General features: G+C 44.6%; 3 protein-coding genes across 7 annotated transcripts; 2 read left to right on the forward strand and 1 right to left on the reverse strand.

Moving 5' to 3' along the window:
* Positions 1-20,602: 20,602 nt before the first annotated feature.
* On the reverse strand, positions 20,603-104,532 carry PTDSS1 (phosphatidylserine synthase 1). 3 transcript variants are annotated; one of them, XM_056522433.1, is made up of 15 exons: positions 104,398-104,532; positions 98,400-98,487; positions 68,750-68,863; positions 60,662-60,753; positions 56,842-56,886; positions 53,623-53,747; positions 51,697-51,855; positions 49,278-49,429; positions 47,295-47,436; positions 42,832-42,944; positions 38,188-38,253; positions 37,678-37,777; positions 32,059-32,127; positions 28,569-28,635; positions 20,603-22,256 (listed from the first exon to the last, which is right to left on the reverse strand). In XM_056522433.1, exons 2-15 carry the CDS (start codon positions 98,414-98,416, stop codon positions 22,168-22,170), a joined length of 1,350 nt encoding a protein of 449 aa, XP_056378408.1. In that variant the 5' UTR covers positions 98,417-98,487; positions 104,398-104,532; the 3' UTR covers positions 20,603-22,167. The 3 variants fall into 3 exon arrangements, with proteins under 3 accessions (XP_056378408.1, XP_056378409.1, XP_056378407.1); XM_056522434.1 differs by lacking the exons at positions 98,400-98,487; positions 104,398-104,532 and adding an exon at positions 86,418-86,436; XM_056522432.1 differs by lacking the exons at positions 98,400-98,487; positions 104,398-104,532 and having other exon boundaries at positions 68,750-68,969.
* Positions 62,400-113,937, forward strand: MTERF3 (mitochondrial transcription termination factor 3). 2 transcript variants are annotated; one of them, XM_056522436.1, is made up of 8 exons: positions 62,400-62,504; positions 72,622-72,929; positions 77,311-77,463; positions 85,629-85,818; positions 104,388-104,535; positions 109,205-109,276; positions 109,848-110,009; positions 113,635-113,937. In XM_056522436.1, exons 2-8 carry the CDS (start codon positions 72,623-72,625, stop codon positions 113,827-113,829), a joined length of 1,227 nt encoding a protein of 408 aa, XP_056378411.1. In that variant the 5' UTR covers positions 62,400-62,504; position 72,622; the 3' UTR covers positions 113,830-113,937. The 2 variants fall into 2 exon arrangements, with proteins under 2 accessions (XP_056378411.1, XP_056378410.1); XM_056522435.1 differs by lacking the exon at positions 62,400-62,504 and adding an exon at positions 69,123-69,262.
* Positions 113,938-120,677: 6,740 nt separating this feature from the next.
* On the forward strand, positions 120,678-124,787 carry LOC130274297 (cytochrome b-c1 complex subunit 7). 2 transcript variants are annotated; one of them, XM_056522438.1, is made up of 4 exons: positions 120,678-120,766; positions 122,933-123,004; positions 123,592-123,758; positions 124,586-124,787. In XM_056522438.1, the coding sequence occupies exons 1-4, from the start codon at positions 120,748-120,750 to the stop codon at positions 124,661-124,663; spliced, it is 336 nt and encodes a 111-aa protein (XP_056378413.1). In that variant the 5' UTR covers positions 120,678-120,747; the 3' UTR covers positions 124,664-124,787. The 2 variants fall into 2 exon arrangements, with proteins under 2 accessions (XP_056378413.1, XP_056378414.1); XM_056522439.1 differs by lacking the exon at positions 120,678-120,766 and adding an exon at positions 120,828-120,922.
* Positions 124,788-144,179: the final 19,392 nt, after the last annotated feature.

Consider the following 144,179-nt stretch of genomic DNA (forward strand, 5'->3'; position numbering starts at 1 on the left):
CGTCCCGCTGTGCGAATCGCATCCCCAACGGCCAAGACAGTGCAGCGCTCCCGGTCAGCGGGACTGACCGGGGCGCTGCAGGGAGAAAGACGCCGTGAGCGCTCCGGGGAGGAGCGGGGACCCGGAGCGCTAGGCGTAACAGTACCCCCCCCTTAGGTCTCCCCTTCTCTTTGTCCGGTAACTGCCTCCCCTGGGATGAGGACACCGGGAAAGAATGGAGGGTTTCCTCAACGGCAGGCAGTACAGCAGGAGTGGGAATGGGGAGGGAGGGCAGAGGGCGAGGCCTGGCACGGGGCAGTGTGACACCAGGACGGGGGCCATGGGGAGGCACAGAGGCTTGCCTGACGGGACTGGGAGGGGGGGAGAGGCACTTCCCGTGGCAGGCAGAGTCCCAGTTCCTGATCTCCCCGGTGGTCCAATCAATGGTGGGGGAATGAAGCCGGAGCCAAGGCAGACCGAGGAGGACCTCAGAGGTACAGTTGGGGAGAACGAAGAACTCAATCCTCTCAAGGTGGGGTCCAATAGACATGAGGAGGGGCTCTGTGCGGTAACGCACGGTGCAGTCCAATCTGGCTCCGTTGACCGCAGAAATGTAGAGCGGCTTGACGAGACGGGTCACCGGGATGCTGAATTTATTAACAAACGACTCCAAAATAAAATTTCCAGAGGCACCGGAGTCCAAGCAGGCCACGGCTGAGAGGGAGGAGTTGGCTGAAGAAGAAATCCGCACGGGTACCGTGAGACGTGGAGGAGCAGACTTGGAACCAAGAGACGCCACACCCACGTGAGCTGGGTGCGTGCGTGCGTTTCCCAGGCGTGGAGGACGGATAGGGCAATCCACCAAGAAATGCTTGGTACTGGCACAGTAAAGACAGAGATTTTCTTCCCTACGGCGATTCCTCTCTTCCTGGGTCAGGCGAGACTTATCCACTTGCATGGCCTCCTCGGCGGGAGGCCCAGGCGTAGATTGCAACGGATACTGTGGGAGAGGTGCCCAGAGATCTAAGTCTTTTTCCAGGCGGAGCTCTTGGTGTCGCTCAGAAAAACGCATGTCAATGCGGGTAGCTAGATGGATGAGTTCTTGCAGATTGGCAGGAATCTCTCGTGCGGCCAGCACATCCTTGATGCGACTGGATAGGCCTTTTTTAAAGGTCGCGCAGAGAGCCTCGTTATTCCATGATAACTCGGAAGCAAGAGTACGAAATTGGATGGCGTACTCGCCCACTGAAGAATTACCCTGGACCAGGTTCAACAGGGCAGTCTCGGCAGAAGAAGCTCGGGCTGGCTCCTCGAAGACACTCCGGAGTTCAGTGAAGAAGGCCTGGACTGTGGCTGTGGCAGGATCATTGCGGTCCCAGAGCGGTGTGGCCCAAGACAAGGCCTTTCCTGAAAGAAGGCTTACTACGAACGCCACCTTAGACCGTTCTGAAGGAAACAAGTCCGACAACATCTCCATATGCAGGGAACACTGAGACAAAAATCCACGGCAGAGTTTAGAGTCCCCATCAAATTTGTCCGGCAGGGACAAGCGGAGGTTAGGAGCGGCCACTCGCTGCGGAGGAGGTGCAGGAGCTGGCGGAGGAGATGGTTGCTGCTGTAGCAGAGGCAGAAGTTGCTGTAACATGGCGGTCAACTGCGACAGCTGCTGTCCTTGTTGGGCAATCTGCTGCGATTGCTGAGCGACCACCGTGGGAAGATCAGCGAGACTTGGCAGCGGCACCTCAGCGGGATCCATGGCCGGATCTACTGTCACGATTCGGCTTCCAGGTAGTGGATCCTCTGTGTCAGCGAGGGATTGGCGTGGACCGTGCTAGTGGACCGGTTCTAAGAGGCTACTGGTATTCACCAGAGCCCGCCGCAAAGCGGGATGGTCTTGCTGCGGCAGTAGCAACCAGGTCGTATCCACTAGCAACGGCTCTACCTCGCTGACTGCTGAGAAGGCGTGGGACAGAAGGACTAGGCAGAGGCAAGGTCAGACGTAGCAGAAGGTCGGGGGCAGGCGGCAAGGTTCGTAGTCAGGATGGGTAGCAGAAGTTCAGGTACACAGGCTTTGGACACACTAAACGCTTTCACTGGCACAAGGCAACAAGATCCGGCAAGGGAGTGCATGGGAGGAGATCAGATATAGCCAGGGAGCAGGTGGAAGCCAATTAAGCTAATTGGGCCAGGCACCAATCATTGGTGCACTGGCCCTTTAAGTCTCAGAGAGCTGGCGCGCGCGCGCCCTAGAGAGCGGAGCCGCGCGCGCCAGCACATGACAGCAGGGGACCGGGACGGGTAAGTGACCTGGGATGCGACTCGCGAGCGGGCGCGTCCCGCTGTGCGAATCGCATCCCCAACGGCCAAGACAGTGCAGCGCTCCCGGTCAGCGGGACTGACCGGGGCGCTGCAGGGAGAAAGACGCCGTGAGCGCTCCGGGGAGGAGCGGGGACCCGGAGCGCTAGGCGTAACAAGAGTTCAGAGATCAAAGGCAGGGGATAGCGGTTTTTGATGGGGATTTTATTTAAACCGCGGTAGTCAATGCATGGCCGTAAAGAACCGTCTTTTTTAGAAACAAAGAAGAACCCCGCTCCAGCCTCAGACTTTTGAATGAATCCCCTCTTTAGATTCTCCTGGATATAGTCGGACATGGCTTGAGTCTCTGGGGCGGACAGAGGGTAGATCCTGCCCCGGGGTGGAGTAGTACCAGGAAGGAGGTCAATAGGGCAGTCATAAGGCCTATGAGGTGGTAAAATTTCTGCTTGTTTTTTACAGAAAACATCGGCAAAGTCCTGGTAGGCCTTGGGAAGAACTGGTATAGGTGGAGCCACAGGGGTTTAACAAATGGGAGCAGACGTGAGGCAATGTTTGAGACAAGATGAACCCCAACTCTTGATCCCCCCGGTGGTCCAGTCAAGGGTAGGAGAATGACATTGGAGCCATAGCAGACCGAGGAGGATTTCAGAGGTGCAGTTGGGTAGGACAAGAAATTCTATTTTTTCGTGATGCAGTCCAATGCACATAATCAGGGGTTCTGTGCGGTAACGCACAGTGCAGTCCAATTTTTCTCCGTTGACTGAAGAAATGTAGAGCGGTCTGACGAGACTGGTCACTGGGATGTTGAAGCTATTAACCCCTTAAGGACGCAGGACGTAAATGTACGTCCTGGTGAGGTGGTACTTAACGCACCAGGACGTACATTTACGTCCTAAGCATAACCGCGGGCATCGGAGCGATGCCCGTGTCATGCGCGGCTGATCCCGGCTGCTGATCGCAGCCAGGGACCCGCCGGCAATGGCCGACGCCCGCGATCAATACAGATCCCGGCATCTGCGGCAGTTCGCGATTTAAATGAACGATCGGATCGCCCGCAGCGCTGCTGCGGGGATCCGATCATTCATAACGCCGCACGGAGGTCCCCTCACCTTCCTCCGTGCGGCTCCCGGCGTCTCCTGCTCTGGTCTGTGATCGAGCAGACCAGAGCAGGAGATGACCGATAACACTGATCTGTTCTATGTCCTATACATAGAACAGATCAGTATTAGCAATCATGGTATTGCTATGAATAGTCCCCTATGGGGACTATTCAAGTGTAAAAAAAAATGTAAAAAAATTTAAAAGTAAAAGTAAAAAAAAAGTGAAAAATCCCCTCCCCCAATAAAAAAGTAAAACATCCGTTTTTTCCTATTTTACCCCCAAAAAGCGTAAAAAACATTTTTTATAGACATATTTGGTATCTCCGCGTGCGTAAATGTCCGAACTATTAAAATAAAATGTTAATGATCCCGTACGGTGAACGGCGTGAACGAAAAAAAATAAAAAAAGTCCAAAATTCCTACTTTTTTAATACATTTTATTTAAAAAAAAATTATAAAAAATGTATTAAAAGTTTTTTATATGCAAATGTGGTATAAAAAAAAAGTACAGATCATGGCGCAAAAAATTAGCCCCCATACCGCCACTTATACGGAAAAATAAAAAAGTTAGAGGTCATCAAAATAAAGGGATTATAAACGTACTAATTTGGTTAAAAAGTTTGTGATTTTTTTTAAGCGCAACAATAATATAAAAGTATATAATAATTGGTATCATTTTAATCGTATTGACCCTCAGAATAAAGAACACATGTCATTTTTACCATAAATTGTACGGCGTGAAAACAAAACCTTCCAAAATTAGCAAAATTGCGTTTTTCGTTTTAATTTCCCCACAAAAATAGTGTTTTTTGGTTGCGCCATACATTTTATGATATAATGAGTGATGTCATTACAAAGGACAACTGGTCGTGCAAAAAACAAGCCCTCATACTAGTCTGTGGATGAAAATATAAAAGAGTTATGATTTTTAGAAGGCGAGGAGGAAAAAATGAAAACGTAAAAATTAAATTGTCTGAGTCCTTAAGGCCAAAATGGGCTGAGTCCTTAAGGGGTTAACAAAAGAGGCCAAAATAACATTTCCTGCAGAACCGGAGTCCAAGAAGGCCGCAGCTGAGAAGGAGGAGTTAGCAGAAGGAGAAATCCGCACAGGCACAGTGAGACGTGGAGAAGCAGAATTCACACCTAGAGCTGTCTCACCTTTGTGAGGTAACGGAGTGCATCTCTCCTGATGCGGAGGGCGGATAGGACAGTCTTTTAGGAAGGGTTCGGTACTAGCACAGTACAGGCATAGATTCTCGTTACGGCGGCGAGTCCTCTCTTGTAGGGTCAGGCGGGATCGATCCACTTGCATAGCCTACTCGGCAGAAGGCACAGGAACAGATCGCAGTGGACTTGAGAAGAGAGGAGCCGGGGAGAGAAATCGCCTGGTGCGAACAAGATCCTTTTCCTGTCGGAGCTCCTGGCTTCTTTCAGAGAAACGCATGTCAATGTGGGTGGCCAAATGGATAAGTTCAGACAGGTTAGCAGGAATCTCTCGTGCGGCCAGTAGATCCTTGATGTTGCTGGATAAGCCTTTCTTGAAGGTCGCGCAGAGGGCCTCATTGTTCCAGGATAATTCTGAGGCGAGGGTACGAAACTGGATGGCGTATTCGCCTACGGAAGAACTTCCTTGGACTAGGTTCAGCAAAGCAGTCTCAGCAGAGGAGGCCCGGGCTGGCTCCTCGAAGACACTGCAAACTTCAGCGAAGAAGAACTGTACAGTGGCAGTGACAGGATCATTGTGGTCCCAGAGCGGTGTGGCCCATAACAAGGCCTTTCCAGACAGGAGACTAACCACGAAAGCCACCTTAGACCGTTCTGTGGGGAATTGGTCCACATCATCTCCAAGTGTAGGGAACATTGAGACAGGAAACCTCGGCACAGTTTAGAGTCCCCATCAAATTTGTCCGGCAGGGACAGGCGGAGGCTAGGAGTGGCCACTCGCTGCGGAGGAGGTGCAGGAGCTGGCGGAGGAGATGGTTGCTGAAGCTTTGGCAGAAGTTGTTGCAACATGACGGTCAGTTGGGTCAGCTGCTGTCCTTGTTGCGCTATCTGTTGAGATTGCTGGGCGACCACCGTGGTAAGGTCAGTGACAACTGGCAGCGGGACCTCAGCGGGATCCATTGCCGGATCTACTGTCAGGATCCGGATGGGTATGCAGTGAGGATACTGGTGGTGGATCCTCTGTGTCAGTGGGGTGATGATGTGGGCCGTACCAGGGGAACGGAGTCTAAGGGGTTACTGGTTTTCACCAGAGCCCGCCGCAAAGCGGTATGGACTTGCAGCGGCAGGTAACCCCCAGGTCGTTCCACCCGATAGCGACTCAACCCCAGCTGACGGCTGAGACAGGCGCGGTACAAGGGATAAGGCAAGAGCAAGGTCGGACGTAGCAGAAGGTCAGAGCAGGCAGCAAGGATCGTAGTCAGGGGCAACAGCAGAGGGTCTGGAACACTGGCTTGGAACATACACAAGAATGCTTTCACTGGCACTGAGGCAACAAGATCCGGCGATACCAGGAAGGGGAAGTGGGTTTTTATAATGAGGACACAGGTGAATGTACTGATTGGGCCAGGCGCCAATCAATGGCGCACTGGCCCTTTAAATCTCAGAGAGACGGCACGCGCACGCCCTAGGGAGTGGGGCCGCGCGCACCGGAACTGAGCTGACGGAGGACGGGGCAGGGGAGGGGATTGGGATGCGAGCCGCGGGTCGCATCCCCGCCTGTGAAACTAATGCAGCGCTCCCAGTCAGCGGGTCTGACCGGGGCACTGCATGGAGGTGAATGCCGCGAGCGCTCAGGGGAGGAGCAGGGACCCGGAGCGCTCGGCGTAACAAATGTATACATGATCCTCTAAAGCTCTGTTAGGTTGGATGGGACCGTCATTGGAAGCCATGTTCAAGTCAGGGCTCTGGCTGGACAACTCAAGGATAGTGACAGAGTTGACCCTAAGCTACTTCTGTGTTGTTTTGTCTGTGCTTAGAGTCATGGGGGAGATTTATCAAAGGATTAAGACTGTTTTTCCTGTCTAAATTTGTCACACAGAAAGTCGCAGTCTAAATATATGACTTTTTTGTGACTTTTGCTTTAGAGGATTTTTAGAACATGATGCATTCTAGTCTATTTTAGACGGAAAAATGCATTGGTGCTGAATATATCAATAGCAACTTTTCGGCGAAAAGTCACATTGGCTGAAAATATGCTGAAATGTCAGAACCTGCTGGAGCAGGTTTAAATACAATCTAAATCATAGATCCCGAAGTCCGTGCACAGAATTTATCAAGAGCCTTGCGACTTTTGATAAATTAGGCGCACAATAGACCGGCCTAACCTTCTGTAGTTTGGTATATTGATGCGGCAAATAGACAACTTTGATAAATCTCCCCCATTGTCTTGTTGGAAGGTGAATCTTCAGCACAGTCTGAGGCCCATAGCACATTGGATAAAATTTTCATTAATGATATTTAGGTACTTTTCTCCATTCAGCTTTCCCTCAACCCTGACCAGTCTTCCCTGTTCCACCCGCTAGAAAAACACCACACACAGCATGATGCTGCCACCACCATGCTTCACTGTAGGGATGGTAATGGGCAAGTGAGGAGCAGTGCCTGGTTTTTCTCCTGACATGCCACTTAGAATTGAAGCCAACAAATTAAAGGGGTACTCCGGTGCTCCAGCATTCTGAACATTTTGTTTAGAATGCTAGGAGCCGAAGGGAGTGTGGTATGACGTCATGAGGGGGCGTGGCCGTGATGTCACAATCACTGCCACAGGAATCCAGTGTTTGTTTAGAACCCTGGGTGCTGTGGGAGATCACGGGGGGCCCAAGCAGCGGGAACCCCCCATCAGACATCTTATCCCCTACTCTTTGGATATAGGATAAGAAGTATAGCAGCGGAGTACCCCTTTAAATCTTGGTTCCATCGGACCAGAGAACCTTGTTTCTCACAGTCAGAGTGTTTTTGATGCTTTTTTGTAAACTCCAGACAGCGTTTATGTGTTATTACTGAGGAGAGACTTCTTTCTGGTCACTCTGCCATAAAGCCCAGATTAGTGAAGGCTGCAGTGATTGTTAACCTTCTGGAAGTTTCTCCCATCTGCACACAGGGGAAAAGGATTATCAAAACTCATGCAGAGAAAAAGTTGACCAGTTGCCCATGGCAATTGTTCTTTAAAAAGACCTCTGAAAAAAGAAGAAACAAATCTGATTGCTTGCTTGGACAATGGCACTATTTTGAGAGCTACTTTAGAGCTCAGCAAGAGTGACCATAAGGTTCTTGGTCCCCTGTCTTACCGAGGCCCCTCTCCCTCAATTACTTAGTGCTGTGGAGCTGCCAACTTCAGGAAAAGTCCTGGTTGTTCCAAACCCTTCTCCAAATTCGTGTCTCCACACAATCCTTATGTGAGCGCTACAGGGAATTGTTTCTCCTCTAAGCTGTGAGATCTTATATAGACAGGGCTGTGTCTTTTCCAATCAACTAAATTTACCACAGGTGACTCCTACAAGGTGTAGAAACATCTACAAGAGGGACCCCAGAGCTAAATTGGTGCTATAGTGCTGTGGTGTCTCGGTACTGGGCTTGGTCCTGTCCCTTTGTCTGGAGTCCCGTCAGCCAGAGTCCCTCCATGCTAATGGGCTATCCTGAAGGGCTAACCCCTAGTCGCCTCTTAATATTGTAATATTTAATGTATATATTTATATATTTAATTAATCTAGAATACCTCTGTATAGGACCTTAGAGGTCACGTGCCTTTAATTTATGTTATGCTATGGTTTAAGGACCTCTGGGTCATATGATATACCCAGAGTTCCATGGGTCAGGACTGATAGGTTTGGCTATCCAATGAGCTTTGTCCCTCCCCCTTAATATATAAGGGGCTGCTGCCACTAAATTCTCCCTCTTAGTTCCGGACTATCAAGCAGCACTAATCTCAGCACAAATCATCAATTCAAGCTTGGCCTGAAGCCTTATCTTCCGCAGCCACTAAACCGTGAGTTATCCAGCTCAAAACTACTTAAATCCTGTGTGACTACTGCAACTCAATTATCATAAATTCAGTAGCACAGTGGCTAGCAAATCAAAGCTCATTGCACTCAGAAGTCCCAGCAAACCTGTGAGGAACCTGAACTACGGTCCTCTATACAAAGACTGTTTTGCTACCTGCAGTTGCATAAAATATGCAGTAAAGTTTATTCCGGTTTTCATCAACATCTGCTGTGAACATTCCTTTATTTTCCCTACCGTTTATGGCACGGTTGGCGGTAGGACCATTACCCTAAGGAAACCGCACCCTGGTGTCACGACAACAAAGGGTTAATACCAATACCCTACACTGCCACTCCGCAACATCCCATTGCATCCTTCCACCCCGGCACCACAGTGCTATAGCAAGGGGGTCTGAATACTGATGTATATTCCTTTTGTAATAATAATAATAATGATAATAATAAAAATAGTAATAATATAATAATAATGTTTGTTTATAAAGTGCAAAAAATGTTGGCAGCACTTTACCTTTCTGAGGGTTCAAATAAAGACAAGTATCAGACATTACAATATTCCACACTAAATATCCAAAAAGGAGTTGTGAGGGCCCTGCTCGCCAGAGTTACAGACTATGAGGGATGGGGCTAAGACAAAAGGTACAATGGTCCAGCCATGTTTAATAAATAGGGTAGATCACACATAAAGGGCGAGCCAGTCACCAGTCTCTGAATGTCTAAGCACATAGGGAAAGATTTATCAAAACCTGTCCAGTGGAAAAGTTGCTGAGTTGCCCAAAGCAACCAATCAGATCGCTTCTTTCATTTTTCACAGGCCTTTTCAAAAATGAAAGAAGCGATCTGATTGGTTGCTATGAGCAACTCAGAAACTTTTCCTCTGGACAGGTTTTGATAAATCTCCCTCATAGATCTTTAGATCTTAGGGGGACACAGGCTTTTTAATAAAGTAGCAAATATTCAAAATTCGGTTTTTTACATTCTTATTATAGGTTATTGAGAGAAAACTTGCCTTTAAGTTGATTTTTTTTAACAACAGTCCTCAGTATGTGAAAAAAGCAAAAAGGGTCTGAATACTTTCTGAATGCATTAAATAATAAATTTTCCCACCAATTTTTCCCTCTATCAATTCAATCTCTAATTTTCAGTTTTCCCTCAGCTAGAGAGTATGATGCCTACCATATACTGCACAGACATTGAAGAGGAGATCCAGTTCCCCCTATATCTCTATGGCATACCATCAAAAGCAGCAGTGGCATGGAGGGCATTATAGAACAGTACAGAGCTGTTTTATGGGCAGCACTGTTGCCTTGCAGTGCTGGAGTCTTGGGTTCTCCCCATGTTTGTATGGGTTTCCTCCAGGCTTCCGCCTTGCTGTAATCACGTAGCGCCCCGCTGCGAGAAGGCAGTGAGAAAGCAGCGTCGCGTGACGTGTCCGCTTACTAGTTGTCAATAAAGAAAAAAAAAAAGTGGATATTATGTTTAAGTTATGTACATTATGTATTCGGTACATTGTTGGTGTGTGCATATATAAATATGTAAAAAAAAATACACACACACACATATATATATATTTATATATACAGTCATGGCCGTAAATGTTGTCACCCCTGAAATTTGAAGAAAATGAAGTATTTCTCACAGAAAAGGATTGCAGTAACACATGTTTTCCTATACACGTTTATTCCCTTTGTGTGTATTGGAACTAAACCAAAAAAGGAAGGAAAAAAAGCAAATTGGACATAATGTCACCAAACTCCCAAAATGGGCTGGACAAAATTATTGGCACCCTTAACTTAATATTTGTTTGCACATGCTTTGGAAAAAATAACTGAAATCAGTCGCTTCCTATAACCATCAATAAGCTTCTTACACCTCACAGACGGAATGTTGGACCACTCTTCCTTTGCAAACTGCTCCAGGTCTCTCTTATTGGAAGGCGCCTTTTCCCAACAGCAATTTTAAGATCTCTCCACAGGTGTTCAATGGGATTTAGATCTGGACTCATTGCTGGCCACTTCAGAACTCTCCAGTGCTTTGTTGCCATCCATTTCTGGGTGCTTTTTGACGTATGTTTGGGGTCATTGTTCTGCTGGAAGACCCAAGATCTCGGACAACCCCAAAACCTCATTGATCCTCCACCATATTTCACTGTAGGTACTGTGTTCTTTTTTTGTAGGCCTCATTCCATTTTTTGTAAACAGTAAAATGATGTGCTTTACCAAAAAGCTTGTTCTCATCTGTCCACAAGACGTTTTCCCAGAAGGATTTTGGCTTACTCAAGTTCATTTTGGCAAAATGTAGTCTTGCTTTTTTATGTCTCTGGGTCCCCTGCCATAGCATTTCATTTCATTTAAATGTTGAAGGATAATTTGTGCTGACACTGATGCTCCCTGAGCCTGCAGAACAGCTTGAATATCTTTGGAACTTGTTTGGGGCTGCTCATCCACCATCCAGACTATCCTGCATTGACACCTTTCATCCATTTTTCTCTTTCTTCCATGCCTGGTTCTAGTTTGCTGTTATCCTGACATGTTTTCAGGGGTGACCTTTGCCTGCGGCTGTTACTGACACATCTTCAGAGCAGCCGTTCTCTTCATGTCTTTCACACGGTCAAGTCATATTACATTGGTCACGTTCCCATTCAACCTGACTCATTTTCTGGTTACCATGGCATGTTATTTCGGCTAGCACGTCTTCCGTCATCGTTGTTCTTGTCTAAATCTCGGGGCTTATTGGGCTGCTTAAGTTTGCGATCACAGCCACAATCAGTGGGCTATTTATTAACTGTAGATAGCATGAATGGGTCTTGTCACGGGAAAATTACATGCACTTCATCGTTACCCACCGCATCTTTCTTCCTAGTTTGGTGTTTTGGTCAAGGTTTGGTTGGTTCTTAGCTTGTTATTTATTGTGGATTTTCTTTAGTTTTTAGGCAGCTCTGGCAGTTCCGTTATTATCAGTTAGGTTGTCATCAGGTTAGTAGTATGGTCCTGGGTAGGTTCTAACTGAGACAGTTTCTAATGATTTGTTAATTTTTCCCCAGCACCTTACTCTGGACCGGACAGGTTGGATCTTTCCCAAGATGTCTCACGGCTCGGACATTGAAGATTCACTGTTGGTTCCGGAAACTCTGGCCAGGAGTTCCAAGCGGGGGGCCTCGTCTTCAGCATACAGCATGTGGACCATTCCAAAATTAATGGAAGAGTTGCTTAGGGGGGGGATCCCCTTTCCAGCTTCAACCCATAAGGCTGAATTGTTCAAGCTGTTGATGTCAGAGCCTCCAGCTGGGGGTAGTCAGGAGCGTCGGGTCAAGTCTCTATCACGCAACTCCATTCCATGATGACCGCCATGATGGCCTCATTGTCTGGTGTCCAGACTAGATTGGAGGCTCTTGAGAGGAGAGTGGTTCAGAACACTTTGGCTCCAGTTGCTCTGGTATTGCCGTATTCCTCTGAAGCTAGTATTTCAGGTAGGCCCATGATTCCGCCAAAGATCTCTCCCATCCATTTTATCCTGACACCATTGCGTAAGGACATACTGGACGGCAAGGACATTAATCTAGTGTCTTTGTTCATCTCCTCACAGGACATTGCTGATACTAAAACGGTAGCATGCGGGGAACTGTCGATGGTCCTTAAGAGCAAGGATGCTAGGCACAACCGCAAGCTGAATATACACATGTTTGTGATAGCATTTAGAAAATTCAGAGAGGTAATTTGCTCGGTTAAATCCAAACACAGAGAGGAATTGGATATGTATCTGATGCAAATCCCGGAGTTTTCTTACAAGTACCCATTTTTTTAAGTCCTTTTCCGCTAAATCGTAAGCAGCGTTTAGCCAGTATGCCAATGTGACTGACTGGAGTATGGAGGACACTGAATTTTTCTGTACCACTTTGCGGGTTTAAAGTCTCCCGCTTGCTCCATGTGCCAGTCAATCTCACACACGGCAGCTTGGTGTTCAGGGGTTAATCAGCAGGTAGAACCCAGTACCAGTAAGAGCTTCATCCCGATACCTGCCCCTGCTCAGAAATCTGCTCCTTCAAATAAAGTCAAGTCAAATTTGTAATAACTACAATGTCTTCTTGTAATTACAGTAACTGCAAGCTCCTCCATGTTTGTTTTCTGTGCTACAGGGCGCACCCAAGCACCAAGCACGGTATGTTCCCAGAAGGGGCAGGCATGACTAGGCGGGGTACAGGTCTCGGCACTAGCCAGAGTTCTTTCAGGGCACCCTGATCCAGGTTGGGTTCAGTGGCTAATCAATGGTTTTGTAAATAGATTCCATACAGGCCTGATTGCACTGCCGCAGTGCACTTACAAGTGCAGGAATCTGTTGTCTGCGGTCAATGACCCTAAAGTGGTATCTGAATTACTACAGAATGAGTTGGATAAGGGGTACATGATTTCCTCCATTCAACACGTGGAGGGTCAGCCTCATGGGGGTAGTATGTGGCAAGTTTAATAATAAAAAGAGGATGATTTACGACTTGTCGGCACCGTTCTCGTCTGTAATACCTAGTATTGATTCACTTATCCATTCAGGGGGAATTCACAATGTACTATGCCTCTATTGACGAAGCCATACAAATTATTATCCAGTTAGGTTCCGGTACATGGTTGGCAAAAGCTGACATGACGGACACTTTCAAACTGTTACACATGCGTCAGGATTTTTGGAGATGGTATGGCGTTAAGTGTAATGGTTTATATTACTTTGCAACTAAGTTAACGCTTGTTTCCAAGAGCAGCCCATGGCTTTTTGACCAGCTGGCCCAGGCTCTGCATTGGGCACTTGTTAATGTCATCAGTTGCACTCATGTCATACATTACTTGGTCTGGTCTTGGAGCTGCCCGATGCAGAGCCTGTTAAAATGATAGAATTGTTAAAATTATTTTCAGAGGTTGGGATGCCAGTGTACCCCAAGAAAACTGAAGGTCCCGCCACGCAGATGACCTTTTTGGGTGTCATCTTGTACACGGCTAGCTTGCAGGCCAGTTTACCTTTGGAGAAACTAACCAGAATCAAAGATATAATACGCAGGTTCCGGATCAGGCAGGTCACTACAAAGGTTGAGTTACAGAGCCTGCTTGGCATGCTAGTATTCGCGATGCGCATAAACCACCAGGGCAGGTAATTTGTGTTGCGATTGTTAGTATTACTACATTCTGTTCCTCACAAAGACAGTTGTATTTCTCTGGATGCAGATGCTATGGATGACCTTGTCATGTAGGACAAGTATATTGCCAACTGGAACGGTATATCCACTGATCAATCACCTACTATTTTTACAGATGCCTCCTCCTTGGTAGGTTTTGGTGCTGTGTTTGGTTCACACTTGTTAGCAGGGCGCTGGTCACCTGAGGTACAGAGGTTGGCAGGCTTTGATAGCACCTCAGCATTTTTTGAAGTTTACCCAATCATAGCTGCCGCATGTGTCTGGGGGCATAGTTGGTCTAAGCAAACGGTTCTGTTCAATTGTGATAATGAAGCTACAGAGGGGATTGTCAACAAAGGTAGATCCATGAATGCTCGGGTTATGAGTTTTATAAGGAAATTGGTGTTCTTGTCACTACAGCATAATTTCATTTTTGTCTTCCGGCATACACCCGGGGTTTTGAATGTAGTAGCAGATGCAATATCTAGGGCTAACTTTCACCTTTTCTCACAGGTCATGCCCCATGCAGATCCTGTCGGCACTCCGGTCCCACCACTTCATAAACTAATGATGAATTGAACTATTATGTGTAAATGGCCAACTACCTCATCAGGGATTCCCTAGCACTAAGCAAGCCTATGACACAGCATTTAACTCTTACACAGCTTACCTTCGTCACCTCAATATTCCATTTTCCTTTGACATCACTATTATGCTATCGTTCATTGGGTTTTGCCACTCAGCACTACATCAGTCACACAACACAATCAGAACATACTGGTCTACAACATTTCATTTCACTATCTTTTCGGGATAGCCCGTATTTCCAAGACTTACTCCTGGCAACCTATATCAGGGGATATGTTTAGATCCATGTCAGATGTATTGGACACACACCCATTCGGTTATGTTCCTAGTTTAATCAGCAAACTCGCCATACATCTAACTTTTTTTGGCTTCCTCAGGCCGGCAGAATTTGAATCAGCTCCAAGTCCAGGCCTTTGGTCAAATCCCAGTTGAGGTGGCGGGATAGTTTCTTCCAGCTCAGTGTTCAAGTCCCGAAGCAGCAGTAACCACATCACAATTTGTATCCCACATACGCACTTTGATTACCATAGCAATCTGGGGGGGCAATCCTCGTAAATTTTCAGGACATTTGTTTTGTACTGGGGCGGCTTCTGCCTCCCGGCATTAGGTTCCTCCGCATATCATCCAGAAGTTAGGCAGGTGGAAGTCAGGCTGTTACTCTACCTATATAGCTAATCCATGCAATGAAATGGCCGATGTGTTAAGATACTTGGTTCTGTGATTTCAATAAATATCTATATTTACTTGCACGGTTTTGTTTTTTGCCCTCTAAAGGTGTACCCGCCACCGCAGTTTTTGGGCACAGTTCAACCTCTATTGTTTATTACTATAGTGTTATGTACATTTGTTAATAATTTCCTTGCAGGGCAACTCCTGAAGATGATTGGTCAACTGTAGTCAGGTAAGTCTTCACGGTCACGTGTTAACCACAATTCATACAATGCATTATTTGGGACAGTAGAAGCTCAGCGTGGTGCCGCCACCTCCTATAAAGGATACAACTAGGTTCAGCTGCCGTCTCCCGACGAATAATACAGATTAGCGGAACCTTCCTCTCATTTACTTTTATTGCTTTGTTCTCTATGCGTATCAGATCATCTCGTCACAGAACATCTTATCGAGAATAGAAAGGACCTCCAACTTCCTCCCAGTCATTGACTACGGCAGAATCAGCATTAAAGGACCTTGTGGATCACTGCAAAGGCCTTAAGTCATCAGCTGAAGTCTCATGACTGCACCCGGTACATGCGGGTGAAATCTTAGTGTCTGATCTTATCTCTCTACATACAGTATATTAATATACTGTTCACTCATCATTTGAAGTGCTGTGTCCGCTCTTCAGGTGGAAAACTGACTTCTATACGGGTGGAAAGTCCTGATTGTGTGAGCAATGCCAGTATTTTATACTATGCTGGTGTAATGTTTATATTAAATAGATCATTCACTCTTAGCAATCAGATCAGTGATGCTATACTAAGGGTGGCCAGACACATTTAACCCTTTCACTGTATGTAAGATGTTAGGAGCTTAAAGGGGTACTCCACCCCTAGATATCTTATCCCCCTAGCCAAAAGGTTCCCCAGCAGCGGGACCCCCCCCCCCGTGATCTCGGCAGCAGCACCCCAGACATATGTTGCACGGAGCGATCTTCGCTCCATGTTGGAAGACTGGTGATGCGGGGCGGAGTCCCCCTCAATGCAAGTCTATGGGAGGGGGCGTGACGGTAGTGACTGACATCATGAGCCGCTGGCTCTAAACGAACACTGGGTGCAGCAGGGACCCCCCCCCCCCCCGCTAGTTCCACGGCAGCCCAGAGGTCAGAGACCAATGGCGGTGGAACCAGTGTAGACACCAGTCTGACTGAACAAGATCCCCCCCAGGCATCTGACAAAAAGGGAACAAATCAGAAAGGCAATAACTGTGCCCCTTAGTCATAGGTGGGAAGGCGGCGAGACAAAGAAACCCCGCCCTTTGGAAAATATAGGGAGGCAGAGGAGAGGAGCCTTGGAATGCATCCCTGACAACCTGCATAATGTCTCTGGGACACGCAGGGTCAGTTATACATATACCGTGCACAGAAAAGGAGAACTGGAACTCCAGTCGCAAAAACATCGTTCATGCGCCGTGTGACAGACGACAGAAGAAAAAATGCAGACAACTGTTTGGCTTGCTAGTAGACAGCGAGTCATTCCGCAGACACCTCGCACAGCGGAGTGGTATCTGGACACCAGTCGCAGATACAACGGCCGTGAGATGTGTGACAGGCAGTGTAATAAACTAAGCAGACCGCTGTCTGGCTTACTAGTATGGAACCATAGAGAACAGCGAGTCATTCAGTCTGATGGCTCACAGTAGTGAGTTATCGGAAGGCTAGACACCGATACACCTGCCAAGTGATGTGTAACAGATGGTGTCTGAAACCATGCAGACCACTGTCTGGATTAGTGGAATGGGTCCATAGAAGGCAACGAGTAACTTCATCGGCACCACGTACAGCAGAGGGGCAGCGGAATCCAGTTGCAGATACATCAGCCATATGCTGTATGACAGGCGGTTTAGGAAACCATGCAGACCACTGTCTGGCTTACTGGTATGGGTCCACTAATGGGAAACTCCAACTGAAGCCTCACAAGCAGCGAGGTACCGAAACGTCAGCTGCAGATGCACCAGCAGTTTGACATATGACAAGCGGAATAGGCAACCATGCAGACCACTGTCTGGCTTACTGGTATGGGTCCATAGTAGACAACGATTCATCCCATCGGCACCTCGCCGAGTGGTGAGGCAGCGGATCTCCAGCCGCAGATACATCAGTCATTTAATGTATGGCAGGTAGTGTAAGCTACCATGCAGACCACTGTCTTGCTTACTGGTATGGGTCCATAGTTGATAATGGGACGCTCCATCTGACACCTCCAACAGTAGTGACGTACCGGGACTGCAGCCGCAGATACAGCAGCCGATGATGTATGACAGGTGGTGTATCGGGCCCTCGCATCTGCAGTGGGGTACCGAGAGTGAGCCGCGGACGCGGCAGCCATGAAATGAGGAGTAGGTGCGACTACTGTTAGGCATGGTGATATCAGGACCAATGCATGCCACGCAGGAATATTCCCCTGAGGACCGTGTGCCGGATGCAAAGAGATGGACTAGGTATGGCACTTGGTGTAGCAACCACAGCAGTTTTCACGTGTTCCATGAAGTGAGCAACAATAGAAATCACACTGTCATACGAGTGTTGGCCATCAGAGGGAGACAAATACCAAATGTTCTAAATGACCATTTAAATTTTTTTTTATTTATGCTTTAAAATAAAAAATTTATGTCTGCTATTATAACATTAAAATATGGAATTCCAGCCTTCCACAATAACTTGGAAGGGGATAAAGGGCGCAAGGCACCCTGCAAGATGCTGCCCATATGTGGCAGACAGTAAGCCCCTGGAGGAGCGACGGCTTATAGCAGTGCTAAAAGTGCCTGCCAAGCCGCCGCTCCGGAGCAATAGCGGGCTGGACCGCGAGCTCCTGCCGGGCTGCTGCAGCGGGAGCGAAGCACCGCTGCCCTCGCCAACCCCGGAAAGGGGAAGGAGGGCGGGACAATAACCTCCAGCAGCGCGCGAGTCTCTGATCTCCCAGTGTGAGGCGAGATTATGCGCGTGCACTGAGACAGGGAGAAAGAAGGGCGGAACCATCCGCCGTAGCGCCGGGACAGAGAAAACAGAGAGGCGGTCATGCGCCGCCAGGGAACTGGCCTCCCTGCGGCAGAAATTCTACAGCTCCCGCTGTATACCGCTGTCGGGCAGCGCACAGTGCCGACCGCACCTGTGCTCGCACAGTGCAGTCGGCACCTGTACAGAGAAATAGCTGGCGAGAAGGAACAACCAGGCTGTTCTGAAGTGAGCCGGCACAAACTCCTATGGAGGGAGCTGCTGCAAAATGCCGGCGACTGTCCTCCACAGGACCCTATATGCATAAAACAAAGCTCCCCCCAGGGGCCCTGAGGGAACCCCCCAATATGAACCCCCCCCCCCCCAATAAAGGACAGAGTCCCTAAGAACCCCCAATACAGGACCCACAGGTAGAGAAAGGGAGGCAGGAAAAGGGGAGGGGGAATATATACTCACCTGTCTTCTTATACTCACCTAAGATGTCTTCAGCCAGTCTTATAGGGAGCAGGGAATATAGAGGGACCCGGACCCAAGGTGCGACCCCAAAGTGCTAGCCGTTGGCGGGAAGGGGTTAACAGTGCATTTGTATGTATATGTCCCGTGCCCCTTAGCCATGTGTTGGCGAGATGGGGTTAACGGTGCTTTTGTATTTTATGTCCCGTGCCCCCTTAGCCGCATATGGAGGAACAGGTAGCACCATGCTCCTGAACTCCCACCTGAAAAAGGAAACAAAAAAGGGAAGAATCTTACTAAACAACCCTAACTAGAAAAAAAAAAAAAAACACAAGGTCTGGAGAGCTCCAGACCTGTGTCTGACCTCCTAGATGACACTAGTTAAAACTGATTACCTCACTGCAGGTGGGCGGGTATATCCTGCCAGGGAGGAGCAGACTTTTTTTTCCTAGTGTCAGCGCCTTCTAGTGGCAAGAGGATATACCCATCAGTTAGGTGTCCACCAATGAAGAGCGACTGTGAAATTTTTTTTTCCACCGGAGTACCCCTTTAAGAGCAGAGCCTGGAAGTTTTGATGTTGTAGAGTCATATGCTAGGGCAGATACAGAAATACAGGACAGCCATTTTTTTTTTTCAACAAGAGTTTATTCTGTACCTGGATGATATTTAGTATCTTGTGGATGTTATACAAAACAATAGCTGGTACAAACTCCATCTCTCCCCCATTATCCAAACAGCAAATAGCAATCCCCTCAAGTTTATGGCAGACATATGAAGTGAGATTGTAGGCCTGCGTAGCATCGTAGTCGTCTTTTCTTATACCTGTCTGTTCTCTGGAGATGGAGAAAATGCTATTGAGTGAGTAAACAGAAACATTAATATAGGCTGTAAAAAGCTAAAAGGATTGTAAATAGAAATGTGTAATACTATGGGGAGAGGTTTGGCCTTCTCGGTTCAAGATCACTTTTACATACCAAGTACACTTTAATGATTGGCTTGCGGATTTTATAGAAAAACTTACAGTAAAATTTCCACCTTGAATATTGTTTTATTATTTTTAACCCAAGCAGGTTAAAGAAATATCTATGCTGATCAATTTCTTTATATATTTTTATAGGAGGTCAGAGCTCTATTTTTCTGATCCATAGCTCCAAATTGTAAAGATACCTGCAGCCGCCATTGGAGGCAGCTTATTGCATTAAGCATATAACAGAATGCACTAACAGTATGTGAAGAAGCTTCCCCTAGTGGTCACTGCAGGTACTCCCCATGTTATCTTTTAAAAGGGGTACTCCACTGGTCAGCATTTGGAACATTTAGTTCAGAACGCCGTGCACTGCGTGGGTCGACCACGCCCCCTCGTGACGTCATGCCACGCCCCCTCAATGCAAGTCTATGGGAAGGGGCGTGACGGCCGTCACGCCCCCTCCCATAGACTTGCATTGAGGGGGGCATGGCACAGCGTTCGGAACTAAATGAATGCTGGCCAGTGGAGCACCCCTTTAAATCTCTGGGATTTTAAGTTCTGTGCAGAGCTGTGGAGTCGGACAAAATTTTGGGTACCTGGAGTCGGAGTCGGCAAACAATTCACCGACTCAGAGTAGTAGTAGTAGAAGCAGTAGTAGTAGCAGTAGTAGTTTAGATTGGAATAAAAAAAAGCAAGTTTAAATGTCCCAATTCACAAAAAGTTATAATTAATTACTTCTCTACTGTAAGAATAAAGACCAATGCATGCAGTGCCTCACGTAACCGCAAAACAAACACGTTAAGTGACCGAGAAGAAGCATGCTTTTCACGTGCTTCACTATATGGCACACAACGTACAATTAGGAGCGGCAATACTAATACTTTCCATAGTGTTGTGTTCTGCTGTTACAGGGAACCCATGGGTAACCTAGTCTCTAACTGATAAGGGATTAAGTAAATATGTTTTTTGCAGGACTAGAGACACTTGTATAAGTGAAGGGAATGGAGGGTCAATAGTTCAAGACTGAAGCTGTAAACTAGAGATGAGCAAACTTAAATTTGATTCGTCACGAACTTCTCGGCGCGGCAGTTGATGACATTTCCTGCATAAATTAGTTCAGCTTTCAGGTGCTCCGGTGGGCTGGAAAAGGTGGATACAGTCCAAGGAGACTCTTTCCTAGGACTGTATCCACCTTTTCCAGACCACTGGAGCACCTGAAAGCTGAACTAATTTATGCAGGATAAGTCATCAACTGCCGAGCCGAGAAGTTCGTGATGAACCGAATTTACTGTAAGTTTGCTCATCTCTACTGTAAACCATTGGAAAAACTGCTGTCATTCAGCTAAGGCTATAAAAACTTGTAAACTCAGATTGTTAGCTTAAACTTTAATACATTCGCATATTAATACAGAGGAGTCGGAAGTACAAAAAAAAATTGCGGAGTCTGAACATTTATCTACAGACTCCACAGCCCTGGTTTTGTGTGAAAAATGGAGCTATGATGCCTATGAAAGTACAATTATAGGGATCATAGGTTATCATCAGATCGGTGTGGTGTTGACACCCAACACTTCAGCTGATCAGCTGTTTGCAAGAGCCATAGCACTGGTGTACCCAGAGAACCAAGTCGCGAGTAGAAAGCATGGTGGCATTGCTGAGTTAGTGCAGCTCAGTAAAGTGAATGGAAGCTGATTTGCAGTAACCAATTGTAGCCACTACACAGCGTACAATAACAAAGGAAAATAGAAAAAAACAAGGAAAATAGAAAATAGAATTCTATTTTCCTTTGTTATTCTACTTTCATATGGACCCCATTATATGGATCCGGAGTACCAGGCACTCTCCTCCATTTTGGATATATGAGAAGTACCCAGATTATTGACAATTGTTCCACACGTGTATTTGGCTCTCAGGTGTTTTGTGGGGACCAACCTCATCTGGTTTGAGTCCACCACATACACCGGGTGAGTGGATCTGAGTGCTATCTGAATTTTGTCTGATACATATATTTTTACTACACAGTGTACGGCGCTGTCTGCTTTCAGCTCTGTTTTCTGTATATGGAGGCGCCAAGACTCTAGCGAACAGCAAAACAATAGTGTCACCCCACAGATCTGATAATTGATTACCTATCCCAAACATAAATCATATATAAAATTAAGAAAACCTCTAAGTATTTAGCAGCATTGGATTTTGGACATGCAAATTATACACTATAAGGCGGAAATTTATTTTATGGAAAGTGGCGTTTCGTCTCTTTTGTGCGTATTTTTTTTCTATGCCATATTAAAAGCAAAAAGTAAGCAGGTCAGGAGTGAGTCACGTAGATGGTCCCTGCCTTGAGTGCAAAACAAAGGAGAGAAAAAAAGCCTAAATTCACATAGATTAAAAGCAGGGACATAACACTGGCCTTATCCCAGAGCCTGCATGGGAAATCTACAAGTAAAGCACCCAAAAAAAAAAAAAAAAAAAAAATTAACATATAGAAAAACAAAAACACATTCGTAAGATTACACTATATATGGTAAAAGAAAGGCCATCGGGGAGTGGAGCATCAGCATTGACCGATGGCGGAGAGAAGAATCGTCAATAAGCAGCACATCACAAAAAAAAATAAAAAAAATAAAAAAGAAATGGTTTGCAGGTCGGAGACCTTACAGGATCCTCCCAGCCGTGCAGCATGGTGGCCGCTATTGTGTGGACCGGAATCCTATTGTCAGCAGTTAAACATTTACAGTAGGATCCAGGGTCAAAAATGGCAGGAAAGGTGAATGGTTTGGAAATTCCCGCTTGCAGGAGTCGCAATCATCTTGCTGATAACCTCTGTCCTTCTGCCTTCTCCAGGCTCTGTGAATCCATGAACCATAGTACATATAGATTAGCAGCACCAGGTTCAGCCCCCAGACCTCTATTAAGGCTTGCATTTAATCGCTCAGCTATTTCTTTCCAACGCCATTGGTGACTTTTCCTCTGCGATTCTTTCTCCGGGATGTTGTGGTACCTTCACTGTGTTTTGCTGGAACCTCTGTAATAATAATAAAAAAAAAAAAAAATTATAATAATTAAATAAAGTAATAAATAAATAAAATAAAAAATTCAGTTACATTGCGGATATTAAGAATAAAGCCTTCAGGTTGAAGGTAACAATCTAAAACACATCTTAAAATAGTCATTTGCTCCACAAAAATTAAATAGTAAAACAAAGTTTGTAACAAATGTCTTACAGTAATACAGTACTAAAGCACTACCTGCTGGCGAGCATAGAAACAATACTTGGCAATGAAAGCTGTATGCCAGATAGGGGGAATTAAAATGTTAGGATTAAGAAAGCTGCTGTTAAAAGTTGAAAAATCTTTCACGTGTACCTGTCATTTAAAGGAGTACTCCGCTGCTCAGTGTTTGGAACAAGATGTTCCAAACGCTGGAGCCGGCAGCTAGTGACGTCATAGCCCCACCCCTCAATGCAAGTCTATGGGAGGGGGCGTGATGACTGTCATGCCTCCTCCCATAGACTTGCGTTGAGGGGCGGGGCCATGACATCACGAGCTCCCGGCGCCGGCTCCAGCGTTCGGAACAGTTTGTTCCAAACGCTGAGCAGCAGGGTACCCCTTTAAAGGGAGGCATGTCAAAAGTTTTGATTGGTTCTCCAGCGCAGTAGGGGGTCTCAGCACTGAGAACCAATCAAAACTTTTTACATGCCTCCCTTAAAGGGGTACTCTGCTGCTCAGCGTTTGGAACAAACTGTTCCGAACACTGGAGCCGGCGCCGAGAGATTGTGATGTCATAGTCCCGCCTTCTCATGCCGTCAAGGCCCTCCGCCTCAATGCAAATCTATGGGAGGGGGCGCAACAGTCGTCAAGCCCCCTCCCATAGACTTGCATTGAGGGGACAAGGCTATGATGTCATGAGCTCCCGGCGCCGGCTCCAGCGTTCTGAACAGTTTGTTCCAAACGCTGAGCAGCAGAGTACCCTTTTAAGGGAGATATGTAAAAAGCCGGGGTTGGCTAAAACTACAAAGGGGAGAAAATTCCTAAATTTATTGCAGGATAATTTTATGGGCCAGTTTGTGGAGGACCCAACAAGAAGTGATGCCTTGTTGGATCTGATCATTTCCAACAACGCAGAGCTGGTTGGTAATGTAACTGTGCGGGAAAACCTTGGTAATAGTGACCACTACAGGACATAGACTGGGGGGAGGTGTTCTCAAATACTGATGCAGAAGGTAAATGGGACATCTTTAAATCAACTCTAAATAACTATACAGCTAAATATATACCAAAGGGGAACAAATATAAACGATTAAAACTAAATCCTACATGGCTGACAAATGAGGTTAAAAGAGCAATAAACAACAAAAAAATTGCCTTCAAAAAAATTCAAATCTGATGGGTCAGCTATAACATTTAAACAGTACAAGGAGCTTAATAAAATCTGTAAAAATGTAATAAAAACAGCAAAAATTCAAAATAAGAGACAGGTGGTCAAAGAAAGCAAAACTAATCCTAAATATTTTTTTAGATATATAAATACAAAAAAAACAAGGACAGAGCATGTAGGACCCCTTAATAATGATAATGGGGAGGTTGTCATGGGCGATCAAGAGAAGGCGGAGCTACTGAATGGGTTCTTTAGTTCTGTATATACTATGGAAGAAGGAGCTGACATTGGCCAGGTCAGTGCTGGTAACACATCATACAATGTATTGAACTGGCTTAATGTAGAGATGGTACAAGGTAAGTTAAGTAAAGTAAATGTAAGCAAATCTCCAGGGCCGGATGGACTACACCCAAGAGTTCTTAGAGAGGTAAGTTCAGTAATATCTGTACCCTTGTTCATGATATTTAGAGATTCTCTGGTGTCTTGTATTGTGCCAAGGGACTGGCGCAAGGCGAATGTGGTACCAATCTTCAAGAAGGGCTCTAGGTCTTCGCCAGGCAATTATAGACCGGTAAGTCTAACGTGCATTGTGGGTAAATTGTTTGAAGGACTTATAAGGGATTACATACAGGAATACATAGGGGATAATAGTATTATAAGTGATAGCCAGCAGGGGTTTACTAAGGATAGAAGTTGTCAAACCAATCTAATTTGCTTTTATGAAGATGTGAGTAGAAGCCTTGACAGAGGAATGGCTGTGGATATAGTGTTTCTGGATTTTGCCAAAGCGTTTGATATTGTCCCTCATAGACGTCTGACAGGTAAGTTAAGGTCTTTGGGTTTGGAAACTTTAGTTTGTAACTGGAATGAACACTGGCTCATGGATTGTACCCAGAGAGTGGTGGTCAATGATTCATACTCTGATTGGTCCCCGGTTATTAGTGGTGTACCCCAAGGTTCAGTACTGGGCCCGCTGTTGTTTAATTTATTTATCAATGATATAGAGGATGGTATTAACAGCTCTGTTTCTATCTTTGCAGATGACACCAAGCTTTGTAGCACGGTACAGTCTATAGAGGATGTGTATAGGTTACAAGATGACTTGGATAGACTAAGTGTCTGGGCATCCACTTGGCAAATGAGGTTCAATGTGGATAAATGTAAAGTTATGCATCTGGGTACTAATAACCTGCATGCATCGTATGTCTTAGGGGGGATTAAACTGGCAGAGTCACTGGTAGAGAAGGATCTGGGTGTACTTGTAGATCACAGACTACAGAATAGCATGCAATGTCAGGCTGCTGCTTCCAAAGCCGGCAGGATATAGTCATGTATAAAAAGAGGCATGGACTCAAGGGGCAGGGACATAATACTCCCCCTTTATAAAGCATTGGTACGGCCTCACCTGGAATATGCTGTTCAGTTTTGGTCGCCTGTTCATAAAAGGGACACTGTGGAGCTGGAAAGGGTGCAGAGACTCGCGACTAAACTAATATGGGGCATGGAACATCTTAGCTATGAGGAGCGATTAAAGGAGTTGCAATTGTTTAGTCTTGAGAAGAGACGTTTAAGGGGGATATGATAAACGTATATAAGTATATTAATGGCCCATACAAAAAATATGGAGAAAAACTGTTCCAGGTTAAACCCCCCCCAAAGGACGAGGGGGCACTCCCTCCGTCTGGAGAAGAAAAAGTTTAGTCTAAAGGGGGGATACACCTTCTTTACCATGAGAACTGTGAACTTATGGAACGGTCTACCTCAGGAACTGGTCACAGCAGGAACAATTAACAGCTTTAAAACAGGGTTAGATACATTCCTGGAACAAAATAACATTAAATCTTATGCAGAATTATAAAACTAAATCCCTTTCCTTTATCCCCTTACACCCTTCCCTTCAATTCCCTGGTTGGACTTTATGGACGTATGTCTTTTTTCAACCATACTAACTATGTAACTATGTTGGGTTGTCAGTGCTGAGACCCCCCCCCATTCTGCGCGGGAGAACCAATGGGGAAAAGCGTGCTTTACTTATGACACCAGATACAAACACATTAGAAAGGAACACACTATTTGTATAAGGAACTGGCTCCTTTGTAACTTTTTTCATCAAAAAGATTGGAATAGATACTAATTAAGAAAATGATGGGTCTCAAGCTGACGTGGGGTTTCTTCTAGGTCGGGAAGTGATCCCTGGGAGAAAGGTAAGTAAAGTAGTTCTTCACCAGAAGGAAGAAAACTGGCTCTCTGGTGCCACCTATGGGAAATAGCCAACCATTAGGTCAATGTTTCCCATCTAGGGGGCCTCCAGCTAGAGGCACCCTGGTTGTGAAACACTGCTTTATAGGGCAGTTGTCACCAAATGCATGCTGGGAATTGCAGTTTTGCAATATCTTGGTAGCCACAGCTTAAAGGGGTACTCCGATGGAAAAACTTTATTTTTTATTTTTTAATGAACTGGTGCCAGAAAGTTAAACAGATTTGTTAATTACTTCTATTAAAAAAACTTTCATCCTTTCAGTACTTTTTAGCAGCTGTATGCTACAGAGGAAATTCTTTTTTGTGTTGTCCACAGTGCTCTCTGCTGACACCTCTGTCCGTGTCAGGAACTGTCCAGAGTAGCATAGGTTTGCTAAGGGGATTTAGTTCCTGATACAGGCATCAGGTGTCAGCAGAGAGCACTGTGGACAACACAAAAAAGAAAAAAAGAAATTTAAAAAAAATTAAGATTTTCCCAAAGATTTTCAGCAAACAGCTGCTAAAAAGTACTGAAAGGATTAAGATTTTTTTAATAGAAGTAATTTACAAACCTGCTACTAAGTATGAAACACAAGTGTCGCCTCTCTGTGGTACCCCCCTCGTACCATCCGTCGTCTCCCCGAAAAATGTACTACGGCTGTGAGAAATGTGCAATAAAATCTGCTGAATTGGAAATCCGGTGTGTGCCGACTTTTCTTTGTTTTCTCATGCACTGATGTTATATTCTACGTGAGTCTGAGCACCACCGTATCCCCACTCCGCTACAGCGACTTAGTGTCCACCCGCCTTCAGGTACAGAAGCCAGCAGTGCCGAACTACTCATCTATAATTTACAAATCTCTAACTTTCAGGCACCAGTTTATTTAAAAAAAATAAAATAAAATAAAAGTAGTTTTCCGCCAGAGTACCCCTTTAAAGACCATTGCTATAGGTCAGTGGTCTCCAATCAACGGACCTCCAGATGTTGCAAAACTATAACTCCCAGCATGCCCGGACAGTCGTTAGCTGTCCGGGCATGCTGGGATTTGTAGTTTTGCTACATCTGGAGGTCCGCAGGTTGAAGACCACTGCTATGGGTCAATGTCTGACCCCCCAAAAATAAATAAATAAATAAAAAGCCTGTAGGTGCATGAAGACCAATTGGAAAGGTGTTCCTTCTCTTCAATAAGGGATATTTCATGTTATTGTCCCTAAAGGTCATGCACAATATTGTAATACAGCTCCATAAGTTATATAAAACTACAATGACACAACCATAGACATATATGGGGTCCTACTGTCCGGAAGGCAGATTTCATCCAGCCATCTCTTCTCTCGGATTCTTTTATCATGCTCCATTGGATGCCGTATTACCGAGAGATTCTTCCCTGGACACATTGGATTCTAGGGAAGGATACCATAGGCATTCTGTGTGGCATCATCGTGCTGTGCCCCCCTCTATGGGCTTCCTACCACTGCTCTCTGTACATATACCACCACTAACATACACCACTGTATATATACTGTATATGCTGCTGTTTAGGTCATTACTAGAGATAAGCGAACTTACAGTAAATTCGATTCGTCACGAACTTCTCGGCTCGGCAGTTGATGACTTATCCTGTATCAAATTAGTTCAGCTTTCAGGTGCTCCGGTGGGCTGGAAAAGGTGGATACAGTCCTGGGAAAGAGTCTCCTAGGACTGTATCCACCTTTTCCAGCCCACCGGAGCACCGGAAAGCTGAACTAATTTATGCAGGAAAAGTCCTCAACTGCCGAGCCGAGAAGTTCGTGACAAATCGAATTTACTGTAAGTTCGCTCATCTCTAGTCATTACTAAGAGGGATTTGGATGATACAGCAGGAAAGTTGAATGCAAATGTGATTCCTAGGGGTTTTCCTAAGCAAAGGCAGTGTTACTACTACAGCTGTGTTTTCCAAACAGTGTGCCTCCAGCTGTTGCAAAACTATAACTCCCAGGATGCCCAGACAGCCTTCGGCTGTCTGGGCATCCTGAGAGTTATAGTTTTGCAACAGCTGGAGACACACTGTTTGGAAAACACAGGACTACAGAATATGTTCCTGTACAGTAAACATACCCCTTAAATGGGCACTCTCATTAAAACTAATTTTTTGCTGTTGCACTCCTTATGGTAAATAAAAAAAAATCTTCCTAATGTACTTTGTTTGAAGAAAATGAAGTTTTCTATGTTTTGTGTTTAAAAAAAAAAAAAAAAAAAGCTGCCACTAGGTGTCTCCCCTACTTGTCCACAGCCCCCCCCCCCCCATCTCTTGGACTCCTGCTGGCCTGGCAGAAGTTTAAAATCAGGAAATGCAGTCTGGAGTGCTGAGGAATGTGCGCGCAGCCTTAGCCAATGATAGCTCATTTACACACTGAACTGCTCTGGTGGGCTGTGTGTAACAGAGTGAGGGAGGAAGTTCTCCCCTGTATGGCTTCAGATGATGTCACAGCCTGCTGGGGAACGCCCCTTCCCAGTCTGTGAATCTGACTGAGACTGAGCAGAAAATACAGAGCAATATCAAGGTAGAAAACTAAAAAATAATAAAAATAAAGGCAGGGGGTGGTTTATCAGGATGGGGCAGTGAACTGGGAGGATTATAAAATTTAACATGATCATGAGCGGGACTCTGTAAATATCAATATCTGTCAATGACTGTTGCAAAATATTCATAGTGGTATTAAAAAATAGGTAAAAACTCACCTGTCTTCTCTATATGCTGCCAGGGAACATCAGTGTTATATGTACTGTCCTCACACTCAGAAAAGCTCTGTAAAGAATCACACAGTCACATATTACACCGTGTCGGTGAACATCAAACACACCATTTGGGGCGCATTCACACGAGCCGGATCCACAATTGTAAAATAGGTCGTTTTTACACTAACTGACCTCTGTCAATCTCATGCAGCCTTTTATCACAGCAACAGATGTTCACTGACCTTTACTTTCTGGTGCTGGGATCAGCGTGACACATTGCCACTCAGCCATTCTCTGGTCACAGCAGTGTCCTGTCTCAGTCAGTGATTGGCTGATCGGCAACGTGACACGATGACCACATGACAAGGAAGTAAAGTTCAGGGGAGACTTGGCGCGGTGATATCAGAGACTGTAAGGGGAGAGAAAGATAAGTATAGGATTTTTTTGCTTAAAGGGAACCCATCACATTAAGAATCCAGCGCTTGGTGTAACTTATCAGTAGCTTAACTATACTTTAACAATGACTGTATCTATAATGTTCTATGTTGTCCTACCATGAGTTAATTTCATCCAAAAATAGCACCACATCTGTCCTCAGGTTGTATGTGGTATTACAACTTGGCTCCATTCATTTTAATGGAATTGAGCAGCAATACCACACACAACCTGAGGAGAGGTGAGGCGCTGTTTTTGTAGGAAAATTTTTGTTTTTTCCTCCTTCCCTTCTAAAAATCATAACGCTTTCAATCTTGCACCTACAGACTAGGGCTGGGCAGTATGACCAAATGTGTGCATCACGGTATTTTTGTAACTTATGACGGTTCCACGGTATATAAAGGTATTTCTCCCCCCCCCCCCTCCAAAAATGTATTATCCGCCCAGCGCTGCGCTGTCCCCATTGGGGTAAATACTCATATCACCCGCAAGTGCTGCCCTCCTTGTCCTCCTGTTTGTTGTGGCCGCCGGCGCTGACACTCTATACTGTACGCTGTGTATCCCTATGCCCGGGCTGCAAAAGGTAAACAAAATAAACTTTAAAAGCACGTTCCTACATCGGCCTTACGCTCTTCCTGGGGACGGGAACATCGGAGAGCCGTCAGCTGGCTTCTTACATGACAGTGCGCTCAACCTATCACCGGTCGAAGCGGAACATCGCTGCGGCCGGTGATAGGCTGACGGCTGTCCGACGTTCCCGTCCCCAGGAAGCTGGTCCGGACCGACGGGGAAGGTGAGATAAAGTTTATTTTGTTTACCTTTTGCAGCCCGGGCATAGGGATACAGTGTACAGTATAGATTTCCAGCGGGCCCCAACAAACAGGAGGACGAGGAGGGCAGCGCTTGCGGGCGATATGTGAGTATTTACCCCGATGGGGACAGCGCAGCGCTGGGCTGATAATTCATTCCCAAGGGGGAGGGGCCAAGCCGGTAGTGCGGTATGGGGAAAAATAAATATTGTGCAGGACAAAAATTTGGGTATTCGGTATGAACCGGTATACCGCTCAGCCCCACTACAGACCCATATAAGGTCTTTTTGAGTCACCAATTGTACTTTGTAATGACATCACTTATTTTATAATATAATCTGCGGTGAAAAAAAATAAAATACAAACTAACACAAAAATGTAATTTTGTACATTTTTAGGGCTTATGTTTCTACGCAGTGCACTTTTCGGTAAAAATTACACATTATCTTTATTCTGTAGATCTATACGGTTACAAGAATACCCAATTTATATGGGTTTTATTTGAATAAAAAATTATATACTACATGCCCCAAAATTAGTATGTTTAAAACTGGCATCTCCTGACCCCTATAACTTTTTTATTTTTCCATATATGGGGCTACATGAGGGCTTTTTTTTGTGCTGTCATCTCTAGTTTTTATCATTACCATTTTTGTTTGGGACTTTTTATTAATATTTTTATGGTATATGAAGTGACCAAAAATGCACAATTTTGGACTTTGGTATTTTATTTTTACATGTACGCTATCAATCGTGCGGTTTAGCGAACCTTATATTTTAAAAGTTTGGACATTTACGCATGCGGCGATAGCACATATGATTATTTTTATTCTTTATTACATTATTTTATTTAAAATATGGCAATGGGGGGGGGGCCAATTCAAACTTTTAATAGGGAAGGGGTTAATATACATTTTTTATTTTATTCACTTTAAAAAAACATAATTTTAGTCCCCATATACTGATCATCGCTATGCCATAGCATTGAACAGTAGAGCAGTCATTGAGCAGTAGGTCGCCGATCGGATCAGAGGCATGTGAGGACCCTCTTGTCGTCCAGTAAGCCGATTGGGACATCGCGATTCTGTTGCGATAGTCCCAATCAGCTCCGCTGAGCTGCTGGGGCAGTTTTAGTTTTGTTTTAGACAGCGCAATCAACCTTGATCGCGGCGTCTAAGAGGTTAATATCTGGCATCGGCCCAAACGGCGGTGCCCGGCATTCGCCGTGGGTCCTGGATGCTGTAGCTGGTGAGAACGGTTTAAACCCCATTAACAGGATCAGGGCGTACAGGTACGCCCTGCGTCCTTAACGACTCGGGATTCAGAGCATACCTGCACGTCCTGCATCCTTAACAAGTTAAAGTTCTATTAATTTTGGGTTTAGGAGTTCAGTGGGTGGTTGTATTTAGAACCCACTTCTACAAAAATGCTGTCAGTCACTGGTTAGGACCACCCACTGGACTCCTAAGCCGAGAATTAATCTAGGTTTAACTCCTTGGGGACTTTATAGTTCGAACATTTACGCACGTGGCAATACCACATATGTTTATATTTATTTACATTTTTTTTTTATTTTATTTTTTTTAATGGGAAAAGGGGGGGCGATTCAAACTTTTATTAGGGAAGGGGTTAAATCACATTTCTTAACAATTTTCACGCTTTTTTTTTTTGCAATGTTATAGCCCCCATAGGGGACTATAGCAAGCAGTACATTGATTGCCAGCATTGATCAATGCTATACCATAGCATTGATCAGTGTTATTGGCGGTTTATTGCTCAAGCCTGGATCTCAGGCTTGGATCAATCGCCAATCGGATGAGCCAGAGGCAGCTAAGGGACCCCCTGCTTGCGTTCTAGCTGATCCGGATACCGCGGTGGTCCCTATCAGCCCGACTGAGCTGGCGGGAATGCTTTTATTTTTTATTATTACATTTTTACATTTACATTTTTTTTTTTTTTTTTTTTTACATTTTAGACTAAAGGGTTAAACTTTGATTGTCGTGTCTAAAGGGTTAAAAGTGTGAGTCACCGTGATCAGTGACGTGCGCTATTAGCCCCGGGTCCTGGCTACCGTTAACCGCCGGGACCGACTAGATATGACTTCTGCTGAATCTTTTTCTACCAAAATATATATCAATCTGCTCATCTTCTCCCTTTCTATAACAGGGAACCTATGGACTGGACTGTACTTTCATGGTGACAGGTTCCCTTTAAACCAGTCCTAAGAGAATACAAATAGTGGTCTCTACCTTTTGTCGTTGTCCACAGTGATCGGCATACCACACCATTCCATAGAGGCAAAGGAAAGTTGTTATCGCCTACAGGGATATGAAAAATCCTATATTTAATATTATATATATATATATATATATATATATATATATATATATATATATATATATATATATATATATATATATATATATATATATATATATAATTATATTTACATAACAATAGCCATCTCAAAGCGCCGAGAGCAAATATAAAAAATATCTAATATCATACATGCAAATCAGAAAAGAGCTAAAAAGGCAAAAGATGTGTAAAATAAAATAAAAGGGGATTTACAAAAGTTAACAGGCAGGAGGAGAATTGGCAAGTGAAGTAATAAATATAGCTTAAGAGTAAATATTAAAATCTGCACCCTAGCCTAGGGATTTGGAGTACCTGAATCTATGGAAATTCAATTTAGGAGGATTCGCTGTCAATGGAATAGCATAAAGGTCTGTGTTATTCCATTCAACAAACCTCAAAGCATTAATTCTGAACAGAAGCTAAAATGACAAACTTTTGGCCTCTCTTGGGAAAATGAAAGGGGGTGTCTATGTACCAGTGTAACATGCACCGCGACCTATCCTGGCCCAATGCAAACAGCGTCGATGTACATTCTGAGTATTTTGTGAATACTCTTAGCGCTGGTGCGGCGCATTTGACAGACCCCATTGTAGAAAGTGTGAGTATCCACAAAATACAGTGTATATGCCTATCTGCTCAGAATGTATAGGAGTCCCTGGCTCTTGTACTGAATTATCTGGGGGAGACTTATCAAAACATGTGCAGAGGAAGAGTGGTGTAGTTGCCCACAGCAACCAATCAGATTGCTTCTATCATTTTGCCGAGGCCTTGTTAAAAATTAAAGCGATCTGATTGGTTGCTATGGGCAACTGAGCAACTTTTCTTTTGCACAGGTTTTGATAAATCTCCTCCACTGTGTTCGAAATCCCCATAGAGAATGAAAGGATTGCTGAACGTGCATGCATGCTGCAGCTTCAGTCATTTAGGGGAAGTTTGATCTCCATTCTCAGGATGGGTGGGGGTAATGGCAGCTACACCACCAACTATCAAGCTGGAGTGGATAAAGGGGTTATCCCAACATCAAAAGTAAAAATCTGTTATTAGGAGCCAGGCCCCTCATGTATAAGCCAGAGCGGCTATAAAGAGCACCTCTCGGTAATGAGCGCACCTGACCAGTCTGTAACTCTTACCCAACCAGGGAGCAAAATACACAGTCTGACCAATCAGCAGCTAGGAGGGGTTATTTCAGGCCTTCTGAGCCTTATAGTAGTGATGCTGCTTTTACTTGACTTTGACCTTTCCCTAACACTCGTCTGTGCACACATGTACTTTGTATAGCCATTGCTTATTAGTTAGATCCTGTTTAGTTAGGCAAAATAAGCTCAAGTAGCGTAATCCGGAAGATCGGAATGCCCTCCGCCTCAGGAGTACATGGACCCCAAAGGAGGAAACAGAAGGAATAAAGGCCAAAAATACCCTGAAAAAGGGGCATTCCAGAACACTGGAGCAACCAACATAGGAACTGGAGGTTCCCGGGTTACCTGGAAGATTTACACGTAATAATAAACGTCCAAAAGGAGCATCCCGGAACACCAGAGTGGCCGACATGGGAATTGGAGGTTCCCGAGTCACCTGGAAGACGTACACCTGTAGAGTAAGTCAACCCAACATCCACGAAACGCGACTGGTGACAAACTTCTACGTCGAGACCAGAAGAAGTGCGGTACAGAAAGAGCGCACCACAAATGGGATTGCAGAGAAGTCTGGGCAGGAGAGCCAACCTGCCCGAGTCCACAACCATCACTAAGGCCCAAAGGGCCGACCTAGAAAAGAAAGCACGCCACAGCATACTAGGATAGTGTCCAAGACAAGGAGACTAATCAGACATAGACCCCAGCGGTCTGAGCGGACCAAAGTAACATCCTGTCAGTATGGGAACGGAAAGGGAAACAAAAGGGAAGGTTACTCTAGAAGACCGTAGTGTCAGTGTAACGCAACTGACACAGGGAAGGAAGAACAAACCCCTCCAGGGAGATTGCACCGAGGGAGGAGGAGCGCAATGGCAGAACCCAAACAAAAGACGGCGCTAGACCAGCTGTCGCCAAGCCGCATAAACTCCTCCAACAGAGGAGAGAGCCAAGTTTGCATGAGCAGCAGTAGATAACCAAGAAACAGGACGAGAGCCTGACTGAAAAAGTGAGTAGCTCTGCTGAATGATCTCAGCAAAAAAACAAAGGGCGCAGCCAGGTACCCCACCTATATAGAGGAGGGGAAAACAAGGGGTGGTCGCGATGAAACTCAGGCACAGAACATACCGAGCTCCCTGATCTCCGTACCCCCTGTGGAAGGGGGGTGGACAAAGTGCACCAGGCACTATAGGCGCAGGGAAATGCCGCCCGAATACAAAAGGGCAAGTACCGGGTTGACGTAGCCCCCAACATATCGAGGAATGGAGGAGCCAATTTGTGTCCCCAGAAAGATCGGAAATCTGAACACTGGTGCTGGGCATAGGATACGAAGACGTGACTAGGAATGGAAGTAAGAAGCCATACACACGGCAACCAAAGTGTTGAGAGGAACACCCCAACGTGGCGAAATCCTAGACCAGAAGGGCGTCAACGGAGCCATCCTGGTAGTTTCCCAAGGCAACAGAGCCGGAGCCTGAACCACCCTGCACAGGAACCTAGGACAGACAGACACAAAAGAAACCGCAGACATCCAAAAGTTTGGCAGCATGGAAGACAGGCTCAGCACCCGATGGTGTGTCACAACCATGCCCCTTTAGAAAGAGGAACAGAGAATGCTGCTGTATCTGTGAAAGTCCACGGAACTTGCAGGAAACGCTCACACCCCAGTGCCACACACCAGGACTGCTGTTGCAGAAGCAAGAGATGAAGGGTGTATGTGGGGCACGAAACATGCAAACAGTCTGACAGGCAGGTAGAAAAGATCCAATGAAAGCACAGAGACACTCTTTGGAACTTCACCTGAAAAATGAGTAGCCGTAGTAGACCATGCAGACAACCGTATGGCTGAATGGTATAGGATTCCTGAATGCTCAGTGTCACTCCATCGAACCCCACCTCCACATAAAGCAGGGTATTGGAGTGCAACCGAAGTAACGGGCGACCTGGCGGTGTAAGAGACCCAGCAGACGAAAGTCTGGCTGACTGGCATCAGTCCCGAGTACCTGTAGGGAATCTCATTCATAGTCCTTACACCAGCAGTGAGGTATGGGAAGCATGACCATGCCCACGGCAGCCCTTATATGGGAGACCGACAGCGATGGAGACTGTGCAGACAACAGTCTGGCTGAACAAGTACACTTGCAGGCGCTGGCTAAAAGTGGACAGCCAGATGGACGATCACTGTGCCCCACTGTCGCATGTGGGAGTGAGGGGAGGCCTAAGAGCAATGGATAGTATCCCTGCCACCTTGGGAGATCGGGGAGGCTGAGGAGCCGTGGAAGGTATCTCAGTTACCCTGTCTTCGTACACCTCGCACAGCAGTGGGGTACTGGAACTCCAGCCTCAGATACATCAGCTGAGTGATGAGTGAAAGGTGGCAGAGGAGACCACGCAGACCACTACCTGGCTTACTGGTATGGGTCCATAGACAACAGGTGACTCCGTCGGACACCTGCACTAGCATTGGGGTACCGGAGTACCAGCAACGGATGCGGCAGTTGAGAGATGAGTGACAGGTGAGACTACTGTCCGACACATTGACATCAGGACCAATTCATACCCACGCAGGGACATTTCCACTGAGACCTCACACTAGACGTGAGGATCCAGAGCACTAGCCGTGGATGCAGCAGCGGAATTATATTGTATGACATGGCAGAACACCCCCTTGATGGGTGACAGGCGGACCTGACAGAGCGTTCTTAGCATCCACCTGGAATGCAAAAAAACTCTTGCAAGGGCACCCAAGCAGTGTCTTGCCTCAGTAAGGAGGGACTGGAATTTGGCCGTGGGCGTGACGGGCATGGTATGGTACTCAGTGGTAGGGGAGAACAATCACTGAATATATCCCCGACAGTTTCCAAGAGATTGAGAAATCCTTGGCAATATGCGCACCGACTTGGCGGGTTAAGTTCCCTGACAGAGTGAGAACCCTGCAGAAAAGAGGTTCGCCAGAGGCATACCGCAACTGACAATGTAATTAGTCTATAGCAGGCCACCAAACAGAGTGACCCAATGAAAAAAAGCGACCGATACTGTCCCAAGAAAAGGGACCCTGCAGATATTAAACTGATAAAAACAGATGTGACAGACCTGTAATAGCGATTGGTTGCCACAAGGGGGAACTCACCAGAAGCAACAAAAAAAATCAAGGGCGCGCAATACAAGTTATGGCCACAAGAGGGTGTCAAACACCAAATGGTCTGAGTGACTAGCAGTGATTTTATTTTTAAATTTTAACAGGTAGCGCAGACTGCAGAGAAGGGAGGGGGCGGGGGTGGCACCAGGGAACTTGTAGCAAGATGTGGCTGCCCCCTCAGTCATCCGGCCATATTATCGGGGTGCCAGCCGCACAATACAGGGACAGAGCTGGGGAACTGGCTGAATGACACGGACAGTTCTTTCCCCATCGGGGAAGCGCACGGCTGTGCCTACACTGTGGAGCGGTCAGCCACATGGGACCTGAGAGCCGCTGCCTGCAACTGTAGGTCTCCCATCAGCCTATAAAGAACGCGGCCAGGACACTGCGCCTAGCCACATAATAAAATTATTAAGCGGGCTGGTTATGCCCCCACTGGGGAAGCGGATGGCCTCGTGAGGAAAACATGGCCAGGGCAGTGTGCCTGGCCGCAATACATGTGGGACCCGAAGAGAGGGGGGTGGGGGGGGGGAGGGGTTTGCTGGGCAGGTCCACCTGACTGGCCCCCAAAGGATGGCGCCGGAGGCCATGAGGGGTCTGGCCCAGCACAGCCATGTGTAATGGTGGCTGAGGAGCTGGGCACTACAGAGAAAGGGGAAGCCGGATGAGCAAGAGGGAGGGAGAGGGGGAAGGGGGTTGTAGTACATGCTCAGTCTTCTCATACTCACCCTGAAGTCTTCAGCCAACTAAAGGCCGCGCTGCATCACGACAAGCTGCCATAGTGAGGTGGGCAGGGCAAGTGGGGAACCCGGAACCAGAGTACTACCGCCAGGCCCTGGCCCTTGGCGATAAGGGGTTGACGGCCCATACACTTCTGTTCCGTGCCGCTTTGTCGCATATGGGAAATCAGTGTCACCCAACCTAGCAAAATAACAAAGGAAAAAGAACCTAACTAGAAAATAATAGACCAGGTCTGGGGAGCTCCCAAACATGTGTCTTGCCTCCTGCTGACACTAGCTAAAACTGATTACCTCACTTCCAGTGGGCGGGTATATCCTGCCAGGGAGGAGCAGAATTTTTTCCTAGTATCAGCGCCTCCTAGTGGCAAGAGCATATACCCATCAATATAGGTGTCCCCCAATGAAGAGCGACAGAAATTATTTCTGATCTCGTGAAGGCGATTTGCTCATGAACAAGTGAAACAAGTCTGGGCAGCAAATCAGTAAAGAACATCATGTACTCACCACACACAGGAGCCACAGCACCACATACAGCAAATGAGTCTTGGAGAACAGATCCTGCCCGAACTTAATACACACTAATGCTTCAAGGAAGGCGATCGCTCTGTAAAAGAACACAAACATGTCAGAGGCTTCTGCAATAGAGATGGAATTTTAGGGGGGGGGGGGGGGGGGGGGGGGAGGGGGAAGTGCTATAATATAGGTTTATCCAGGAAAAACTTGCCATTCAATTCATACATAAGTGAATATTACAGAAAAACATCATGACATTTCTGTTCCATGCGACCTTAATTAGATTATCAGGATTGTGCAGGGGTCTGTGTAATAGATGCAAGATCATCTACACAAAATATTTAATTAAAAAAAAAAAAAAAAAACAATGGTGGAAAAATAAAAAAATTATAATAAAACTCTGCTGTTCTGTTCTGGCAGCCAAACTAGGCAGAGTAATGTAGGGGTTAAACAGAGTGGAGGTAAAAGAGAGTTATCAATGTATATGACTGTAATACTCACCCAAATACCCAGCATTGCGTACCGACTCTTTTGCACTGTGTATCTGTTAGATATGCGTAGTACTGCCTGTAAAAAACAAGAAGATGGCGGCATGTAAAGTGCGGCTGTATTCATAGGCCAAGTTCACACGTAGACCTGCGGGCAGGAAATCCACAGAGGAATAGAGTGAGGGTCTATTCACACAGCTGAATCTCCGCACATCTGCACCAATCCTACCTCCGCATTCATTTACGTGCTTTCTGGCTTGTGCGGATTTTGTGCGAAATTGGTGCGGAATCGGCATAAGGAAATTCAGAAGTGTGAATGGGAGTGTGGAATCCCATAGAAGTCTATTGGACCTTAAAGGGGTACTCCGGTGGAAAATTTTGTTTTTTATTATTATTTTTTTTAAATCAACTGGTGCCCGAAAGTTATAACAGATTTGTAAATTACTTCTATTAAAAAAACTTAATCCTTCCAGTACTTATTAGATGCTAAATACTACAGAGGAAATTCTTTTCTTTTCGAAACACAGAGCTCTCTGCTGACATCACGAGCACAGTGCTCTCTGCTGACATCTCTGTCCATTTTAAGAATCCTCCAGAGTAGAAGGAAATCCCCATAGCAAACATATGCTGCTCTGGACAGTTCCTAAAATGGACAGAGATGTCAACAGAGAGCACTGTGGTCATGATGTCAGCAGAGAGCTCCGAGTTCCAAAAAGAAAAGAATTTCCTCTGTAGTATTCAGCAGCTAATAAGTACTGGAAGGATTAAGATTTTTTTAATAGAAGTAATTTACTAATCTGTTTATCTTTCCGGCACCAGTTGATTAAAAAAAAAAAAAAAAAAGTTTTCCACCGGAGTACTCCTTTAAGGTCCAATAGGCTTCCGGTTTTCAGCCGGAGTACCCCTTTAATTTGAGGCGGAATCCGAATGCGGAAAATCTGCTCTGTTCACATGGCGGAAAATTTGCGGAATGTCATTTCCGGAAAACATTGGCGGACGCTGGAACATGCGAGCACTTTGACAGCTCTGAAATGCGCTGTCTTCATAGATGGCAATGCATTTCAAAGCGGATTCCGTCGAAAGAATGAACAGGATCACTTTTTTCGGCGGAAAGTGAAATAGGAATTTCCGCACCGAAAAAAAAAAAATCTACAGTTGAAATTCCACTGTGTGCACGGTGCGGCAGAATCCTATCGAAAGCAATGGGACTTTGCTGCAACGGAAATTCCAAGCACTTGCACAAAGTAGTAAGAACAAGTGAACGCAGCCGTAGAGGTGTAAGCAGCATCTGTGGTCGGATGAATTTCGCGTCCTGTCCGTCTAGGTCTCCTCTATGTAAGTATCATCTCATTCTGAGCAGATGGTTTCTTCCAGATTTCACTGTACCGCATTTAGATGCTGAAGGAGGAAATAGGCACAGTTGTTGGCTCACAGAGCACCCACCAATAACACATCTTGGTGCTACATAAGACAAGATGTAAAAAGGTGCACATAGAACAGTGTTTGCCAACCAGGGTGCCTCCAGCTGTTGCAAAACTACAACTCCAAGCATGCCCGAACAGCCTTCGGCTGTCCGGGCATGCTGGGAGTTGTAGTTTTGCAACAGCTGGAGGCACCCTGGTTGAAAAACGCTGACATAGACTATAAACCTAACCCAACTCACCACCTTGAAAGACAAGTAACGTAAAATTCCTGTAATCCAGCATCAGCCACACATAAGAGTCCCCCAATATGAAAGCTCAAAGCCATACCTGGTGGCAGAATAGAAAAACATGGCAGTGCCACACCTGTCTATATGCTGTGTGTGGTATTGCAGCTTCGTTCAACTCAATTCCATTGAATTAAAGGAATTTTTGTTAAGTCAGAAAAAAAAAAAAATAAAAAGAAAGAAAAATAAAAAGAATCCCACAAGACTTTAAAGGGGTTATTTTTAAGAAAGTTAAACAGATTTGTAAATTACTTCAATTAAAAAATCTTAATCCTTTCAGAACTTATGAGCTTCTGAAGTTGAGTTGTTCTTTTCCATCTAAGTGCTCTCTGATGACACGTGTCTCGGGAACCGCCCAGTTTAGAAGCAAATCCCCATAGCAAAACTCTTCTAAACTGGGTGGTTCCCAAGACACGTGTCATCAGAGAGCACTTAGACAGAAAAGAAAAACCTTAACAACTTCAGAAGCTCATAAGTACTGAAAGGATTAAGATTTTTTAATAGAAGTAATTTACAAATCTATTTAACTTTCTGGAGCCAGTTGATATATATAAAAAAAAAAAAGTATTTTCCTGGAATACCCCTTTAATACATTATTGACTCCATGTTGATCCAGAGATGGGCAAAGATTAAAAACCATGTAACATAGGTTCCAATGTGTCCTCACATGGCCAAGAAGGAATTTTATCTCTTGCATGAGAAAAACACCCCTGGATCAATCAATCAATAGGGATATCACCGTATACCCCCGGAAGGCACCAAGACCCCCTTTATATTAATATAACATTTTATCCATCACCACATCCCCCAGTAGAAGATGCCATAGTCTTACATTAGGAAACCACTTCCTATGCAGATGGTAGAATTAGACGTTCTCAAGCCTGGGTATAAAAAGTTTAGGATTAGGCAAATATCTCTGTGTTGACCTAGCATTTTATTTACCAATCTACAGCCATTCTGGTTTCTTCTTAGAGGGTCGGGTCCTGGGAGGATGATTTTATAACAAATCCCAAAAAACTTGTACAGGTATTAAAGGAGTACTGCAGCCTTATACAACTTATCCTCAATCCACAGGATAGGGGATAAGTGATTGCGGTGGGTCCGAACGTTGGGACCCCCTGCCATCTCCTGTATGGGGCCCCCTGACTCTGCCGCAGCAAGAAGCCACGGCCGACGCGCCCCCTCCATGTATCTCTATGGGAGTTAGAGGGCGTTTCTGACGATCTCCTAGGGGATACGTTTTCTATAGCTGCAGTACTCCTTTAATTTTCCTAGGTACGCCATGAAAGCCTCTGCCCACCAGAGCAGTCTGTAAGAAGGCCGCACTCTAGGCTAACTTTGGGGGTTCGCTCCTCTAATACCGTTTGCACTTGATATCTAAAACTTAGCAATACTAAGCAGTGTTAAATTTATCTCTGTAAGGATATTATTCACGATGTAGCAAAAGTATAATATATATCTATATCTAATCTCTCTCTCTATATACAGTGGTCCCTCAAGTTACAATATTAATTGGTTCCAGGATGACCATTGTATGTTGAATCCATTGTATGTTGAGACCACAACTCTATGGAAACCTGGTAATTGGTTCTGAAGCCCCAAAATGTCATCCAAAAATAGGAAAAAGTGAAGATTAAAGAAAAATAAGTTGATACCAAGGATAAAGCAAGTCCTTTCATATAAAAGTAAGAAAGATCTGCTGGGAGCTGTAAATCACTGTGTATGTAGAGGACAGGAGCTTCTTCAGGGTCCTGTACAGTACACGCAATGTCCTAAAAAAGTAAAATGGAGCCGCCCTCACCTGGTGTCCAAAGGAGCAGCTAACCCTGGTACAGGTAGATAGTACAGCACATGTAATACCTCCCTGTACTGTAGGGGGCGCTACCAGAAAAAAAAAAAAAAATCTCCAAATCTTCTCTGTGTCCCAGGAGCTCAGGTGCTCCTCCTTATTGTCAGACTGCTTTCACACTATACATTCCTTTGTTTTTAAAGATCTGTTATATGTTCCATTATGAAAACCCTGAAAATCGGCCATTACAAAATCCCATTATAGCCTATGGGATTTTTACATTATCCGTTTTTTTAACCCGTCATAGCCCGTTATTAATAACGGACGTTATTTTGTGACGGGAGAAAGTAACGGGAGAAATAGTGCATGCACTATTTCTTCCATTATTTCTTCAGTCACAAAATAACATTGGTTATTAATAATGGGCTAGGACGGGTTAAAAAAAACGGATAATGTAAAAATCCCATAGACTATAATGGGATTTTGTAACGGCAGATTTTAAGGGGTTTTATAACAGAACATTAAACGGATGACTTTTATAGTGTGAAAGGAGCATTAGAGAATTGGCTGCAGCAGGAGCCTCCCCCCTCTGCCCTGTTGCAGAACAAAAACAAGAGGCTAGATACACCCACTGGCTAAGCCCCACCCCCTTGGCCATTCCCTGGCTGAAAATGTAAAAGATCAGGAGGAGATTAACCCCTGGTGTTGGCCGCTTTGGGAACATGCAGAAAACCCTGCAGAGTGACAAACATCAGGAGTAAGTTATCTTCTTATTTACATTTATTATCCTGTTCTAGTTTATTGTTCTTGTAACAATATTTTGAATATAAGTAGCAAAGAAACAAAAGAAAGTTCAATTTAGACACATACTGTAGACCAATCTATACACCTTTTCTCTATTTTTGTGATTACAAAGTAGAGTATTCAAAATGAATGTCACAAAGTAAAAAATACCTGACCGAGTTCATAAGTCAGATTCTTCAATTTCCTATGGGAATTATCTTTAGAAATTCAATTTCTTTCATCTCCATAAATATATATATTAGATGAAAAAGAAATGGTCTCGTAATTTTAAGACCTGAACGTGCTGGCAGGGAAGGTAAAGTCTTTGTTACAGAGATTCAGTGGCATCTCATTTACAATAAGGCCGAATACATTACCTGACTGTCGGAGCTGTAATGGTACCAATAAAGAGGATCCGGCACCAGCTCAGCGCGTGACTGGCTTGGAATATAAAGATATGTTTCAAGAAGAAGGTATTGAGCTCCGTCAGCTGTGGGAAAGAAGAGACAAGGAAACTTAAATCTACCAATAACAGCAGGATCTTATAATCCATTGATGCAGAACACCATAGCAAAATTACAACTCCCAGCATGCCCGGACAGCCGTTGGCTGACCGGGCATGCTGGGAGTTGTAGTTTTGTAACTTCAGGAGTCAGTTCCCCATAAACACAACTAGTGGTCACCATAGATTCCTCTATTATGAATAAAGAAAATTCTAACAGGGATCATATTGTGGAGCAGTCGGGTGTGTTACATAAAATGGAGCTCAATACAGATACGCCTGTCTCCTAAAACATATCTGTCCCCAGAAAGATCCCATAAAAGGTATGTTCACTAATAAATATTTTAGAGATGAGCGAACTTACAAGTGATTCGATTCGTCACGAACTTTTCGGCTCGGCAGTTGATGACTTTTCCTGCATAAATTAGTTCAGCTTTCAGGTGCTCCCGTGGGCTGGGAAAGGTGGATACGGTCCTAGAAGACTCTCTCCTAGGACTGTATCCATCTTTTCCAGCCCACCGGAGCACCTGAAAGCTGAACTAATTTACGCAGGATAAGTCATCAACTGCCGAGCCGAGAAGTTTGTGACAAATAGAATCACTGTAACTTCGCTCATCTCTAGTGGCAACTGTCAGTATATCACAGGTCCACATTGCCAGTCACTGAGTACCCACCCCATACATTGCAGCTGCACCTTTCAGCATTTTAAAGGGGTACTCTAGTTGTAAAAAAATAATATATATTTTTTTTAATAATAATAATAATAATAATAATAATAATAATAATAAATATTATATATATTATATATGGTCCTATAATAGGACAGAAACGTTGCTGCTATTCATGTGAGCAATAAATCAAAATTTTCTCACTTATTTGAGGAGTGCTGCGCTTTTCTATATTATATTCTGAAAAAAAGGGTACTCCAGCAAAAAAGGTATTTTTTTATTATAATAAAAAAATTGTAATATGCACACACACACATATATATATGTATATATAATATTCTGAAAAAGGGGTACTCTAGCAAAAAAGGTGTGTGTGAGTATGTGTGTGTATGTATAATATAATATAATATTATATATATATATACACACACACACACATATACATACATACACACATATACACCTTTTTTTGCTAGAGTACCCCTTTTTTCAGAATATATATAATTTATATGTATGTAGGTCTAGGCCATACTTCTATACTAGGACATCTCCCTGTGTAGTTTCCCATAGTGTCAATGTCACAGTGCCATTCACGCTAAGGCCAGTGATTGGCTGAGTGGCAATGTGACGTATTGACCCCCTAGAAGTGGAGACTGGGTGCAACAATATCAGAGGCTACAGAAGACAAGGAGTACTCTGGCAAAAACCTTTATTTTGTTTAAATAAAATATGCCCAGGCTGCCTTCTTTTAAAAGGAAATCTGTCATCAATATCCCCCGGTATAGGCTTGTAGTGCGGGCGACAGTGATGTCAACGATACTTACCAATCCCAGCCTCTGTTCCAGCACTATTCTTTTTTCTTGCTTGGAGCACGGGGGTGTTGCCAATACCCCTGCGCACAGTGTTGTCTGTTTTAATGGTCATAGGAAGCGCTTCCTCCTCGTGCTGAGGCTCCTAAGCTGTAGAATGGAGATCCACTCTGCAGCATGACGCCTCTCCTCTGCTGTGAACTCTCTCCCGCACATACGGAGGAGAGGGGTGCAGCTCCATCCTCCAGCATAGAAGGATTCGCATAGAAAGTTTCTTATGAAGATTGAAAATGGACGACACTGCATGGGGGGACTATTCGCCGGTGTACCGATTTAAAATCCAACTGCATAAACTGCATCAAAAATCACCTCTTATTTTTCTTCTTTTGATGTTTTTCAGGCATTTTGTTAATTTTTATTTTCAGGCTCTCATTGACTTCAGTGTGAGCTTCCAAGTAGAACCGCTCTGAAAACTAGATATGTCCTTGCTTTATTCTGTGCTGTTTTCAAACTGTTTTGAGGAGAAATGCGGTGCAAAACTTTTAACCTTTCCTTGTGCCCGGGCTGCGAATAAAAAACTAACTCACCTTCGTACGTTCCCCCGATATCGCTGCAGCGATGTCCCACCTCGGCTTGTGATAGGCTGAGCGCACTGTCATGTAAGGAGCCTGGGCCCCACCTACTCCCTGGGCTCCTTACATGACAGTGCGCTCAGCCTATCACCAGCCGAGGCGGGACATCGCTGCGGCCAGTGACACGCTGACTGCATGGTGACGTTCCGAGCCTAAGAAGCAGATAGAAGAGCAGCCCCAGAGGAACGGGACGAAGATATCGGGGGAAAGTAGGAAGGGGAGTTAAAGTTAAGTCAATAGGAGCTGGAAACTGCATTTTGAGGTCTATTTGTGCCCGTGTGAACATACCCTAAGGGTGTTTACACGCTCATAACTAGCTGTGGAAACTCTGTTGCGAGTTACACTACCATTCATTTCCAAGGGGCCACTGGCAATCTGCCCCTACTGCGGAATGTCCGCGGACACATACATGTATATGGGAGCATAACCCGCTGCTAGTTATGAGCGTCCAAACCCTTATAGAGGTTCTTCATTTAGGGGATTCTCCTATTTGGACTATCCCTACTTGTCACAAATGTTCCTTGACAACAAATAAATAACAGATGGTGGGGGCTCAGCTAAAAATGGAGATTCAAAAATTAATACCTGGGTGCTCTACTGAATTGAAACCATTACAATAAACCTGAGAACAAGCAAACACCTCATTAACAAGAAGCACACTGAACAAATATTAGTGTCATATTTAAAGAGTACAAAATATTTCATTATACATAAATACACATGAAAAAAATATAAAAAGTACAAACAAGTAAAAAACATTAAAAAAAAAAAATTCTTTGGGTAGCCCCGTGACAATGAACAGATCACAACATTTTCCCCTGCTGATCAACTGCATAGTCCCTCTAGGGCTATGTTCACACAGCGGAATTCCATAATTCAGCACAAAGACTGCTGAACAGAACTGCGGTGGAATTGGAGCAAAATTCTGTGTTCTATTGACTGCAATGGGACTCTGCCGTGGAATTTAACAAAATGAAAGACAGGTCTTTAAAATTTTTTTGGGTAAGCAGAAATCCCATTAAAAAGTCTATGGGCAGCAAATTCCACTGTCTGAACATAGCCTAAAGGTAGGTTTCCACATTTTTTTTGGTCTTTGGCAAAAACAAAAAATTGTCACAGAGAGAAAAAAAAAATAATATTTTTAATAATATAATATAATAATATATATATATATATATATATATATATATATATATATATATATATATATATTAGTTAGGAGTAGCCGTATTAGTCCAGTGATGCATCCCATAGTAGAAATATATAATATATTATAAAAAAATAAAAAAAATTCCACAGCTGGGAGTCAATAGGAAAATATGATAGCCAGAACTACATGGAGTTATTTTTTTTTGCTCTTCATTGGTGTTTTTTGGGTCACTGGCAGGGTTTAAATATCGCAGCATGCCAAGACTATGGTGTTTTTTGTTTTTTTTTCCCCCATATACTTCTATAGATGGGGGGGGGGGGGATAAAAAGACACCGCCAAGAAACACGTAATGTGGATTTAACATTGGCATTTGTTCTACTCTTCATCAATTTATCAGTGTGAAGAACTCTATTCTGAAAGCAGTGAAAATGTGCCAAATGGGCAAAATGAAAATAAAAATTATCCACTAAGCGCTGGGTCCTGGTCCAGAGATCCCAGGGGGGTCATAGTGGTCTGACCTAACCCTCGTAGTCAGCTACTTATCCTCTATCCTGTGAATAGGGGATAAGTTTATTTTTTGCTGGATTTCTCCTTTAAAGGGTAGCTCTCATGAAATTTTTTTTTGATATATTATAGATTAATGTATGCAGAATAACTTTACAATTGCATGTTAATAAAAAAATGCTTCTTTCTATTTCATTTTCCACTTTGAAGAAATGACCACTAGGGGTCTCCCTACCAGTCCTGGCAGCAAGCATTTCAGACTCATGCTGGAGTCCTAAACACTACGAGCTGCCAGTCTGCTTTGTTCACAAAGGAGAACACTCAGAGCTGCCAGCCTGCTTTGTTCACAGCCTGTTTGGCAGCTCTGAGTGTTTAGGACTCCAGCACGAGTCAGAAATGCTTGCTGACAGGACTGATCGGGAAAAATACAACAGAAAGAAGCATATTTTTCATTAACATGTTATTGGAAAGTTATTCAACATTCATTAATCTAAAATATATCAAAAGTTTATTTGATGAGAGGTACCCTTTAACCCCACCACAGTGATAGATAACAGGATGGCCAGTGTCCTTACCTGCCAAATGATCATAAACAGATATACTCCAGCCACTCTCTGAAATGAGGACTTGGGGTCAAACCAACGCACGTAGGTCCAGCTGGCGGGGGTAAACTGCAGCACTGCCCTCTTTATTTTTCCCGTGGTGGTGTGAATGTCTCTGAGTGGAAAAAAACAGAGATACAGCAAAATGAAAATTGGAAATTTGAAACAGTGGTCTCCAAACTGCGGACCTCCAGCTGTAGCAAACCTATAACTCCCACCATGCCCGGACAGCCTATGGCTGTCCGGGCATGCTGGGAGTTGTAGTTTTGCAACATCTGATGAGCTGTTAGTTTTGCAACATCTGATGGTCACTTGGGAGAACACAACAGAGGCTGGAGACCAAGCCACTTGACAGGGCTCGATTTTGCTGTCAACTACATACTTTTTATTTTAGTCCCACAGGGGAGTATTTATAGCAATTTGTAAAAAAAAAAAAAAAATCAAAAATATCGGCGATCACTGCATCTCAAGGGTTAATGGCAGACATTGTAAACGTTAAAGTCTCCTAACTACCTCCCCGCGCATTAGAATAAAAGCATGCATACTTCCCTTCCCTGCTGCTCCTGCTGTCACACCTTTCAGTCCCCGCTGCGCGCCCATCCTACTCAAAGTATTGAAACTGAAAAGATGCCGATTCCAAAACATGCATTTTCACCCTAAGGCTACGTTCAAATGGCAGAATATCCGCAATTCCGCACAAATTCCCTTCAGCAAAGCCCCATTTAAAATTCAGAGCCCCATTTACTCCAGCGGAATTGCGGCTGTGGAAATTCCGCTGTGTGAATGGGACAGTGGAATCCCATTAAAGTCTATGGACAATAAATTCTGCATGGAGCATGGACATCCCACCGTGTCAGAGAGATGATAGATATATTATATATAAATAAAATGCTTGAGAAAGGCTATTGAGCCGAAACGTTGCACTTTATACCCTGATGCAATAAAGCTGTTTTTACTGCATTTAATCCGGACCTCGTGACTGGTGCTGTGTCCTAAGGAGTGGAAGTATATACCGTATTTATCGGCGTATAACACGCACTTTTTAGGCTAAAATGTTTAGCCTAAAGTCTATCTGCGTGTTATACGCCAATAAGCCGCTGCAGTTCAATGATTTAAAGGGAGCGCTTTAAATCAATGAACTGCAGCAGCTTTTGCAGGTGCAGAGACCGCCACCGCTGCCGGCATCTCTGCCCCTACCTGTCCTGAGGTCTAGAGCCCTGCTGCCGGCCTCTTTCCCCCCCTGGCTATCGGTGCCGCTGCCCGTTCTAGCCAGGGGGAGAGAAGCGGCGCCGGCAATGGGGCAGCGGCACAGATAGCCAGGGGGAGAGAAGCGGCGGCAGCAGGGCTCTAGACCCCAGGAAAGGCAGGGAAGAGGGCAGCGACGGCCTCTCTTCCCTGCCTTTCCTGGGGGGGGGGGGGTCAGAAACAGTGTATCGTGGGAATACACATGCACCCTCATTTTACCAAGGATATTTGGGTAAAAAATATCCTTGGTAAAATGAGGGTGCGTGTTGTAGGCCGGTGCGTGGTATACCCCGATAAATACGAGATAGATAGATAGAGATATATATATTATAATATATAATATATATATTATAATATATAATATATATATTATAATATATAATATATATATTATAATATATAATATATATATTATATATATTATAATATATAATATATATATTATAATATATAATATATATTATAATATATAATATATATATATATATTATAATATATATGTATATATATTATAATATATAATATATATATATTATATAATATATATAAATTAATATATTATATATATATATATATTATAATATATATATATATTATAATATATACACACACACACACACACACACACACACACACACATACATGCCGTATATATTATATATATATATATACACAAACAAACAATAAAGGCTGCCCAAAGGATAAACCTACTTGAAACTTGCCCAGTGATAAGTCCTCATCTCCAAAAAGCGACAGACCACCATGCCAAGGAAGATGCCGCCTCCATTACATAGGAGGATGTCCAGAATAACCTGGTCCCACCAGCACTCAGCAAAATTAGGGAGAAGGTGCATAAAGAACAGCTAAAGGAATAGGAAAGAGTGAACAGGGTTACAAAAGCATTTGTAACAAATTGATAAGAATTTTCTACTTTATAATACAAGGGTCCATGACAAGATGCAGACAATTCCTACCAGTGGAGAGCATCTCAGGTCTGCATAAAAGACTGTATTATCTCACAGAACAAGACTCATTATAGTCTCTAAACAGATGGCGTCCCTTGCTGCTAGACCCCCACAGGTGACATGTCAGAAGGACCTAACTAGAAAATGCTTAGGCCCCTATTTATCAACCTGTCTGAGACAAAAATGTGTGTTTACTGTCTTAGGTCAGGGTAACATGAGGCACATCCACAGCGTGTTTCACAATGCGGTTGCGGCTGTCACGAAGGGACTGCAGAGTGAGCTCCTGCTTGCAGTCGGGTAGCTGTGTGTGTGTCTGCTTGCAGTGCTGGATTTCCCTCTGTAACTGCTGTCAGGGCGAATGCGGCCCGTGTGACCCTGCCCAAAGACAGATAGCAGCCTAGTTTTAGTTTCTCATAATGAGCATTGATCAGTTGCCTCCTGTCTAAGAGAAATCAGACACATTAAATCTGGCCCTTAAAAGGGGTACTCTCCTCGAAAACATTTTTTTTCTCTTTAACTTTCTGGCAGCAGTTGATTTAAAGAGATTTTTAAATTACTTCTATTAAAAAATCTTAATCCGTCCAGTACTTATCAGCTGTTGTATGCTCCACAGAAAGTTATTTTCTTTTTGAATTTCCTTTCTGTCTGACCATAGTGCTCTCTGCTGACACCTCTGGCCATTTTAGGAACTGTCAGGAGCAGGATATGTTTGCTATGGGGATTTGCTCCTACTCTGAACAGTTCCTAAAATGGACAGAAGTGTTAGCAGAGAGCACCGTGGTCAGACAAAGGAAATTCAAAAAAAAAAAAAAAAAAAACTTCCTCTGTAGTATACAGCAGCTGATAAGTACTGGAAGGGTTAAGATTTTTAAATAGAAGTAATTTACAAATCTGTTTAACTTTCTGGCACCAGTTGATTTAAAAAATAAATCAATAAATAGTTTTCCAGGGGAGTACCCCTTTAATTCCTAAATCAATCATAGGGAAACCTGATGTAAGCAATACTCCACCCTCAATAGGGGCAGCTCAAAGAGATATTTGCCATAATCGTTTGATGATCTGGGGTTCCCACCAGTCAGGAGAATAAATCAAATGGTTGCCTGCAGAGGTCATAAATAAAGAGGGGGAGCCGGTCTAGACTTTTAGTGTGATGCAAGTTTCCCATGACAGGACCACTTATACTTTTAGTACACCGAACACTATAAGGGTCTACAATGATGCAAGTTTAGTTTAAACATCCGTGATGTGGGGGATGCAGATGACAAAATGCAGCTGCATGAAACAATACAAGAACTCGCCTTTGATCTTTCCTGACCAGCTAAGACCATGTTCACGGCGGAATTTCTGAGCAGAATTCCACAGAAATATTTTGCTTGGAAATTCCGCTGCAGCAGAGTCCCATTGATTTCAATGGGATTCTGCAGCACTGCGCATACTGCGGAGATATCCAGATTCCGGCATCCGCAGAAACAATGAACAGTCTATGGAGACTGTGAATTTCTGAGCGGTCCTAGCACCGATGGAACATGCAGATTTGCAGAATTTCAGCCTGTGTTTTTTAGGGCGGACATTTTACAAAAAAATTTCTGCAATGTGAACATAGCCTAACAGTGTTCCTTCTCTTGCCAAAAGAAAACACAGAGTGCTGCACAATACTATGCCTGGAAGTCTATGGATAAATGTCTACAGACAGTTAAAGGGACAGTCCATAGACCAATGTGCTATGTTTCTCCATTAAAGGGGTACTCTGCTGTCCCAGTGTTTGGAACATTTTGTTCCAAACGCTTGTAGCGGGTGGCAGGGGTCGTGGCATCACAGACACGCCCCTCGTGATGTCACGCCTCGCCCCCTCAATGCAAGTCTATGGGAGGGGGCGTGGCAGCCGCCACGCCCCCTCCCATAGACTTGCATTGAGGGGGCGTGGCGCGACATCACAAGGGGTGCGGTTGTAATGTCACGACCCCCGCTGCCCGCACCCAACGTTCTAAACGAACGCCGGGTGTTGCACAGAGATCGTAGAGGTCCCGGCTGCAGGACCCTCGCGATCAGACATCCTATCCCCTATCCTTTGGATAGGGGATGAGATGTCAAGGGGCGGAGTATCCCTTTAAGTAAATGCAGCAATTGAAACAGAGGAAAGATTGTGTGATTTCCTGGTCGCTTACCTCTGTCAGCTCCCAAGTGATGCTTATTGTCCAGCACAGGCCATAGCTGCGGATCAGTAAGGCCTTCATGGCCCAGCCCCAGAAGTGGCCAAAAGCAAAGATATCAAAGTGACTAAGAATTCGTTCCCAGGTGATCACATGGCAATTGATGGCATATTCCTGTAGAAGAGAAGAACATTGAGAAAATTAACCCATTCCTTATACAGTTAAAGGGGTACTCCAGTGGAAACTTTATTTTTTTAAATGAACTGGTGCCAGGAAGTTAAACAGATTTGTAAATTATTTCTATTAAAAAAAATTCTTAATCCTTTCAGTACTTTTTAGCAGCTGTATGCTACAGAGGGAAATCTTTATTTGTTGAATTTCTTTTTTGTCTTGTCCACAGTGCTCTCTGCTGACACCTGATGCTTGTATCAGGAACTGTCCAGAGCAGGGGAAAATCCCCATTGCAAACCTATGCTGCTCTGGACAGTTCCTGACATGGACAGAGGTGTCAGCAGAGAGCACTGTGGACAAGACAAAAAAGAAATCCAAAAAGTAAAGAATTTCATCTGTAGCATACAGCTGCTTAAAAGTACTGGAAGGGTAAAGATTTTTTAATAGAAGTAATTTACAAATCTGTTTAACTTTCTGGCACCAGTTTATTTAAAAACAAGCTTTCCACCAGAGTACCCCTTTAATATTATATTTGGTGACTTTTCAAGTCCTTTTTAGCTCAATGCCAAAAATCTGGAAATATCTCTACCAACAAGACACATTTCCCTCAAATAAGAACTATGCAAGTTTGCTGATCCTCAGTTCCCAGCTATATTCTGTAGGGAACTGGGAGCCTGGACACTGGTCCCAACAAGAAACTTCACTTTCACAGCTGAAATGAGACAATAGCAGGGGTTCCCAAGAGAAGACGTATCCCCCCCCCACCCCATATCGTGCAGTAATAATGTGTTCAGGGATATATAGGATATGCCATAAACGTCTTCTAGATGTGGGTTCTCCCTCAGGACCATCACCTATGTTTAGAAGGGTGGCCACCTGACCAAAATCGGACTGGTTGCAGTGACCACGGGTAACAAAAACCACCAAATGGGCTGCTCTATGGCATTTCTGTAACTCCCATAGATGCAAATGAGAGTTAACAGAATCAGGGTAACATCCATTCTACAGCTAGGGGGCAGTCCCAGAGGCAAGACCTGCATCTATAGAATATTCTGTAAACATATGTCTGACGGAATACCCTCAATGCAAGAGACACACACACCATAAAATATCAAAACCTACAATCTGCCCAAACCCCTACAGAAGTTTATCATCTACAATGGACACTGTCAGTATGCAATAAGGATCGACCGATTATCAGTTTGGCCGATATTCACGATTTTGGGCATTATCGTATCGGCAAGGTACCTTGCCGATAATCCGATACTGCACTGCCCCGGCCAGAGACCGCTGCTGCCCCATTGCCTCAACGCGACATTACCGTCAGTGCGCACAGCGACAGCTCAGGACGCCGCCAGAGACAAAGTAGTGTGGACCCCGGGAACAGGTAATTATAAAACCGGGGGATGGGGGGGGGGGGGGGGGGGGGGAGGCAATGGGGGAGCGGCGGTGGTTGGACTAAGGACCGGCAGGGGAGAGAAGCGGACGGCGGCAGTCTCTGGCCAGAGGATAGGCAAGGGGGGTGGGGGGGGGGCAGCGGTGGTGGTTGAACTAGGAAGGACCCCAGGGCAGGCAGGGAGAGAGAAGCAGGCGGGGGCGGCGCACGCTTTAAATCAATGATCTGCAGCGGCTTCTTCGGGGCCGGGGGTGTAGAAATAGCCGATAACTTATACAGATATTCCGGAATAAGTTATCGGCATCAGCCCTAAAAAAATTGATATCGGTCGCTCCCTAATATGGAAATATACAATACGCTGCATGATTTCCCACCATAATGTCGGCTTCTCTCGTGGCATAGCGCAGATTTGGATCCAGCCAATACATGACCGACTTCACCTGCTCCAAGTTCAGGAAGAGAAGAAATACTAAAAATAGGAAATAAAGGACGCTGAGGCCTAGAGGACAAAATAAGGAAAACATTTTAGATTTACAAGATTATAAAAAAAAAAAATATATAAAAAAATTTATAAATTAAAAAAAAAAACGTATCTATTTTAAAAGAGGCCGTGTCCCCAGGTTTCCCCCTAAGGGTAAGTGAGGCAAATTTCCTTGCTTATTTTATTTAGAGCAGTATTTACCATGGAGCAGAAAGGTGCGAGTCCCTAGGGCAGTGTTTTCCAACCAGGGTGCCTCCAGCTGTTGCAAAACTACAACTTCCAGCATGCCCGGACAGCCAGATAGGTAGGGCTCTGACTGTAGGCACTCACCTGTACCCTCACCCCCTTCCCATTATTAGTTAACACTTTTTGATAACAATTTTATCAACTAATTAAATTAAGATTTGATATCTAAGCCTTATTGGTGATCTTTTGCTTATGCTATATACTATTTACTCTCACCAAGGGATATCTTTATCATTTTTTTGGATTGAGAAAACCAATTATCTATAATTTTCTCTTGAGTTTTAGACAAATTTTCTGCCACTGAAAATCTGTAGTGTGAATGGGTCAACGGAATACCCATTTACACCAATGTTTAAGTGTGTGCAACGCATTACTGAGAGGAATTCCACACGCAGAAATTCTGAATTCCGCATGAAAATTCTGCATAAATTTATAGCCAATTAACTTCAATGAAATTCCTGCAGCAGATATTCTGCTGTGTAAATGGGACAGCGGCATCCCATTGAAGTGTATTGGCTATAGATTCATGCAGATTTCAGTGCAGAAATTCTGCCGTGTCAACCCAACTTTATACTGTAAGGGTAGGGTCACACATCGAATCCCCAACATATTTTACACTGCGGATCTGCCGGTGACCTAAGCCATAGTGTGCCTCCAGCTGTTGCATGAGCAGTCTACTCAGAAGTCATGGCTACTCCGCGATGTCCGAGTACACTGAGTGCACTCGGCGACTTGCAGGCCCCTGTGTGGCTGCTCGGAGCGATGGATTGCCACTGTGAGCAGGCCAGGGGGCGGGGTGAGGTGTGGAGCTGGGGCGAAGGTAGTGGCAACAGCTGGAGGCACACTACGGGTCGGGTGACCGGCAGATCTGCAGCGTGTGACCCTACCCTAATACCTCACTACCACAATTGTGGGTCTACTGGCAATGTGGTCTTAAAACTCCCACAACACAAGCTACTATGTGGTGGAGTGTCTTACAAGAACAAACACGATGGGAGAGATTCATCAAAACTTGACAAAAGTTGACCAGTTGCCCATAGCAACCAATCAGATCTCTTTCATTTTTGAAAAGGCCTCTGAAAAATGAAAGTAGTGAGTTGATTGGTTGCTATGGGCAACTGGTCAAACTTTCCTCAACACAGGTCTTGATGAATTTCTCCCAATGTGAACACAGCCTTAGGTATAAAGATATATAGATCCCTAGAACAGTAGAGAGGGTCACACTACAGAAATTCCGATGCAGCAGAACCCCACTGCTGGCAACGGCGTTCCGCTGCACACTATGGAATGATCTTGCCGATTCTTTCAGCCGAATTCTCCTGCAATACATTGCCGTCTGGGGAACGCACACTTAGGCTGCACTCAGAATCTCCGTAGTGTCAAAATTTATTTATTTAATTTAATTTTATATATATATATATATATATATATATATATATATATATATATATATATATATATATATATATATATATATATAAAATATATTCTAATCTATATCTCTGTGTAATACTCCAACTACAATATGAATAGTCACAAGATAAGATATAAAAAAAAAAAAAAAGAAGAAAAAAAAAAATGCCAATCCATTGGGGGGGGGGGGGGGGGGCACTATATATGTGGAGTTTTAAATGGATCCAGCATGTCACCCAGTCATAGGCTATATGCCCAGCAGAGGTGAGTGGATAGTTGAGTGTTAGGCTCAGAATTTGTGCTAGGTTCCCATCCTAAATGAGGCCACCTCCCCGTGGTGGATGGGGGACACGTTTTGATCAAAAAGTGCGCTAAGAGCCTCAATTTCTTTGACCAATGTATGCTCACATATATAGTGCTGCAAACCCCCCCCCCCTCCCCCCCAATGGATTGGCAAGTTTTTTTTATCTTGTGACTATTTATATTGTAGTTGGAGTATTACACAGAGAGGACTAGAGTAGAATATATATTTGCTCATATAACAATGGCGTTAGGTAATATTCTGTGTTAGTTTATGTATATGCCAGCATGTTCACTTTCTGTGCGTTTTACTCTATTAACTTACATGTATTTTAAGATTTTTAATTATATATACAGTTTATATATATTTTTTTAATGACATTTTTGCTTGCGTGAGCCCCTCTTTTCTCTATAGGTCCATATGTTTATTCTAGAACAGTGTTCCCCCAGCCAGCGTGCCTCCAGCTGTTGCAAAACTACAACCCCCAGGATGCCCGGACAGCCAGCGGCTGTCCGGGCATCCTGGGAGTTGTAGTTTTGCAACAGCTGGAGGCACGCTGGCTGGGGGAACACTAAACTAGAAATCGTAGCTTTGTGTGTCAAAATAGAAGTTTCTATAAAGGAACACGAACCTACATACTAGGAACACAAAGCATACATCTCTGCACTAACGTGTAGCCTGTACACGACCACGGCTTTAACCAGACTTACTAAGCGTCCTGTCATTTTAGGCCGTGCATTTGTCCTCAGCCGATCACACATTGGCCGGGTGACTCACTTCATACATAATTCCTTAGACGGGAGGATCGGACATGTTTTTTGAGTTGTTACCAAGGAGCCGCAGGGCCGGCGGCAGACAACACTACACGAGTTCCTCATTACGGAGACGCTAGCGTTCATCTAGAACAGCTGCCTGAAATATTCGTGGAAAGTCACGGACTGCGGGGTCGGTTCAGGACAGGGTCCGGGATTTGTGATGATAGGATATGCCCTGCCGTAATAATTCAGGAGGGAGGGGGGGGGGGGGGGAGGGGGATCTTCTTGGGTCTGATAAAAATCAAAGATTCTGGGCTGTTCTTATGGGGGATATAGAACGTCATAAAGACAAAATTACGTGCGGATGTGTCTGACCGTCCTGACAAGGATCACTTACCAAACACCATCCTCCATAGTGCAGGGTGTGGCCTCGTGAAGGGACCTGCAAGAAGGTTAAGAGAGACTCATAAGAACTCGCTTGAGTGTTTGTAAAGATTCAATGCTGAATAGATACTCTAGACGTAGATATTAGAGATCACTGTATTTACAAAAGTGTTTCCCAACCTGTGTGTCTCCAGCTGTTGCAAAACTACAACTCCCTACATGCCGAAGGCTGTCCGGGCATGCTGGGAGTTGTAGTTTTGCAACAGCTGGAGACACACCTCTCTATAAAAATGTATGGAAGGCAGTATGAATCCAACCTTAAAGGGGTACTCCACTGGAAAACCTTTTTTTTTATCAACTGGTGCCAGAAAGTTAAACCGATTTGTAAAAGACTTCTATTAAAAAAACAATCTTAATCCTTCCAGTACTTAGCAGCTGCTGTATGATCCACAGGAAGTTCTTTTCTTTTTCTGTCTGACCACAGTGCTCTCTGCTGACACCTCTGTCCATTTTAAGAACTTTCCAGAGTAGGAGAAAATCCCAATAGAAAACCTATCCTGCTCTGGACAGTTCCTAAAATGGACAGAGGCGTCAGCAGAGAGCACTGTGGGTCAGACAGAAAAGAAATTCAAAAAGAAAAAAAGAAAAAACTTCCTGTGGATCATAAAAGCAGCCGATAAGTACTGGAAGGATTAAGATTCTTTAATAGGAGTCATTTACAAATATGTTTAACTTTCTGGCACCAGTTGATTTAAAAAAGTGTTTTGCAGTGGAGTACCCCTTTGAAAGTTAAAAATAAATAAATAAAGAATTTGCAGAATTTCTGCCCACGTTTTCCGGGTGGACATTCCACAAAATTTCTGCCTTATAGTTTCTAGGGAAAGTTAGAATACAGAAACAAAGAGGTGGCAGGGGAACTAAAAGCGTTTAAAGCTATAGTCACACGTAGCAGATTTGCCTACATGTCTGTGACTTTCCCATTTATATGGAAGTGGCATACAGAAAACCATTCATCTTCTGCAAGAACTATTTTCAGTTGCAGTTTTTGCCCCAAATCAGCTGCATGTGAACATCCTTTTATCTGTGCCATTTGCAGCATGAGAGCTGTCAAGAAATCCTCCTCACTCTGCTGATCCTGTCCCAGTCTACACAGCAAAGCTGACACGTGAGCTGTGTAAGAAAAGGAGCATTGGTCTATCAGGTGTGTGCTCTAGGGACCAGCATGAGAGCTAGAGTACATCAAGACAACATAAAGGGGTACTGAACACCTTATCCCCATGCAGGTGATTACTGGGGTCCCAGCGGTTGGACCCCCAGAGGTCAGACACTTATCCCCTATTTTGTCAAAAGGAGACTAGTTGTTCAGTACCCCTTTAGGCTACGTTCACACGTACGGAGATTTGATGCGCAGGATTTGCTGCTGCAGATTTCAACATAAACTAAATGACTGAGCACAACTTCTAATCTGCAGTTACAAATCCTGCGCATCAAATCTGCGCAGGATCCTGTACGTGTGAACGTACCCTTAAAAAGGGGTACTCCGGAGCTAAGACATCTTATCCCCTATGCAAAGGATAGGGGATAAGATGCCTGATCGCGGGGGTCGTGCCGCTGGGGACCCCCGTGATCTTGCACGCAGCACCCCGTTACAATCAGTCCCCGGAGCACGTTCGCTCCGGGTCTGATTACTGGCGATCACGGGGGCCCGGAGCATTGTGACGTCACACTGTGTGACATCACACTCTGCCCCCTCAATGGGAGGGGGCGCAGCAGCTGTCACGCCCCCTCCCATAGGCTTGCATTGAGGGGGCAGAGTGTGATGTCACACATGGGCAGGGCTGTGACATCACAATGTTCCGGCCCCCGTGATCGCCAGTAATCAGACCCGGAGTGAACGTGCTCCGGGGATTGATTGTAAAGGGGTGCTGCGTGCAAGATCACGGGGGAGCCGCCGTGATCAGGCATCTTATCCCTTGGATAGGGGACAAGATGTTTTCGTGCCGGAGTACCCCTTTAAGGATGTAATAGGAGTAAGGAAACCCCCATCAGCGATTCTGCATCTTCGTCAAGAAGACTTTATTAAGCTAATAGGAAGGCATTTATCTGTATACTAATATGTTGTAAATGGCTAATAAAACTGTCCACCGTGCTTGTTTATTGCCATACTGTAACATTCAATGAACAACGTCCGTCATGCCAGAGTAAACATGGACGAGGCTGGCACAGTGGAAAGAAAGGATTGACGTTTCCTGACCAACAATCTGGCCCGATGCCGGTGCTTACAGGTAGTGCTGAGCCAGGTGCAACGCAAGAAAGAGGAAAGAAAGAAAGAGGAAAGAAAGAAAGAGGAAAGAAAGAAAGAAAGAAAGAGGAAAGAAAAAGAAAGAAAGCAGGAAAGAAAGAAAGCAAGAAAGAGGAAAGAAAGAAAGAAAGAAAGAAAGAGGAAAGAAAGAAAGAGGAAAGAAAGAAAGAGGAAAGAAAGAAAGAGGAAAGAGGAAAGAAAGAAAGAGGAAAGAAAGAAAGAAAGAAAGAAAGAGGAAAGAAAAAGAAAGAAAGCAGCAAAGAAAGAAAGCAAGAAAGAGGAAAGAAAGAAAGAAAGAAAGAAAGAGGAAAGAAAGAAAGAGGAAAGAAAGAAAGAGGAAAGAAAGAAAGAGGAAAGAAAGAAAGAGGAAAGAAAGAAAACAACCCCACTGGAGTCACGTTAATCTGAACTGGAAACAGAGTTCCGTGATTCTGGCTGCGGCGTGGCACCAAGGTAAGAGGTGTTTTTTTTTTTTTTTTTTTTTTTTTTTTTTTTTTTTTAATGTGCCCCCTTAATTCAACGGAGTACCCCTTTAACTCCTGACATATCAAATTTTTCTTTAGATCGGTCAGGGTTTTAGTACTGAGACCACCTATAATTGTTAGCTTTATCTGGGTGAACAACATGGCAGCGCACTTCACTATCCAGCCCGGTGCCGAACCCGACTGATTGCGGGAGACTGGCTCCATTATAATCTATATCTAAGGATCGGAGATTGAGACACCAACCGATCGAAACTTTTTTTTTGATATGTCAGAAGTTCATTTAAACGACAGTGATGCTTTAACATAAATAAAATATAAAAATATGTAAAGAGCATGCGAAGCCAGAATGTTTTACCTAGAGATGAGTGAACTTACAGTAGATTCGATTCGTCACGAACTTCTCGGCTCGGCAGTTGATGACTTATCCTGCGTAAAATTAGTTCAGCCTTCAGGTGCTCCCGTGGGCTGGAAAAGGTGGATACAGTCCTAGGAAAGAGTCCCTAGGACTGTATCCACCTTTTCCAGCCCACCGGAGCACCTGAAAGCTGAACTAATTTATGCAGGAAAAGTCATCAACTGCCGAGCCGAGAAGTTCGTGACGAATCAAATTTACTGTAAGTTCGCTCATCTCTAGTTTTAACCTTACTTACAATGTAAAAGCCCCCATACACAGAAAAAGGTGCAGCGTTTCCCAACGAGGCTGCCTCCAGCTGTTGCAAAACTACCACTCCCTGCATGCCCGGACAGCCAAAGGCTGTCCGGGCATGCTGGGAGTGGTAGTTTTGCAACAGCTGGAGGCATCCTGGTCGGGAAACACTGCCAAAAACAGATTTAGAAGGAAAGCCACTTGCATTTGTGTCTGGCAGCAGCATATTCCTGACTCACTATTAAGAACACATGCACACTCAACAACCCTGAGCATACATGCATTTGGGGTGGAGAAGCGGAATAGCTGTCGGATGAATGAGAGGTCAGTCAACAGTTATAGGAGGTGTATGGGGAAACCTAAGATGGGGCGGAAGGGAAAGGAATGAAGGATACATTACCATTGGGGAAGGCTAATACACTGATTATCAGGAAGAAGAAGATGACGGACAGGATTCCTTTCCATATATTGTGTTCTGGGCTTGTGTCTTCCCTAAAAAGGAAAACAAAGATTACAGGTTAAATGAAGATGTTCTTAACACTTATCGCTTATCTTAAAGGGGTACTCCGCTGTTAGACATATTATCCCCTATCCTAAGGATAGGGAAGAAGATGTCTGATCACGGGGGGCTCACCGCGATCCCCCCCCCCCCCCTTTTCAGCCTGGACTAAGTTTTCTCTGAGGCTGATGATAGGCGGTGCAGGGGACAGGGCCTCGTGAAGTCACGGTCCCACCCCCTCATGACATCACGGCCCCACACGCTCAATAAAAGTCTATGGGAGGGGCGTGACGCTCCTTTCCATAGACTTGCATTGAGGGAGGCGGACATGACGTCACGAGGGGGCGTGGCCGTGATGTCACGATGCCCCATCCCCTGCACCGCCTATAATCAGCAATCAGTCCAGGCTGATTATAGGCGGTGCAGGGGACATCTTATTCCCAATCAGACATCTTATTCCCAATCCTTTGGGTGAGGGATAAGATGTCTAACAGCGGAGTACCCCTTTAAAAGTTATTGTGATTAGCCCCATTGGTGCCATTGATAAGAGCACGCCTTTGAAGGGGTACTCCCGTGTCCTAGTGTTCTAAACATTTTGTTCAGAACGGTTGGAGCGGGTGGCCATGATCGTGACGACACGCCACACCCCCTCCATTCATGTCTATGGGAGGGGGCGTGGCAGGCGAACAAAATTTTTCACCCCAGGCATCGGCAAATCCCAGGCTCTAGGTCGCCAAGGAGACTGAAATTTATGTTGTGGCACCAAGGTTTTTGTCAGCCCTTTCCAATAGGGGCTGTCCATCTTTTAGACGCAAAAAAATTTTAAAAAAAAGTTAAATAAAAAAAGGCGCAAAATTGTGCCAAAAATCGATTGGAGCAAACGATGAATAAGGGTGCGTTCACACGGCCATCTGTCCCCATTTTTTTTATCCCAGTTTCAGTTCCGTTCTTGCAGGCTGTAAACTGATAAAAAAAAAAAATCCTATTTTTTTTAACAATCTGTTTACATCCATTTGTACCCGTCTGCACTCATTTCAGTTTTTTTTGACAGCAGAAAAAAAAAAATGGCACATGCAGTATGTTTTTTTTCCCCCCTTCAAAAAAAACGGATACAGTAAATTTAACATTGAAGTCTATGGAAAACGGATGACCGTTTGCATCCGTTTTTTCAAACGCTGCTCAGAAAAAAAATACATGTATTTTTTTTTTGGTTTATTAACTGAACAATAACAGATCCAATCGGCTAACATCAATTATTGTCTGTTTTTGTTTTTTTTAAAGTCAGTGTTTATTTTTGTCGCAGAAGAACGGGACGGGTCTAGACGGCCGTGTGAATGCAGCCTTACTGACCAAAGCAAAAATCACACACAGGACCGTGTGATTTTGAGCAAGTTTTAAAAAATGACAGTGGAGAGAATGCGCCAAACCATGGTGCAAAAAGACACTGTGCCAAAGAATTGCACCAAAGTTACGAAAAAACAACAACACACAAATCCATTGATAAATACTGCCGTTATTACAGGGGTAGTGGACATCAGGTGACTGCTGCAGCCAATCAGCGGCCGCGGTGGTCACATATTGTACTCCGGAGTACGGGGCGTGACTGTCGGGGTTGCTGATTGGCTGCAGGGGTCACCTGACATCTGCTGCTCCTTTAACACCAGAGTGGCGACCGATGACATCCTCTGCAGGTCTACACTGACAGCTGGTAGAATGGAGGATTAGCGGGAGAATGGAAGTGGAGGTAAGAAACAAAGATAAGGAAACACAGAGCTGAGGGGACACTAAAAACTGAGAGGAAGGGCTGGGGGACACTGATATGAATGACTGAAATGGGGAGCTGAGGGGACAGTAATGACTGGGACACAGGGAAAGATGAGGGGAACTAATGACTGCTACACAGAGGAAAGGCTAGGGGACACTGACATGAAGAGCTGAGGGGACAGTAATGACTGTGACACAGGGAAAGATGAGGGGAAACTAATGACTGCTACACAGAGGAAGGGATAGGGGGGACATCCACACCAATGACTAAAATGGGGAGCTGAGGGGACAGTAATGACTGACACTGGGAGAGATGAGGGGAAAGTAATGACTGCTACACAGAGGAAGGGCTGGGGGGGGGGGTGAAGCCACATGAATGACTGAAATGGGGAGCTGAGGGGACAGTAATGACCGTGACACAGGGAAAGATGAGGGGACACTAATTACTGCTACACAGAGGAAGGGCTGGGGGACACTGGCATGAAGAGCTGAGGGGACAGTAATGACTGACAGGGAAAGATGAGGGGAAACTAATGACTGCTACAGAGGAAGGGCTAGGGGGGACAGCCACATCAATGACTGAAATGGGGAGCTGAGGGGACAGTAATAACCGTGACACAGGGAAAGATGAGGGGAAACTAATGACTGCTACATAGAGGAAGGGCTGTGGGACACTGGCATGAATGACTGAAATGGGGAGCTGAGGGGACAGTAATGACCGTGACACAGGGAGAGATGAGGGGAAACTAATGAAAGATCATATGACGTTACATGACGTGCAGCATCCTGGCTCCTAGATTCCTAACACATTTGCCGGGCCCTTTGTAAATGCAGCTTTAGTTAAAGTCTTACCGCCCCCAGTGTCACGTCCTCTACATACCTCCCAAGATTACAGCGCTCTGGTGACTCAGGAGACAAAAATCGAACATAATCCTATCAGACTGATTCAGGGTCAGTAATGTCAGGTCTCCATTACCATCGATCACATTCACTACATGGCCAGGAATGTGAACCCCTGACCATCATACGGTTCGGATCATCCCCCGGCTACCAGTGTAATCTATGGGGGCTTTATTATAGACTGCATTCTTACACAATACAAAGCTTGAGCCTAGCTTTGTTATATATACACTGTATTTATATGGTTTTTAATGTAATTTTCATCTGTCATTTATGCATTTTATACATAGTGTTTTCCAACCAGTGTTCCTCTGGCTGTTGCAAAACTACAACTCCCAGCATGCCCGGACAGCCTTTGGCTGTTCAGGCATGCTGGGAGTTGTAGTTTTGCAACAGCTGGAGACATACCAGTTGAGGAAGACTGTTTTAGGTTATTCCGATCCTCTACTAATGACAGAGCCTGTATGGAGATGGCCGGGGCCCCTAACAGTTCTGATAGGTCAATAGACACATGACAGCGCTGACGGTCAAGGTACAGGCAATGGTGCTACAGTAAAATCCCCCTTAGCGGACACCACCCAATAGTGGACAGTTTTTAATTCCCCAGCAGATTCCCATAAGGCTTAATGTATTTGCACCCTCCGAATACGGGACACTCCCAATAGTGGATGTGGACACTAGTGCTGGGCGGTATGACCAAAAATGTGTATTGTGGTATTTTTGTAAGTTATGGCGGTTCCACGGTATTTAACAGGATCCCCCCAAATCATATGTGACCCACGAGCGCTCCTTCTCTACCTTCCCCCAATCATATGTGACCCGCAAGCACTCCTTCTCTACCTTCCCCCAATCATATGTGACCCGCGAGCGCTCCTTCTCCCCCTCCCTCAATGAATTATCAGCCGCTGTGCTGTACTCTGTATTCCTGTGCCCGGGCTGCAAATATTAAAGAATAAACTTTAACTCACCTTCCTACGTTCCCCGTTGCTCCGGTACGGGCCTCACGGTCCTCCGCTGCAGTCCTCTTGCCGCTTTCTGGAGAATAGGAACGTCACAGAGCCGTCAATCTATCACAGGCCGCAGCGATGTCCTGCTTTGGCCGGTGATAGACTGAGCGGACTGTCATGTAAGAAGCCGTAAGTGCGCTCAGCCTATCACCAGCCAAGACGGGACATCGCTGCGGTCGGTGATAGGCTTCATTGGGGGAGGGTAGAGAAGGAGCGCTCACGGGTCACATATGATTGGGGGGGTAGAGAAGGAGCGCTCACGGGTCACATATGATTGGGGGGGAGAGAAGGAGGGCTCACGGGTTACATATGATTGGGGGGGTAGAGAAGGAGCGCTCACGGGTTACATATGATTGGGGGGGTAGAGAAGGAGGGCTCACGGGTTACATATGATTGGGGGGGTAGAGAAGGAGGGCTCACGGGTTACATATGATTGGGGGGGTAGAGAAGGAGGGCTCACGGGTTACATATGATTGGGGGGGTAGAGAAGGAGGGCTCACGGGTTACATATGATTGGGGGGGGGGGTAGAGAAGGAGCGCTCACGGGTTACATATGATTGGGGGGGGGGGTAGAGAAGGAGCGCTCACGGGTTACATATGATTGGGGGGAGAGAAGGAGGGCTCACGGGTTACACATGACTGGAGGGGGGAGGGTAGAGAAGGAGCGCTCACGGGTTACACATGATTGGGGGGTAGAGAAGGAGCGCTCACAGGTTACATATGATTGGGGGGTAGAGAAGGAGCGATCACTGGTTACATATTATGGGGGGGGGTAGAGAAGGAGCGCTCACTGGTTACATATGATTGGGGGGGTAGAGAAGGAGGGCTCACGGGTTACATATTATGGGGGGGGGGTAGAGAAGGAGCGCTCACGGGTTACATATGAATGGGGGTAGAGAAGGAGCGCTCACGTGTTACATATGATTGGGGGTAGAGAAGGAGCGCTCACGTGTTACATATGATTGGGGGGTAGAGAAGGAGCGATCACGGGTTACATATGATTGGGGGTAGAGAAGGAGCGCTCACGTGTTACATATGATTGGGGGGTAGAGAAGGAGCGCTCACGGGTTACATATGATTGGTGGGGTAGAGAAGGAGCGCTCACGTGTTACATATGATTGGGGGTAGAGAAGGAGCGATCACGGGTTACATATGATTGGGGGGGTAGAGAAGGAGGGCTCACGGGTTACATATGATTGGGGGGGGGTAGAGAAGGAGCGCTCACGGGTTACATATGATTGGGGGGTAGAGAAGGAGGGCTCACGGGTTACATATGATTGGGGGGGTAGAGAAGGAGCGCTCACGGGTTACATATGATTGGGGTGGGTAGAGAAGGAGCGCTCACGGGTTACATATGATTGGGGGGGTAGAGAAGGAGCGCTCACGGGTTACATATGATTGGGGGGGTAGAGAAGGAGGGCTCACGGGTTACATATGATTGGGGGGGGTAGAGAAGGAGCGCTCACGGGTTACATATGATTGGGGGGAGAGAAGGAGCACTCACAGGTTACATATGATTGGGGGGGTAGAGAAGGAGGGCTCACGGGTTACATATGATTGGGGGGTAGAGAAGGAGCGCTCACGGGTTACATATGATTGGGGGGGTAGAGAAGGAGCGCTCACGGGTTACATATGATTGGAGGGGGTGGTAGAGAAGGAGGGCTCACGGGTTACATATGATTGGGGGGGTAGAGAAGGAGCGCTCACGGGTTACATATGATTGGAGGGGGTGGTAGAGAAGGAGGGCTCACGGGTTACATATGATTGGGGGGAGAGAAGGAGCGCTCACGGGTTACATATGATTGGGGGGGTAGAGAAGGAGGGCTCACGGGTTACATATGATTGGGGGGTAGAGAAGGAGCGCTCACGGGTTACATATGATTGGGGGGGTAGAGAAGGAGCGCTCACGGGTTACATATGATTGGGGCGGTAGAGAAGGAGCGCTCACGGGTTACATATGATTGGAGGGGGTAGAGAAGGAGCACTCACAGATTACATATGATTGGGGGGGGGTAGAGAAGGAGCGCTCACGGGTTACATATGATTGGGGGGGGGGGTAGAGAAGGAGCACTCACAGATTACATATGACTGGGGGGGGGGGTAGAGAAGGAGCGCTCACGGGTTACATATGATTGGAGGGGGTGGTAGAGAAGGAGCGCTCACGGGTTACATATGATTAGTTCCCAGATGTAGGGACATCATAAACATTCATATTGTGCAGGAAAAAAAAAATTGGTATTCCATATGAACCTGTATACTGCCCAGCACTAGTGGACACACCCGAAAGGGGACAAAAACACTCCCAATAGGGGACAACCAGGCTTATGCGTTGGCCCTACCTTGTACACAGGGCCTCCATCAGGGGGGGTACAGACAATAACCCAGTAAGGGGCCCAGGTCCCCGCTGCACCCTCCTGCAGAAGCCTCAGCACAGAAGACCAATGTTTAAACATTAGTCTCCTGCTTCTATACGTCCGCCAGCCACCTCATTCACCCACCCGCGCCAAATCATTTCCTCTTGATCCCCCCCACCGTGCTATTTAATTCCCCCTTTATTACCCTCTGTGCAAACTCATCACCCCCCCCCCCCCCTTTACTACCCAGTGCCATTTCTTCGCCCTCCACCTTTTTTCCCCAATAGGGGACACCTCTCAATAGGTGACACCTCTCAATAGGGGACACCTTTATTCCCAGTGAGTGTCTGCTATTGGGAGATTCTACTGTATATGCATCATCAAAAAAACTAAAGCATAACCCGTATCTGCCAGGCTATGCCCTATGCCAGTGATCTTCAACCTTCTGACCTCCAGATGTTGCAAAACTACAACTCCCAGCATGCCCGGACAGCCAACGGCTGGGAGTTGTAGTTTTGCAACTTCTGGAGGTCCGCAGGTTGAAGACCACTGTCCTATGCAATCCACCACGGGGGGCAGTGGGGTCCGTCACTGGGGGGGGGGGGCAGTGGGGTCCGTCACTGGGGGGGGGGGCAGTGGGGTCCGTCACTGGGGGGGGGGGGCAGTGGGGTCCGTCACTGGGGGGGGGGGCAGTGGGGTCCGTCACTGGGGGGGGGGGGCAGTGGGGTCCGTCACTGGGGGGGGGGGCAGTGGGGTCCGTCACTGGGGGGGGGGCAGTGGGGTCCGTCACTGGGGGGGGGGGCAGTGGGGTCCGTCACTGGGGGGGGGGGCAGTGGGGTCCGTCACTGGGGGGGGGGGCAGTGGGGTCCGTCACTGGGGGGGGGGGCAGTGGGGTCCGTCACTGGGGGGGGGGCAGTGGGGTCCGTCACTGGGGGGGGGGGCAGTGGGGTCCGTCACTGGGGGGGGGGGCAGTGGGGTCCGTCACTGGGGGGGGGGGCAGTGGGGTCCGTCACTGGGGGGGGGGGGCAGTGGGGTCCGTCACTGGGGGGGGGGGCAGTGGGGTCCGTCACTGGGGGGGGGGGCAGTGGGGTCCGTCACTGGGGGGGGGGGCAGTGGGGTCCGTCACTGGGGGGGGGGCAGTGGGGTCCGTCACTGGGGGGGGGGGGCAGTGGGGTCCGTCACTGGGGGGGGGCAGTGGGGTCCGTCACTGGGGGGGCAGTGGGGTCCGTCACTGGGGGGGGCAGTGGGGTCCGTCACTGGGGGGGGCAGTGGGGTCCGTCACTGGGGGGGGCAGTGGGGTCCGTCACTGGGGGGGGGCAGTGGGGTCCGTCACTGGGGGGGCAGTGGGGTCCGTCACTGGGGGGGCAGTGGGGTCCGTCACTGGGGGGGCAGTGGGGTCCGTCACTGGGGGGGCAGTGGGGTCCGTCACTGGGGGGGCAGTGGGGTCCGTCACTGGGGGGGGCAGTGGGGTCCGTCACTGGGGGGGGGCAGTGGGGTCCGTCACTGGGGGGGGCAGTGGGGTCCGTCACTGGGGGGGGCAGTGGGGTCCGTCACTGGGGGGGGCAGTGGGGTCCGTCACTGGGGGGCAGTGGGGTCCGTCACTGGGGGGCAGTGGGGTCCGTCACTGGGGGGCAGTGGGGTCCGTCACTGGGGGGCAGTGGGGTCCGTCACTGGGGGGCAGTGGGGTCCGTCACTGGGGGGCAGTGGGGTCCGTCACTGGGGGGCAGTGGGGTCCGTCACTGGGGGGGCAGTGGGGTCCGTCACTGGGGGTAGTGGTCCCCATTGTGATGTTGCAGTTATACAATGAAACATAATAAATTGATGGTAAAGGTGCAGATCTGTGTCACTACCAGTCCCAGCAGAACAGGCCACAGCTCCGAAGGCTCTGCTGGGAGTTGTAGTGCCCCACCGCAGTGTACAGGCTGGCTATGGTGCATGCTATCCCCGCAGTGCCGCCCCCTTACCTGGTGAAGGCGAAGTACATGAGGCTGATGATGGTGAAGGTGAGCAGGGTGATGGTGTGCGGCTTGTAGAAGAAGTCTATGGTGATGTCCTCCACTTGCTGCTCGTTGATCATCCTGAAACGAAGTTTATAATTGACATCATCTTTGCTGAGAGTCCTGGAGCGCAGAGCGGACGCCATGTCCCTACGAGCGCCCTCTCTGGCCCGGCCCAGGAAGCGAGGGCTGACACACGCACAGCGCGGAGCGTACCAAGCGGCCAGGGGGGGGGCGCACAAGACTCGTACACCGCTACACCTCGTATATAGCGCTTATCTGTATCAGCTATCATTTATGTGGTGGTCCTGAAATGTATTTTCATTCTTCCAGCTAAACATTAATAGCCTATGAGGAAGGGAAGTAAGCGAGCCACCCCCTGCGGTTAGAAAGTGGTACAGGCCAAACAGGAAGTGCTTTGCTGTGCTTGGTACCCACGTGGGTGGTGATCTGCAGAGGGGACAGAGCTGGAGGTGACAGGTACTGCTATATATATAGCTACAGATCAGTCTGTGTGTATATATAAAGAGAGGGCATGATATAGATATGCATAAAGGGGAGAGATCAGGGCATGGTACAGATATGTATACAGCTAGAGATCAGTGTGTGTGTGTGTATATATATATATATATATATATATATATATATATATATATATATGGGCATGATATAGATATGCATAAAGGGGAGAGATCAGGGCATGGTATACACACTCACACACACACTACAGATCAGGGCATGGCACAGATATGTATACAGCTAGAGATTAGGGCATGGTATAGATCTGTATACAGCTAGAGATCAGGGTATGGTATAGATCTGTATACAGCTAGAGATTAGGGCATGGTATAGATCTGTATACAGCTAGAGATCAGGGCATTGTATAGATCTGTATACAGCTAGAGATCAGGGTATGGTATAGATCTGTATACAGCTAGAGATTAGGGCATGGTATAGATCTGTATACAGCTAGAGATCAGGGCATTGTATAGATCTGTATACAGCTAGAGATCAGGGCATTGTATAGATCTGTATACAGCTAGAGATTAGGGCATTATATGGATCTGTATACAACTAGAGATCAGGGCATGGTATAGATCTATATACAGCTAGAGATCAGGGCATGGTATAGATCTGTATACAGCTAGAGATCAGGGCATTGTATAGATCTGTATACAGCTAGAGATCAGGGCATGGTATAGATCTGTATACAGCTAGAGATCAGGGCATTATATATATATATATATATATATATATATAGATCTGTATACAGCTAGAGATCAGGGCATTATATATATATATAGATCTGTATACAGCTAGAGATCAGGGTATGGTATAGATCTGTATACAGCTAGAGATCAGGGTATGGTATAGATCTGTATACAGCTAGAGATCAGGGTATGGTATAGATCTGTATACAGCTAGAGATCAGGGTATGGTATAGATCTGTATACAGCTAGAGATCAGGGTATGGTATAGATCTGTATACAGCTAGAGATCAGGGTATGGTATAGATCTGTATACAGCTAGAGATCAGGGTATGGTATAGATCTGTATACAGCTAGAGATCAGGGTATGGTATAGATCTGTATACAGCTAGAGATCAGGGTATGGTATAGATCTGTATACAGCTAGAGATCAGGGCATGGTATAGATCTGTATACAGCTAGAGATCAGGGCATTGTATAAATCTGTATACAGCTAGAGATCAGGGCATGGTATAGATCTGTATACAGCTAGAGATCACCTTATAATAAAACTTTACTTTTATTAGTCCTGCTAAAGTATTAATAGAAATAAGTAATTTACTGTACAGACACTTTGACCGCCACCAATGCTATTCAGCTCAGCAGGCCACCTTGATATTTTTTTCAAATGAACTATTATTTTTGCCTTTCTTTAATTGAACAATGCATATGAATACTGTAATAGAATTTGTAAAGTAATAGTGCAATATCAAGGTGGCCTGCTGAGCTGAATAGCATTGGTGGCGGTCAAAGTGTCTGTACAGTAAATTACTTATTTCTATTAATACTTTAGCAGGACTAATAAAAGTAAAGTTTTATTATAAGGTTCCCATTATTTTATATTTTTGTTAGATTTGTATTTATACAGCTAGAGATCGGTGCATGGTATAGATATGTATACAGCTACAGATTTGGGCATAGTATTAGAGATGAGCGAACTTACAGTAAATTTGATTCGTCACGAACTTCTCGGCTCGGCAGTTGATGACTTTTCCTGCATAAATTAGTTCAGCCTTCAGGTGCTCCCGTGGGCTGGAAAAGGTGGATACAGTCCTAGGAGACTCTTTCTTAGGAATGTATCCACCTTTTCCAGCCCACCGGAGCACCTGAAAGCTGAACTAATTTATGCAGGATAAGTAATCAACTGCCGAGCCGAGAAGTTCGTGACGAATCGAATTTACTGTAAGTTCGCTCATCTCTACATAGTATAGATAGAGATCTGTATTGCTAGGGGGCCCCACTGATGTCCTTGGAGGCGTCACAGTACAGAATAGGATAGCAGCGTAGAGTTTGGTTACTTTGGAGATCAGTTTGGGGAAAACTGGCACAATTACATTGATAAATCTACACGGTTGTCTTTTTAAACTCTCCATGACCTTGCCTTTTCTGGCCTTAAAGGGGTATTCCGGGCAAAAACCTTTTATCCCCTATCCAAAGAATAGGGGATAAGATGTCTGATCACGGGGGGCCCGCTGCTGAGACCCCCCACGATCTCCCTGCAGCATCCGCATTCTATGCAGGGACTGCGTCTCTAGTTTCAGAAACCTCAGGGTTTCCGGGACTGGGGGACGTGACGTCACGCCACGCCCCCTCCATTCATGTCTATGGGAGGGGGGGTGACGGCCGTCACGCCCCCTCCCATAGACATGAATGGAGGGGGCATGGCGTGACGTCACGTCCCCAGTCCCGCTGCAATCAGACACCTTCCCCCCGCGATCAGACATCTTATCCCCTATCCTTTGGATAGAGGATAAAAGTTTTTTGCCTGGAATACCCCTTTAAAGGGGTACTCCGGTGGAAAACATTTTTTTTTTTTTTTTAAATCAACTGTAGCCAGAAAGTTAAACAGATTTGTAAATTGCTTCTATTAAAAAAATCTTTATCCTTCCAGTACTTTGCAACTGTGTGCTACAAAGGAAATTCTTTTTTTTTTCTTTTTTGTCTTGTCCACAGTTCTCTCTGCTGACACCTGATGCCCGTATCAGGAACTGTCCAGAGAAGGAGAATATCCTCATATGCTGCTCTGGACAGTTCCTGACATGGACAGAGGTGCCAGCAGAAAGCACTGTGGACAAGACAAAAAAAAGAAATTCAAAAAGAAAAGATTTTCCTCTGTAGCATACTGCTACTAATAAGTACTGGAAAGATAAAGATTTTTTTATAGAAGTAATTTACAAATCTGTTTAACTTTCTGGCACCAGTTGATTTAAAAAAAAAAAAAAAAAAATCAATTTAAAAAAAAAGTTTTCCACCGGAGTACCCATAACAGGTTTATCTAGGGGTTAAAAAAAAAATAATAGTTCCTTTCTTCCATCAATAGCCCCACCCACCATAAATGGCCCCGTGGATGAGATGAGAGCTGTCACCTTGTCCACACCCCCGTACCCGCAATACTATCCCTCCCTCCATGCTAGCCAGACTTATTTGAGTGGTGCTGTTGCCTGTGACCGCCACTCATTTAAAAAAAAATAAAAGAAATCTGGTTGCTATGGGCAAAGGCTGTGCGGGCATGCTGGGAGTTGTAGTTTTGCACCAGCTGGAGGCACACTGGTTGGGAAACACCTCATTAAAGGAATTTTCCTGTGTTTTTAGGATGGCTCTGTGTATGTGTCAGAGGAGCGCCAGACATATACTTTCAGCTCTGCGTAATTCACTTGCCGCGACCCCTAGGCAGCTGAAGACAGACGATCCGCTGTCATCATGGCGATTTTCCCATCATTTTTTTACGATGCAAAACCCAGCAAGTCAAAGCATTGTTCAGTCAAGAGCAGCGTGTACACACTCCAGCTCCAAGGACGCTGTAAAGATCGATCTCCCAGAAAGCAATCTGCCTGCCATCAGCCAAATACAACAGGAGACCATAGGAATGTCCACAGCGGGAGCGGACCCACTCCCAGAAGGTACGAGAACTCTCACCACACCCTCATCGCTATGTAGGCTGTGTAACCCATAACACAGTCCTATAACAAGTCCTAGTACAAATATTATTGGCGTATTGGAGACTTCTACCTCCTTGGCCACACTAAATGAGCTAATAAAGAGTGATATATATATATATATATATATATATATATGCAAAGCAGCTCATTACACCACCTTTGAACACTACCTGAAAAGGTGGTGTAATGAGCTGCTTTGCATATTCCCCTACCCAGAATGCCTGCGGAGTGCTAATTGGCCTAACCTGAATCTCTGTTACACCTGAAGAGGTGTCCTCTCCCTGAGGAAAGTACTGACCCCGTATATATATATATATATATATATATATATATATATATATATACACACACACACACACACACACACCCTGTTTCCCCGAAAATAAACCCTGCCCCGAAAGTAAGCCCTAGCAGGATTATCAGGGTGGGCTGCAATGTAAGCCCTACCCCTAAAATAAGACCTAGGCCAGGGGTAATCAACTGGCGGTCCAAATCCGGACCGTGGCCGCCAGTAATGCCCGCAGACCCCACTGTAGAGGGGTGGGGGGCACTGTAGGAGTGTGGAGGATGACGGGGGAAGGGGAGCATGGGGGGCTGTAGCAGTGTGGAGGATGGGGGGCTGCAGGAGTGTGGAGGATGGGGGGGCTGCAGGAGTGTGGAGGATGGGGGGGCTGCAGGAGTGGGGAGGATGGGGGGCTGTAGCAGTGTGTAGGATGGGGGGCTGCGGGAGTGTGGAGGATGGGGGGCTGTGGGAGGATGGAGGGTTGTAGCAGTGTGGAAGGTGGGGGGGTGCGGCATCCCCCACACTGCTGCAGCCCCCCATCCTCCACACTCCTGCAGCCCCCCATCCTCCACACTGCTACAGCCCCCCATCCTCCACACTGCTAAAGCCCCCATGTTGTACATACCGTAAATAAATAAGCCCTACCCTGAAAATAAGCCCTAGTGTGTTTTTGGGTGACTAAAACTAATATAAGACCCGGTCTTATTTTCGGAGAAACACGGTATATATATTTTATTTATATAAAAAAAAAAAAAAGAGTAATGGAGCTTAAAGGAGCACTCCGGGCCGGCGAAACTGACAAACTTTGTCACGCCTAGTGCCTGAGAGGGTGGTACATGACAAAGGGATTCAAAGAAGAGAGGCTACCGGTGCCATGTACCACCCTTCGGGCCTTGCACCAGGCAAAACACTGTGTATCAGTGACATGACTGCAGGATCAGACTACACAAAGGGTTTATTTGTAGTCTGTAACCATGGAGACACACAGGCCTGCATAAAAGCTGTATGCACAAAATGGTAGGATATTTCTATTCAGGATTAATAAAAAAATGTTTTCCTTTTTTATTTAGATGCTTTGTAGAAGTAAATAAAGCGGTTGTTAAAGGGGTTATCCAGGAAAAAACTTTTTTTTATATATCAACTGGTGGCAGAAAGTTAAACAGATTTGTAAATTACTTTTATTAAAAAATCTGAATCCTTTCAGTACTTATGAGCTTCTGAAGTTAAGGTTGTTCTTTTCTGTCTAAGTGCTCTCTCGGGAACCGCCCAGTTTAGAAGAGGTTTACTATGGGGATTTGCTTCTAAACTGGGCGGTTCCCGAGACAGGTGTCATCAGAGATTACTTAGACAGAAAAGAGCAACCTTAACTTCAGAAGCTCATAAGTACTGAAAGGATTAAGATTTTTTAATAGAAGTAATTTACAAATCTGTTTAACTTTCTGCCACCAGTTGATATATAAAAAAAAGTTTTTTCCTGGATAACCCCTTTAAAGTGCTTTAGTTCTACATCAGTGTTTTCCAACCAGGGTGCCTGCAGCTGATGCAAAACTACAACTCCCAGCATGCCCAGACAGCCTTTGGCTGTCCGGGCATGCTGGGAGTTGTAGTTTTGCAACAGCTGGAGGCACACTGGTTGGTAAATGCTGTTCTACATTTTGGACAGTTCTCAATTTATGAACAATTTATTGCTTTTTTTTTTTCTCCACTTGGTAGCCCTATGGATGATGTATGCAATTGTATGGGGCAAATGGGAAATGTTAAATGTATTTTAACAACATGCTTAGGGCTCGTTCACACTACGAAATCTGGCGAGAATATCGGGGAGGAATTCTGCTCAGATTCTGCCTTGCAGCACACTTCTATTGACTACAAAGCCCCAGCATGCCTTATTGTTAACTACAACCCCTATATCTATGCTTGAACTACAAGAACCAGCATGCTCTAGTAAGGACCTGTGACAGCCTATCAGAGCCTACTTTAAGGTACAAATACTATCATGCAGTCCATTCCCTATTTAGGTGTGGTATTATATGTACTAAAACCCTCAACATGCTCTAGCAAGGATGCTGGGAGTTGTAGTTTTGCAACAGCAGGACTTTTGCTTTTGGGAGGCCACTGCCTTACCCTGTCACAGATCCTTGCTAGAGCATGCTGGTTGTTGTAGTTTAAAGGAGATTTGTAGCTATAGACACTCTGCAGGATAGGGGATAATTGTCTGATCGCTGGGGGGGTTCCGAACACTGGGACACCCCACGATCGCCTGTACGGGGCCTCGGCTCTGCGCAGGAGACATGTCCCCTCCATATATCCCTATGGGAGAGGCAGAGATGCAGCGTTCGTGCCTTCCCATAGAGCTGTATGGAGGGGGTCGACAGCACATGCATTAGCCGCGCAGAGCCGTGGCAGTGCTGGGTCCCCGTACGGGAGATTGCGGGGTGGGGGGCCAGCAGTCGGACCCCCCGCGATCAGACATTTAGTCCCTATCCTGTGGATAGGGGATAAGTGTCTAAGACTGTAGTACTCCTTTAAGCATATATATGGGAGTTGTAGTAGACAATAAGGCATGCTGCAGCTTGTAGTCCGGGGGACTCATCCACAGGAAGGGGGGGGGGGGGTTGTCTGACTGCTGGGACCCTGTGATCTCCTGTTAGGTCCCAGGCAACTTACCTGTCCTTGGCGCTCTTTAGCCCCCACCTTCCAAGCCGAACGTAAGTGTCAGCTGGTTCAGCTAATCACTGGCTGCGGCAGGACTGTGGCCAGTGATTGGCCGAGCAGGTCATCACTTGTGTCCGTCCAGGAAGGTGGTAGCCGTAGTGCGCCAAAGACAGGAAAGTAGCCACGGGTCCTGTACAGAAGATCGCATGGAGTCCCAGCAGTCAGACCCCCCCCCCACAATCAGACACTTATCTCCCACTACTGTTGTTTTAGTTCCCTGGACTACCCCTTTCTGCATAGATAGTAACATAAAATGGGGGGATTGTACATGAAATGAGGGGGATTGCAATATTTGTTTATTATATCGCAATATGACATTTTTCCTAAATCGTGCAGCCCTAGTGTAAAGGCACCCTTAAGGCCCCGTTCACACTGAGTAATTCATGAGGAATTTACATCGAGTAATTCCTCTTGAATTCTCCGCTCCAAATTAACGCCCATCTTCACTGCCCATTGACTTTAATGTTTTTTTCGCTGTCCTGTTCACACTGCGGAAATTCTGCTAGCGGAACTCCGATGCTGAATTCCATTCCGCTTGAAGAATGAACATGTTCATTCTTCAAGCGGAATCCGCGAGCAGAAATCAATAGAAGTCAATGGTAAAAAAAAAAAAATTCCGCCCGACATAGTTTTCGCGCGCAATTCGCACGGAAATGGCTGAACAACCCTTCACTTCTTTCTCCCCCATTTCCCCACGCAATTCCGCGCGCAAAATAAAATAATTTTTTTCCGCCCTGTAAATTTTTCGGCAAGAATTACTCTTGATTTGAACGCACCCTTAGTCTGTGTCTACTTTCACACATACATAATACAGATGAGTGTTTGCATCCATACGACAGGTATAGGTATAATGATCCAAAGTGAAAGCTGTATAGACCATGATGAGGTTCTGTTCAGGTGACTAGACACATGCTGCGGGCCAGGACTTTCTGCCAAACAAGTGTCCAGATTATGCACAAGTGGCCTATTAGTGGAGCTCTTCCCAGGTCCGGTGAATTATTATTAGAGATGAGCGAACTTACAGTAAATTCGATTCGTCACGAACTTCTCGGCTCGGCAGTTGATGACTTTTCCTGCATGAATTAGTTCAGCTTTCAGGTGCTCCCGTGGGCTGGAAAAGGTGGATACAGTCCTAGGAGACTCTTTCCTTGGACTGTATCCAACTTTTCCAGCCCACCGGAGCACCTGAAAGCTGAACTAATTTTACGCAGGATAAGTCATCAACTGCCAAGCCGAGAAGTTCGTGACGAATCGAATTTACTGTAAGTTCGCTCATCTCTAGTTAATATTGATGATACATAAACCCGACTTACTATTTTTCTTTGTTTTTTGTTTTTTTCCAAGCGCTGGAGGATGTTCCTGCTTTTTCTCCATTGGATGTGATCACAGAAGAAGAAGCTGCTATGATAGTTCCGCAACCTCCGATCCCTCCAGGATCCTATACGCTCCGAGACTATGTGGACAGTTCAGAGACTCTGCAGAAGCTGGTGTTACTTGGTGAGGATCACACAGTATCTAGACCCCGTGCTGTCGTAGAATCTGTGAGTTCTATGTATAGGATATTTTATAGATATATACAAGGTTTTATTGCAGCCTGAGACTGTATAGGATGAAAGGGGAGGAACAGATTAATTGATGGGTTTTAATGGGATTCATTGTTCTGTATTTTGTATGTTTAGTATACTTTTCACTAGGGCTGGGCCAAAATATGTGTATTGCGGTATTTTTGTAACTTATGGCGGTTCCACGGTATATAACGGTATAGGCTGACGGCTGTCCGACGTTCCATTCCCTAGGAAGCTGGTCCGGACCGACGGGGAAGGTGAGTTAAAGTTTATTTTGTTTACCTTTTGCAGCCCGGGCATAGGGATACAGTATAGAGCTGTGGTCTTCAACCTGCGGACCTCCAGATGTTGCAAAACTACAACTCCCAGCATGCCCGGACAGCCAACGGCTGTCCGGGCATGCTGGGAGTTGTGGTTTTGCAACATCTGGAGGTTGAAGACGACTGGTATGGAGTGTCAGCGCCGGCGGCCGCAACAAACGGGAGGATGAGGAGGGCAGCGCTAGCGGGTCGCATATGATTAGTTCCCCGATGTGGGGACAGCGCAGCGCTGGGCTGACAATTCATTCATTCCCGAGGGGGAGGGGGCCAAACCGGTATTGCGCAGCACAAAAATTTCGGTATGAACCGGTATACCACCCAGCCCTACCTTTCACCCCTTAAAGGGGTACTCCACCCCTAGACATCTTATCTCCTATCCAAAGGATAGGGGAGAGAAGTGTCTGATCGCGGGGGGGTCCGACCACTGGGACCCCCAGTAATCTCCTGAACGGCACCCTGACAGTACCCAGGAAGGGAGCGTGTCGACTCCCACATGAAGCAGCGGCCGACACGCCTCCTTCACGTATCTCTATGGGAGAGCCGGAAATACAGTGTTCAGGTATCTCCAGCTCTCCCATAGAAATACATTCAGGGGACTTGTTGACCGCCGCTTCATGCGGGGGTCAACACACTCACTTCCTGGGGACTGCCGGGGTGCCGTGCAGGAGATTGTGGGGGTCCGACCGCTCTGAGAAATGTTCCTGCACCGGAGTACTCCTATAAGATTCATAACTCTTATTTCTCCATCTACAGAGCCACTTGAGGACTTGATTTTTTTTGCGTGAGCAATTGTGCTTTATAACAACAGCTTTCATTCTATGGCGAAACCAAAAAGTTATTGTTTGTTGTGGTGGTGGGGGGGGGAATCCTGCAATTTTGTTTATATGCTTTTTTTTTTTTATTATTTCTTGGTGCCGAGATCTGTTAAAACTAAATTTGTTAATGTCATTTTTTTGTGCAATGGGAAAAAAGAAGTTTAATTAAAATTATTTTTGCTGGGGGAGGGGCTTATGTGTATTTTTAAATAATTCCTTCCCCACACACACACACTTTTTTTTTAAGTCCCCACATGGGACTATTTATAGCAATTGCTCGATAGCTTTTACTTTTCAGTGCTATTCATTGGCATAGCACTGATTAGTGATTAGTAATATTAGTGATCCACTTGTATAGCCTGCCAGAAGGCAGATTGTGCCTTTATAGCATTGACCATGGCATCTAATGGGTTAATGGCAAATATCACCTTTATTGATTTAGATTTGCTGATTGCCAATAGCAGCAGGTCCTTGTATGCCAATAGCAGCAGCAGCAGCAACCAGCGGTCTATGAAGTGATCGCAGCTCCTGCTTACTGCATAGTGTGGACGCTTCTCACACATCACATGTACGTCCCAGGCAGTCAGGGCATACAGGTGCATCTTGTGTCCTCTAGGGGTTAAAGGGCTTGAGTTTTTTATTTATTTTTTATTTTTTTATTTTTGCACAATCACTTGTTGTACAGTGCAATTTTTTTCATTCAAGCACAGCTGCAACTATGCGTTTCATTACTGTTACTGGGTCATGTGATCAAAATAAGTGTTTTAATATTTCAGAGGAAGTGGTCAGTCCTGGGTCAGCTGACATCCTGTTAACTACAGGGTGACATAATCACCTAATAGATGTCTCCTGGCAGCTTAAATTCCCCTCCCTTCAAGCTCTATCTGCTCTATACTGCTACTGTTATCTCTATAGCAGTGGTCTCCAACCTGCGGACCTCCAGATGTTGCAAAACTACAACTCCCAGCATGCCCGGACAGCCGTTGGCTGTCCGGGCATGCTGGGAGTTGTAGTTTTGCAACATCTGGAGGTCCGCAGGTTGGAGACCACTGCTCTATACGATCAGGATTAGAGATGAGCGAACTTACAGTAAATTCGATTCGTCACGAACTTCTCAGCTCGGCAGTTGATGACTTTTCCTGCATAAATTAGTTCAGCTTTCCGGTGCTCCGGTGGGCTGGAAAAGGTGGATACAGTCCTAGGAGACTCTTTCCTAGGAATGTATCCACCTTTTCCAGCCCACCGGAGCACCTGAAAGCTGATCTAATTTACGCAGGAAAAGACATCAACTGCCGAGCCGAGAAGTTCGTGACGAATCGAATTTACTGTTAATTCGCTCATCTCTAATAAGGATATATAGTAGTTATACCCCTCCCAGCTCTATCTGTATACTGCTGTTGCTATCTCTATGGGATTAGGATATATAATAGTCAACCCCCCCCCCCCAGCTCTATCTGTATACTAGTGCTGCTATCTCTATAGAATTAGTATATGTAGTAGTTATAACCCTCCCCTCCCCTCCCCCAGCTCTATTAAGTAATGTGCCCATGCCAAGCAATCTTTTTTAAAGGGGTACTCCAGGGAAATATATATATATATATATATATATATATATAGCTTCAAAGCCATTACACCATCTGGATATATTTCCTGTAAACCATCCTGCCTGATATGCATGGCTCCTGTGGCCTCTGTTGTCTATTGCAGCTTAGCTTTGCCAGCCCCCACCATCCTGCTCTGAGCAGCAGAGAGAGGTTCAGTGTCTGATTGACTAAGGCTGCACACACCTCCCAGCTCACAGCACTATAGAGAGCATGACTTAGTGCAGGGCAGAAACCATGTGGTCTTTGTCTCTCAGGAGGGTGTGGGCCGCTTTCAGAGAGGGATTTGGACAGAGACAGAGGCTGGATGAGGCCATTCCCTCACTTCTTGCATGTAAGTGACAACCACAGAGCGGAAGCTGCTCTACATAGTTAATGAATGATATGTAGACAATTAAATAGGTTGATGAGAGGAAGGATGGGCTATGGGTTTAGTTCCCCGGAGTACCCCTTTAACTCTTATTTTTTTATGTGCCTGGTGACATTATGAGGCTGTGTCTAAGAAAAGCAGTTTATAAGAAAATTGAGAAAAAGAACAGAACGGCCTCACATTTATGGAATGACAATGCGTTGTGAATTTTTTTTATTTTATTTGCTCTATGTAGGTCATGATAAATGAGATGGTAGACTTTGCACGGAAACAATGTAATGGGTTTAAGAACGCCGGCTGCTTTGAGGATGTGTTCGGCTGCCCCTACGTGGATAATGGTCACTGTGCCTTGGTGTTATAATGCTAAGAACTCAATTTTGCGTTGCTAAACTAAACCTACTAATGTAAAAAAAAGCTCATGGCATGAGAATATGTCATTCATGGAAGAGCAGTACCTTCTCCCAGAGACTAGAGCAGTGTTTCTCAACTAGGGGCCTCCAGCTGTTGCAAAACTACAACTTCCAGCATGCCCGGACAGCCGAAGCATGGAGGACCTCACCTGTCCTACTTTACACAGACTATCCATTGATTTAAAGGGGTACTCTGGTGGAAAACTATTTTTTTTTAAATCAACTGTTGACAGAAAGTTAAACAGATTTGTAAATTACTTCTATTTAAAAATCTTAATCCTTCCAGTACTTATGAGCTGCTGTATGCTCCAGAAGAAGTTCTTTTCTTTTGGAATTTATTTTCTGTCTGACCACACCGCTCTCTACTGACACCTCTGTCAATGTCAGGAACTGTCCAGAGTAGGAGCAAATCCCCATAGCAAACCAATCCTGCTCTGGACAGTTCCTGACATGGACAGAGGTGTCAGTAGAGAGCACTGTGGTCAGACTGAAAAGAACTCCAGAAACAAATACAATTTCCTCTGGAGCATACAGCAGCTCATAAGTACTGGAATCAGTTTAAAAACAAAAAACGGATTCCTCAAAACCTGACTAAACTGTATCAAAACGTGTGTACATATTTTAATCCGTATACAGTTTGAAAAATGATGTCCGGTTGCATCCGTTTTTTTTAAGAAAAAAAGGCTAAGTTTTACATTTTTCATTCCATTATGAATAAAGTTTCACTTGTTTGATTGAAATTCCAAGAAAAAAAACTGGGCAAAGTCAAAAACCGTATGGCTAAAACCGGATGGAACCGTACGCACATACAGTTCTGTACTATTTCCATTGACTCCTATGTTTAAATAAAAAGTATACGTTTCAATACGGTGTTTCACCGGGACCAAAAACTGTGGTAGGCTACGGTTTTGGGTACGGGGAAAAAACTGACAAAACCGTACAGGATACAAAACAGATACACAACCTGATGCATCTTTTGGCATACGGTTTTCAATGGAGAATCAATGCATACGGTTTTCAATACGGTTCCGTATGGTTTTTAAATTGAAGACTTATACGGGAACTGTATTGCAAAAACGTGGTGTGAACCCAGGCTTATTGGGGGAAACTACTGAATGGGGGCATATACCTAATAGAAGGTTCCTTACCTATCTGACTACCTAACTTCTGGAGGCTTGTACCTAAAAGGACGGTTCTCCACCCACCTATCTTCTTGGGGCTTTCACCTAAAAAGGGTGGATTCTTCATACCTACTGGGAGCTTCTAACCCCTACCTACATACCTTCTCAGGGCTTCAACCTTTATAGGCGGATTCCCTAACTTTCTACCTTCTAGAGGTATCTACATATCAAAAGGGATTCCCTACCTACTTACTGGGGGGCTTCTACCTAATAGGGGAATTGCCTACCTACTTTTTGGAGGCTTCTACTTAATTGGAATCCCTACCTACTTACTGGGGGCTTCTACTTAATAGAAGGATTCGTTACCTGGGGGCTTTTACCTTATAGGAAGGATTTCCTACCTAACTACTGGGTGCATATCTTAATTATGAGTTTCAGTGATGGCCTCGCAAAAGGCTTCACATCACCTCTACTGTCACATGACAAAAAAGTATGGGCAATTGGTAAAAAAAAGAAAAAAGAATTGTATTGGGGCATCCCCATTTATAACTGATTACTTTGGGTCCCAGCAGGAAGACATTTGTGATCATTGTCTAAGGCTGGGTTCACACCACGTTTTGTTAACTACGGTTCCCGTATACGGCTGGGAGGAGGGGGGCGGACTTAATCGCGGCGCCCGCATTCAACCGTATTCAGGAACCGTATTTAATGCATGTCTATGAGCCGACCGGAGTGAACCGCAGCCTCCGGTCGGCATCGTTTTCGGCCGTATGCGGTTTCCCGACCGCAGGCAAAAACGTGGTCGACCGCGTTTTTGCCTACGGACGGGAAACCGCATACGGCCGAAAACGAAGCCGACCGGAGGCTGCGGTTCACTCCGGTCGGCTCATAGACATGCATTAAATACGGTTCCCGAATACGGCTGAGTCCGGATGCCGCGATTAAGCCCCCCCTCCTCCCAGCCGTATACGGGAACCGTAGTTAACAAAACGTGGTGTGAACCCAGTCTAACAAGTATAGAAAATCCAAAGCAGAGAACCCCTTTTACTTATCACCCTCTGCTCACCCTTTCCCAGTCTGTACGGCAAAGCTGACGAGAGCAGCACAGAACCAGGAAGTGTCAGCCTTTTGTGATTGATCCAGTAGCCTGTGTCAAAAATGCAAACATTTTCTAAAAATATGTTTATAATAAAAGCATGTTTTAAATAATATGCACCTTTCTAAAAATACTCTCCTGTAAAGTTTGTGTATGGAGACACACACTTTATTTTGAGTAATGACTACTTTGAATGTAGAGTGGTTTTAAAGGGTTTTTCTTACAATATTTTTAGACATATGGTCTTATATGTGTATAGCGTCCACCCTCCTGCCTGGTCAGGTGTCTTACATCACTTTTTTGTTTTAATGGATTTTTGTGGTTATTAAACAAAGAATTTAGATTTTGCATAGTGTGTGTCCTGCATTAGCTTTATATAGGTGTTAGGGTTTTAGTGGGCATCATACAAAGATGGCTTACACAGAGAATGTATCGTTATTTGATCAGTTGGGGTCTGACTCCCTCACTCACTACCAGAACGATGGGGTGACAGTCATAGTTGGTCATTTGTATAGCCAGCTCAATCCCATTCACTTCTCCACTTTGTCCTGCTGGTTGGCCTTGTCCCAGGGGTCTGATCATGACTGATCCATCAACAATTGACTCCTAGAAAAAAAACCTTAAAGGGGTACTCCGATGCTCAGCATTTGGAACAAACTGTTCCGAACGCTGGAGCCAACGCCGGGAGTGCGTGACCTCATAGCCCCGCCCCCTCAATGCAAGTCTATGGGAGGGGGTGTGACAGCCACCACGCCCCCTCCCATACACTTGCATTGAGGGGACGGGGCTATGACGTCACGAGCTGCCGGCTCCAGCGTTCGTAACAGATTGTTCCAAACGCTGAGCAGCAGAGTACCCCTTTAACCTCTTCAGGACACAGGGCGTATGGATACGCCCTGCATTCCGAGTCCTTAAGGACCGAGGGCGTATCCATACGCCCGTGGGAAATCCGGTCCCCACCGCTAGCCGGTTGGGGACCGGAGCCGGATGCCTGCTGAAATCATTCAGCAGGCACCCTGGCACATCGCCCAGGGGGGTCCTGAGACCCCCCCCCATGTCGGCGATCGGAGAAAATCGCATGTCAATTCAGACATGCGATTTTCTCCAATTCCGGGCTGATCGGGTCTCTGGTGACCCGATCACCCGGAAAATAGGGCTGATCGGAGTTGTCAGCAACAACCCCGATCAGCCTAAAGGATTGGAGTGAGATCGCAAAGCTGCGATCTACTTCTATCCCCTGCCATTACTCAGAACGGAGTTCTGACCAATGGCAGCGCAGGACAGGGGGTTGCCATGGCAACCCCCCGTTCTGCCCGCCCCTGGATGTCGAGGGGCTCTGGGAAGAAGATGGAGGCCGTACCTGCAGGAGAAGATGCCTGGGGACCTGGGATCTTCGCTGGAGCCTGCAGGATCCTGATCAGGTAGGGAATCGACAGTGGGGGGGGGAATTGAAAGTGAAAGTAAATCGATCTTTACTGTGGCAACCACTAGGGGGGCCAAACTGCAACTCCCAGCATGCCCAGACAGCCAAAGGCTGTCTGGGCATGCTGGGAGTTGTAGTTTTGCAACATCTGGAGGGTCACAGTTTGGAGACCACTGTTACAGTGGTGCCCAAACAGTAGCCCTCCAGATGTTGCTAAACTACAACTCTCAGCATGCCTTGACTGCCCAGGCATGCTGGGAGTTGTAGTTCTGTAACATCTGTCCCTTCAGATTTAGCAATTTTCATGACATTTTTGAAAATTGCTGCTCTATTTTGAAGCCCTCTAATTTTTTCAAAAAGCAAAAATATGTCCATTTTATGATGCTAACATAAAGTGGACATATTGTGTTTGTGAAGAAAAATAAAATTTATTTGGAATATCCATTTTCCTTACAATTAGAGAGCTTCAAAGTTAGAAAAATGCAAAATATTCAAAATTTTCATGAAATTTGGGGATTTTTCACCAAAAAAGGATGCAATTAACACCGAAAATTTACCACTAAAATAAAGTAGAATATGTCACGAAAAAACAATCTCAGAATCAGAATATTCGGTAAAAGCGTTTTCGCGTTATTAATTCGTAAAGTGACAGTGGTCATAATTGCGAAAAAGGGCTCAGTCCTTAAGGTGAAAAAGGGCTGTGTCCTTAAGGGGTTAATATTTACAAATGAAAAAACATTAAAACAACATAAAGCTACAATAATAAGGATTTGTAGGTTGTTCCCCTGACATTGGGCTTGTTACAAGTGATTTAATATTGTATTCTACGGCACCCACTGAAATAAATGGGCAGCCATTAGTCTTCTACTGTGACTTTATATAAAGATTTGGTTGCTATTCTGAAATACATATGTTTTTAGTTTTTTTTGTTTTTTTTTCAGGTGTGGATTTATCTAAGCTAGAAAAACGGCCAAATGTGGGAACGTTCCTCCTGAAGTTAGATTTTGAGAAGGACATCAGTAAAATCCTCTTTTTCCTAAAAGACGTGGGTTTAGAAGACAATCAGTTGGGACCCTTCCTGACCAAGAATCCATTTATCCTCAGCGAGGATCTGGATAATCTGCACAAAAGGTATTAACCACATTTATCGTCCATTACGTCCCCAGGCCTATTACTTTGAGATTTAGTTTTTCTTAACTATCCAAATTTATCCACCCAGCTGGTCTCTAAGGGGGTTAAAGGGGTAATTTGCTTCCCCATCCCTCAGAACATTTTGTTCCAAATGTTCGGAGCAGGCAGCTGGAGGGGTCGTGACTTCATGGCCACGCCCCTCGTGATGTCATGTCATGCCCCCTCAATGCAAGTCTATGGGAGGGGACGTGACATCACAGGGGGCTGTGGGACCACCATAATCAGATTTCTTATCGCCTATCCTTTTGGATAGGGGATAAGATGTCTAGGGGCAGAGTACCCCTTTAAAATCTAACAACGCGCATTGCCTAAAAATTCTGATGTAATGGCAGCCTAGTATAATTCTGCCCCATGCTGCAATTTTCTAAGAAGGTGTGATATTGGGAATTGTTTGTGGGGTCCTCACTGGGTCGGATTCGGGGTGAGTTAATTATAGACTACCTCAGACACGCTACAAATTACTTCTAATGGGGTTCATCAGGTCTCATCAAGGTGTCAGTTATTTTGACAGAGAAGATAGCACTGTGTGCATACACTACCTGGATATGTCCCCTGTAAATCATCCTGTCTGATATGCATGGCTCCTGTGGCCGCTGTGGTCTTCCCTGGCTGTTTGATATTCTTTGCCATCCTTCCCTCTGCTTCAGCATGAATACTACATTTCTTGGCAGCCATTGCAGCTCTTCTCTCACTGCTGTCCTACACCCCCTCTGTGAAGAGAGAGATTCAGTGTCTGATTGGCTGAGGCAGCACACACCTCCCAGCACTAAAGGGAGCATGACTCATCAGTGCAGGGCAGAAACCATGTGGTCTGTCTCTCTCAGGAGGGTGGGGGCTGCTTTCAGAGAGGGACTTGGACATGGACACAGTGAATGGCTGGATGACATCTTTTCCTCACTCCCTGCATGTAAGTGACAACTGAAAGAGGGGAAACTGCTATATATAGCTAATGATATTTAGACAATTATATAGGTTGGTTCCCTGAAGTACCCCTTTAAAGGAAAAATGTAAGCCTGTTTCCCCACGTTAAACCCAATCAACTGGGTTATAGTGTGAGTGAACAGGATTCCATAGAGAGGTCACTTACTTAAATTGATTCAGTAGGTCATGCGATATCCACTTCCGAAGGTCCCATGCTGTATCCAGGGAACTGCGCAGTGGAGGTGGGGCACCCCCAGCTGGCCGTTTTTAGCCTCCCTCTGTCACCTCCTAATCCCGCCCCAGCTATTTGAATATGCATATTCTTCAACTCCACATCCTAATGACGTGGAGTCACCAGTCATGTAAGCGCATCGCTCTCTCGCAGAGCTCATGTGCCGGAAGATTTTCACCCTGCTGTCACTTCATGATTAAATCTTCCAGCGTATGTGCTCTGCCGAGAGAGCGTTGCGCTTACGTGACTGGTGACTCCACGTCATCAGGACGTGGAGTTTAAGAATATGAATATTCAAATAGAAGGGGCAGGATTAGGAGGTGACAGAGGGAGGCAGAAGCGCCAGCTGGGGGGCCCCCTCCACTGTGCAGTTCCCTGGATACAGCATGGGACCTTAGGAAGCTGATATCTCAGGACCTACTGAAGCAATTTAAGTAAGAGACCCCTCTATGGAATCTTGTTCACCAACACTATAACCCAGTGTACTGGGTTTAGTGTGGGCGAACAGGCTGACAGTTTTCCTTTAAATATGAAGGAGTCTGAGACAAAGGCTCCTGCACCTCTCATACACATGTTAACACTACCTCTCATATCCCTGTATTGATATTTATGTTGTGATAACTTCTAAGGCTACTTTCACACTATAAGTATTCATCCGTTATTAAACATCCATTTTCTGTGTAAAAATGGATGTATAATAACGGATGAAATAACGGGTGCTAACGGCTGAATAACATCCGTCAAAATAACGGGCATATTCATCCATTAAGACCCGTTATAACATCCCTCATGTACGGCCGTTTTAACACCTTTGCCTACAGACTCTCACAGCCGGGACTACTACTACTCCCATCATGGAACAGACTTGCGGTGGCTGGGGAGGCTACATTAGTGTTTGTACTACTACCCCATCATGGAACAGACTCTGTTCCATGATGGGGGTTGTAGTACAGGGGCTGAGGAAATGATCGCCCCGGGTCTCACTTTTGAGACCCAATGCAAAGTTATTAAACAGGGGAGCTGGCGGCATGCTCACTCCCCTGCGATGTACGGTGTATTTTACTTTCATTTTTAAATTCCCCACCGGGAGCCCTGAATGGCTGGTACAGAGGAGCCATTCAGGGCTCCCGGTGGGGTTTCTAAACTTCAGTGCGTCCCCTTAAGTATATTCCTTTTTTTGCCCCCATGTATATGTATGATTCCCACCCTGCCTGTTGCACAGGCATCTTCTAGCACTGTCACAGCTGTATATAGATGTGCTGCGGGGGTCAGACATATATCCATATGTCTATAATCATATGCCTCCGGGAAGCCGGCCAGCCCAATGCGTTGCTGTTACAATAGTTTTCATTCATAGCGCTGCAGAGGCATATGATTATAGAAGCGCTGTGGGGGCCAGACATATAGCGTTATCTGCCCCCACGGTGCTTCTATGTACATATGCTGCCGCAGCACTATAAAAGACAAGTATTTTTTCAGCAGCGCATCGGGCCAGCCGGCTTCCCAGCCCAATGCGCTGCTAATAGAATACTTTTCATTCATAGCTCTGCCGGGGGCTTATGATAGCGCTGCAGGGGGGAAATATATATACACATGAGCTGTGGGGGACAATACCTATACAAATGCGCTGCGGGAGGCAAGATATAGAAGCGCTGCAGGGGCCAGACATATATCCCCCCCCCCCCCCAGCGATTCTATATATCTCTCCCCACTGCAGCGCTTCAATTTGAAAACCCCGCCGTGGGCCCTGTATGGCTCCTCAGTACCGTTTAGGGCTCCCGGCGGAGAATTTAAAAATGAAAGTAAAATACATTGTACATCGCAGGGGAGTGGAGCATGCCGCCTGTTCCCCTGTTTAATAACTTCTAATTGCATCGGGTCTCAGAAGTGAGACCCAGTGCAACCAATCCCTTAGCCCCTGTACTACAATCCCCATCATGGAACAAAGTCTGTTCCATGATGGAGGGTTGTAGTACAAACACTAAAGTAGCCTCCCCAGCCACCGGCAGACTCCCGCAGCCAGGGTATTACTACTCCCATCATGGAAACAAGTCTGTTCCATGATGGGAGTAGTTGTAGTCCCTGAGCACTGCATGCTCAGAAGTAATAACGGATATAATAAACCAAGTGCAAACGGATGACATAAAGGCTCATCCGTTTGCCATAGACTTCAATGTTAAAAATAATGGCCGTTAATTTACCCGTTTCTTGTGACGTTAGAAAAATTTGTGGATGTGTCGTTTTTTTCATCCGTCACAAATAACATCCGTTATTCATGACATGCTATAACGGGTCATAACGGATAATCAAAAAATCCCATAGACTTTAATGGGATTTTGAAACGGACGTTTAATATCCGTTTTTAAGGCTTTTCTAACAGAAGTTTATAACGGGTCTTTTAACGGAGCAACCTTATAGTGTGAAAGGGGCCTAACATGTAACAAGGTCAACCCAGGGAAAGCGTGCACCATGTCAGGATGACTCTGATGTGCTCCTTGATAAGACATTCTTAAAATAACCTGAGTGGTTCTCATTGCAACGTCGTCTCTACTGCATCTTATTAATGAGGGAACATCTCGGTAAGCGAGAAGCTTCGAAGGTTTCTAGTGACAGTGCAGAGATGGCGGAAATCACTTTACACAGCAGGTAAAAGACGCTCATAGCTTTATAGATGGTGAAGACTTGTTCACAAGAAAATCACTCAACTTTTGACCCAAATCTTAATGACTACTCCGAACTGGGAACATAATATTTGGAGATTGATTGTCGACCCTTTCACATGCTGCAGCATTAGAGTGTATCATGGTAAGTGGGTCATCGTTGTAAACTATTCCAGATCTTCGTTTCAGCTTTAAGCTAGAATGGCAGGAGATGAGCGAAGAAATAAATAGTGGATGTCCTTTTTTATTTTGCGCTCAACTCCGGTAAAATACCGGATCCCCAACGGCTTCTATTCAAGTCAATGTCAGGGTGGAAGATGGCTCCTATTACTCATATACCCCCAGGACTTACAGTAAGGTCCAACTGTATAACAGCCAGAGAGTTGCAAGAGCAAATGTATGAGTTCATGTATCAATGCAAGCAGGTAACCTATAACAAAAATAGGATCTCACAAGCAGATGATAGGAACCAAAGGATGATGGGAACAGATGATCGCACTATCAAATGATGAAGGTGGTAGTCAGGATCTGAAGTAGACAGAAAGAACAGAAACAAACTACAAAAACTGTCACTAACTATCCCTGAATGTTTTCCTAGATCAATTCCTAAACACGAGCACCAGACACCACTGACCTTCACAGTCTTTCATATATCCCTTATTGAAACCCTAATCTGCAAAACTGACCCTGACACAAACAGGCAGACACTAGGACCCAGAGACGAAAACCAAGACTGAGCTGTAAAGAACTAAGGAGCAAAATGCAATACCCTAGAACCAGAAAAAACAACTGCAAATACAAGATAGAGAAACAGACTACACAACAATGAGCCAAGAACCAACTGGACTAACTTCGAACAAAACTAGGCTAATAGAAGGCATTTGAGTAATACATGAAATATTGGTTTTAAATGCGCAGAGCATACGCTATAATCCGCACAACACAGCAAAAGTCAGACATATTTAGAGAGGATAACTGCTTAGCTGAGCAGTCGTGATCGGCTGATCCAGAATAATAGATCAGGTTTGAGACAGTTGCATAGAGAAGACCGAATCGATATGGAAGGTGATTGCTGAATGTTAATAAGTTACCATGACAGCAAGGAGCCTTTCGGGATTCCTCCCTTTATCAAGTCAAAAGCATTTCTGAGCACATAGAAGAAAACACACAGGTTACATCTCACAAAATGTGCAGGGGTTTAAACAACAGATTTGGAGAATTTACACTAAGTTGGGCTATAAATTGTACAGCTGTAGGACGATAGACTCCAAAGATAAGGATGAGACGGGAGGGGGGGGGGAGCAGGGGGTGAGAATGGTGATGGAGAAGGACATGGTGAGATGCAGAAGAGAAGACAATACAGCACGGGTTATAGGAAGTTTTCATAATGGGCTAAGAAGCTAAAGTCCACATTAAAGGGGTACTCCAGCCCCAAGACATCTTATCCCCGATCGCGGGGATCCCGCCACTGGGGACCCCTGCAATCTCTCATGCAGCACCCACTTGTGTCTGCTGCACAGAGTGTTGATCGCTCCGTGTCTGAAGGGTCACGACTACGGGGCCGGAGTATCGTGACATCAATACTCCGCCCCCTTATGCCCCCTCCCATAGGCTTACATTGAGGGGGCCGGGCATGATGTCACAAAGGGGCAGAGTCGTGACATCACAATACTCCGGCCCCGTAGTCGTGGCCCTTCAGACACGGAGTGATCATCGGCGGGACCCCCGTGATCAGACATCTTATCCCCTATCCTCTGGATAGGGGATAAGATGTCTTAGGGCCGGAGTACCCCTTTAAGTCCTCTGTTCTTTGAATCATAAAAAAAAGTATAATTTTGGCTTCAAATATCTTTCTTTCTTGGGTGTTTTTGAAGTTTCCTTTGAGAATCTTGATTTTAAGGTCATGCATGCAATGACCTGTTTGGGTGAAATAGTGTCCAACTGGGGTGCCATAGTCCTTTTCTGTATGGTTGTTGATGGAAGATCTGTGTAGGTTCATCCTTTTATTGAGTTTCTGGCAGGTTTCAATGTGACACCTTATGTCACAGGTGGAGCATTGTATAATGTAGACCACATTCTCAGTGGTGCAGGAGTATAGTCCCTCAAAGGGGTATTCTGCCCCTAGACTTCTTATCCCCTATCCAAAGGATAGGGAATAAGATGTCAGATCGCGGGGGTCCCGCCGCTGGGGACCCCCGGGATCTCGGCTGCAGCACTCACCTGTTGCGGCTTCCGGAAACACTGGAGGCTTCGGCTCTCGACCACGGTGACGTGAGATCGTGACGTCATGACTCCGCCCCCGTGTGACGTCACGCCCGCCCCTCAATGCAAGTCTATGGGAGGGGGCGTGACTGCCTTCACGCCCCCTCCCATAGACTTGCATTGAGGGGGCGGGGTGTAACGTCACACGGGTGCGGAGTCATGACGTCACGATCTCCCGTCACCGTGGTCGTGAGGCGTTAGGATGAGAGCCTCCAGCGTTGCCGGAAGCCGCAACAGGTGGGTGCTGCAGCCGAGTTCCCGGGGGTCCCCAGTGGCGGGACCCCCGCGATCTGACATCTTATTCCCTATCCTTTCGATAGGGGATAGGATGTCTATGGGCGGAGTATCCCTTTAATGTTGTATGTCTTGTTGTTGTGGGTGGCCTGTAGACATTGTACAAATGTATTGGCAGAGTTTACAGCAAGATTTGGTGCATGGTCTGGTCCCATCCTCTGTATATGATGTTTCTGTGGGTAGTTTCCTGATAAAAAGCTTTTCTTTTAGATTTGGTGGTTGTCTGAAGGTCCTTGATGATTTTGCTTATTTCCTCAAAGGCCGGATTGTATGTGGCTACCAGTGGTATACGTGATGAGGTTTGTTTCTCTCTGTATTGTAGCAGGTGTTCACAAGGTGTTTGAAGAGCAGAATGTATTTTCTTCTTGATGGTCCTTGGTTTGTAACCTTTTTGTTTGAATTTCTCGGACAGCGTTTGTAGATGTGTGTCTCTGTCGTAAGTGTTGGAGCAGATGCGGTGGTACCTGGTGGCTTGGCTGTATATGACGCCATTCTTAGTGTGTGACGGATGGAGACTTTAATTGTGTAGATAGCTTGATCAATCTGTGGGTTTTCTGTATACTGTAGTGTGCCCTTGTTTATGGTTACAGTAGTGTCAGGGAAGTTCACACTTTCTGTAGACAAGTCAATTTTGAGTTTGATAGACGGATTAAATGGGTTGAAGCCATATTGGAACTTCTTGAGTTTTTCTTTGCCTTCGGTCCAAATAATGAAAATGTCATCAATGTATCTATAGTATCTGTAAGGTTTGTGAATTTGGGTATCTAGAAATCGCTCTTCTAGGTCAGCCATGAATAGATTTGTGGTGCCATCCTGGTCCCCATAGCAGTTCCCATCATCTGTAGATATATGTCACTGCTGAAGCTGAAGTAGTTATGTGTGAAGATGGTGATGATCTGAGGGCTGTATTTCTGGTTGTTGGTTTGGGAGGAGAGTAACAGAAAGCAGGCATCAATACCATCTTTGTGTGGGATCTTACTGTACAGGGATTCTTCATCTATTGTAACCAGTATGGAGTTGGCAGGCCAGTTTGTTAAGAAAGTCGGTGGTGTCCTGTATGAAACTCGTAGAAGGAGATTTATCAAGCTCCGTAGTATATTTTTTTTTGCGTAAAAAAAAAAAAAAAAAAAATTGCACGTACTTGTGCACGTGCAACTTTTCTATACATGCTACGAATTTATGATTTTTGCTTATTCCAAAGCACATTTCTGAAATCTGCTCACAAAGTATTTTTTTACTTTGCAGTGGTCATGTATTTATCAAATGCGATAGTCGCTATTTATGAAGAAAAAAAAGTTGCATCTCCATTTAAAAGTCGCATATGTATTCCAGGTCCAACCTGGCTTACAGAAAGTGCAAATGTCTGCAGAAAAGGACATTAAAGGGGTACTCCGGTCCTGAGACATCTTATTCCCTATCCAAAGGATACGGGATAAGATGTCTCACCGCAGGGGTCCCGCCGCTGGGGACCCCCGCAATCTTGTATTCGCCACCCACCTGTTTGAGCTGCATGCCGCGGTGCCAGCGCACAAACAGCCGGGTGGCGACCACGGAGCCGGAGTATCGTGACGTAACGCCTCCGCCCCCGTCTGACATCACGTCCCCCTCCCATAGACTTGTATAGCGGGGGGTGAAGTCACACGGGGGCGGAGTTGTGACGTCACAATACTCCAGCCCCGTGGTCGCCACTCGGCTGTTTGCGAGCTGGCACCGCGGCGTATAGCTCAAACAGGTGGGTGGCGAATACAAGATTGCGGGGGTCCCCAGCGGCGGGACCCCCGTGGTGAGACATCTTATCCCCTATCCTTTGGATAGGGGATAAGATGTCTCAGGGCCGGAGTACCCCTTTAACATCCACTTTAACAACTGTTCTGTTCTGCATCATGAAACAAAGCTACTACATTAATGTTAATGTTAATTATAGAAAAAATTAATTATATAACTAATAACTATTAATTTTAAGGTTGAAAATTTTAGGACAGGTACATTTTGGCGTACCCACTAAATTTTGAAATTAATGTTGTGTTAAAATAGAATAAGGCACAAAATAATTGTGTAAGAATTTTTACAGACTACGTAATATGTGGCACTAAAAATTTTCCTTAAAAAAAGAAACGTCCATAGTAATACAGCTTCATGCACATTTTGGGGTGGGTAACATACAGAGCCATTTATTTTTCTTTTTTGTGGCTTCACTATTGTTTATGTGCCTGTTGGTGCTGCTCTGTCTTCCTTCCTGACGTAAACTCCGGCCTCAGCGCAGCGACGTAAGACTCCGCCCACCAACGTCACAAAACGCAGGCTCAAAATCATGGTGCGGCATAGTATGTTTTAAATAATTATTTCTGAGGAGGGTGGATGGGTTGTTGGGGGATAGTTGGAGTGCAGCTATTTAGTGCCAGGCCGGCCAGGGTCACCCGATGTGGTACGTCCCCCCTCCCCATCACTCTCTAGCAGCGCTACTGGTAATAAAGGGTAGATAAAGAACTGAAGCCGTCAGGAGGGGCGACCCTGAACACAGAAGCCCGCACACACATCGTTCGGAAACAATAACTTCCGGGCGCTGGGGAGTGGAGCTCCGAAATCAAGGGAACTGAGCACCCCTTTAATGTGTCCATAGTTCTTATTATTGGTCCGCCTGGGTTCCCAGATATGTGGATTTTTGCAAGCATGTAGAATTCTCCTGTTTTCGGATTGGTGGGTATGAAGGCCTCCAATCCTTTTTGATCAATTTCCCAGTGAGATGTAACCTGTGTGTTTTCTTCTATGTGCCCAGAAATGCTTTTGACTTGATAAAGGGAGGACTCCCGAAAGCTTGTCTTCACTAAGTACTGTTAGTCCAATAAAAAAATCTTCAGTATGTCCTGAGTTCCACACTAATTCTGCATTAAAGGGGTATTCCAGGCCAAAACTTTTTTTTTATATATCAACTGGCTCCGGAAAGTTAAACAGATTTGTAAATGACTTCTATTAAAAAATCTTAATCCTTCCAATAGTTATTAGCTTCTGAAGTTTTCTGTCTAACTGCTCAATGATGATGTCACGTCCCGGGAGCTGTCCAGCTCCTATGGGGATACTCTCCCATCATGCACAGCTCCCGGGACGTGACATCATCATTGAGCAGTTAGACAGAAAACTTCAGAAGCTAATAACTATTGGAAGGATTAAGATTTTTTAATAGAAGTAATTTACAAATCTGTTTAAATTTCCGGAGCCAGTTGATATATTAAAAAAAAAGGTTTTGCCTGGAATACCCCTTTAACCCTTACTGCATCTCCTGTTCCTATATGAATGAATTTCCCTAATGGAAAATTTCATGTAAAGCTCTGGGATGGTTTATCAGATAACCTTGGCAGTGTTCCCGCTGCAGCTTGTTACTTTTTTCGAGAAATGATTGTAGTCTTTTGTGGGAGTTCGGTAGGCGCTGTCCTGCACAGTCATCTCTAAGAGTCGTCATCTTTTTACCAGGCTCATAATTAAAGCGGTACGGTAGAAAGCAAATGTTTTCAAATTAACTGGTGCCAGAAAGTTATACAGGTTTTGCCAGTATAATAGCATAGCCTGTAATTCGCACCATTACTGTGTCAGGCGTCACATTAGAACAGCTTGAAACTCACTAAGATAGATTCCTTACAGAAGCTTCAGAGACAGAGGAACAAGAATGGAGGGGACTCTATTGACTTTTATAGTTTTCTAGGCATGCTTTGTGACCTTTGCAGAATTCACTGTACAAGGAGAGGGGAGGAGTTGTTACCATAACCTATTATAAAAGGCCTGATCTTGTCTTATCCACCTAATAATATCACCTTTCGCTGTAATGTCTGTGATGAGGAGAAAACTGCTGAAAAGTTTCCTCTACAGAACAGGAAGTATAAGCCCATTTAGCATAACGGCCAGAGTGAAAACTGCAAGCTTTCAGGATTCTTTTACAATATATTTATTCCAAATATGTAAAAGTAGAATATTAGAAAAAAATATTTCAACAAAATATTATATTATATATTATTATAAATATTATAAGGGGTACTCCAGTGGTAAGTTAATGTTTTCAAATCAACTGGTGCCAGAAAGTTAAATAGATTTGTAAATTACTTCTTTTTAAAAATCTTAACCCTTACATTACTTATCAGCTTCTGTATGCTCCACAGGAAGTTGTGTAGTTCTTTCCAGTCTGACTACAGTGCTCTCTGCTGCCACCTCTGTCCGTGTCAGGAACTGTGCAGAGTAAGAGCAAATCCCCATAGTAAACCTATTCTGCTCTGGACAGTTCCTGATATGGACAGAGGTGTCAACAGAGAGCACTGTGGTCAGACTGAAGGAAACTACACAACTTCCTCTGTAGTATACAGCAGCTGATAAGTACTGGAAGGATTAAGATTATTAAATAGAAGTAATTTACAAATCTGGATAGCTTTCTGGCACCAGTTCATTTGAAAACATTTATTTTTCACCAGAGTATCCCTTTAAAACCCAGGATTAGAAAAAACTGACCAGTTTTCATCCAGAAACAGTACCGCCCTTGTCCTTTGGTTGTGTATGATATTGCAGCTTATATCTATTGAACTTGATGAAGATGAGTTGTAATTCCCCACACAATCTGAGGACTGAAGGTGCTGTTTTTGGAAGAAAGTAGCAATGTTCTTTTTTTGTTGTTCTTAAATGCTCGGTGACCTCTTTAATGTTTGAAGTGATGCTACCTGTATTTTCTACTTTTTTGTTGCACACACTGATGATCAGCCATAACATTTGTTACCCATACCCCTCCATTCACATATTCTCCCTTCCCTTGGTTCAACTTGATGGACAAGTCGTTTTATTTTTTTATTTTTTATTTTTTTCACCCATACTACTATAGTATATAAATAACCCTGAAATCTTGCACTTTTGATTCTGTCCTCGAAGCCTAATAATAAGTCAATAATTCCATTTCTGTAGATAAAATGTCTTAGCTGTCTTATGATTACAGACAGGATTATAATAAAATGCAACACCAGTATATGGATAAAACAGAATCCATCATTCACAATAGGCGATGGTCATGCCCCCCTTCTCCCTATTCAATGACCTTTGCACAGATCACAGAGCCTGCCTATAAAATTCTTCCAAAGAAGTTAAAGGAGTTATCCACCCATAAGGTGATTTTAGTACGTACCTGGCAGACAGTAATGGTCATGCTTAGGAAGGATCTGCGCTTGTCTTGGGGCTAAATGGCTATGTCATGAGATTACCAAAACACTGTGGCTAGCTTTTTGTGAACTTGTATTTCCTGTTTGACTTTTCTTTTTTTGACTACAAATCCCACAATTCTATTTTCCTCCTTCCCACACATCAGCCACCCCACCCATTGAAACATAAATGAGCTGCAGACCTGTGGTTTTCAATCAGGGTGCCTCCAGCTGTTGCATTAGTTGCAGATTGATCCCTCCACCCATTGAAGCAGACAGGCTCCCTGTCATCCGCTGACTAGTGAATCAGGTCTCGGCCGCATTGCAAGCTGGGACTTACAGTCATTTTGTATGCTGGTAAAAATAAATAGTGAGGTGAAAAATCACAGAAGAATTGTGAGAAAACCGTCACACACAGGTACAGACACTTTATTATGAACTACACTAACTTTACAGCTCCTATAGCATAGTCAAATAAAAAAAAAATCCTGGAATATCCCTTTTATAGGGTCAGTTCCATTCCTTTGTTCCTATATACATGGAGCTTGCTGTAAACCATATTATAAACTATTAAACGGAACCTAAACCTAAAAAAAAACTTGTGTCAGAAGTTTTTATCAGTGTGGTCTCGGGTGCTAGACCCCTCACTGATCACTATGGGGCCTGTTTGGCTCTCCTCGGAAAGCAAAGTGTGCAATGTACAAGTTCAGTCTATATCCTAGGAGAGCTAGCTATGTTCTGAAGCTCCATATGGAATGAATGGAGCACTGGCTGCACATGTGTACCGACCGCCTCTCTGCTCGTTCAAAGGACAATTGAACTCCATTCTCAGGATCGATGGGGGTCCCAGTGGTCGGACCTACACCAACCTTCTAGTTATGCGCTATCCTGTGGATAGGGGGTCAATTTAGATAATGAAAATACCCCATTATTAGTTTATTTTCTTTCTTAAAACACTACAGGGACATAACACATGACACGACTTACCTGTTTTCAGCTGCCATGTTGTATATTCCTGCCTTGTGATCCTGAGCAGCAGAAGTTATGTGCCTTCATGTACCCTTTTATATGGGATCTGTAATTAAAGCAAGAAATGTAAACTTTTTTTTCTTTCATTGTATCTCTGGAAATATTAAGTTTAATGGGATGTCAGTATAACAACATCATTTTTTGTGTATTCTATGTGCTTGATCATATAGAGCAGTGGTCCCCAAACTTTGGACCTTTAACTGTTGCAGTAGGAGAGTTCAATGAGCACTACAGCTATATTCATGTATTCTTTAGTACATTCATGTCATTTTCAGGCACATTTTGTGTCCATTATTTCCCTTTGATGGACATTGTGTGCCCTGGTCTCAGAGCAATCTCTTGTATGGAATTAGTGGGCGGCTGTACGTTTCCATGTGCTGTATGTGGCTGACAGTAAAGCGTGCCGTGTTTACCCTTCGCTGGCTGACACTTCCTATAAGCTTTTCTGTTCCCAGCGGTGCATGCGAATGTCAACCGGCAAGTCAGGACAAATGTCTGTGTGCGATTTATCAGAGCTGCTGCCAAACTGTACACAAAGCAGCCTGTTGTACGGAGCAATTACATGATATCGTATCCGACAGCATCTCTGCTTGTCCCATAACAATGTCAGGGTGTGTTTGTGCCGGTAGATGGGGAGCGCACAAGCTGATCTGCGCACATTAGCATTTTCTTCCCACGGGGCAGAGTTCTGCTACATGGCTGCACTTCTCAGTGAATTTGTATTTGAACATTTAGTGACTTTTATAGCGGTTCATAGTAGGGATCGACCTAATTTTTTTAGGGGCGATATCGACAATCTGCGACCTTTCAGGCCGATAACTTATACTGGAATATCGTTATAAGTTATCGGCTATTCCCCCCCGGCCCCGAAGATCAATGATTTAAAGCGGGCGCTTTAAATCAATGAACCGCAGCGGCTTTTGCGGGGCCAGAGACTGCTGCCGCCACCCGCTTCTCTCCCCCGCCTGTCCTGGGGTCCTCCCTAGTCCACCACCGCTGCCCCATTTCCTCCCCCATCCCCGGTTGTATAATTATCTGTTCCCAGGCTCCGCGCTACTTCTGGCTCCGGCGGCGTCCTGAGCTGTCACTGTGCGCACTGACGGTGACGTCGCGTTGAGGACGACACATTGCGCTGCGCAGCGCTCAGGACGTCGCAGGAGCCAGAAGTAGCGCGGACCCCGGGAACAGATAATTATACAACCGGGGATGGGGGAGGCAATGGGGCAGCGGCGGAGGCAGTGGTGGTGGTGGTGGTCTCTGGACGGGGGCGCGGGGCATTATCGGCAAGGTAATTGCCAATACTGATAATGCCCAAAATCGTGAATATCGGCAGATAATATCGGCCAAACCGATAATCGGTCGACCCCTAGTTCATAGCTATATGACAGTGGTCTCCATACTGCAAACCTCCAGCTGCAAACTCCCAGCAACTTTGCGTTTTGACCAGTACATTTAAAAAAATATATATATTATGAGTTTCCATGGTCTTGTGATTTGTTTACCAATGGCGTGTATGGTCACACACCAATGTATGGATGGCTTCCCAATATACTGACTGTAAACATAGCCTTACCTATTATGACCTCATTTACAATAACCTCAATGCAAACCCGCAGCAATTTAAGCTATGTTCTCACAGGCTGTGTTCACATGGGGGGAATGTCCGCACGGAAAATCTCTGTGCCTGACATTCCCCTGACAGCAGAGCGCCGGCAGAACATGACAGTGATGCATTTCTGTGTCTGGAGTCTGCAGAAATAATAGACATGTCTGTTCTTTCTGCCGAGACCGAAATATACAAACCAGATGTTTCCGGCGTGGAAATTCTGCTACGTGCATGAAATCAATGGAACCCTGCTGCTGTGGAATATCCGTACGGAATTTCAACACATTGAGCTTTAACCTTAAAGGGGTATTCCGCTGCTCAGCGTTTGGAACAAACTGTTCCGAACGCTGGAGCCGGCATCGGGAGCTCGTGACGTCATAGCCCCACCCCCTCATGACATCACGCAAGTCTATGGGAGGGGGCGTGAAGAACTGTCCAGAGTAGGAGAAAATCCCCATAGCAAACATATGCTGCTCTGGACAGTTCCTAAAATGGACAGAGATGTCAGCAGAGAGCACTGTGGTCATGATGTCAGCAGACAGCTCTGTGTTCCAAAAAGAAAAGAATTTCCTCTGTAGTATTCAGCAGCTAATAAGTACTGGAAGGATTAAGATTTTTTAATAGAAATAATAAAAAAAATCTGTTTACATTTCGGGCACCAGTTGATATTAAACAAAAAAGTTTTCCACCGGAGTACCACTTTTAAGTAAGATATCTCATCCCAGTGCTTTATTCATAGTTTAGACTGCTCAATGCTGCTGCTCTTTATATTTGTATAGAAGTGCAGGATCTCCTCCTCTGTGTACAGTGTATAGAGACATAGAAGTGTAGAATCTCCTCCTCTGTATGTACAGTGTATAGAGACATAGAAGTGCAGGATCTCCTCCTCTGTGTACAGTGTATAGAGACGTAGAAGTACAGGATCTCCTCCTCTGTGTGTACAGTGTATAGAGACATAGAAGTGCTGGATCTCCTCCTCTGTGTATACAGTGTATAGAGACATAGAAGTGCAGGATCTCCTCCTCTGTGTGTACAATGTATAGAGACATAGAAGTACAGGATCTCCTCCTCTGTATGTACAGTGTATAGAGACATAGAAGTGTAGGATCTCCTCCTCTGTGTACAGTGTATAGAGATATAGAAGTACAGGATCTCCTCCTCTGTGTGTACAGCGTATAGAGACATAGAAGTGCAGGATCTCCTCCTCTGTGTGTACAGTGTACAGAGACATAGAAGTGCTGGATCTTCTCCTCTGTGTGTACAGTGTATAGAGACATAGAAGTGCAGGATCTCCTCCTCTGTGTACAGTGTATAGAGACATAGAAGTGCAGGATCTCCTCCTATGTGTGTACAGTGTATAGAGATATAGAAGTACAGGATCTCCTCTGTGTGTACAGTGTATAGAGATATAGAAGTGCAGGATCTCCTCTGTGTGTACAGTGTATAGAGACATAGAAGTGCAGGATCTCCTCCTCTGTGTACAGTGTATAGAGACATAGAAGTGCAGGATCTCCTCCTATGTGTGTACAGTGTATAGAGATATAGAAGTACAGGATCTCCTCTGTGTGTACAGTGTATAGAGATATAGAAGTGCAGGATCTCCTCTGTGTGTACAGTGTATAGAGACATAGAAGTGCAGGATCTCCTCCTCTGTGTACAGTGTATAGAGACATAGAAGTGCAGGATTTCCTCCTCTGTCTGTGTATATAGTGTATAGAGACATAGAAGTGCAGGATCTCCTCCTCTGTGTACAGTGTATAGAGACATAGAAGTGCAGGATCTCCTCCTCTGTGTACAGTGTATAGAGACATAGAAGTGCAGGATCTCCTCCTCTGTCTGTGTATATAGTGTATAGAGACATAGAAGTGTAGGATCTCACCTTTTTGTGTGCAGCGTATGGGAGACATCATAGACATTAGGTCCCACCCACCCAGGTCTGGAAGAACTGAAAAATATGGATGAAGCCTGCAGAGCAGAAATTTGCTGAAAATACCATAAACTAGGTCTAGGGTGGGAGGGATTAAGTAAAGTTTTTTATGCAAGTGGGATTTTGTAAGTTGGTTAAAAAGCATAATAAAATATTTTATAAAAAAATATCATAAACTAGTTATATACTGGCAAAAATAGTTCTGCTCCTCATGTACATACAAAGCAGCTTTATCCTGAAAAGTATTATAATTAATTCATTTTAATGCAGCCTAAACAGTATTCTAGAACTAATCCACAAAAGTAGATGTGACTATAGAGTTGGATATTTTCCATCTTATAGCAGACTACATTGGCATCTGATGTACAAAATAGAAATGAATGAAATTCCCAACATTTGTTTGGTCTGATTGATTAGAATTTACTTGGGCCGAACATGCCCTGAAAAGTGGTGTATGCCACTGACGTCTCCTAGATTTCAGGTTTATTAGATTTATCCTGCACAGGGTTGGGAATGGTATAGGACACGATGAACAAGATAGGAGATCAGCGGCTGAATCGGATTTGCATATTCGCAAAATTTATGGGAAATTCAGAACAAATTCGGGTTCTGAGAAGTCGTCTTGCTCATCTTTAGTGTTAAACATAATAAATGTTCATGATGGCAGATTTTCCATGGCTGTACAGTTTGTATGTGTAGCTCAGTAGAGCCATTTAGAAACAGGCAGTGGTGTAAACAGATATGGCTTCTTCGGCCAATATTAGGAACAATTTCGGTGCCCAGTCAAGTTGAAGCTTTTTTTGTTCAGTCTTTGTTATTGGACTTACCAATTCCTCGTGTGTGTTTTTTTTTTTTTTTTTTAAATTGGCTCCACCTAACATGGACCTGGTGTAAGTAATGTAATTTCTTCCCATTTACATTGTCCCAGAAGAAGGAGCCAAATTGTTGCTGCAATGTAATGGTGTACCAGGGTTCTGCTAATATTACAAGTAACACAGTAGTGCCTACATCACAGCAGAGTTAAAGGGGTATTCCGGCCAAATACATCTTATCCCCGATCCAAAGGGGTGGGGGGGGGGGGGGGCGTGGCGTGACGTTACGTCTCCAGTTCAAGAAACAAAGAGGTTTTCATAGACTGGAGATACAGCACGGAGATCGTGGGGGGTCCCAGCGGCGGGGGTCCCTGCGATCAGACATCTTATCCTTTATCCTTTGGATAGGGGATAAGATGTATATGGGTTTAAATACCCCTTTAACGGGTTAAAGTGAAAGTGTCATTGGAAAAAGGCTTGTTGTTTAAATGAAGTTTTTTTTTATGTTGAACATATTTTTTTAGAGCATTTTTGGTAATTTTTTTTATTTTTTTTTCCATTTTACTATATCTAAATTTTAAAAGTAATCCAGAAATGTTGCAGTTTTCATTCATTACCACTAGGCCTAAACAAAACTAAGACTTCCTGTTCTGTCTGCTGATAAGGAGTAGGTTAGTGAAAAGAAATGTATTACAGTGTTACAATGAAAGGGAATACCAGTGTATAGATAAGACAATAGATAGAGCTCAAAGCTCAGTCTCCCCCTCACCTGTCGAATGACCTCTTTGCAGGTCACAGAGCATGCTTGCAAACCTCCCCCATAGGAAGAATAGGGTTTTGAGATGTTCGTTGTGTCTATGGGGGAGAGTCATCAAAACTTGTGCAGAGGAAACATTGATCAGTTGCCCAAAGCAACCAATCAGATCACTTTGTTTATTTTTAAAAAGGCCTCTGAAAAATGAAAGAAGCGATCTGATTGGTTGCTATGGGTTCTGGTCAACTTTTCCTCTGCATGGGTTTTGATAAATCTCCCCCATAGGGGGAGATTCATCAAAACTTGTACAGAGGAAACGTTGACCAGTTGCCAATAGCAACCAATCAGATCACTTCTTTCATTTTTTATTTGTCCATGAGGCTTGCCATAAAGCATGTCTCTAAGTGCTGTTAAAAACTGTTTAGGCAAGACGCCTTCCCCCATAATAATGTACTGATAATAAAATGGAAAAAAAATGTAAATAATAAAAAAAAAAGATTAGAATAAAAGGAACTTGTTTCATTATCTGTCTCTAATCGGGGAAAAAGAAACTCGCATTATACAGTGACGTGTGAAATATCTCACTTCCTATCATGTCTGTATTTGGGCATTAAAATTGCTGTAAAATAGGGAAGTGGCCCTTTAAATCGCCCCGAGCACATGGAACAATACAGAAGAGCGTTTCCTGAGAAATACTTTCCTCCACGTTCATTCATGGTGTTTTTGCTGACAGCGGCGTGTTGTATTTTTAGGAGCAAGATGTCTCCATGTAACTTATCTCCCAAGTCTACCTCCTCACCCTTATCTGGAGTTCACGGGGTGACCGGCTTTGCTCTTCTCGTTGTAGGGTGGCTTACCTGAGCTCCAAAAAATTCAGCCGGCATGCGATTGCACGAATTGTCTCCCGTGCCCCGTATTTACTCAACTTTTCTGTGGAGAGGCTGGATAACCGGCTGGGCTTCTTCCAGGAACAACTGGGGCTCAGCGGCGAGAAGGTAAGAACGTGTCGGCTTCAGTTACTTGTGGTGTTTGCTTTTCCTGTGTTTAATTTGGTGTACGCTTTGGAGCACAGCACCACCTAGAGCTAGCCCTTAATACCTAGGGAAATTCTGCATCTGGGAAATAATGCAAGTTTATAGCGTCTACGTCCGTGTTTGTTAAACTACTGTGCCTCCAGCTGTTGCTAAACTACAACTCCCAGCATGCCCGGACAGCCAGAGGAGTTGTAGTTTTGCAACAGCTGGAGGCACGCTGGTTGGAAACATTGGTCTACATGTCCCTTATTAGTCCTTTAATAAGCTATATTCATGACCAATAATGTTAGGGGGGTATTTTGGTTTCAGCAAATAAAGCTTTTTAACTGTTTAATATAAAGTTTGAATTTACCCTTAGGGTATGTTTAGAGATGAGCGAACTTACAGTAAATTCGATTCGCCACGAACTTCTCGGCTCGGCAGTTGATGACTTATCCTGCATAAATTAGTTCAGCTTTCCGGTGCTCTGGTGGGCTGGAAAAGGTGGATACAGTCCTAGGAAAGAGTCTCCTAGGACTGTATCCACCTTTCCCAGCCCTCGGGAGCACCTGAAAGCTGAACTAATTTATGCAGGATAAGTCATCAACTGCCGAGCCGAGAAGTTCATGACGAATCGAATTTACTGTAAGTTCGCTCATCTCTAGGTATGTTCCCACATAGATATTTGCACAAGTAAATCTGTGTGCATATCGCGCTCAAATTCTGCCTGAAATTTAAGTTTCATTGACTTTAACCCCTTAAGGACCAGACCAATTACATTTTTGAATTTTCGTTTTTTTCCTCCTCGGCTTCTAAAAAATCATAACTCTCTTATATTTCCATCCACAGACCCATATGTTGTTTTTTCCGTCACCAATTGTACTTTGTAATTATATAACTTATTTTACCATAAAATGTACGGTGCAGCCAAACAAATATTATTTATGTGGGAAAATTGAAAAGAAAACCGTAATTGAGCAAATTTTGGAAGGTTTTGTTTTGACTTTGTACACTTTCCGGTAAAAATGACATGTTTTCTTTATTCTGTGGGTCAATACGATTAAAATGATACCCATGTTATATGCTTTTCTATAATTGTACAGCTTAAAAAAAATCTCAAACTATTTTAACAAAATTAGTATGTTTGAAATTGCCCTATTTTGACCAACTATAACTTTCTCATTTTTCCGTATATGGGGTGATATGAGGGCTCATTTTTTGTGCCATGATCTGTAGTTTTTATCAGTACCACGTGTGCTTAGGTTTTACGTCTTATAAATTTTTTTGACATTTTTTTTTTTAATAAAATGTGACAAAAAAGCAGCAATTTTGGACTTTAAAAAAATGTTTTTACATTTACGCCGTTCACCGTACGGGATAATTAACAATATATTTTGATAGTTCAGACTTTTACGCACGCGGCGATACCAAATGTGTAGAAATTTTTTTTAACGCTTTTTGGAGGGTAAAATGGGAAAATGTTTTACTGCTGGGAGTTGTAGTTTTGCAACAGCTGGAGGCACCCCTGGTTGGGAAACACTGACCTATACTATATACTACTATATAGACCAACATGCTGGGAGTTGTAGTTTTCATTTGGGGCAGCTGCTGAGCCACAGGCCGTATCAGGGCATGCTGGGAGTTGTAGTTAGTAACCAACTGCAACTCCCGAATTTAATACAAAAAAGTGATCAAAAATTCACATCAAAACAAAAATGGTACTGTTCAAAACTACAGATCGGGGCGCAAAAAATGAGCCCTCATAAAGGCCCGTATAAGGAGAAATAAAAAAGTTATAGGGGTCAGAATAGGACAAAATTTCCCCTGCATATGTGTATCCTGTGATGTCACGCATATACAGTGGCAGGGATGTGGAATTTCTATCGCCCGACGCCCGGGACTAGCAGTTTTGGGCGCCGGGCAGGTGAATTTGTCCGGCCCTTAGCCCGGCTTCGGGCAAGCAGGGCCGGACCTGACAAGTGCGGCGGATCTGCAGTCTGTATGGAGCGGGCTGCCGACTCCTGCCCACTCCATACTCTGCAGCCTGGGTCCTCCGAACCAGAGCAGGGGAGATGAGAAGCTGTGTATTTGTCTTCTCTCCCCTGCTCTGCAGACGTGCGGGGGGAGATGAGGGGGCGTGACTTCTTGCTCCCCGTGCAGACCTGCGTCCTCTGCCTTCACTCCCCCCAGCTGTAGCTTCGGAGAGCTGAGGGGAGGAGGCACGTCTGCACGGGGAGATGCATGCGGCGCTCTGCAGTATGTATGGAGCGGGCTCGGGATTCCTGCCCGCTCCATACTCTGCAGCCCCCGGCTGTTCTCAGTAGCCGGGGGCCGCCGCTAATAGCCAGCATGCGGCGATCGCCGCAGCTGGCTATTAACCCTTTAGATCGCCGCTGTCAAAGCTGACAGCGGCGTCTAAAGGGAGATGTGAATGCTCCCTGGTGGGCTAGTGGGGTGGATCGCCCCCCCCCCCCCCCCCCCCCGCAGCGCGATCGCAGGGGGGCGATCCACTATAGAGGTAGCCGGAGGACTTACCTCTGCTTCCTCCTGTCCCGGCTCTGTCATTGATAGATCCTGGCTGGACCAGGCTCTATCAATGGATCACAGAGCACACAGATTAATAGAGTTCAATAGAATCTATTCATCTGTCTGAGGAATCTAATGATTCCTCCTATAAGTGTAATAAAGTGTGAAAAAATTAATAAATAAAATAAAATAAAAAAGTTTTAACAAAAGTTTGAAAGACACATTAACCTAGTGGTCTTCAAACTGTGCCCCTCCAGAAGTTACAAAACTACAATTCCCAGCATGCCAGGACAGCCGTTGGCCTTCCGGGCATGCTGGGAGTTGTAGTTTTGCAACATCTGGAGGGCCACAGTTTGAAGACCGCTGCATTAACCCCTTCCATGTTAAAAGTTCAAATCACCCCCTTTTCCTATATAAAAACATGCAAACATAATAAAAATAAACATATTTGGTATCGCTTCATGCGTAATTGTACAACCTATTAAAATATAACATTATGTATCCCGTACGGTAAATGTAAAAAAATACCAAACCACAGATTTGCAATTTTTATAATATCCCAGAAAAAAAAGTTAAAAAGCGATTAAAAAGTCAGATCAATACCAAGATGGTACCGATACAAAAAACTGATTATGGAGCAAAGAATGAGCCCTCATACAGCCTGGTATGGGGGAAAAAAAATAAAGCTACAGGGGTTAAAAAATGGCAATTAAAAAAATTAGAAAAAGTCCAGAATTAGTAAAACATGACGTAAACGATACAAATCTGGTATTACTGTAATCAGGCGCCTAAAGTATAAAACTAACCTGTTACCTCAACCACAAGGTAAATGGCGCAGAAAAGAAAACCACCAAATCTGCTAAATTATCTTTTACTATTTCAATTTCACTTCCCTTAATATATATATATTTGGTTCGGAGAATATGTTATTGAAAAATTAAAAGGTATCATTATAGTAGGTAGTTATGGCTATTATAGGGCGAGGAGGAAAAAATCAGAGCGTAAAAGCGAAAATTGGCCGGACAAGTGGATCGTCATGAGGGACAAGTAGATTTTGCTCCATTTTAGTCCCGTGGACAAGTAGTTTTTTTAAAAAATTTCCACACCCCTGAGTGGTCCCTCAAGTTACAATATTAATTGGTTCTGGGACGACAATTGTATGTTGAAACCATTGTATGTTGAGACCATGACTCTATGGAAACCTGGTAATTGGTTCTAAAGGCACCAAAATGTCATCCAAAAATAGGAAAAAGTGAGAATTAAAGAAAAATAAGTAGATAACTAATATAGATAAAGCAAATCCTTACATATAAAAGTAAGAAAGATCTGCTGGGAGCTGTAAATCACTGTCTATGTCAGTGTTTCCCAAACAGGGAGCCTCCAGCTGTTGCAAAACTACAACTCCCAGCATGCCCGGACAGCCAAAGGCTGTCCGGGCATGCCGGGAGTTGTAGTTTTGCAACCGCTGGAGCACCCTGCTTGGGAAGCACTGGTCTATGTAGAGGACAGGAGCTTCTTCAGGGTCCTGTACAGTACACGCAATGTCCTTTAAAAAGTAACATGGAGTCGCCCTCACCTGGTGTCCAAAGGAGCAGGTAACCCTGGTACAGGTAAAGAGTACAGAACATGTTATACCTCCCTGTACTGTAGGGGGCGCTACCAGACACCAGTCAGTGCATACGCTTCAGTAATACAGGGGTTTTACCAGTGAATGCCCATTTTGATTGGTCGGTTCTTCCGGCCATTGACACGTTTTACAGATCTGGACTGTCTGTACATTGTATGTTGAGTCTGGTTTCAACTTACGATGGTCCAGAAAAGATCACTGTATGTTGAAACTATTGTATGTTGAGTAATTATGCAAATTAGCATTTTTTTTGCAAGAAAGGTGGCAACCCTAATCACAGCCCATGCTGTGGTGTGTTAATTCAACTATTTCTGTGTTCATGTCCTGGGTGAGATATAATCAGAATATAAATAATGATTATAATAAGAGAGAGCCTAAGGGTAACAACGGGAGATTTATTTTCCCCTTCGCAGAATAAAATTAAACTGAAAAATGAATGTATAGTACAAAGATGCTTGGTATTACCTTATATGACTATATAGAGATTTTTTTTTGCAGACTCGAGAATTGGTAACACGTCTTCCAAGGATGATAACTGGCAGTCTGGAACCTATCAAAGAGAATCTGAAGGTAATGATGGCGGTTTTCACTTCAGTTTTTTTACTTCTCTTTTGTTGCTGTAGGAGTGGATCAGCTTCAGGTTTTTCTTTTTTTGTGTGTGTGGGTGAAGGGAGCGTGTACGACATCTCATTGGAAAGACTAAGGCTGGGTTCACACCACTTTTAGCATTTTTGCATTGTGCAAATTTTAACCCGTATACGGTTGAAAACCATATATACGGTTTGAAAAAATGATGTCCGGTTGCATATGTTTTTAAGAAGAAGGAAAAAAAAGTATACTTTTAAACTTTTCACTCCATTATGAATAAAGTTTCACTTGTTTGATTGAAATTCCAAGAATTTGACAGCGGCGATCTAAAGGGTTAATAGCCGCATGTCGACTATTAATGCCGCCCCCAGCTACAAGAATATGCTGAGTATGACGCGGGCTCGAGTCGGGAGTCTGCGTCATACCCAGTTGACAGCACATGGGTGAGTATACAGGTATCAGTTAAAAGAAAATGTTTTCCAGTGGAGTACCCCTTTAAATAACACTTAGCCTTTTCCCCGTTTTTACTTTTTTTTTTCTATTTATTCTATAGGTATTTGAAATAGAATTTGGATTTCGTAAAAAAGAAATACAACAAATCGCGCTAAGGGTTCCCAAGATGTTAACTGGTAACAAGAAGAAACTCACCGATACCTTTGATTATGTGCACAATACGATGGGGATACCTCACCACATCATCACTCACTTCCCACAGGTACCGTATTTATCGGCATATAACACACACCCCCATTTTAACAGGGAAATGTAAGTAAAAAAAAATAAAATGTGAAATACATAACTTGGACTAAATGCCACATCATCCCCCCAACTTCGTTTTCTTCTGCACCTCAGTTTGGTCCCGTCCCCTCCAGTGCCACATCATTCCTTCCCTTTTATCAGTCCCTGTGCCACATTTACCCCTCTCATCGCCACCCCCCATGTCTCATCATCTACCCATGTCTCATCATTTCACCCTGTCATAGACCACCACTAGCCATACAGACATTAAGCATTTAGTGCCTCCCCCACCATAATTTCCCCCTGTCTCCTCATCCCCCACCCTGTCTCATCGTGTCCCCCATCATTCCCCCCCTCATAATCCCTCCACCCTGTCTCATCATCATTTCCCCCTGTCTCATCCCCCCATCATCCCCCCCCTCATCATTTCCCCATCTCATCATCCCCCCATCATGTTCCTCCTATGGCATCCAGTGGTCTTCAACCTGCGGACCTCCAGATGTTTCAAAACTACAACTCCCAGCATGCCAGGACAGCCAACTGCTGTCCGGGTATGCTTGGAGTTGTAGTTTTGCAACATCTGGAGGTCCGCGGGTTCAAGACCACTCCTTACTTGTCTGCGCTTCGGCTGGCTTGCGGGCTGCGGGGTCAGTGAAGCAGATGAGTTACGTCCTCTCCCGGCTTCTCTGTGCGGCATCATGGATGTCACTTTTCGGCAGTGACTACAGGAAATGAAAATTGACGTCAGTGATGCTGCCGCACAGAGAAGCCGGCAGAGGACGTAACTCATCTGCTTCACTGACCCCGAAGCGCAGCCAGGTAAGGAAAATAAACAAAACAATAAAAAGCAGGAAAAGGGGGAATGATGAGGGAGGGGGGGAGGTTCTCCCACACTATACCCAGGGCTAACAGCGTGCGGCACTGATCGTTGTGCCGCACGCTGTTAACCCTTCAGACGCGGTGATCAAAGTTGACCGCCGCATCTGAAAACGAAAGTAAATGCTTCCCGGCAGCTCAGTCGGGCTGATCGCGATGTTACGATCAGCTGGGAGCAAAAACGGAAAAACGCTGAGTCCTCAAGGGGTTAAAGGACAACTGCAGTGGTAAACATTTATATGTGCCCGGGCCTCAAAAATAAACAAAATAAACTCAGCCGTAGGGATGTCCCGCCCCGGTCGGTGATGGGCTGAGCCCACTGTCATGTAAGGAGCCGGGGCTTGTAGGAAGGTATGTATAAGTTTATTTTTGAGGCCCGGACACGGGCATATCTAAATTTTTACCACTGCAGTTGTCCTTTAAGGAGCTGTTCTCCACTATCGCTTTTACAGCATTAAAGGGGTACTTCCGTGGAAAACTTTTTTTTTTTTTTTTTATCAACTGGTGCCAGAAAGTTAAACAGATTTGTAAGTTGTAAATTATATACTACAGAGGAAATGCTTTCCTTTTTAGATGTCTCTGATGTCATGACCACAGTGCTCTCTGCTGACCTCTGCTGTCCATTTTAGGAACTGTCCTGAGCAACATATGTTTGCTATGGGGATTTTCTCCTGCTCTGGACGGTTCCTAAAATGGACAGCAGAGGTCAGCAGAGAGCACTGTGGCCATGACATCAGAAAAATCTAAAAAGTAAAGCATTTCCTCTTTAGTATACAGCCCCTAAAAAGTACTGGAAGGATTAAGATTTTTTATAGAAGTAATTTACAAATCTGTTTTAACTTTCTGGCACCAGTTGATTTAAAAAAATAAATAAAATTTTCCACGGGAGCACCCCTTTAATGACCATATAATACTGCGACTCAGAACCTCAGGGACTTCATGTGCCATTATACAGCATCCTGCCCATAGAGACAGGGCATTTTAGAATACTGGTGCAGCACAAGAGAAGTCTAGCTGATCATGAATCAGTGATGATTCAGTGGATATCATCGATATGGATATAAAAGCCATTGCTCATACATCTTTGAATAATGGTTGTAGTGTGTTCAATTGTCCATGTGATTCCTTTGTTTTTTTTGTTGTTTTTTTAACAAAAGAAAGTCCCGGCCACCACCAGCAAACCTCCTAAGTAATCATAACCTATGGAACTTGTCATCAGTTTAATGCTGCCTTAACCAAGGTCCACATGAACCAGGAACTCTATTTTATAGCCATCTATGATTTACAATGAATATATATATATATATATATATATATATATATATATATGAGGCAAAGGAGGAGGCAGCACAACCAGGTATAATCCAGGAAGTATTGGGGTGCACAGCAGGCAAGTAGCAGGGTCCCAATCGCAGACCATGGAAGTAGATCCAAAAAGAAAATTATCCTTGCAGCACACCCATAAAGTGCAACACAAAATAGGTTTATTGACCTATGTGGACGATACAACGTTTCAGCAGTATCACACTGCCATTCTCAAGCATGTTTGAGAATGGCAGTGTGATACTGCTGAAACGTTGTATCATCCAAATGGGTCAATAAACCCATTTTGTGTTGCATTTTATGGGTGTGCTGCAAGGATAATTTTCTTTTCATATATATGTATGTATATATATATATATATTATTATTTTTTTTTTTTTTTTCTATGCATCTTAGCATCAATATTTCTCACAAATACCTTTTATCTGTTGCTCACTTGGTTTGTCATCCTGTGCTTTTGAGGGGGCGTGTCCTCACTCTCTGTAACCCCCTCCTCTCGGTTTTCATGCTGCAGTCTGATAGGACAGGAGTGAGCACAAAAGAGTGCTAGTCCCGCCCTCACTTCCTGGACTTTGTCCCTGCCTGTGCTTCAGCTGAGACAAAGATGATGCTGCAGCCGGACAGGATTAAGTTCTGAATTATATGGGGACTCCTAGTGGTCTTTTGTATAAGCCATGATTTCTATAAAAAAAAGAAATAACATTTTCTTATGATATATATAGGAAAGGTTAATGTTTTGTCAAGATGTACAACATATAAAAAAGATGAATCAACCCTAATCCACCCCCTTATGTGAGGGTGGTTTTTTTTATCTGAAGTCCCATGCAGTCTATAGGACTTTCAGTACGTCTCCTGATCGTGTTTCTCTCGGGCTGCAGAGATTGTCCGGGACTTTTAAACATCCTAATCACTGTCCATATTATGGGGACAAGAGCGTCATTGTTGCTTTTCCTCTTCCACAGGGTTTAAGAAGGAAGACTGGGCAATGCCGGGAACTCAGCTAGTTATAGTTACATCTATCAATTAAGGCCAGTGTGATGTGGAGAAGCTGCCAGGGTATTGTCCTGGTGACTCTCAGCCCTGTTCCTGGATGATTTTATAAACTCTGCAGCATTTCAGAGCAGTAAGGTAGCCTGTCCTTGTTTCTCACTGCCTGTGGTTTTGGCAGCATGAAACTGATGTCAGATGTGTGAGGGTATATTTACACAATACAGTTTGTTCATGAAATTTATGCAACTTAAATATTGGTCCTGTTCATCTAAAGGGCCTTCAAAAATCCAAAACAACCCAGGGCAGAATAAATGGAACAAAGTTTCAGTTGCAGATATTTCTGAATCACATCTGTGAGTATATCCTTAAATACCCAGCATTAATTACTTTTTATTTTATTTTTATTTTTTTCAGGTTTTTAATACCGGCCTTTTGAAATTAAAGGAAAGACATGAATTTCTTACATTTCTGGGAAGAGCTGTCTATGACCCAACACAACCCAACTATGTCTCCTTAGAAAAGCTGGTGTCCATGTCTGATCAAATCTTCTGTGAAGAAATTGCTAAGACTTCCATACAAGACTTTGAACAATTCCAAAAGAACATGTGAAGACACAACAGAACCCCCAATGTTATAATGGGTATACTGTATAGCTTTTATATCTGTTTGTAGAAGACTTGGATTATTTATTAAATGGCAAAGGGATTATTTCTTAAATATTATGTCTCTGGATTTTGGGGGGGGGGGAGGTTTAAAGGGGTTATCAGCCAAAGACCTCTTATCCTTTGGATAGGGGATAAGATGTCTGATGGTGGGGACCCCACAGGACATCTCCATTTTTCTCCGTGTTGATGTGAGTGAACTCTTATTTTCCATCTTTTTTGTGTGTGGTAAATTTATAAAATGTTCACATGGCATGTGCTTGTACACTTTTTGAAGACTTTTCTCAATCTCGTATCGGAGAGGATTTCCTAGGCTGATCTGTGCAGTGGGAAGGGATTTATGATGTGTGTCTTTTGCCAAATGTCGCAATAACTGGGCGCATCCCTGTTGAAAAAGACGCATCTTAAACAGCTGCCACACTTAGAATAACTTCCATACACAGACAAAATGAGATGCTACTGTGAATTGTTTAAAAAAGCGCCAAAGTTATTAAAGGCCGTGCGAATTTACATTACTATGGTGCATCACCGCAAGGGCAAAAAAAAAGACAAAAACAAGAAAAGCCTTCTCTACACACAACTTTTTTATAAATTCCCCCAGGACTCAGTTGGTCAATTTTTGCAGTTTAACTGCGGGCATTGCACAAAAATTAGCGATTTTTTTAATAGAAAAGCTGCACTCCAGAAACCACTGCAAACTGAAAAGTCAAAAAGGGGTGGATTTATCATTGATTTAGCCCTACGTTTTTTTGGTGGGAGATGGGGTTAAAAGTTGGCATACATACACATTAGAATGACACAAAATAATAGCATGCTGGGAATTGTAGTTTTGCAAAAGCTGGAGGCCACAATTTTGAGAACATTGCCTTACGCTGTCATAGATCCTTCCAAAAGCATGCTGAGGGTTGTAGTACATATAATACAAATAAGGAATGTACATAGAATATAACCCAAAATAAGGAATGCACTGCATGATAGTTGCACCTTTAAGTACAACTATCATGCAGTGCATTCCTTATTTGGGGTACGTACCTTAGGCTTCTTTCACACTAGCAAATTACTCCATTTAGCAAGTTCCGTCGCTAGTTCCATCCTAAAATCAGCTGTCATCGTCAGTAACCAAATCCTATACGTCCGTTAGAAAAATCCCATAGACTATAATGGGATTTTCTAATATCCGTTTTAATCCATTATAGTCCGTTATTGATAACGGACGTTATTTTGTGACGGAAGATAGTACGGAAGGAAATAGTTCATGAACATGTTTCAGTGGTGACGGCGCAGTGCCCCACGGTCCTACCACCGAAGTATTTTTGGTGGCGGCCGCCTGACGTAATTCTGCAGTGTGAACATACCCTTATGAGGCCAGAATCACACAGGTGAAAAAATGTGCGGAATGTCCACACTGAAAACAGGTGCGAACATTTAACTAACCGGCAGCCGCAAGGACCTCTCAGAAATGCGCAGTCTCATAGACGGCATTGCATTTCCTTGCAGAATCCGCAAAAAAAACATTTTACATGTTCAAAGTATTTGCCAAAGTCTGAATCAGCCTTGTACCCTATGGTAACATATATGATCCCATACACTAAGCAGTAATGTGTGTTGTAATGTACGTACATTGGGTGGCCTTAGGATTCAACAATGCAGAAAAAAGTTTTGTACAGATTTCATTATTTGTATCTGTTATAACCTAGGTAAAACAATAAAGGTACCTGACCAACACACTCCATAATCATCTTACCTGTTTCAGAGAATATGGCCGGCATTTCTCATTATAGGTGTAAGTGAAGCATTTTTCTACACCTTTTTTTTTGTGTGCTGGTAATGTGTAGGAGCACCAAATGTATTAAATGGTCACAGAATATTTGATAAATTTTGTGCAGGTCACATTTTCTGAAATTTCTGTTCACATTCACCAAAAAGCTAAGCTAAGTCTGGGCTGGTGTAGTTTTAGAGACTTTTCAGTGGCTTTGCGCCTTTTTTGTGCCTTTTTACAAAAAGGCGTAGTTCATAAAACCCTTCCATATCATGTGTGTTGCCAAAATCAGTGGATTGCCACTCAAAATCAGCAGAAATGTGTAAACCAAAAGGCGCAAAAAAAGGGCACAAATTAACCCTACTTGCGCCTTTTTTGCACTTTTTCTAGACACAAAAAACAGTCTAAAGACAATGATAAATGTCAGCCTATGAGTAGACTTCATCTTACTGCCTAAGGTGGAACAATATAAGTATGTCCTTGTCTGACTGTACTGATTGCCTAACCATAGATACAGTAAAGAATACAACTAAGAACATTTTGTAAAGTTGTGCCTAGTTCAGATTCTGTAATTGTTACCCATTTCCTTAAACCCATGATTGAGTGTGTGTCAGGAAATAAGTGTGGAAAGAGACGCCTACATATGGTGGTCCCGTATATGCACTGGATGTTGCAAAAGACAGTGAATCCTGAGTTTTTTTTTATAGTGTAATTGTGTAAACAAATGGACTCGATGACCTGATAAAAGAAAGAAGACTGAGCAAAATGTTTCTAAACATCATGAAATGATTAGACAGATAATCATACCGGATTGTTAGGATGTGACATTGTATAAGGAGAATCAGTGGGTGAACATTGGTGCCTGTACAAATAGCGGGGTGGTATAAGCATCTTAGTCGGTGATAATCTTATAAGGAAAGGGAATACTTGGTGTAAAAATATAGAAAGGATAGGCCTAGCCAGTGGGATGAGTAAATGTTAACTACTGTAAGGTATGGGATACTTAGGGATATGAAACTCAGAACCCAATGAGAAGGGAATTGGACTGGAGAATGCACATTAGCCAAGGCTCTTCTGCCCATACACATTTTTACTACCGAACCTACAAAGGAACCCGAATCACACTCCAGAAGTCATTGTGCATGCAGCCCCTGCTTGGGAGCCTTGACCCCCCATGTGTATATTGATGCTATAGGAGTCCCAAGGGGGGTCCCAGATGAGTTTAAAGCTATAGGTCAAGTAAAAACCGGATTTAGGTCAGGCCAAACAACGAAGTGCCGCATCCACTATGATAGTGATGGCGAACATTTTTGAGCCCGAGTGCCCAAACCGTAATGCACGCCAACTTTTTTTTCCCTGAAAGTGCCAGCACAGCAATTAAATCAGAATACTGAGGTTTAAGGTTAGAAAAAACAACTCCTACAGTTGCCATAACTAATTTAACATCTTTTGTTTTAAAAGAACAACACAACAACAGAGTTCAATGATCCAAACTTGTTTTTTTAATTGAAAAAACATAAATTCTAGTAAAGAAAACACACTGGTGGTTGGTGGTGCATCACCTAAATAAGCACCTATTCCCACCTATACACCTGCAGTCCTACATGCTGCTTTGGCACAGTTTACATCAGAATTACATCCGGTTTTGGTGCAGATTTGCAAGTATGTCAATAGACCTGCATTTTTCTTCAGGTTTCTGATCGTCCAGCTGCACCAATGCTACATGTAAACTGTGCCAAATATGCGTACAAGGGGATACTCAACTTGTGATATGATTACATACCAGACTGAAATTTTATGAGGTGCTGTGTGTGTGAGGGGTGCTGTGTGTGGGGGTGATGTGTGTGTTTGGGGGGTGCTGTGTGGGGTAGGTGCTGTGTGTGGGGGGGGTAGGGGTGCTGTGTGTGTGTGGGGGGTAGGGGTGCTGCAGATTATTTATTTTTAAAACATTTAGAAATGCTCATTTACTTATTTTTAACAGTATCCCCCCCCCCCTCTCTTCTTACCTTTGGAGAAGGAGGGGGGGAGGACACAGTCAGCCCTGTGGTAAGTATGGTTTCTTCCGCGCAGAATGCTGTGTGGCGCAGCGATGCTCCACACAGCCTGCTCGCAGGAGGACGGATCTTTTCCGATTCCTCCTCCAGTCTTTCGGGTAGGATAGTGGAAGTCCAGTGCCTGTGGAGCGTATCAAAAGGCATCCATGGCGAACTATGGCCGCGTGCCCACAGAGGTGGCTTGGCGTGCCACCTGTGGCACGTGTGCCATAGGTTCGCCATCATTGCACTATGACATTCCAAAATCTTATGGCATTAGATATGGTGTAAGCGGAAAAAGGGGGGGTATGTAAAATGTTTGGGGAGACCTGTTGCACATATATCCCAGCCAATACAGGACCCAATGGTAAAGTAACCATAGCCATAAAAAAAACTAGAAGACCTATCAGTAGAACTTCAAAAGAATTCTGGAATCTCAGACGCTTAGGATCAGTACTTAGATTGGATGGGAGGGTGGAAAAAAGACTTTGGCCCAAATAGGAATAACCATACTTATAATCCTGATAATCCTTGCTTTTGTTGTGTGTTGTGTTTTGCTTTGCTGAAAGGGGTACTCCACTGGAAAACTTTTTTTTTTTTACATCAACTGGTGCCAGAAAGTTAAACAGATTTGTAAATTAGCCTTAAGCCACTAGAAAGGGAGAGAGCACACCGTGCAGATAAGCATGCAGATATACGATACCGCTGGTGTACACTGGCAGCCTCCGGACCCAATAAGTAACAATACAGCACCTGCGGGGTGCACACACTAGATAAAGTATCAAACAATACAATGAAAGAGAGGTAGCGTGCACTCACTGCGGGTAAACAGCTGCAGGCCCGAGGTCCGGGATCACCACGACATAGACGGAGACGGTAAGGGGCGCTCAGAGGCTACGCCGGCTGTTTCGGACATAGGAACGTCCTTCTTCCGGCCTCCGGAGGCTGGAAGAAGGACGTTCCTACGTCCGAAACAGCCGGCGTAGCCTCTGAGCGCCCCTTACCGTCTCCGTCTATGTCGTGGTGATCCCGGACCTTGGGCTTGCAGCTGTTTACCCGCGGTGAGTGCACGCTACCTCTTTACATTGTAAGATTTGTAAATTACTTCTATTAAAAAATCTTAATCCTTCCAGTACTTATCAGTTCTTTTCTTTTTGAATTTCCTTTCTGCCTTCCAGTACTTATTAGCTGCTGAATACTACAGAGGAAATTCTTTTCTTTTTGGAACACAGAGCTCTCTGCTGACATCATGACCACAGTGCGCTCTGCTGACACCTCTGTCCATTTTAGGAACTGTCCAGAGCAGGATAGGTTTTCTATGGGGATTTGGATGGGGAGGAATTCAACATTTGTTTATTTTATCGCAATCACATATCCAAATCGTAATATGAAATTTTCCCAAATCATGCAGGCCTACTCTAAACCTATTCATAAATTTCCCCATAGCACTTTTCACCTCATCCACAATACTGTTTCTGTAACTGTTTTGTATTACATGTGGAAAAATTGCTAAATTTCTGCACAAATCACCCATTGGGCCAAAATATGTCTCTGCTTTTTGTCCGCACATATAAACAGCATTCTCCATCAGATGTTGCATACACAGGACTAGGGATCGACCGATATTGATTTTTTGGGGCCGATACCGATAATCTGTGACCTTTCAGGCCGATAGCCGATAACTTATACCGATATTCCGGTGTAAGTAATCGGCTATATCCCCCCCCCCCCCCCCCCCCCCCCTGGCCCCGCAGAAGCCATTGCCGATCAATGATTTAAAGCAGGCACTTTAAATCAATGAACTGCAGCGGCTTTTGCGGGGCCAGAGACCACCGCCCGCTTCTCTCCCCCTGCCTGTCCTGGGGTCCTTCTGAGTCCAACCACCACCGCCGCTGCCCCATTGCCTCCCCCATCCCCGGTTTTCTAATTACCTGTTCCCGGTGTCCGTGATACTTGTGGCTCCGGTGGCGTCCTGAGCCGTCACTGTGCGCACTGACGGTGACGTCGCGTTGAGGACGTCACTCGTCATTGCGCAGCACACAGCAACAGCGCAGGACGCCGCAAGGGCCAGAAGTAGCGCGGACCCCAGGAACAGGTAATTATAAAACCGGGGATGGGGGAGGCAATGGGTCAGCGGCGGCGGAGGGCATTATCGGCATATCAGCAAGGTAATTACCGATAATGTCGAAAATCGTGAATATCGGCCAAACCGATAATCGGTAGATCCCTATATAGAACACAGTGCTTTCCACATTGTGTGCCTCCGGCTGTTTCAGAACTACAACTACCAGCATGTTCTGTTTCAAAACAACTTACAGCAAGCTGTGTGCCTCCAGCTGTTGCAAAACTACAACTTCCAGCATGGACTGACTGTTTCAAAACTACGCTTGCAGTATGCTTGGACAGCTGTGTGCCTCCAGCTGTTTCAAAACTACAACTCCCAGCATGGTCTGACTGTTTCAAAACTACAACTTACAGCATACTTGGACTGCTGTGTGCCTCCAGCTGTTTCAAAACTACAACTCCCAGCATGGTCTGACTGTTTCAAAACTACAACTTACAGCATACTTGGACTGCTGTGTGCCTCCAGCTGTTGCAAAACAACAACTCCCAGCATGGTCTGACTGTTTCATAACTACAACTTACAGTATGCTTGGACAGATGTGTGCATCCAGCACAACCTATGGCACCCAAGAAAGCGCTGTACACTGGCATTAACTGGGGCGATAGTTTAAACCGTTGCCCATAGCAACATGTCACAGATCAGCAATTTAAATAATTGGATGCCATGTACAGCAGTGGTCTCCAATCAGTGGTTCCCCAGCTGTTGTCAAACTACAACACCCAGCATGCCCAGTAGTTTTAACAACTGGCGACCGCTGTCCTACTTGACAAGTCTTTGCCCTCAAGCTGCATCATATAAATTCGCCCCCAGCGCCATCACTACGCATGCGCTAGGAAAAGCAGGTCACGTGACATCCCCTTCCCAGCTTCCGCCCTTACCGCTGATAGTGACGTCACTCTCGTCGCGCTGACATCTGCGTCACAGAGCTCGGTCCCAGGTCTTACCAAGATGGCGGCGAGGGCACCGGGTAAGGACGAGTGACATGGTAATGTGGTGGTGCGTGGACTCAGCTGAGGGTCAGTGCTGGCGCCATGACGGGGTGTGCTGTACCCGGGAGAGTTATCACTTTATGCCGCCCTCTATCGGTAACAACGAGGAAGGTGACCTGAGCTGTGTCCTCCAGGTGACCTGGGCTCTATACGTGTTATAGCAATGTGCCCTATAGTGAAGGGTCCCCATAGTGGTTGTCATAGCACCGGAGCCTCGCTGTCATTTCTAGGATTGTTGTTGCCCGTAGCAACCGATCAAATTTCTGCTTTCTTTTTGTATTCACTTTTGAGAATTGAAAGCTGAGCTGTAACTGGTTGCTATGGGCAGCAGACAGTTTAACTGTTAAATGTGTCCTAATGTATCTGTACAATGTATAGCAACTAGGCAGATGTGTATGGGGGCGCTGTACGAGGCAGATGTTTATGGGTGGGGGGGTGCTGTACGAGGCAGATGTGTATGGGGGCGCTGTACGAGGCAGATGTGTATGGGGGCGCTGTACGAGGCAGATGTGTATGGGGGCGCTGTACGAGGCAGACGTGTATGGGGGCGCTGTACGAGGCAGACGTGTATGGGGGCGCTGTACGAGGCAGACGTGTATGGGGGCGCTGTACGAGGCAGACGTGTATGGGGGCGCTGTACGAGGCAGACGTGTATGGGGGCGCTGTACGAGGCAGACGTGTATGGGGGCGCTGTACGAGGCAGACGTGTATGGGGGCGCTGTACGAGGCAGACGTGTATGGGGGCGCTGTACGAGGCAGACGTGTATGGGGGCGCTGTACGAGGCAGACGTGTATGGGGGCGCTGTACGAGGCAGACGTGTATGGGGGCGCTGTACGAGGCAGACGTGTATGGGGGCGCTGTACGAGGCAGACGTGTATGGGGGCGCTGTACGAGGCAGACGTGTATGGGGGCGCTGTACGAGGCAGACGTGTATGGGGGCGCTGTACGAGGCAGACGTGTATGGGGGCGCTGTACGAGGCAGACGTGTATGGGGGCGCTGTACGAGGCAGACGTGTATGGGGGCGCTGTACGAGGCAGACGTGTATGGGGGCGCTGTACGAGGCAGACGTGTATGGGGGCGCTGTACGAGGCAGACGTGTATGGGGGCGCTGTACGAGGCAGACGTGTATGGGGGCGCTGTACGAGGCAGACGTGTATGGGGGCGCTGTACGAGGCAGACGTGTATGGGGGCGCTGTACGAGGCAGACGTGTATGGGGGCGCTGTACGAGGCAGACGTCTGTGGGTTGGGGGGGCGCTGTACGAGGCAGACGTCTGTGGGTTGGGGGGGCGCTGTACGAGGCAGACGTGTATGGGGGGAGACTTTACAAGGAGTCAGGCAGCTATGCTGAGTTCATGTATGATGCCATTGAGCACTTGCCTCTTAGTTATTCCCCATTACTATCCGGCAGCTGTCGTGTTGTCTGAACCTGTATCTTATGGTGGTCAGAGACTACTGAACCAATGATGCCTGTCACCCTGGATCATATAAGCCTCTGCAGGAGGGAGGTCAAGTTCACCTTGAGACTTTATTTACAGAACCATTTGAAAGGCAGTTCTGCTAGTTCAACAGATTTCCCATCTCAGCATGTTACCCTTATCTTCAGGATATGGGAGGACATGTTAATCTGTGAAGAGCCTCTCTTTAGCAATATTTTGGGGAGTCTCATTGGTCTGACAACCAGCATAACATTTTTTTTGGTACCGTAAACATTTGTCACTTTAATATCAGTTTTTTGGGGAAGTTTGTGTGTATGTATGTATATATATATATATATATATATATATATATATATATATATATATATATATATATATATATATATATATCCACACAGTACAACAGAACGATCCACACAGTAAAACATAGCAATTTTTTTTTATGTATTTAAATTTTTGGTATTGCAGACCCTGCATCCGATATCTCCTTGTAGCCCCACCCTAATGGGTCTTTTGGCATATTACTAGGATATACCATAATGATTTTATCAGTGGAGGTTAGACTCCTGGGAAGTATGAGTTACTGTGAGCAGCTCCTTCTTTCTGTTGCACTAGTTTTGAGAAGTTGCCCTATTGTGTGTTGCATAGATAAGAGGGTATTGGTTTTAACATATTAATTTATGCGACTTATATTTTCTTCTTCAGTTGCAGCCACTGGCCGTTTTATGGACACCCTATGCAAGTGGTACTACGGTCTCGCTGGATTTAACAAACTAGGTAAAGTGAGATTCTATTGTACACTCTGTAAATTGCTGTAAGGTCTGTTAGGGCTCATTATCTGCCCCCACAGCACTTTTATATACATATGCCACCGCAGCGCTATGTATGAAAAGTATTGTATCAGCATCATCGAGCTGGCTGCTGCTGCTAGATATACTTTTCACGTATATCACTGCGGTGACATAATATGAGAAATGCCCTGCGGGCGGGGGGGTATATATTATAAATACGCCGGTAGGGGTCATATAAATGCGCTGGGGGGGATAGATATATAGGCTATATGTCTGTCCACCCCCACCCCCCCTGCAGCGCTATACCAGACAGGATCTACTACTCCCATCATGGAAACAAGTCTGTTCCATGATGGGAGTAGTAGTAGTTCCGGCTGCGGGAGTCTGTAGGTGGCTGACTTTTCATACTAACGGATGAAAAACTGATGCAAAAGGATGCCACAGAATGTCATCCGTTTGCATCAGTTAGAAGTATGGTCCGTTTAAGGCAGTGATGGGAGAAAAGTGGGACGGAAGTAAACGGCCATGTGAACCTAGCCTTAAGGGTTATAGTAATAATGGCTCATTTCATAGGTTTAATGCGCAATGACACAATATATGAATCCCCTGATGTACAAGAAGCCATAAGGAGGCTGCCACCCAAGGTGTATGATGATAGAATGTTCAGGATCAAGAGAGCCTTGGACCTGGATATGAAGAAGACGATCCTTCCTAAGGAACAGTGGACAAAATACGAAGAGGTGAGGACTTGCTGTGCCGGCGGTGAAGATGTTGACCTCTTAATGTTAATTCTGATCCAGTCTCTGCATACACAACATAGGGAAAATAACTTTATTTCTCAGTTTAAGGCAGGTTTCCCACAGATGTTATGGTTGGGCCTGGTTTTGAAGCTGTATAAGTCTAAAGACTCAAACTAACAGCATCATAGATTTCTCCTGAGGAATAAGGGCTCCTGGACCCCTGTTTTAGTCATCAGCTGGAGCCTCAGTGATCATGTATCACCTCTCCTGTGGGTTAAGTGTTAGGCTATGTTCACACACCAGAATTTCTGCATGAATTTATAGCCAATACACTTCAATTGGATTCCGCTGTCCCATTCACACAGCAGAATTTTTGCTGCAGGAATTCCATTGAAGTGAAGGATACTTGTGTTGCCGTTGGAGAAATCCAAACGGAGGAGAAAGAAAACCCCCAGGTTGGTTGGGGGCGCACACCGCTAACTGTAAAATCCACCACGGGCACCATGGTTTATAAAGGATTTTTATTGTAAAAACAGACAACGCGTTTTGAGAGCGCCCGCTCTCTTTTTCAAGTCTCGATGATTTCCATGCAGAAATTCTGCCGTGGGAACACAACCTAACATTTTGAGAGAAGGTTAGTTACCCATTTGCTTCTGTAGTGTTAATATTTCTAGATATCATTCAACATTGTTTGACCTATGTCTATTTTTCACACATGGGGATTATAGAAAAAAAGAAAAGTTTTTCCATGGGGTAGTTATCTTTTTTACCTTAATTTATTGAAGAGTAATCTGCTGTATTTACTAACTTGGATCTTGTATCCTTAGGATGTCCCATATCTGGAGCCATACCTGAAAGAGGTGATCCGTGAGAGGAAAGAAAGGGAAGAATGGAACAAGAAATAATATGGCCTTCCCGGAGATTTTTGTAATATTTAACACATATGCTCACAATGGTGGATTGAACTTTCTGATCGCTCCCACTGACCTCTCTGCTAAAATGGAGCTAATAAAGAAACCTTTTCCTTTATCCCTTAAAGAGCACCTCTTATGATCTTGTTAAATGTTATAATCCTCCCAGTTCACTGCCCCCAGCATGATAAACCACCCCCTGCCTTTATTTTTATTTGTTTTCTATCTTGATATTGCTCTGTATTTTCTGCTCAGTCTCAGTCAGACTCACAGACTGGGAAGGGGTGTTCCCCAGCAGGTGTGACATCATCTGAAGCCATACAGGGGAGAGCTTCCTTCCTCACTCTGCTACACACAGCCCAGAGCAGTTCAGTATGAGATGCGCTATGATTGGCTAAGGCTGCACACACCCTCTCAGCATTTCCTGCTTTTGGACTTCTGCCAGGCCAGCAGGAGTCCAAAGTCTGTGCAAAAGATGGGGGGGGGGATGTGCTCTGGGCAAGTAGGGAGACACCTAGTGGCAGTTTTTTTTTTTTTTTAACATAAGGCATGCAAAAACAAAAATTAGTTTTAAAGGACAACTGCAGCAGCATTACACTTATCCCCTAAGTGTTTGTTCGTGGGGGGTCCGACCGCTGGGGCGCCACCATAAGCGCTCGTGGTGAGCGCTAAGGCGCGTAGCGTCGACCTAGAAGCCCCAGCGTTTTAGTTGGTGAATTCCTGTAGATTTATTTTATAGAATATAGTCTATGCATCTGCTATAACAACGACCTGCTGTTAGTACAAAGCTAGTACCATGTAGAACCATAGGTTTCTCTTGGGTGGACTCTCTCGTTGTCTCTGTTTATGAACAATTACTACTTCTTAGAATGGTCTCTTGAACATATATTGATCACAAGATATCTCTCTGCTGGGGCCCCACTAAACAGCTGTGATCTGTAAAGAAACCTAAATGGGTTGGCAGCTTTAGAAGCCCCTGTACATATACCCTATTACTCTTCCCTATTGGTGAACACTGCAACTTTAGGGTAAGTTCACACGTACAGGATTCTGCGCAGATTTAATGAGAAGGATTTGTAACTGCAGATGAGAAGCTGTGCTCAGTCATTTAGTGTGAAAGTACCAGTAGAGAGTTTCTCTCTGTCTGGAATACTTGTCATATCTATACATCACATGGAAGTTTGTAATGCTTAATGATCCATGTGGTTGGACTGCGGCTATATTTATTGGATTCCTTTTTTCGGATTTCCAGTTTTAATGGTATTATCTGGGACATTTATGGCATACTAGGTATAGATGTGTCAATTCCTCCAGATGCAGATACTCTGGGCCCCCCTCCTATGTCAAGATTGAGAGCCACTATTTGACTGGTAGCAGCTGCTTGACCTGGTTTGGAAGCCAAAAACTGCCTAGCTGGCAGTTTAAGCCAGGTTGACTAAAGCTCATTGTGGGAGATTTATCAAAAATTGTGCAGAGGAAAGGCTGACCAGTTGCCCATAGCAACCAATCAGGTGTTGTCTTACAGTTAATAAATGCAGATCGCAGGAGAATGATCTGCCCTTGTACTACTACTCCTATCATAAGACAATCTGTCCCAATATCTGAGTAGTAGTACTGCAGCGCTGCTGAGGGATGGCACTTGCACATCCCCTGGCTGTGGGACTTTCAGGACTACTACTCCCATCATGGACAGACTCTGCCCATGATGGGAGTTATAGTTCAGGGGCTGAGGTGCAGATCGCAGCAGGTTAATATGTTTTTTGCAGGACTAGAGACACTTGTATAAGTGAAGGGAATGGAAGGTCAAAAGTTCAAGACTGAAGCTGTAAACCATTGGAAAAACTGCTGCCATTCAGCTAAGGCTATAAAAACTTGTAAAGTCTGATTATTAGCTTAAAGAGGTACTCCGCCCCTAGACATCTTATCCCCCTATCCAAAGGATAGGTGATAAGATGTCAGATCGCCGGGGTCCCGCTGCTGGTGGAACAGCTTCTTGGATTCAACTGTGTTTATAAATACATTCGCATATTAATACAGAGGAGTCGGAAGTACAAAAAACTGCGGAGTCGGAACATTTATCTACCGACTCCACAGCCCCTATCCGCATTTATTAACTTACAAAGCCTGCGGTATATGCAGCTTCACTGCGCTGCCCCCGGCTCCTGTATACACTGTAATAATCCCTGCTGCCGGAACACGGGAGCTCTGATTGGTGAAAGGCTGTTCACCAATCAGAGCTCCTGTGTTCCGGCAGCAGGGATTATGAATTATAAGAGCTGTATATAGGAGCCGGCAGGGAGCGCAATGTAGACGCATGTGCTGCCGGCTTGTTAACTTCAATGCGGATCGGAGACCTGCTGTGATCCGCATTTATTAACTATACAAGATGGCGGCACATGCGTCTACATTGCGCTCCCCGCCGGCTGCTATATACACTGTCATAATTCATAATCCCCGCTGCCGGAACACAGGAGCTCTGATTGGTGAATAGCTTTTCACCAGAGCTTCCCTCTCTTGGCGGCGGGGATTAGTGATGACGTAATTAGGGGGCGGAGCTACACAGTCCAGGCCTGACTGTTCACATTATGTGTTTTGCATAATGGGAACAGAGCCTTTCTGGCAGTGTGTTCCCAAACAGGGAGACTCCAGCTGTTGCTTAACTACAGCCCCCATGATGGGAGTTGTGGTTTAGCAACAATTGGAGGCTCCCTGTTTAGGAACAAGCTGCATTATGTGTGCTCTCCACAGGGGAGAGGCTGTTGCTGCTTGGTTGGTATCTGGCTGATAATGAAAATAGGGGGAACCCTATGCGTTTTTGTTTATAAATAAATAAATAAAAACGTGTGTGGTTCCCTCATTTTTTCAGTATCAGCCAGATACCAACCAAGCAGCAACCGCCTAACGTTACCAGGGTGGGCGAGCACCATTGTTACTGGCCCTCCCCAGCCTAAAAAATGCCAGCCTGTTACCACTTAGGCCCAGGAGCGCCATTCTTGATGCTCCGGGCCTGTTGGTACCAGCTCTTCCCGGAACCCCTGTGGCGGTTTTTACCAGGGTAATAATTGGGAGTTAGCACAAGCTGATTTTGGGACTAACGCTAAGTCCCGGCTTAGTAATCGATTCAGTCTACAAGACGCCTTTCACTTCCATTATAAAAAAAACACAACACATTGAAAAGTATTTTTTATTTTAAAAAAAACTACCCACAGCCCTCGTTAACCCTTTTATTGACATTTAAAAAAAACGATGTTCATCGTCGCAATCCACCAAATCTGATGCAGTCCTCTGCATTCACGTATCTAAAATTTGAAGAAAAAAAAAAACAAACAACTAAAAGTTTAATACATTTTTGGCGCTCTGCCCTGGGGCGTTCCTAAACAGGGAGCCTCCAATTGTTGACGTCTGCCTACTGTATCCTGTATATACAGTCATCTATAGATGGCTGTATATTCAGGATAGCGCACAAAGACTTAACCCGGAACTGCTCAGCAGCAGCGTGGGTTAACTCTTTCCTTGCTGGGCTCCTGTATGGTATACATGGGTACACTATGCACACCTGTATATGATACAGCCGGCAGGGGTAAGTAGTGATACTCAGTACCCTGTATATGCTGTACATCACTCCTCACCTCCTTACACTCTGCGGACTGGGCGCTCTGCATCCAACCCATGGAGTGGTACCTTGAAAACAGTAAAAAAAATTATTGCCACAGGATACAAAATTGACTTTTTCCACACACCAACAAAAACGCAAGAAAAACTGACAAAATGCAGGAAAAAGCTGGGACAGTTTTTCTGGCGTTTTTGCTGGTAGACAAAAAAAAACCCTCAATGGAATCCTGGCCTCAAAGCAATAGAACAAAATCCCTATGTCCACTTTTCCTGTGAGGTAGAAAAGGAGTGCACGGTAGAACGAGGGGGTGTTACTATATTTGCACAAGATTTATCATGGACGTACACAACCTTTGTAAATTTTGAGCAAGGGTGTAAATTAGACAAGCAGTGTAAAGGGGTAGATCTGTGTCTACTATAGACACCTAATGATAAATCTCCCCCTTTGTGTGTATTGGAACTAAACTAAAAAAGGGAGGGGAAAAAAAAAAAAAGCTAATTGGACATAATGTCACACCAAACTCCAAAAATGGGCTGGACAAAATTATTGGCACCCTTAACTTAATATTTGGTTGCACAACCTTTGAAAAAAATAACTGAAATCAGTCGCTTCCTATAACTATCAATAAGCTTCTTACACCTCTCAGCCGGAATGTTGGACCACTGCTCCAGGTCTCTCTTATATGAAGGCGCCTTTTCCCAACAGCAATTTTAAGATCTCTCCACAGGTGATCAATGGGATTTAAATCTGGACTAATTTCTGGCCACTTCAGAACTCTCCAGCACTTTGTAGCCAACCATTTCTGGGTGCTTTTTGATGTATGTTTGGGGTCATTGTCCTGCTGAAAGACCCAAGATCTCGGACACAAACCCAGCTTTCTGATACTGGGCTGTACAGTGTGACCCAAAATCCGTTGGTAATCCTCAGATTTCATGATGCCTGTCAGGGACCGACCGGGGGGGACAGGAAGAGTGAGCCCTAAACTGACCTTAAACCATCTCTCCCTGCCTACTTGCCCACTCACCCTAAATTGTGAGTCGACAACTGGGAGCCGATCCCTTCCTGCGCTAAAGTGTAGTGGCGTAAAAACAAATAACAAACAGTCGGTCACAGGCCAGAAACAGAAACCTACTAGACAATACAAATACTAACAGGGCAGAATATAGTGAATTAGCAAACAGTTCACTAAACCAGATATCAGATAAACAGCAGACATGATAAAACGAGCAAGACTAAGCATGATAGGAGTATACAGCAGAATCCAGGAGATGAAGGGGATAGCGGAAGAACTGAGCCAAAACACTAACTCAACAGGTAAGTTACTAAAAACAATCACACGCAGGTACAAGTACAAAGGATAGGATCAACCAAACAGGATATAAATATAAGCCACTGTTCACACTAGGATACAGAACCAGGATACCAAACAGGAATATAAAATACAGAGCACAGGTAACAAGCAAGACATAGTGTGAACACCGACAAAGCTGAACAGACATAATACTAAAACCGACTAATATAACACAGACTAAAATCTACAATAAACAAGACTATTAAACCATGGCTAAAACTCAGATAATATCACAAGATAAATACAAGGTGCGAGCTCAAGCAGACTAGGAAGAGTATTGCACACACAGACATTCTAGCCTGAGATATTCAATAACCAGCACAGACTGCAAAGAAGTCTGGCTTAAAGTAGACACACCCTAGTTACCATTCGTCCAGAGCATTAACCATTCCCAATCCAGGTGGAGTAGCCAACTGCTCTGAACAAACTAGTGTGAATACACAAAAGAACAGAAAAATGCAAAAACAAATAAACAGACATTACAATGCCTTGCACATATTTGAGGCACCCAGTGTCAGAGGCAGCAGAACAACCCCAAAACATCATTGAACCTTCACCATATTTCACTGTAGGTACTGTATTCTTTTCTTTGTAGGCCTTACTCCTTTTTCAGTTAGCAGTAGAATGATGTGCTTTACCAAAAAGCTCTATCTTGGCCTCATCTGTCCACAGGATGTTTTCCCAGAAGGATTTTCGCTTACTCAAGTTCATTTTGGCACAATGTAGTATTGCTTTTTTATGTCTCTGTGTCAGCAGTGGGGTCCTCCTGGGTCTCCTGCCAAAGCGTTTCATTTCATTTAAATTTCGATTGATAGTTCGAGCTGACACTAATGCTCCCTGAGCCTGCAGGACAGCTTGAATATTTTTGGAACTTGTTTGGGGCTGCTTATCCACCATCCGGACTCCTGCGTTGACACCTTTCATCAATTCTTCTCTTCCATCCACTCCCAGGGAGATTAGCTAAAGTGCCATGGGTTGCAAACTTCTTGATAATGTTGCGCACTGTGGACAAAGGCAAATCTAGATCTCTGGAGATGGACTTGTAACCTTGAGATTGTTGATATTTTTTCACAAATTTGGTTCTCAAATCCTCAGACAGTTATCCTCTCCTCTTTCTGTTGTCCATGCTTAGTGTGGCACACACAGACAAACAACACAAAGACTAAGTGAACTTCTCTCCTTTTTATCTGATTTCAGGTGTGATTTTTATATTGCCCACACCTGTTACTTGCCCCAGGTGAGTTTAAAGGAGCATCACATGCTTGAAACAATCATATGTATCCACAATATTGAAAGGGTGCCAATAATTTTGTCCAGACCATTTTTGGAGTTTGGTGACATTATGTCCAATTTGCTTTTTTTCCTCCCTTTTTTGGTTTAGTTCCAATACACACAAAGGGAATAAACATGTGTATAGCAAAACATGTTACTGCAATCCTTTTCTGTGAGAAATACTTCCTTTTCTTGAAAAATTTCCCGATAGAAGCCTTGATCTGCATCGATCACAGGATCTATAGGATTAATGGCATAATGGCAGACATCAGCATAATCACTGATGTCCCCCAATGGTGGTGAGTCCCCTGCTGTTGTTGCTATTTTGCAAAATGTCAAACAGTGCGTTGGAAAAACTAAAAAAAAAAAGTATTGTACATCACGAGATTATTTGATACATTTTTCACAATTAAAACTGGCACAAAGTGCGAGGTGTGAAAAATTTGCAAATGATAAATACCCCTCTTTGAAGTTTACCTGCACAAACAGCACAGCTGCCAATAGGTGGCATTAGAGAGAGATTTTTTTTCCTCCTGGGTGAGTGCTACTTTGCATACCTGCTTTACATAATTTCCTAAAACCTCATTGGATACAGAGGAGCATCTGGTCAGCGCAATAAGAGTGTTGTTTGCGAATACGACCTCATATATTCTCTGCCAACATCCTGGGGACTTTGCCCAAAAGTTTGTTTATAGGTCTCCAAAAGTACAGAATAGTAAATACTGATACTAGTTTACTACTGATATATAGTAGAACTCTCTAAAGCTTCAATAATTCTGACCCCCGCAGGAAGCCGCAGCCAACGTGCCCCCTCCATATATCTCTATTGCATACATGGAGGGGGAGTGTCGGAAGGCGCTCTGTGCAGGGGTCAGCATGCCCCCTTTTCAGCAGACTGCCGGGGCCCCGTTCAGGAGATTTCTAGTTCTACTAAGTTACCTATGGAGGATGCCTGTTTTTTTTTATTTTTTTTTATTGTGTAGATATATTAATTTAACCCTTTTCTCATTCAGGGTTTACTAGTCCAGTGGGGGGTCCTACTCATTAACTGATAGCGTTATCTCTATATTATGACTTACACAGGGAAGGCTCAATTATCGAGTAGGATTGCCCACTGGACCCTGCTTTACATTACTTATATGTGCCCTATTATGCTTCAATGATATCTCACTGTTTATTTAACACTTTGCTCATTCAGGGCTTACTAGTCCGGTGGGCGGTCTGAAGCACTCATACAGAGAAGGCAGTCAATTATTGAGTAGGACCATCTACTGGACCCTGTCTTACATTACTTAGATGGGTCCTATTATTCTTTAATGATATCTCACTATTTAATTGTACTAGGGATTTATTAAGCTACTATTTAAACAAGTGTTTTCTGTCTCCAGCTGTTGCAAAACTACAACTCTCAGCATGCCCGCACAGCCAAAGGCTAGGAGTTGTAGTTTTGCAACAGCTGGAGACACTCAGTTTGAATTTTTCCTCTTTTTTTAATTTTTATTTCTTCATCTTTTAATAACTATAACTCCTTCGATTTTCCACCTACAGGACTTGTTTTTTGCGGGACCAGTTGTACTTTGTAACGACATCACTCATGTGCCACAAAATCTACGGTGAAACCAAATTGTACAGCAAAATAAATAATTTGTGGGGCAAAATTTATCTTTTTGACAGATTAAGAACACTCAACATGAAGGATTTAAATGAGCGTTTTTTAAACTGAGCGTCTCCAACTGTTGCAAAACTACAACTCCCAGCGTGCCCGGACCCCTTGAGGGCGCAGCAATTTTTCCTTTTTTGCGGTTTCATTATTTTTTTTATTTCTTCACCTTTTAATAACTATAACCCCTTCAAGCTTCCACCTACAGGGCTTGTTTTTTGTGGGACCAGTTGTACTTTGTAATGACATCACTCGTTTGCCACAAAATCTATGGTGAAACCAAATTGCACAGTGAAATAAATAATTTGTAGGGTAAAATAAAAATGCTATTTCATTATTTTCAGGAGAGGGGGGTAAGGAGGGGTTTAGTTTTTTTTATGGTTTTATTTCTAGTTCTACAAAGTTACCTATGGAGGAAGATAACCGTCTGCTCGTTCACACTAGTTCGCGCGGCTCGTCCCAGCCATTCGTTCGCCAAAAACAACGGAATAATGTTTTATTAAATGATTGCATTGAATAAAGTACCTGTTATTTTTGATTGCCTCATTTTCTGTACTTTATACCTCATTTCCTGCAGCTAAATTGTTCCTGAGGGATGGATGAGCGTTGCGAGCCCATAAGCCACACCAGATACATCTGCTAGTCATCCTTCTCCCTCACACATCTCCACCTACTCTGTAGAAGACCAGGCCTGTGTAAACACTCTCTTACTCCGAGAATGATGTGTTCCTGCTATCCGGGCAGCCAGGATCTGATTATAAGTACTTCTCTCGAGAGTAAGAAAGATAGCTCAGGAAAAAAATGTGTTAATCGTACATCATTTGGTAGGAGCTCTGACAGCGTACACCTCATTTTAATGTTTAGATCATGGAACAAGGCCTATTAAATGTGACAGATAGCTCTAAATATCTCAGATAGATTTCTCTCCGAAGATAACTCTGTCCCTTCTTTCCAGGACGCCGGTGAAAGTTGCTGAACTCAATCCTTGGAGCCGTAGCCAGGAATATCAAGAAAAAGCTTCCAAAACGACGATTTATGACCCAGAGTTCCCAGAATAAGCTTGTAAGGTTCCCGTATAGAGCACAGGTGTAAAATCCTCCACATCATCAGAACATGGGGCAGAAGGGAAAAGAAATCGAGCCGACCATTCTTCAGCAAAGTCCTGGATGACTGGTGGCTTCGGAGGAAGCACCCCACCGTCTACGGTCTATTGAAAGGTACTGCTCCAAAACACGCCAAGTGTTCCCATAAAATAATACTGGGTCTGCACCTTTTGTTAGATCACTGTGCTATGCAGTTCCTCTGTTATTCCTCCTGGAAATGTATGCATTTGTGTTATACATTATTATTTTTTTTTATTATTAAAAAGATTACACAGGTGTAAGGATAAGTGGAAACTTGAATGTTTTTATCACAGGTGTAACCTAATATCATTAATGGATAGAATGGCTTATGGTGTAGGCTGCCATGTTCCATGAACTGCCATGTACGCCGCTATCCTCATTGAACCCAGTATATTATTACTATCTAGCAAATATCTTTACTTAGGTTAAATTCAGATTAGTGTTATCCTTCCTACCCGTTGTTTTTTTCTTTTTCTTGGTGCTGAACGGACCCTGAACAGGTGGGAGCATAATGGACGAAGCTGGGTCCTAACGGGTGCTATTGACATTGAATGGAGTCCGTCGGGTTTCTATCAGGAGTAGAGCAATGGTCGGCACTATCTGAAAAGTGGTGGTGCACGAGGAAAAGAGTACTGTAATATAATAAAGGAGGTCCCAGCACTCACCAATGCAAGCAATTGGTATTTATTGTATATCCAAGTCACAGGACGCGTTTCGGCACTTAGCCTTCCTCTGCTGAGGAAGGCTAAGTGCCGAAACGCGTCCTGTGACTTGGATATACAATAAATACCAATTGCTTGCATCAGTGAGTGCTGGGTTTCTATCAGGAGTTTGTTGCATCGTAGGAGTTGAGCAGAGAAAATGTTACTGCTTTCAGTATTTTTTTTTATCCTCTAAAGTCCCATAGTTTTAGCAGACTTAGCCATTGAACGGAGCTCAACGCTGAAATGGGCACTGTCAGATACAAAAACTTTTGATATGTTGTAAAGCATGTATAACCAATAGGTTTTGCAATTGCTTTCATTATAGCATTTTCATTATTTCATACTGAAAAAGCCAGTCAAACAACTGCCCCCCCTGCCTGCTTGGACACATACTAGTCCTGCTGTGTCCATGCATCATCACCGATGTCATGGACACACTTCCTTGATTGACAGCTGTGAGTGCAGGGCTCAGAGCTGGAGGAAAAATCCTCCCACTGTCATCTTGTGTCCCGCTACTGTCAGTGAGGACAAGCTGGGAGTTGTAGTTTTGCTAATGCTAGGGGAGATGTGAGCAGACAGCATACTGAGGGAGGGGGCGGAGACCTGCACAGTGAGGCCACGCCCCCTCCCTTTGAGAGGAATTCAAACTAGTGAGCAAAATTAAAAGTGTAATAAAAAAATAAATAAAGGTGCTAGACACATAAAAATTAGATGCACAGGATCAGGATTAGCTACTAAGTGATATTTAAAAAAAAAAATTTTGTTGGATCTGAAGGGTATGCTTTAAGACTCACTGATGAATAACGGCTCATATAATGAAACACGTTGGAAAGGGTTTCTGTTGATGGACTGTCATAACACACCTACCTGATCCATGGTTCTATGTACATGCAAATCTTCTAACATTCAGGTATATATCTATGATCTATTTGGTAGCAAACATTGTTGGGTTTATCTCTGTGTTGTTTGAGGTCATCAGTGTATTTTGGCCTGACTTCCTGTTGGAAGAAGCCTGTTTTTGTATTGTGTAGATACCAGAGAAGGCTGTCAATTAGTGAGCAGGACCCTGTCTTACATTACTTATATGTGTTCCATTATTCTTCAATGATATTTCACTATTTTATTGTAATAGGAATTCATTTAAGTACTATGTAAACCAGTGTTTTCCAAGCAATGTGTCCCCAGCTGTTGAAAAACTACAACTTCCAGCATGTCCGGACAGCCTTTGGCTGTCCGGGCATGCTGGTAGTTGTAGTTTTGCAACAGCTGGAGACACATTGCTTGGAAAACAGTGGTTTAAACCATTCATGTTGAGTGTTCTAAATCCGTCTGAAAATGTTAACCCCTTAAGGATTCTGCCATTTTTCTTTTTTGCGGGTACATTTTTTTACCCTCTTCACCCTTTATTGAATAGAACTCTAATATGAGCTCTATTATGGTTACAACAATACCAGATTTATATATGTTTTGTTTCATTGCACTACTTGTGAAAAAAAAATTATAATAATTTATCGCCCAATTCTAACCCCTATAAATTTCCTGCTGCGATCTGTGGTTTTTATCGGTACCATTTTTTGTTTTGAGAGTATTTTTTGATTGCTTTTCATTAATTTTTTTTAGTGACTAAAAATAATTCTGGCCTTTGGTATTTCGTTACGTTTATGCTGTTTATAGTGTGGGATCATTAATGTGATATTTGAATAGTTCAGACAATTTCGCATGCAGCTATACCAAATATGTTTTATTTTATTTCTTACACGTTTCTATTTATAAAATAGGAAAAGGGAAGTAGTGCAATAAGCGTTCCACGCGCAGGCACGTCCGCAGTGTTATCCATTATGCCCCTGAAGTCACCTGAATAGCAGAGCAGGTTGGAAACTAGCAATGGCGAGAGCTTCTCTTAGCCTGTTGAGTGAACAGAATACGCTGGCCGACCCAGGCCTGGCCCCAGTCCACTACAGAAAATCTATGGGTGCAGCCTGGAGACGCATATATGACAGACAACTGGGCCCTGCCTTGCTGGGGGCAATATGTCGGGGGTCTGCGGCCTACAATTTCTCCCCTATACAGTTATTGTAGGCCCCTCCATGCTAATAGTTGCCAACATATAGTTGTAGGCCCTTCTGAGAGGGCCTTACACTACAACAACTATATAAAGGCAACTATTAGCAGAGAGGGGGCCTACAATTACTATATAGGGGCACAGAATGGGCCTATAACTATATGAGAGGCACAAAGCGGCACTGTTACTGTGTGGGGCAATACGCATGGGAGGTTTGAAAAGAGGTGGACATTGTGCTGAGGAAAGGAGCCTTAAAAGTTTGTTTGATGGGTTTTGTGTAAACAGAAGAAATCCGGAAGAAATCTTCATGGCGGTCTAGACCAGATAGTGAAGAAAAGAAAAAGTGGACAGAGAAGACGCCAACTATAAGTCACTAAACAAAACTGCACTGTAATCACTTATAAGGTCTACAGAGCGCTTATAGCTGGTATCTACCACTATATGATCACTGTATTGGGGGGAAAAATGCATTTGTATAAACACACTGGCCCTGATTTACTTAGAGTGGAGTGTATTTTTCTGTGTGGGTTTTAATTCCCTACAATTTTTTTCCACTGTATTAACCAAGGTTTCCCAAAATTTTGCTTTTTTTTTTACACATGCTCTGATCTGTAGGATTTTCCTCAGCTCAAATCCACCACATTTTTTCTGTGGAAACCTTTGTAAATATGTTGGGTTTTTGTGAAAATGTCGGGAACACGCCCCTTTCAGTGTCCACGCCCTCTTTCCCCGGCAGCCACGGTCCGTTTTTGGGGGTTTTCTCAGTAAAATGGAGAGTTAGTCGTTTTTTTTCCCCTCAATTCTGGCGCACATTCTGGCGCAGACAAAACATGTCGTCTTTACAATAGTAAATCAGGGCCACTGACTTCATTGGGACACTGACAGCAGGATCATCCACTCCAACCTGTGTGTAATAGTGTGGAAAACTCTGATTCTAAACAATGCAGAGCTTACCTTAATTTGCTGAGCTGTTCCAGAGATATTCCCCTAAATCAAAACTTTTTGTGCACTTGGGGCGTTTCCTAATAATGGCAGTATCCAGAGACGGAGTTGGGACAGGCCCTAGGGGCAGGGTAAGGGATTAGCCACCGGGGGGGGGGGGGGGGGGGGGGACTTGAGCTGTGTAGGGGGCCCAACATTTCTGATGGCAGCTCTGCCTGCTCCATAATACTCAGAACTATATCTTAAATTGCTGCTTATGAAAAAATCATCCAGGATAAACGAAAACAGCAGCACAGTAGACTCTTCCAGCAAATCCAGTCATAACTGTCAGATTGGGGCTCATTCACTCTACGGACTCTCTGCCCGGAATATCTCCATCTCAGATTCCATCTGGAGCGGACTCTAGAATTCTAGTGATTCATAGTGAGGATGGGTTCACATCACGGCAGGGGGGGGGGGCTGAAACCTCGTGCTCCCGTATGCCTTTCTATGCGCTCCCGTATGTAATTCATTTCAATGAGCCGGCCGGAGTGAAACGTTCGGTCCGATCGGCTCATTTTTGCCCCGTATGCACTTTTACAACCGGACCTAAAACCATGGTTGACCACAGTTTTAGGTCTGGGGAAAAAGCGCATACGGCGCAAAAATGAGCCGACCGGACCGAACGTTTCACTCCGGCCGGCTCATTGAAATGAATTACATACGGGAGCGAATAGAAAGGCATACGGGAGCGTGAGGTTTCAGCTCCCCCCTTCCGTATGCGCTCCCGTATGGGAGAAAACGTGATGTGAACCCAGCCTTATTCTTGCCTCCCCCACATTCTCTTATGTCTCTTAAAGGGCCAGTGCTTTCTTACTAAAATGTATTTGTATTTTATATTGGGCATATCAAACCCCTGTTTTCCTTCATAAAATAGGTGTTAAATGGGACTCAACATGCCTGCGTTGCTCTCAGAGACAGATCTTCTGCATATGTTGTGGAGCTGTCCCCAAATAGAAGGATATTGGTTATCCATACTGTGTATTATTGGAGATATATTGGAGACTGGAGATATATTTGTCCATATGTATCTTAGGATATATAGATTATCTTCCTTTTAACCCCTTAAGGACGCAGGGCGTAAATGTACGTCCTGGTGCGGTGGTACTTTACGCACCAGGACGTACATTTACGTCCTAAGCATAACCGCGGGCATCGGAGCGATGCCCGTGTCATGCGCGGCTGATCCCGGCTGCTGATCGCAGCCAGGGACCCGCCGGCAATGGCCGACGCCCACGATCTCGCGGGCGTCCGCCATTAACCCCTCAGGTGCCGGGATCAATACAGATCCCGGCATCTGCGGCAGTGCGCGATTTGAATGAATGATCGGATCGCCCGCAGCGCTGCTGCGGGGATCCGATCATTCATAACGCCGCACAGAGGTCCCCTCTCCTTCCTCCGTGCGGCTCCCGACGTCTCCTGCTCTGGTCTGTGATCGAGCAGACCAGAGCAGGAGGTGACCGATAATACTGATCTGTTCTATGTCCTATACATAGAACAGATCAGTATTAGCAATCATGGTATTGCTATGAATAGTCCCCTATGGGGACTATTCAAGTGTAAAAAAAAATGTAAAAGTAAAAGTAAAAAAAAAGTGAAAAATCCCCTCCCCCAATCAAAAAGTAAAACGTCCGTTTTTTCCTATTTTACCCCCAAAAAGCGTAAAAAAATTTTTTTATAGACATATTTGGTATCGCCGCATGCGTAAATGTCCGAACTATTAAAATAAAATGTTAATGATCCCGTACGGTTAACGGCGTGAACGAAAAAAAAAAAAAAGTCCAAAATTCCTACTTTTTTAATACATTTTATTAAAAAAAATTATAAAAAATGTATTAAAAGTTTTTTATATGCAAATGTGGTATAAAAAAAAGTACAGATCATGGCGCAAAAAATGAGCCCCCATACCGCCGCTTATACGGAAAAATAAAAAAGTTAGGGGTCATCAAAATAAAGGGATTATAAACGTACTACGGTAATTTGGTTAAAAGGTTTGTGATTTTTTTTTAAGTGCAACAATAATATAAAAGTATGTAATAATGGGTATCATTTTAATCTTATTGACCCTCAGAATAAAGAACACATGTCATTTTTACCATAAATTGTACGGCGTGAAAACGAAACCTTCCAAAATTTGCAAAATTGCGTTTTTTGTTTTAATTTCCCCACAAAAATAGTGTTTTTTGGTTGCGCCATACATTTTATGATATAATGAGTTATGTCATTACAAAGGACAACTGGTCGCGCAAAAAACAAGCCCTCATACTAGTCTGTGGATGAAAATATAAGAGAGTTATGATTTTTAGAAGGCAAGGAGGAAAAAATGAAAACGTAAAAATTAAATTATCTGAGTCCTTAAGGCCAAAATGGGCTGAGTCCTTAAGGGGTTAAAGAGGTACTCCGGTGGAAAACTTTTTTTTTTTTTTTTTTTAAATCAACTAGTGCCAGAAAGTTAAACAGATTTGTATATTACTTCTATTAAAAAATCTTAATCCTTCCAGTACTTATTAGCTGCTGAATCCTACAGAGGAAATTATTTTCTTTATAAAACACAGTGCTCTCTGCTGAATCACGAGCACAGTGCTCTCTGCTGACATCTCTGGCCATTTTAGGAACTGTTCAGATCAGCATTAGTTTGCTATGGGGATTTTCTCCTACTCTGGACAGTTCTTAAAATGGACAGAGATGTTAGCAGAGAGCAGTGTAAAAAAAAAGTGAAATGAAAGTTCATTAACCCCTTCCCTTTTAAAAGTTTAAATCACCCCCGAAAAGAAAAGTATACTGCATAGAAACGGGAGCCCCCAAAATTTACAAAATGTCGTTTCTTTTTTCATTTCATCTCACAAATAATTTTTATTGGCTTTAGCCGCAGGTTATATTATAAGATAAATAATGTCATTACAAAGTACAATTGGTGACGCAAAAAAAAAAGCCCTTATATGGGTCTGTAGGTGCAAAATTGAAAGCGTTATGATTTTCGAAAGGGAAGGAGGAAAAAACAAAAATGCAACAACGAAAATTTGCAGAGTCCTTAAGATGAAAATAGGCTGAGTCCCTAAGGGGTTAAATAACACCTTTTCCCAAAAAAACTAAGAATGAAAAAAAACAAAACAATAAAACTACAACCATTTCTGTGATTTTTACACTATTTAAAAGCTAGTGTGAAATTTTTGATGTAAACTGGACTCTCGCCCCTTTGAAAACATCATGTAAAGCCGACAATATACGTGGACACGCCCACTTTTATAAAACTGACGTGAACAGTGTAAACCGCGGCACAAAACTCTTTGAAAATGTGGTCGATCCTTTTTTAAATTTTTTTGGGTGCAAAAGTCTTTGAGAACCTCCCTCAATGTGTCTATTGACAGTCGAATCTGTCTTAGAAAAGCAAACTCAGATGTCATCCCAGTTATGTATTATCTGTTATGTTATCTGATTAGGTCAAGTATTGTACGTGTACACCCAGACCTGAAATTGTTATCTATTTTGTGCATGTAAATCTACACCATATGGTCAAATCTGTGGACAGCTGACTATTACACCTACATCATCTTATTGGACGTCCCATTCCAAGACTATACATGTTAACCTGGTTGGGCCCACTTTGCAGTTCTAACACCCTGCACCATTCTGGTTTAGATTTACAAAAGATTTTGGAGGTGTCTGTGTCGCCCATCAATCCTGAAGAAGTGGGTTTGTGAGGTCAGACAGTAATGCTGGGCCTGGATGACAATCAGTATTTTCATTTATCATAAAGATATGTGATTGGGTGAAGGTCAGGGCTCTGCGCAGCCACTTAAAGGGATACTCCATTGGTAATGTGGTTTTTCCCTCTACCGGCTCTCATGCAAGTTTGCCTTACCCTGCAATATTGGTGGGGACCAGGTCGTCCGTGCTTGTCTTGTGCTCCCTTTTTGTTCGGTGTGTTGTTTTGCTTTCTGTCTCCGTCTTCCTGTTTTGCCCGGCAAGGGAACTACAGTTCCCAGGAGGTCTTGCGGTCGTTATCATTGCTTCCCCCCCTCCTTTTCCACGCCTTTCCTCGGCCATTAGTCTCTGCCTTTTGTGCTGCTTAGAATATGTTGTTCCGCCCCTTGTTCATCCTTTTGGCGGCATCATTGTGTTTGAACCTTTTCTGTGAAACTTACTAGCGTCTGATGCCGCACTGCACTGGCCAATAGCTGATGCTGCACTGCAACCGAACTTTCCTCATTCTTCCCTACGCTGTTGCGTGCAGGGAAGCATCACTCAACATGTAAGGCTTCAGCCAATACACACAGAGATGCTGCAAGGGCTGCACCCCTAAAAGGAGTGGCTAAACAACTAGAATGAATATTCAAGAAGAGGGTTTGACCAGAATCAGAGCACAGGGAAAGGCAAGGACAGTGTCATGTACACCCACACACACGTCACGAACACAACATGGCCGCAAAAGGAGCAAGAAATGTGGTCGCCAGCAAAGGAGAACCCAGAAAAACGACACAACATCCTGCCAGAACTATAGGTAAGTTTTGCCCCAAACAGCTAGTGCTAAGCTCCTTAACACCAGGGTGTTCAGATAACACATAGGACCGGGTCACATTGTCCTGAAACTTGCACAGCAGCGGAGTACGCCTTTAACATCCTCAGGACACAGGGCGTATGGATACACCCTGCATTCCGAGTCCTTAAGGACCGAGGGCGTATCCATACGCCCGTGGGAAATCCGGTCCCCACCGCTAGCCGGTTGGGGACCGGAGCCGGATGCCTGCTAAAATCATTCAGCAGGCACCCCGGCACATCGCCCAGGGGGGTCCTGAGACCCCCCCATGTTGGCGATCACAGAAAATCGCATGTCAATTCAGACATGCGATATTCTCCAATTCCGGGCTGATCGGGTCTCTGGTGACCCGATCACCCGGAAAATAGGGCTGATCGAAGTTGTCAGCCTAAGGGATAGGAGTGAGGTCGCAGAGCTCCGATCTCCTCCTATCCCCTGCCATTAGTCAGAACGGAGTTCTGACCAATGGCAGCGCAGGACAGGGGGTTGCCATGTCGAGGGGATCTGGGAAGAAGATGAAGGCCGTACCTGCAGGAGAAGATGCCTGGGGACCCGGGATCTTCGCTGGAGCCTGATGGATACTTGCTCAGGTAGGGAATTGACGGTGGGGGGCGGAATTGAAAGTGAAAGTAAAACGATCTTTACTGTGGCAACCACTAGGAAGGCCAAACTGCAACTCCCAGCATGCCCAGACAGCCAAAGGCTGTCTGGGCATGCTGGGAGTTGTAGTTTTGCAACATCTGGAGGGTCACAGTTTGGAGACCACTGTTACAGTGGTGCCCAAACGGTAGCCCTCCAGATGTTGCCAAACTACAACTCTCAGCATGCCTCGACTGCCCAGGCATGCTGGGAGATGTAGTTCTGTAACATCTGTCCCTTCAGATTTAGCAATTTTCATGACATTTTTGACAATTGCTGCTCTACTTTGAAGGCCTCCAATTTTTTCAAAAAGCAAAAATATGTCCATTTTATGATGCCAACATAGAGTGGACATATTGTATTTGTGAAGAAATTTTTTTTTTATTGTGAATATCCATTTTCCTTATAAGTAGAGAGCTTCAAAGTTAGAAAAATGCTAAATTTTCATGAATTTGGCATTTTTCACCAAAAAAGGGTGCAAGTAATGCTGAAAATTTACCACCAAAATAAAGTAGAATATGTCATGAAAAAACTATCTCAGAATCAGAATATTCGGTAAAAGTGTTTTCGCGTTATTAATTCGTAAAGTGACGGTGGTCAGAATTGCGAAAAAGGGCTCAGTCCTTAAAGGGGTATTCCAGGCAAAAACTTTATTTTTATATATCAACTGTCTCCGGAAAGTTAAACAGATTTGTAAATTACTTCTATTAAAAAATCTTAATCCTTCCAATAGTTATTAGCTTCTGAAGTTTTCTGTCTAACTGTTCAATGATGTTGTCACGTCCCGGGAGCTGTGCATGATGGGAAAATATCCCCATAGGAGCTGGACAGCTCCCGGGACGTGAGTCATCAGAAAGCAGTTAGACAGAAAACAGCAACTCAACTTCAGAAGCTAATAACTATTGGAAGAATTAAGATTTTTTAATAGAAGTAATTTACAAATCTGTTTAACTTTCTGGAGCCAGTTGATATATAAAAAAAAGTTTTTGCCTGGAATACCCCTTTAAGGTGAAAAAGGGCTGCGTCCTTAAGGGGTTAAAGGGTGACTAGACAAGTCAAAAGTTTTGATTTTGGTGCTGAGACCCTCACTGATCACTAAAACAAACAGGTAGAAGCTCTCAGCTGGACACTGGGTCTGTTTGTTTCTACTTGACAATGATCGCTCTGCTCAGACAGTGGTGTGAGCAGTGTAGGAATGTATAAAAAAATAACATAGTGGGAAATGGAGCCAGGGGTCAGAACCAGGAGAAAAACTGGCATCCAGCAATCCAAAGGCAGGGGTATAACCCAGAAACAAGGCAGAGGTCAGGATCAAATCCAGGAGTCAAATGTTTAACACAAAAGTCCTACCATTATGTGCAAAACTGTAAACTTTTTTCTTCAGCATCAATATTCAGGGGCGCCTCTTTTAGTTAATCTGGTTCCCCTTGGTAACACATTTCTTTCAAAATGCATTGTTTATTGCTTCTCAGTGAGACGGCAGCCCTTGCTGTATGCTTTCCCTTTCAGCTCCTCTGCCTGACATTGTTCAGTACAAGCAAGAATGTAGTAAACACATCCCATTCTT

This window comes from Hyla sarda, chromosome 5, assembly GCF_029499605.1.
Source record: "Hyla sarda isolate aHylSar1 chromosome 5, aHylSar1.hap1, whole genome shotgun sequence".
Lineage (NCBI taxonomy): Eukaryota > Metazoa > Chordata > Amphibia > Anura > Hylidae > Hyla > Hyla sarda.

Coding starts and splice junctions, on each gene's coding strand:
- PTDSS1 (XM_056522432.1), bottom strand. CDS start 68,928: ATGGCGTCCGCTCTGCGCTCCAGGACTCTCAGCAAAGATGATGTCAAT. Junction 60,754..68,749: donor ATGTACTTCGCCTTCACCAG/GTAAGGGGGCGG, acceptor TTTCCTTTTTAG/GGAAGACACAAGCCCAGAAC. Junction 38,254..42,831: donor ATTACAGCTCCGACAGTCAG/GTAATGTATTCG, acceptor TGTTTTTTACAG/GCAGTACTACGCATATCTAA.
- MTERF3 (XM_056522436.1), top strand. CDS start 72,623: ATGGCTCTGTGTATGTGTCAGAGGAGCGCCAGACATATACTTTCAGCT. Junction 104,536..109,204: donor TGGGGCTCAGCGGCGAGAAG/GTAAGAACGTGT, acceptor TTTTTTTTGCAG/ACTCGAGAATTGGTAACACG. Junction 110,010..113,634: donor TCATCACTCACTTCCCACAG/GTACCGTATTTA, acceptor TATTTTTTTCAG/GTTTTTAATACCGGCCTTTT.
- LOC130274297 (XM_056522438.1), top strand. Junction 123,005..123,591: donor CGCTGGATTTAACAAACTAG/GTAAAGTGAGAT, acceptor CTCATTTCATAG/GTTTAATGCGCAATGACACA. Junction 123,759..124,585: donor AGTGGACAAAATACGAAGAG/GTGAGGACTTGC, acceptor TTGTATCCTTAG/GATGTCCCATATCTGGAGCC.